At 34.3% G+C, this 144,179-nt stretch overlaps 12 protein-coding genes across 12 annotated transcripts; 7 read left to right on the top strand and 5 right to left on the bottom strand.

Annotated features, from left to right (window-relative positions):
* The first annotated feature begins 13,275 nt into the window (after positions 1–13,275).
* LOC142639957 (uncharacterized) lies at positions 13,276–18,974 on the top strand. The gene is made up of 7 exons (XM_075814079.1): positions 13,276–13,677; positions 13,766–13,935; positions 14,055–14,353; positions 15,741–15,845; positions 16,937–17,300; positions 17,484–17,584; positions 18,850–18,974. The coding sequence occupies exons 1-7, from the start codon at positions 13,276–13,278 to the stop codon at positions 18,972–18,974; spliced, it is 1,566 nt and encodes a 521-aa protein (XP_075670194.1).
* Positions 18,975–25,725: 6,751 nt separating this feature from the next.
* On the bottom strand, positions 25,726–30,224 carry LOC142638661 (uncharacterized). The gene is made up of 6 exons (XM_075812715.1): positions 29,809–30,224; positions 26,990–27,101; positions 26,792–26,885; positions 26,493–26,670; positions 26,346–26,415; positions 25,726–26,259 (listed from the first exon to the last, which is right to left on the bottom strand). Exons 1-6 carry the CDS (start codon positions 30,189–30,191, stop codon positions 25,948–25,950), a joined length of 1,149 nt encoding a protein of 382 aa, XP_075668830.1. The 5' UTR covers positions 30,192–30,224; the 3' UTR covers positions 25,726–25,947.
* A 2,616-nt stretch (positions 30,225–32,840) lies between these two features.
* Positions 32,841–35,176, top strand: LOC142641162 (uncharacterized). The gene is made up of 3 exons (XM_075815560.1): positions 32,841–33,093; positions 33,253–33,329; positions 34,358–35,176. Exons 1-3 carry the CDS (start codon positions 32,950–32,952, stop codon positions 34,932–34,934), a joined length of 798 nt encoding a protein of 265 aa, XP_075671675.1. The 5' UTR covers positions 32,841–32,949; the 3' UTR covers positions 34,935–35,176.
* A 17,586-nt stretch (positions 35,177–52,762) lies between these two features.
* LOC142639955 (uncharacterized) lies at positions 52,763–55,001 on the bottom strand. The gene is made up of 4 exons (XM_075814078.1): positions 54,610–55,001; positions 54,138–54,514; positions 53,311–53,597; positions 52,763–53,206 (listed from the first exon to the last, which is right to left on the bottom strand). Exons 1-4 carry the CDS (start codon positions 54,999–55,001, stop codon positions 52,763–52,765), a joined length of 1,500 nt encoding a protein of 499 aa, XP_075670193.1.
* A 4,728-nt stretch (positions 55,002–59,729) lies between these two features.
* On the top strand, positions 59,730–65,530 carry LOC142639205 (ATP-dependent zinc metalloprotease FTSH 2, chloroplastic). The gene is made up of 5 exons (XM_075813330.1): positions 59,730–59,876; positions 62,292–63,481; positions 63,554–63,867; positions 64,528–64,768; positions 65,030–65,530. Exons 2-5 carry the CDS (start codon positions 62,294–62,296, stop codon positions 65,369–65,371), a joined length of 2,085 nt encoding a protein of 694 aa, XP_075669445.1. The 5' UTR covers positions 59,730–59,876; positions 62,292–62,293; the 3' UTR covers positions 65,372–65,530.
* Positions 65,531–66,820: 1,290 nt separating this feature from the next.
* Positions 66,821–69,039, top strand: LOC142638848 (pentatricopeptide repeat-containing protein At2g41080). Its single transcript, XM_075812908.1, has one exon. It carries the CDS (start codon positions 66,890–66,892, stop codon positions 68,900–68,902), a length of 2,013 nt encoding a protein of 670 aa, XP_075669023.1. The 5' UTR covers positions 66,821–66,889; the 3' UTR covers positions 68,903–69,039.
* Positions 69,040–92,539: 23,500 nt separating this feature from the next.
* Positions 92,540–99,217, top strand: LOC142640850 (ras-related protein Rab11D). The gene is made up of 2 exons (XM_075815148.1): positions 92,540–92,900; positions 98,402–99,217. The coding sequence occupies exons 1-2, from the start codon at positions 92,680–92,682 to the stop codon at positions 98,835–98,837; spliced, it is 657 nt and encodes a 218-aa protein (XP_075671263.1). The 5' UTR covers positions 92,540–92,679; the 3' UTR covers positions 98,838–99,217.
* A 992-nt stretch (positions 99,218–100,209) lies between these two features.
* LOC142639217 (putative WRKY transcription factor 69) lies at positions 100,210–106,816 on the bottom strand. Its single transcript, XM_075813351.1, has 3 exons — positions 106,476–106,816; positions 106,220–106,366; positions 100,210–100,992 (listed from the first exon to the last, which is right to left on the bottom strand). Exons 1-3 carry the CDS (start codon positions 106,601–106,603, stop codon positions 100,386–100,388), a joined length of 882 nt encoding a protein of 293 aa, XP_075669466.1. The 5' UTR covers positions 106,604–106,816; the 3' UTR covers positions 100,210–100,385.
* A 10,101-nt stretch (positions 106,817–116,917) lies between these two features.
* Positions 116,918–117,628, top strand: LOC142639954 (uncharacterized). Its single transcript, XM_075814077.1, has one exon. The coding sequence runs from the start codon at positions 116,918–116,920 to the stop codon at positions 117,626–117,628; it is 711 nt and encodes a 236-aa protein (XP_075670192.1).
* A 3,357-nt stretch (positions 117,629–120,985) lies between these two features.
* Positions 120,986–130,399, bottom strand: LOC142639200 (chaperone protein dnaJ C76, chloroplastic). The gene is made up of 9 exons (XM_075813325.1): positions 129,945–130,399; positions 128,111–128,239; positions 127,883–128,012; positions 126,868–126,988; positions 126,554–126,635; positions 125,548–125,601; positions 124,458–124,496; positions 122,556–122,655; positions 120,986–121,291 (listed from the first exon to the last, which is right to left on the bottom strand). Exons 1-9 carry the CDS (start codon positions 130,179–130,181, stop codon positions 121,161–121,163), a joined length of 1,023 nt encoding a protein of 340 aa, XP_075669440.1. The 5' UTR covers positions 130,182–130,399; the 3' UTR covers positions 120,986–121,160.
* A 3,052-nt stretch (positions 130,400–133,451) lies between these two features.
* Positions 133,452–135,473, top strand: LOC142638958 (uncharacterized). Its single transcript, XM_075813033.1, has 3 exons — positions 133,452–133,798; positions 134,462–134,572; positions 135,066–135,473. The coding sequence occupies exons 1-3, from the start codon at positions 133,553–133,555 to the stop codon at positions 135,144–135,146; spliced, it is 438 nt and encodes a 145-aa protein (XP_075669148.1). The 5' UTR covers positions 133,452–133,552; the 3' UTR covers positions 135,147–135,473.
* Positions 135,474–141,141: 5,668 nt separating this feature from the next.
* On the bottom strand, positions 141,142–143,280 carry LOC142639953 (uncharacterized). Its single transcript, XM_075814076.1, has 2 exons — positions 142,849–143,280; positions 141,142–141,796 (listed from the first exon to the last, which is right to left on the bottom strand). Exons 1-2 carry the CDS (start codon positions 143,278–143,280, stop codon positions 141,215–141,217), a joined length of 1,014 nt encoding a protein of 337 aa, XP_075670191.1. The 3' UTR covers positions 141,142–141,214.
* Between the last annotated feature and the right edge of the window lie 899 nt (positions 143,281–144,179).

The following is a 144,179-nucleotide window of genomic DNA, read 5'->3' as shown; positions in this document are numbered from 1 at the left end:
AATTCAACCTCACAATTAATGCTGCTATGTGCGTTACCCTTCAGCTCATCGGTGAACGATTGACTGCCTCCATGACCGTTGGTTTCACTCCGACCAGCGGTCAGCTCCTTTTCCTTGAATATCATCGGTGGCTGATCCAAGTTCACATCTGCCTCTGCCTCCATAGGTGTGTGTGCAATGGTAGTTTCAGATTTTTTCCGTGAAGTGTAGTATCCCGGCACTGTCATTCCCATCGTTCTTGTTGGAATGAAAACTGGAGCTTGTAATCCTGGACCAAACTATCTGTCTTTTGGCTTTAGAGTTCCCTCGCTGTCAATCCATTTCTCGCAATCCTTGTCATCGTGGGTTAGGCACTTAGGCGGCCACACCAATAGCAAACATTTGGTAGGCGCTCATACTTGAAGCTTATCCAACATTGCTTCCCATTCTCCAAATTAATGAGTTTGCCTCAACATAAAGGTAAAGATAAGTCTACGCTCACCCGTAATCAAAGGAAATTCCCTCCATCAATTTCCTTGAAATCTTTGGGAATGGACACCTCCCCGATCACTCCACTAATCTTCAAAAAAAGTCGCTTCCTTTGTCATATACCATCGTAAGATGCCGTGTAATTAGACCCACAAGCTTGCCTTTTCAAATCTAACCTCACTTATCGACGTTTCTTTGTCATATTTCTGCATCGCAACCAAATGCTTATCAAAACTCCATGGTTCACTTGCTATGATTTTTTCAACCTCATTCTTGTTGTCGAAGGTGAATAACACCATGTGATCTCCAAAATTCTGGATTTTAAAACCATTGCGAGCCCTCCATATCATATTGAAAGTACGAGCAATGGCATCAATGCTTAGATTTCTCTTTGTGAAGAATTTTGCGATGATGGAAAATTCCTCTAGACTATCGGCAGACGTTAGGCTGCATCCTCGACCCTCCCTGTCAGTTAGTGAAGTGTTAACTCAGGCGTTCCAAGTAGACAATGCAGTTGTGTCAATAGCATAAAATCTAAATTTGGTTCTTAAGCCATGGCCTTCCTGATAAGGTCCCTTTGATTTGAAGATTGTGTAATAATACTTTTTGAGATTGCCTGCCTCCCTTTCTTGGGCTGTGTTATTTAGGTTATTAGTGTATGTTGTTTTGATTATTGATTGATTCTTTAAAATTTGTTGTTTTGATTATGACTACGAATTTTATGATAAATTTTTTCACTTGTGAGTTGAAGTATTGAGTTCTAAATAACAAAATCGAAACTCCCTCACTGTAAAAAAAAAAAATACCTTGAAGAATATACCTCTAAATTCGGATACAATAATCTGAAAGTGTCCTATATCAAACCCCGCATACAATGACAGCAAATTGTCAAGGATTACTTATAACTCAAATTAATTTCCATTTGGTTTTATTTTAAGTGGAGAGTAATGATTCATATTGGCTTTAATGGCTTCTCTCGAAAAAAATAAGAAATAAATCATCTCCTATGTTTGTCAATTGCTCATTCTATAGCATATATATAACAATAGTTCGATTTTAATGACTCCAAAATTTTGCATTATTTGAATTTACTAGATGATGTCCCGCGCGATGCGCGGATTACTTTATAATTTCATTTGAATTCATTTTTATATATATTAAGACTTATATATAATACTTTTTTTGTTGTATAATAATATTTATGTTTACCCACAATATTGTTGAATACTTTGAAACTTGATTTTATTAATTCATATTTTATTTTTTAAAAATTGTATAACACTATAAGACTATAACAAATTATAATATTTACCATTAAAAATAGATTTTATTTTTTAAACTAATTAAATAATTTTGAAATCTTTAGATAAGAATTTAAAGCATAAAATAAGATTTTATCAAAATTTAATTGTCTTTAGTTGGGATTCTGTATCCTTTAAAAAAAGTGGAATATTCTTTGAAATTATCAACGATTTTTAATTTTTATCACTATGGCTCATACAACACAAAATAGCAGCAAAAAACCTAGAAAGAAACCTACAAATTATGAGTTTTAAAAATAGTTAATTCACTTCATAAAAAATCAATTAGAAATTTTCCTTTTCTTTTTTTTAGTTTTAAAACAAAATACATTTATGACTTTCCCAAACCAAAAGCTAAAACATCCAAAGACTCCAAGCGAATCAAAACCTTCACAAAATCCACAATGTCCGACTTTAACATAAAAACCGTAAGCAACCGTCAATAAATAAAAACCCAAGCCCCTTTCCTTGGTCAAAGCGTACTCATACGGGTTAAGATCAAATAGTACTGCAATGTTGGAGTTATGTAGGTGTCGTTGAAAGGTTGAAGGTAAATGATACCGTTTTTTGTCTTAGTGTATTTGAGATGGGACGGCATGAAGCCAAGGGCTGTGGACATGTGTATATAAAGGAGTAGAAGTTAGAAGGGTGAATGGCAATACAAAGAGTTTTTTGTGTTTGAGAAAGAGGAAAAGTCTTGAAACAACCAAATGACATAAATAGTAGTCTTAAAATATTGAATAACAAATGTAATAAAAATTAATCTTGAAACATTAAACCAAAAAAAATAAAGAGTCCTCATTTTTAAATTTATTCTTATCTCTGATGTGGCTTAAGAGTATTTTAATTCTTTCATAGAGTGCACCACATGACAGAATCTCATGCTCTCCCGCATAAGGTCTCTACTTTTATATATATATATTGATTAGAGTTTGACACTTGAAATCAATTTTACATATATTATGACCGACATATAATAATGTTTTTGTCGTATAATAATATTTATGTTTGCCTACAATATTGTAGAATACTTTGAAACTTGATTTTCTTAATTCATATTTTATTTTAAAAAAAAATTGTATAACACTATAAGACCATAACAATTATAATATTTACCGTTAAAAATAGATTTTATTTTTTAAACTGATTAAATGATTTTGAAATCTTTAGAAAAGAATCTAAAGCATAAGATAAGATTTTATCAAAATTTAATTGTCTTCAGTTGGTATTCTGTATCATTAAAAAAAAAAAAGCGGTAAATTCTTCTAACAGAGAATAAAGAAATAACTAACTTCATAAATAATCAATTAGAATTTTTCTTTTTCTTTTGCTTTAGTTCTACAACAAAATACAATTATGACTTTCCAAAACAAAAATCTCAAACATCCAAAGACTTTAAGCGAAACACAACCTTCACAAAATCCACAATGTCCGACTATAACATCAAAAACGTATGCTACCATCACTAAATAAAATCTGAAGCCCCTTTCCTTTGTCAAAGCCTACTCATACGGGTTACGATCTAATAGTACTGCAATGTTGGAATTATGTAGGTGTAGTTGAAAGGTTGAAGGTAAACGATATCGTTTTTTGTCTTAGTGTATTTGAAATGGGATACCATGAAGCCAAGGGCTGTGGGCATGTGTATATGAAAGAGCAGAAGTTAGAAAGGTAAATAGAAATACAAAGAGTTTTTTGTGTGTGAAAAAGAGGAAAAGTCTTGAAACAACCAAATGAAACAATTGGTAGTCTTAAAACATTGAAATAAAAATTAGTCTTGAAACATTGAACCAAAAGAAATAAAGAGTACTTATTTTTAAATTTATTCCTATCTTTGACGTGGATTAAGAGTATTTCAATTCTTTGATAGAGTGCACCACATGGCAAAATTTCATGCTCTCTTGTATATGATCTATGTTGTTATATATATATTGATTAGAGTTTGAAACTTGAAATCAATTTTATATATTTTATGACTTACATATAATACTTTTTTTGTTGTATAATAATATTTATGTATGCCTACAATATTGTTGAATACTTTGATACTGATTTTCTTAATGTTTTATTCTTAAAAATTGTATAACACTATAAACAATAACAAATTATAATATTTACCGTTAAAAAAAGATTTTATTTTTTAAACTGATTAAATGATTTTGAAATCTTTAGAAAAGAATCTAAAGTATAAAATAAGATTGTATCAAAATTTAATTTTCTTTAGTTGGGATTCCTTATCATTTAAAAAAAAATTATTTGAAATTATCAACGGTTTTTATTTTTTATCACTACGGCTCATACTACACAAAATAACAATAAAAAACCTACAAAGAAACTTACAAATTATGAGTTCTAACAGAGAATAAAGAAATAATTAACTTCATAAATAATCAATTAGAATTTTTCTCTTTCTTTTTCTTTAGTTCTAAAACAAAATACAATTATGACTTCCCAAAGCAAAATCTCAAACATCCAAAGACTAAAAGCGAATCACAACCTTCACAAAATCCACAATATCCGACTATAACATCAAAATCATATGCTACCATCACTAAATAAAATCCCAAGCCCCTTTCCTTGGTCAAAGCCTACTCATACGGATTAGAATCACATAGCACAACAATGTTGGAATTATATAGGTGTCGTTGAAAGGTTGAAGGTAAACGGCATCTTTTTTGTCTTAGTGTATTTGAAATGGGATACCATGAAGCCAAGGGCTGTGAGCATGTGTATATAAAGGAGTAGAAGTTAGAAAGGTAAATAGAAATACAAAGAGTTTTTTATGTGTGAGAATGAGGAAAAGTCTTGAAACAACCAAATGAAACAATTGGTAGTCTTAAAACATTGAAATAAAAATTAGTCTTGAAACATTGAACAAAAAGAAATAAAGAGTTCTTATTTTTAAATTTATTCCTATCTATGACGTGGATTAAGAGTATTTCAATTCTTTCATAGAGTGCCCCACATGACAGAACCTCAAACTTTCTCGCATAAGGTTTATGCTTTTATATATATATTGATTGATTAGAGTTTGAAACTTGAAATCAATTATATATATATATATATATATATATATATATATATATATATATATATATTATGACGTACATATAATACTTTTTTTGTTGTATAATAATACTTATGTTTGCCTACAATATTGTTGAATACTTTGATACTTGATTTTCTTAATGTTTTATTTTTAAAAATTGTATAACACTATAAACAATAACAGATTATAATATTTACCTTTAAAAATAGATTTTATTTTTTAAACTGATTAAATGATTTTGAAATCTTTAGAAAAGAATCTAAAGCATAAAATAAGATTTTATCAAAATTTAATTGTCTTTAGTTGGGATTCCATATCATTTAAAGAAAAAATAGCAGAAAATTCTTTGAAATTATCAACGATTTTTATTTTTTATCACTATGGCTCATACTACACAAAATAGCAATAAAAAAACCTACAAATTATGAGTTCTAACAGAGAATAAAGAAATAACTAACTTCATAAATAATCAATTAGAATTTTTCTTTTTTCTTTTGCTTTAGTTCTAGAACAAAACACAATTATGACTTTCCCAAACCAAAATTTCAAACATCCAAAGACTAAAAGCGAATCACAACTATCACAAAATCCACAATGTCCGACTATAACATCAAAAACGTATGCTACCATCACTATATAAAATCCAAAGCCCCTTTCCTTGGTCAAAGCTTACTCATACGGGTTAGGATCAAATAGCACTGCAATGTTGGAATTATGTAGGTGTGGTTGAAAGGTTGAAGGTAAATGGTATCATTTGTTGTCTTAGTGTATTTGAAATGGGATACCATGAAGCCAATGGCTGTGGGCATGTGTATATAAAGAAGCAGAAGCTAGAAGGGTAAATAGAAATACAAAGAGTTTTTTGTGTGTGAGAAAGTGGAAAAGTCTTGAAACAACCATATGAAACAATTGGTAATCTTAGAACATTAAAATAAAAATTAGTCTTGAAACATGGAACAAAAAGAAATAAAGAGTTCTTTTTTTTAAATTTATTCCTGCCTCTGGCGTGGATTAAGAGTATTTCAATTCTTTCATAGAGTGCACCACATAGCAGAACTTCATGCTTTCTCGCATAAGGTCTATGCTGTTATATAGATATTGATAAGAGTTTGAAACTTGAAATCAATTTTATATATATATTATGACTTACATATAATACTTTTTTTGTTGTATAATAATATTTATATTTCCCTACAATATTGTTGAATACTTTGATACTTGATTTTCTTAATGTTTTATTTTTAAAAATTGTATAACACTATAAACAATAACAGATTATAATATTTACCGTTAATAACAGATTTTATTTTTTAAACTGATTAAATGATTTTGAAATCTTTAGAAAAGAATCTAAAGCATAAAATAAGATTTTATCAAAATTTAATTGTCTTTAGTTGGGATTCCATACCTTTTAAAAAAAGAAAGCATAAAATGCTTTGAAATTATCAACGATTTTTATTTTTTATCACTATGGCTCATACTACACAAAATAGCAGTAAAAAACCAACAAAAAAACCTACAAATTATGAGTTCTAACAGAGAATAAAGAAATAAATAAGTTCATAAATAATCAATTAGAATTTTCTTTTTCTTTTTCTTTTTCTTTTTCTTTTTTATTAGTTCTAAAACAAAATACAATTATGACTTTCCCAAACCAAAATCTCAAACATCCAAAGACTAAAAGCGAATCACAACCTTCACAAAATCCTCAATGCCCGACTATAACGTCAAAAACGTATGCTATTATCACTAAATAAAATCTCAAGCCCCTTTCCTTTGTCAAAGCCTACTCATACGGGTTAGGATCAAATAGCACTGCAATGTTGGAATTATGTTGGTGTCGTTGAAAGGTTGAAGGTAAACGGTATTGTTTTTTGTCTTAGTGTAATTAAAATGGGATACCATGAAGGCAAGGGCTATGGGCATGTATATATAAAGGAGCAGAAGTTAGAAAGGTAAATAGAAATACAAGGAGTTTTTTGTGTGGGAGAAAGAGGAAAAGTCTTGAAACAACCAAATGAAACAATTGGTAGTCTTAAAAGATTGAAATAAAAATTAGTCTTGAAACATTGAACCAAAAGAAATAAAGAGTACTTATTTTTAAATTTATTCCTATCTCTAATTGAAGAATTATATAGAGTCGAATGTGACGTTACTATCAAATATATATGGAATCTAAACAAAAATGGAAACTAAAAAAGATATTTCCAAAAAAAGTTGGATATGCCATAAGCTAATATAAAAATACATACAATGTCTTACTGTATTATATGGCGTTCTTATTTTTCCCAAATATAAAGTTGTATAGCCTTCTTTGCGAGATATATATATATATACACGCGTGACTTGAGGCATGAGAACTTCATTGTTCTTCAATTGTTAGCATTTAATTGTTCTTAAACTTACCCCCTCCATGCCAAAGAAAATGGCGAAGCTTTCATCTGTTGCTCTTGCCTTCTTTCTCATCTTTGCCATGGCCTCTTTCATCGAAGTCTATGTGAGCCCTCTCTCTCTCTCTCTCTCTCTCTCATATATCATCACATGAAATATTAAATAAATCTTACCAGTTTCAATATCTTAACTATTTAATATTACAGTTTCAATTTTTTTTTTTAATATTACACTTTTACTTTACACTTTTCTAAAAAAAGTTGGATAAGCCATAAGCTTAGATAAAAATACAGACAATGTCTTACTGTCTTATATGGTGTTCTTAGTTTTCCCAAATATAAAGTTGCGTAGCCTTGGTTCGAGATATATATATACGCGTGACTTGCGGCATGAGTACTTCATTGTTCTTCAATTGTTAGCACTTAATTAGTCTTAAACTTACCTCCTCCATTCTAAAGAAAATGGCGAAGCTATCATCTGTTGCTATTGCCTTCTTTCTCATCTTTGCCATGGCCTCTTTCATTGAAGTCTATGTGAGCCGTCTCTCTCTCTCTCTCTCTCTCTCTCTCTCTCTCTCTCTCTCATATCATCACACGAAAATGTACAGACAAGGAAAATGATTAAATAAATCTTAGTTCTGAAATTGTGATTCACTTGTGAAAGCGGTTTCTAGACTCCACAGCGGGCGTTTTAATAGAAGCAACTTCCTCACAAGCTATTTTTTGGTTTGATTAATTTTGAATAATTGTCCATGTTTTCTCTAAAAAAGAAAAATTGTTTTGTAAAGTATTTTATTAAAGTATTTAACATGTTTGGGATTCATATGTAGTTTTTCCATGAATTTTTAAAGAAGGAGACCATCATTAACGGCATTAATAATTTTTATTCTAAAAGAAAATTTCAAACAAATTAAGATGATGCTGAAAGTTCTCACTTTTTTCTTTTCAAGGACATGAAACATGTAAGTTTTTTATTTCCTTATTTTGAGGATTTTATTTCCAATAAATTTAAAATTTCCTTGTAAGTTCTTTTTATTTTTCCTTATTTGTAGCATAACGAACATAGTCATAAGGCTAAAATAAATTACTTGCGTTTAATTTTTTTATCAACCAAAAAAAAAAAAAAAAAAAAAAAAAAAAAAAAAAAAAACCCTTACTTCTATTATTTGGTTTCCCTAATGGGAAGAACATGAGTTCATATCATCCTCCTCCCACTTTTTGTAGCAATAAATAAATAAATGGACTAAGTTAATGCTGCACATGCCCATAAACTTTTTTTTTTTTTTAATTTCTTTCAATATCATATATTTTAAGGTATTGAATATAGAAGACACCCAAGATTTGCTTCTTCTTTTCGTATATGTATAATTACCATGAAACAATGTAAGTTCTTAACTCCATATATTGCATTCTTTGAATATGTACAGGCTGGTGGGGAGGGATCACTTACTCCAGAAGGTATTTATAAGATCATTTTTTTCGTAACCAATTATTAATTATTATTCTTCTTCTTCTCATCCCAACTTGGAACTTAAACAATATTAATGTTGTAAAATATGTGCATGGTTTTCAATTTTTTCCCTCATAGAGTGTGCACCGGCCTGCGACTTTCGGTGCTCCAATACTCAATATAAGAAAGCATGCTTAACGTACTGCAACCTATGCTGTGCGAAGTGTTTATGCGTCCCCTCCGGCACGTTCGGCAACAAGGAGGAATGTCCATGCTACAACAACTGGAAAACTAAGGAAGGCGGACCCAAGTGCCCATGATGTGCCAAACAAACTATGAGGAACAGAAAAGAAAAGAAAAAGTCATTGTTTGACAGTTTTTTATGCTAAATTGAATTAAGAAAAGTGTAATTGAAAAGATCGATGAGCTGTTGGCAATCGCAGTTGCCAACTTTCACCTGCTCTTTCAAATAAGATTTAATAAATTGTGGCTTTTTTATTACCTTTTTTTTATCTTTTTTCTTTGATTGTTTGGATGATGAGAGATTTAGGAATTATTTTTAGAAATATTTTATGAAAAAATGATAAAATAATTAATATTTTAACAAATTTTTATATTTCCATAAAAATAATGTCAAAACTTTCCAGATTTATCCATTAAGATGACCCTTATGAGAGAGAGAGATTTGGAATGAAAAATATCCATAATTGAAATTGGGAAATTTATTCGATTGTTCAAGAGTATACTCCTTCCGAGTCCAAATTTTCTGTCTCACTTTTCCTGCTCCACTCTATACTCCACCAATAAAAACTTGCCACATATTCACCTAAGTAATTAAATACTATTATTAATTAATAACGGTAGCATTAATAAGTCAATAATGATAGTATTTAATTACTTAGGTGAACACGTGACAAGTTTTATTGGTGGAGTATAGAGTGGAGCAGGAAAAGTGGGACAGAAGATTTGGACTCACTCCTTCCCTCTTACATATATGGAGGCGATCCCATGGTAGGTGGGACCCACTTCTATGTGAAAAGAAGAGAGTATACTCCCAGAATACCCAATAATAACCCTCGAAATTGAGACAAAATGAAAATGAAACTAATCATATCATTTTTCCATTCAGGCTGCGTTTGTTTCGAAGGTAAATAACTTTCGGAAAATGTTTTCAGCATTTGCGGGTGTTTGGCAACACCTGAAATTTCGGTCAAACGGAAAATCAAAACCATTGACCGTAAAATAAACCCTCCCCACCCGGAAAATATTTTTCATGTCTATTTTACCTTCAAATAGAGTTTTCCGTTGGAAAACAGAGAAGGAGAGGGAGAGAGCAACGACCCACATTAGAAAAGAGAGAGAGAGAGAGAGAGAGAGCTAGAGGGAGATCGCCGGTATCACGCCGTCCTCAACCCAAAGGCCCGCCGTCGAGCTCGCATCGGGCGAGATCGAGGCGCGATCTCGCGCCGTCGAGCTCGCCCCGGGCGAGATTGACGTGCGATCTCGCGCCGTTGAGCTCGCGCCGGGCGAGATCGTCGCACGTGATCGCGCCAGCGAGATCGATGACCCACCGATCTCACTCTTCCTCCTCCCTGTCTCACCTCCCTCTCTCAGTTTGATTTGATTTGGCCATGGTTTTTATTTGATTTTTGTTTGTTTAGAAGTTGATGGATTGTAATGTTCTATTATAAAATTTGTTTGGAATGTGAGAAAATGGTTGAGAAAATGTGAAAAATCAGTAAAAAATTTGCATTTTCAGAATGTTACCAAACACTTGAAAATATTTTCCAAAGTATTTTTTAAAATGCCACCAAACACCTAAAAATATTTTCCTTTCCCGAAAATATTTTCACCTAAAATTATTTTACACTCGGAAAATATTTTACACCCAACCAAAAGCAGCCTCAGAGTTTGGCTACAAACTTAGTTGTAGTCAATAATCTTACAACTCCCGATAAAAATATTAACAAGGTTACATATTTTTAAATTTTAATAATTGTTTTTTTAAAATAAATAAATAAAATTAATAATTGATTGCATTTTCTTTATAGTGTTAACATTCATGTCAAAATTTAATGACAATCAAATGCTAAGTATTATTTGATCCATAAACATATTTTTTATTCAAAAACTTAAAATTTAAACATTTGACTGACGAAATACTTATTAATTTTTTATCTTCTGAAAATTTTGCAAATATTGAAGTATATAAGAAGAAAATGTAATGCAATTGTAATAAATTTGGAAAAATTCATATCTAATAAAAAAATTATTAAGTAGAATTGTAGCAATTGGCCAAACTTTGCCCTTACCTTGTCACACCATACAAAGTAACATATATAAACGCTCATGCTCAGCAAGTAGAAGGCCATATAGGTGGAGTTTGGATAGCGCGTTTCCTGCGTCCGCGTTTTGTTTTTTTTTTTGTTTTTTTTTTAATCCAGCCGCAAGTTTGGACTTTTCAGCCATGAACAGTGCACAAATGCACTGTTCATGGGTCCCACAATTTTACTTTTCAGCAACTTTTTCATTAAAAATGGGTCCCACAGCACTATTCACACATTTAAAAATTATTTTGCTACAGTGTTTTCAGTTTTCAATTTCAGCAAAATAAGTTCTATCCAAACAAACTCATAAACTATGTAATCTACTCCCTTCGTTTCCATGGTCTCTCTTTCACGGACTCTTCTACGCTCTTCTCTCCCTCACTGGTTCTCAAGTAGGTGTTGAATCGCGGAGCATGCTCAACAAATTTTGGGGCTAAGGCAAAATTTTATATGGGGTCCAAGACTAATTTTATGTTGTCCCCGCCTTAGGCCTAGGCCTAAGTTGCCTAGTACTTAGGCCGGCCCAGTTGAATCATAGAAGCCCAATTGTACCGTTTCACTTTTTGCTATTCTTACTATACGCATCGAAACGGTGTGAATATTAGGTCAATAGAAACACTATTTATTTGGTTTCTCGCACTTTTATTTTTATAAAAATAAAAATAATATACTTATATCCTCACACTTGCACTTTTTATTATAGGTAATAGATTCTTTTATGTGGTAACCACGCAAATATTTCTAGCAAACGGGCATGTTCTCCTTAATTAGATTCTAGCCAATAAATAAATAAGCATTAATGAGGGTCTAATTATATCAAATGTCAGCATATTTTTATGGACAACCTAGGGCATGTTTGGTAATTTTTTTTCCTATGCTTTCTGTTTTTATAGATAATTTTTTTTAAACTAAAAAACTTGTTTGACAACCCAAAATGAACATACAACAAAAACTATAATTATACATTTACATCTTAACAGAAACATTACAAAAAACCAATTAAATTAATATCATCCAAACATTCTTAGAGACAAGATGGTATTTATTACTAAAATAATGTATATATTTCTGGATTGAAATTAAGTACAATACCTAATTGTAATGAATGATTGAGATTGAGAGTTGAAAAAAAAAATCTTTCAATTTCAATTAAATAAAAAAATTTATTAGAAATAAGTAAAAAGTTAAAGTTAATGTTAGGTTCTAAAGATTTAGGATTAAATCTTTAGAGCATTCTCATTAAGAATGCTAAATGCTAAATTTTAGCATCAAAAGATCAAAAAGCATACTCCATCAAAGCTTTTAAATCCTATGCATTTTGCAATCCAACTACAGTGGACTGCTATCTCTAGCAGCCCACTGGAGCAAGATTGAAAAAATAAATAAATAAATAAATTGTTTAATAAAACACGTTTCATTTTCCCTCTCACACGCTTCCCTTTTTGCGCCTATCTCCTCTTGTTTTCCCTCATTTTTTTTTGGTTCTCTCTATCTCCCACGCCTACGCCTCTGCCTCCTCTCCTTTTTTATTTTATTTTCTTTGTTCTCCCTCAACCTAAGTTGCTCTTCCCTTCCCTCAACCTACACTGCCAAACCCATCTCTGCTTCACTACTCCCTCTGACCAAACCATCATCACAAACACAGCCTCTGCTCTCCTTCCTCTAAGTGAACCCATTTCGAACCCACTCTTCTCTCCCTGACCAAACCCACTCTTTTCTCCCTGACCAAACCCATTCTTCTCTCCCTGGTCGAACCCAAAAACTCATTCTTGAAACCCATATTCTCATCTCAAAACCGAAGATTCAAGGGAGGAGATTAGGCTTCCATTTTAGTCAAACTGAAGCTCCATAGGTTAAGCTTCCATTTAGGTTTTGTTTTGGGTTAGGGATTTTGTGGGTCTTGTATTGCTGTCACAAGTTTGTCACAAGTTCATCACTGATTGGGCAAAAGTTCTAGCTGATTCAACTCCAAACGGGTTAGTTATATATGTCAATCTTTCTATGATTTTAGTCTAAATCTTTAATTTTTTCTTTTTGAAATTTTTTTGTGGAATTTATCATGATGATATATTGGAAAGCATTCTTCTTCTTGTATTTTCAGAGTTGAAAGTGTCTCTGACTTCATTGATAGTTAGGAACACAAACACACTCAATTTCTGCTCAGTTTTCATTGACTATTATCACATACTTATTTACTCTAGTTGTAATTATTTACTCTTTTTATTAGTTCTAATTGTATATTGAACTTCAGTTGACTGTACATTATCTACTTATGGACTCACAACAATACATGCCGATTTACACTAGTATCATACAAGGGCAAATTGATGTTAACTCTCCTTTGTTGGGTGTATCCCAAAATAACCCAATTTCTTCCCCTAAAGTTGAGATCACCACCTCCAATAAACCGCTGAGACGGGGCACCAACTTTAGTGTAGAGGAGGATAATATGCTTGTTTCGGCATGGCTCAATACTAGTATTGATGCTATGCATGGTAATGAGTTGAAAAAAGAAAGATTCTTGGCAAAAATTTGGCAATACTTCTACCATTACAGCCCATCTGGCACCACACGTACTGTTGGCTCCTTATCAAGTCGATGGGGAATGATTAATAGGGAGACAAGTAGATTTTATGGGTTCATAGCTGCACTTGAAGCAACCCCTCATAGTGGTACAACTGAACAGGACAAGGTATAATTATATTGCGATAGTTTCAAAATAGATATTCACCAATAGTTTGAAGATACTAATTATTTTCATTTTCTTTTAATTTTGTTAGATTGAAAATGCAAAGGCTATGTATAAAGAAAAAGCCAAAAAAGACTTTCCATTTGAACATTGTTGGCATGTGTTGAAGCACCAACCAAAATGGAGCATGCCTAAGGAATACTCGAGAGTAGTGCTACCTCCAACTCAAGGTTCAATATCTATTGCCGATGGGGATGACGTGTCACACTAGCAACTTCGAGAGACCAATAGGTAGGAAGGCCAAAAAGGTCAATCAAAAGAAAAAGACTAGTGGGAAAGATGTTGGAGAATAGTTATCAAAGAAAATGAAAGTTATTCAGGACTTACAAAAACAAGAAAAAGAGTCTCCGCATCAAAGCGGAAAGGGTTCAATTGGAAGAGTTGAGGGATAAGGAAAGAATTCGATTGGAAGAGTTGAGGGATAGGGATAGAGTTCGATTTAAGGAGAAAAGAATTCAAATGGAGGAAGAAAGACTTAGAATTGAAAGAGAAAAGCTTCGTATCAAAAGTATGATAGAGGATGAGAGAATTATGAGCTTGGACACAAGTGGCATGTCCGAAGCACTAAAACTTTTTTATGAACAACTCCAAGAAGGAATCCTTGCAAGACAAGCGTCAAGTAAATAGTTTGGTAGTTGAAAGTTGAAACATGTAAATGATGTCTTGGATGGATGTATTTTGGTAGTAGTTAGATCAACCTTGTTATGTTAGAAAAATGGTTGATGTATTTTGTAGTAGTTAGATCAACCTTGTTATGTTACAAAAATAGTCGATGTATTTTGTTGAAGCCTAGATCAACTTTGTTGCGTTAGAAAATGGTTGATGTATTTTGTTATTTTATATTATATATAAAAAAGGAATGCATTAGATCATTGTATTCTTTGATATTTACTTGCTTTGTGTAAAATAACAATGTAAGAGCTATGTTATATGAATGTGAATAAAATTGAGATTTTGAGATTTTGGTGCCATTTAAATAATAGGATCTGCTGGTTGTGTATGAGGGTGTGCACGTGTCTCTTGTTACATTATTTCAGAGTAATTATAAAAGGAAATGCTGCCAGCTAGCTATAGGATCTGCTTTGGTTGGAAAAACAAAACTGAGAAGCAAGACTTCACCATGTTAAATGATTCATAAACTGAGGTAGCATTTACTGTAGAATTTAGATAGGCAGTGATAAGATAGGTGAAGCCATTTTCTCAGAAAGTGTTGCTGTCCTGTAATTTTCTCATACAGTAACAAGATACTTTCTTAAAAATAAATTAAATCTTTTTAAGTTCTTAATAACATATAGAATGGGCTCCCGGTTGATGATTTGGTAAGAAAGAGAGTATCTTTGGAACGCACAATGCTGAAATTTTTTAATGATTGATTTTGAATCATGAGATCTGACAATGCCATTTCTAAGTGTTGTACAACTTTTGTTTGAAAAATTTATGATGAATTTAATTAAATGGCATAATATATTTGATGAAATGGTCTTTGCCATTGATTTTAGTGTGTGCGGCACTGCTGGGCATGTTTCATGGTCAAGTTACAAGGCTCAAATTCAAATCACTCATTTTATGTAATTTTCCTCCCATGTTTGCAAGTCCAGATTGCACTTTGGAGCATAATAGTTTTTTAGATTGCATTTTATTTGCAAAGTTTAGAATTTCTTTGGAGAACATTTTAAGATTTGAAGTAGAATTACTTTTTTTCATCATTTCAAGTTAAATAGTTGAGTACAGAAACTCATTATTAGTGATTGAGCTTATACAATGCCCCTTTGCACTAACTTCATCAAATTGTAATTAAGAAAGTCAATCAACTATATAAATTTTAATAGGGAAGCTATCTGTGAAATTTGTAAACTTGCTTTGAGAAGTTTTTACATTTGTTAACACCCTGCATCATGATTCCCATTTTGAACATTATGCCTATGTGATATAGTTTTTCAAGTGGTTGGTTATATGTTAGCATGTGTTGCTGTAATAAAGATCTATGCTATTTATCTTATATGCAGCTTCTCCAATACTATCACTTGGCTATTCGGTGACTGGATCAATTGATGGAAAATTTGACAGTGGATATCCGGTTACCGTAAACCTAGGTGTCGATAAACTGAAAGGTGTGGGAAATTAATGCTATTCTTGGTCATTGCTCTCTCTCTCTCTCTCTCTCTCTCTCTTCTTTGCTTCCTTAAAATTTAGGGAGTTCAATTGGATTTGAATGTGTTTAGAGTTAAATGAAACCTTCCCAAACCAAATGAATGTCGCTTGGAATTGTGTAGTTTAGCATATTTGAAGTCTAATTGTCCATACTTGTGTTAGATTGAAAATACAAAATATTACAAATTTATCTGATTGGTAATTGAAGATTGAAGTCTGATTGGTAATTTTACAAATTTATCCCAGCTTTTACATTGCAGAATTTCATGCTTGTATCTTATAGGTACACTCAATATTCAAGTACAATATATATATATATATATATATATAACAAAAAATGAATTAAGAAAACTTATTTCCATTTTCACTCTAGTATTTGCCAATAGTTTTGCTCCCGTAGCTATATTGCAATTCTATGGATTTTTTTGTTGGAATTTGGCTTTGACAACTAAGGTTGAATTGCTATTGCAATTCTTGGCGTTTATCTTTCATCTTTAAGTGCTTTAAATTTGATGTAATGTGAACAGATTGGACAATAGCATCTACTCAAGTTTCTTTGTAGAGATTAATTTAAGAAAAAAAATTATGCTTGTACTTGTTTTGAGATATGTCCACCCTATCTCTTCTCTCTATTCCCTGACTTTCATCCTATTCAAGGCATTCTCCATTGAGGAAAAGGCCTGCTAGAAACCTTATTGTGTTAGTACATCTACTGTTTATGAGAAGATTCTTTTAGTACATCATGTTTATGAAACATGACTCTCTTTCACTTCTAGTTAGGTCACCACTTCACACAGCTCTGTTACAGTGAAGACTTTGAGAATGCCAAACAATACAATTTTTCCATTGGCAGCACTACATCAAAACACATTTGTTATCTTATCAATGATTTGCTCTTCATTTGTTGTCTTGAAAGTAGTATTCATGGGTAGCTCTTTGTTTTGCAAATTGCTTCTTGATGACTCTGATGAGGATAAAATAATCAAAGAAGTTGTCATGGATTCAACGTCATGAAAACGTCGTTCCTATATTAGATGTAACCATTTGGCAGGCCATGAAAGGCTTTACCTTGACTGCTTTGCCGACTCGCCAATTTATCCAGAGAAAGTATTTCGGAGGAAATTTCAGATGAGTCGTTATCTTTTTCTCAATATTATTTCTAAAGTAGAAACTCATGATCCGTACTTTGTCCAAAAAAGAAATTGTGGCAAAAAGCTTGGGTTATCTTCCTTTCAAAAGATCACTGCTGCACTCAAGATGCTTGCGTATGGAGTAACGGGTGATTTTATGGATGAGTATGTGCGGATTGGAGAAACCACTGTCTTACAGAGTTTGGAAAAATTTGTTACTACTATGGTTGATATTTTCTCTGAGGAATATTTGAGGAAGCCAAATAATGAAGACATCGTTAGATTGTTAGCCCATGGCAAAAGGCATGGATTTCTAGGTGTGTTAGGTTCAATTGATTGCATGTATTGGAAATAGAAAAATTGTCCATGTGCATGGAAAGGTCAATATTGTGGTCATATTCATGAGCCGACTATTATTTTGGAAGCAGTGGCATCATATGACCTTTGGATATGGCATGCATTTTTTAGGTTACCTGGATCAAATAATGATATTAATGTGTTAGAACGATCACCTATATTTTCAAAGCTAGCACAAGCACGTGCTCCTCCAGTTAATTACTCAATCAATGGTAATAATTGCAACATGGGATATTACTTTGTTGATAGAATATATCCAAAGTGGGCAACATTTGTGAAGACAATTCAAGCTCCACAAGGAAAAAAAAATTATTTGTAAAAGCCCAAAAGGCATATAGGAAGGATGTTGAGCGTGCATTTGGAGTACTATAGGCACGATTCGCAATTGTTCATGGACGTGCACGATTTTTTTATCCTAAAATGCTCCAAAAAATCATGAAAGCGTACATAATTTTCCATAACATGATTGTCGAAGATGAGCAAGATGAAAATGAAGCAGTAAACTTCGATTATGAACAAATTGATGAAGTGAATAATCCTTCTATACAAGTGTCATGTGAGCATGCAAATGGATTTATGGCATTCATTCAAAGTCATGAACGCATTAGAGACCAAGAAATCCATTATCAACTCCAATTGGACCTTATCAATCATTTATGGCAATTACATGGCGAGTCATAGGAACTTCAAGTGTGCGAGTTTTTATTGTATTTTCATATGAGTTATGTATGTGAACTTTTATTGAACTACATTTCTAGTTTAGTGTTGCTGAAAACATAACAACCCAAGTTGCCAATTTCTCTTTGTAGGACTACTCTGCTTTTGTCACTCTATTTTTTCTTGGGGGAAGTGAATCAAAACTTCTTCTCTTTATAAAAGTTGTGTATCTCTCTGGAAGCTTAGTTAATTGTGTGAAGTGTTGGAGAAATGTATGCTGAGGCTAGTCTTTTGTTCCCTTACTTTCAGAATTTTTCTCAAGAAGTTCAACAACTTAAGGTGTACTATAAAACCCAGTTTTTGCAAAATTTCATTAAGAAGATAAATATGGCCAGCTTTTCTAAATGTTTCTTTTTTTTTTCTTTTTTTTTTCTTTCTTGCTTTGGATGAATTTGCAACAGTGACTTTTTGTGCCTGACAATTTTGGAAGTTCCATTCTGGAAAACTCACTTGATTTAATATCAAGAGCACGTCCATTTATTCCTAGCTTGGGTTGGTTTACAGGTGTTCAGAGAGATGGTTTTTGAGGTTGGCATTGAACCGGATGGTATAACTATGGTGGGTCTCCTTAAAGCATGTGCTAATTTAGGGGACTTGAATTTAGGAAGAATGGTTCACGGACTTGAATAAAGCATGTGCTAATTTTGGTTTTGAAGTGTATATGGTGAATTCTTTAATTGATATGTATTCTAAGTTATCAGTTTATTTGCTTGCATTGAGCATGTATGCATTGAGCAGTTGGAACCTTTAAATTCATTAGGTTATTTGCTTACATTGAGCATGTATGCATTAGGTGGATCATTTGTTGATGCTACAAGGATGAGAAGGTTGGTGAAGGAGAAAGGTGTGAGGGTTGTTGCTAGGTACAAAAAACATGGTAGTTAATGGTAGTAATTTGCAAATATAAAGAAAGAATAAAGAAAACCTAAAAAAAGAATATTTAAATGAAGTGGTAAAATAATAGAACCTTTGATGTTTGGTGGATTGTAAAGTGGTATGTTAAAATTGATAAAGTAGGATTTTGAAATGGTAAATGCTAAAATATTTAGCATTCTTGATGAGAATGCTCTTAGAGTCCTAATTTGTATATGTTGGCAAACCGAGAATAAAAACATATCTAGAATAACTGTTAGACATTGCTCAAAGTGTTTCAAGGCAAGTCTCAAGAATATTCAAGCTGCAAGAAAAAGAAGTAATTTTCAGTGAAGCTCAATCGATCGAAAATCACAGAAAAATAATTTCTGCAGAATTTAAATCAAGCCCAAGCCCGCGAAAACATTTAAGGTTTCAGTCCAACATTCCTAAGTATAAAAGGAAAACCCTAACTACATTTTGAAGACTTTTGAAAGACTTATGAGTTATTCCTTGTAACATCTAAGAGGTTTTGTACCTTTTAACTCTACAAGCGTCTACATTAACAAGATCTACAATCTAGTGCTAGTGGAATCTAGTTGCTACAAGATCAACATGTGGTGATCTAAAACCTTTGAGTGGGATCTCAAAGTCATAAGCGTGGGAGCTTGTGTGCTACAAATCTAAAAGAGAAGAGTCCATGGATTCGGAACTTGCACGTGGTCGTGTCAGTAGGTTACTACTGGTGGTAGCAATAGATTTAGGGTTAAATCTTATTATAAAAAAAGCTCAATTCTTTGTTAGTGGATTTGTTTACCTTGAGTATAGATAGGTCAAATCCTCCCCAAATTGTTTGTTCTATTGGTTTTCTTGGGTGATCATATCTTTGTGTTATTTACTTTTCCAATGTATGCATGATATGATCTTTCATTGTTCAACCTAAATCTCATAATTAACCTAAGTAATCACTTGGCTAATATATTAGGTTAAACAATCTATTTGAAGCGGTCTAAACAAACAAACAGTTAAAAAGTTAAGAATGTAAAAACTTTTGTGAAGGAAATGGGTTAATTGCACTGAATCTCAATCCTATATTTCTAACCATCTAAAAAGAAAAATAATTATCTCAAAAAAATTAATATTATTCTACTTTCTATTTTTATGAGAAACCACAAAAGCCTTATGGATATAGTGTGTTAAGTTTTAGACCCTTGAAAAACACAATTTGTTTAATCTAATATATTAGCCAAGTAATTATTTAGGTTAATTATTCAGATCTAGGTTAAACATTCATAACATGTATCATGCACAATAAAAAAGTAAATAACACAAGATGTGATGACCTAAGAAAACTAATGAAACAACTCATTTCAAGGTAAAAAACCTGAGGGGAACTTTCCCAAGAGAATCCACTAAATCAAATAGAGATTTATAATCTAGAATACCCATTTGTAGTAAATCTAACGTATTTACCAAACCAGACTCTAAACTACTCTAACTTCTTTGATCTTGATTTGTTCTCATATGAACCACCTGTTCATGCCTTGATATTCAGTACACTTGATAGCTGAAGGCTTGACTACAACTTTACTCCACCACTACTAGCAATATGGATTTGATCTCTGGTATGTGCTTGATAGAGTTAGAAGGTGCAAAACCTCATAGATCTCACAAGAGTAACTCTCAAGTCTTAAAAAATGTGTATTAGGATTTTAGTTTTATACCTAACAGTGTTGGATTCAAACCCTAAACGTTTCGCGGGCTGTTGGGCTTGATTTAAAAATCTGCAAAATCACAGTTCGATCGATCGAGCCTTCTCTTCAATCAATTGAGCTTGACAGATTTTGACTTCTCTTTTTTGCAGCTTGTTCGTTCTTAAATTTTGACTTACACTTCCAACCAATAAACCCACCACCCAAATGCCCTAATTGTATTAAGCATTAATTAGAGACACAATTGCATTTATTTAACCAATTAATTGTATTAAGCAATTCAATTAAAGTCATTAAAACAAGTTGTTAGACATTAAAAAATGCCAGCTTTATTCCTTGTTTCCACAAGAGGGAAAAAAGATTTAATAGAATTACCATATTGATGCCGAATGGGGCTCAATCATGTCCAATAGTGCATTAAGAAACTTATTGTATATATACATATAGGTACATGATCCTATCATTTCAATAGCACCATCAGCCTTGTACCTCCAGAACCTAGATCCTGAAGAAAATATGACGAGGCTATCATGGCTGCACCTTGGCTTATTTCTCATTCTTATCATTTCCTTTTCCATTGGAGTTTTAGATGTGAGTCTCTCTCTGTGTCTCATACATACATACATACACACTCTATTAATATTTCAAGTATACATATAGTTAATACTTATTATAGAGAGGGGATTTAAACCATGTACGTTTTTTTCTAAAAATACAAAAAGGTGCTTGTTGAGCTACTCTTGGCCAAAAAAACTCATTTGTTTCTTCAGTTTAGTATATTTCATATCATTATATTTTTAAGTTGCTCACCAAAATTTTACTCTCTTTGTATATCAACAGGCTGGTGGGGAAGGCTCACTTCTCCCAGAAGGTACAAGATCTTAATTTACCTCAACCATTTACTACTTTCCCTCTTATACATTTCCATATAAGTTTTGAATTTCTGAATCTCATTCCATTGTAGAGTGTCCAAACGCTTGTGACTATCGGTGTTCAGAAACACATCACCCGAAGCCTTGTTTATTCTATTGCAACCAATGCTGTGCCAAATGTCTGTGCGTTCCCTCGGGCGCATATGGACACAAGGAAGAATGTCCATGCTACAACAACTGGAAAACTAAGGAGGGTAGGCCCAAGTGCCCATGAAGTGCTAAACCTTGATAAAGCGAGAATGCAACCGAAAATATGTTTTTGTATGACAAATTAATAAGTTTTTATCCTTATTCTATAATGCTTAGTCGAGCCCCATTGATGATGTTAAAGTAAACGTGTTGTATCTTTTCTCTCATTTCTTTTCTTTTCTCTTCTTTTCTTTTTTCTTATTCTTTTTTCAAGGAGAAAAAAAAAAAGCATCCAGGGGAATAGGCAAACCTCTATACTTCTATGGCAATCGAGAATGAGATAAGCACCAACACACATGCACTGGTAGAACGGATACTTGAATCCAAGACTGGATTCTTGTTGACTCAAGTTCCTTACCACTAAGCCACTTGTCGCATTTGCAATGTGTTGTTTCTTAACTAACATAATAATTATGTGTTTGGTTGAGAAGGAAAGATGGAGATGAAAAAAAGAGAAGCCACTAACATAAAATTACCCATATTATCCCATTGTTTCAAATTACAACAAGGGCATAATAGTAATTTTATTTTTTATTTTTTCATCTTCTCTACCAAACAAATATAATAGATATATTTTTTTAAATAAATATTATTCTCTCCCTTTTCTATCCACTCAACATTTTTTATTTTTATAAATTAATTTGATCATGTTTTAGATGGCACGTAAGGCGATCAATAATGTTCAATAAAAAGTGACAATAAAGCTAGTTCTTTAAGGGTGTGTTTGGTTGGAGTGAAAATAGGAAGGATGAAAAATAGGGAGAGGAAAATATGATGGAAAATGACATTTTCCATTGTTTGGTTGAGAGGGGGAAGGGGAGAGAAAAGTAGTGAGGCTCACAAGTTTTCTCTCCTCCCCCTTCAAAATACAATCTCTCCAAATTAGAGAGAAAATTAGTGTGAAAAGTGAGATTTTTTTTTGATAAAACTGCCCCCACTTTAACGTTGGTTTTTTTTTTTCACTGTAACGTTGGTTTATTATTTTCACTATAACATTGAGAAAATTTTCCACCGTAACCTTGGTTTTTTCTTTTTTCTTTCTTTTGTTTTGTCAGGTGGTGGGTTTTTCTTCTTTTCTTTCTTTTTTTCTCTTAATTTTTATTTTTATTATTTTTTTAAGAAAACGCTTTTGGATGATTTCTTATGCTATTTTTTGAAATGTCCACTTTTATTTATACACAATTTTATAAAAGGTATAATGTATTACCTTTTGTTTTATTTAAGAGGGACATGATAGTAAATTTATACAAACCTTATTTTCAACCAAACTAAAAAGTTTTTCATCCTTCTACTTTTCCACTCTCTCAACCAAACACAACTGAGGAAAACTAAAAACTTTTCTATACTCCCACTTTTCCATCCTCCCTTTATTTTCTATCTTCTCATTTTTACATCCTCCCAACCAAATGGACCCTAAAGTTTACATACAGGTCACTAAAAGGCCTAAGTCTAGGCCCCTTCTGCCCCAAAAGACTAAAAAGGTATTAAGGGTCCCGCTATATAAATAAAATACCCAAAGATTGTATTAAAAAATCTTTAAAAATTGTAGATTAATATAATTAAATTGTTTGAAGAATATATATATATATATGCGGGTTCTGCATTGATTTTTTTCTACAAAAATGCATTCAAAATATTGAGTTAACAAATATCCAACCTAATTTAAATTACAAAAAATGTTAATACTGCACCTAATAATAACCATTAACATTCAATTTTTCAAACAACTTGAGCCTTTATTTTATGGAGATCGGTCTCCCATGCAGTAACTTATATTTTTTTAATCAAAGTTAAAATAATATCTCTAATAAATTAGATTTTATTCTTCAAAACTAAAATTTATTTTATTTTTATCATATATAATTTTATGTGGATTAGCTATTATCAAGGTAAAAGTGACTTTAATAAAATCTTAATACAAAAAAATTAATAATTAGTAATATTATAATATCTCAAGAAATAAGATAATTGGTTTTTTAAGATACAGAGGTAAAAGGCTTGGCACCCCAGACAAAAAGAAAAAGCTTTTTCAGCCGTCTATCCCTAATCGCTCTAAGATACGGCCAGTTGTTCAATAGGGGAAGAGGTATGCCTTGCTTGCCATTAGTCTTTCTAGAACCTTTCAGTTGGGATTCGCCCCAAATAATTTTTTTTTTATTTAAAAAAACCCACTTAAATTTGTCACCTTAAAGCTCAAAATGCATTAAGCCATTACGGATCACACAAATGACTAGATGAGGACTAGATGTTGTAGTAAAATAAAATATAGGCTAAAAACAACAAAACCTTAATCTTAAGACTTTGTAATAAATTTTAATTTTCAATAGAATTCTCAAGATCAGCCACGTGTTGATTCACGAGCATTTTTCTCCTTCTTTTTGAGCTTTTCATTATAATAGAGAGATGCTCCATTAAAAAAAAAATGAAGAAGCTTAAATCATAATAGAATGATTCATGAAGAGCCGAACAATGTCAATAAACATTAGCTTCAAAATATAGAAAACTTATTCCAACATCAAGGTTTAGCAAATTGGTCCCTTTTAAATTTCATTCCTATTTTCAGAGAGGTAAATTTCAGAAGTACTACTGTACCAGTTCACTTAAATAATAGTAATAATAATAAGAAGAAGAAGAAGAAAAAAAAAAAAAAGTCTACTCACGAGTAAAATGAGTCAAAATATATATTGTGAATAAAGAAATGACATTTGCTTATAACTAATATTTCTCAAATAATAATATTTATTTTCTTTTCATCAGGATATGAATTATTAGCGGTCAACTAAACATGAAAAATAACACGAACAACTAGAATAAAATGTAAATGACATGTAAGGCCCAATAAAATGACATGTTGTTCTAATGAAACAACCGCCACGTGGTACAACTTGTACCATGTGTATTGTTAATGGGTTTTGACCCTTTTGGGCAAAAAATGCCACCCCTAAATACAAATAATAGCATGCGGGAACCAAATTAACCATTTTGTAGTACTTGTAAATTAAGTCGAAACCACGGCAACATGTAGTTCTAAACTAGTAAGAGAAATATAGTATGAGCTAAAAATAGCAACTTGCTTGGAACCGGAAACATTATACACGAAAAAGTAACACAATGTATTTTTGAACCAAAAGAATCGAATATTGCAAAACCCAAGTTGTTTTTCTTTTTAACTATTTTGATGGTTGAGTTTGACTCCGAGGAAGGGGAGGGGCAGATTTGAAAACTGATCTATGCTTTATGAGGGATGATCTGCAGCCAAGTTGATTGGAGAAAATGTAAGGAGACCCATCTGATTACATCAATTCTTTGACCTCTCAAGCAGTAAAAGTTACTTCTTTTCTTTAGAAAATGGTCAATTGTGCATACTTGCCTATCCCAAAGTTGTTAAGAAGCACTGCCAGCTCTAGTCTCACATGATTACACATCCCAAATCTATGGCATTTCTTTGTAGAGCTACATGTACAGGCATGTGGCCTAATAAGGAAACCAGGAGAAAAATACATAAGTAAGATAATGCTAGGGGCTGAATTTACTATAGCTCGCAAATAGTTAGAAAGAAGAGCTAGAAACTCAGCCCCTAATTAGAAATCCTACTATGCAGCACAGTTATTGTCTGTCTGGAAATTTCATTTTCTGCAATTGACTGGGATTGAAGATGTGGGGATAAGTTGCAGACCCAAATAGAAGTAATTATAAAAAATTAATAATGAACAGTATCAAGAAACTGTGATGGGATTCCCCACCAAGGATGTCAAGGTTTATTAATCCAAAGCACAAACGTATGTCAAGTTTTCTTAAAGGAAACTGCCACCAAGACAAGTAATAGCCAAAACGAATGTCAATTCAGTGCACATCATGGTAAGATTTCTATGATTCTATCTATATATAATTTGGATAAATTTGTACAAGCACTGGTGTCAAACATCTGAGAAAGATAAAACATCTCCAAGCTGAGGATAATCATTTTGAATTCCTTTTTCCTTTTCAACCTTCCAGAAAGTTTCAAATAATGAATCAGAAATAATAATATGGAAAATTTGGTTACAATATGTAGCATATACATTATGAACATTATGATATTCTAAATCAATTGATTGACAAGAGATGACGTGCTTGTCATAAATCCAGATAAAAATTATAACAAATAGAAGTGGCTCATCAGTAACAATTTTCTCATGAAGCAGGAAGTTGAGCCAACCAGGGAAGCAGCTTTTCATGGACTAAGTCAGGTCTGTCGTCATGGGGACAATGTCCTACACCTTCTAATACAAAGAGGCTTACATTTGTTAGTTCAGAAGGTAGTGAAGAGAAGTATTTACCAACAGGTCCATCAAGAGGAGTAAATGGGTCTTGATCTCCCCATAAAAGAAGCACAGGTAGGGAAATTCTAGGCATTAATTGCACAGGGTTTGGCCCTGGTGGGCCTGTCACAATAGAAACAAAAGCATCTAGTGCCCCGGCATCATATGTTGGTTCCATAATGATCTGCATTTTTCAGATCACAACATGAAGTCTGAGCAGATACTAATTTTTAAGGAGCCATAAATGCATGAAGAGAAGAATAGTAATACCTCTACTAGTTCTTCATCCACAGATTCCTTATTTCCATAAACAGACAACAAAATGTTCCTCAAGTTATCTCTGCATGAGGGACATAACATTTTTGGATTTGTTCCTCTTGGATTTCCAAATATCGTGACTGAAACTAAATATGGTACCTCTTTCTAACACGCTCAAAGATTGCTGAAGCAATTCCCCGTTGCCTCAACAAAAAATCAACCAACAAAAGCAAAGGTAATAATAGCTTGATTCTCCAATCATCAACGACTGCCTTATTGTTCATACCACCAGCACAATTTAGAAGTACAAGCCCTCGAACAAGGCTTCTACTAGAGTCTGGTTGGAAAAGATAAAATATAAATAAGGCAAACCACAGAAATATAAAGGCCAAACAGGAGTAATCATTCTCTTTGTTGAAAACACGGGGTCTTTCTTCAGCCACAAAAGGATAGCTTACCTGAGGCAGCAATTACGCAGGCAAGACTTCCAACAGAGTTTCCTATCAGCACAGTTGGATTCTGAACAATTTCATCCAAGAAGTCCAATATCAACTGTTTTCAGTGAGTTAATGGTTAAGAGGGTAAGTTGCAATGCTGAAGGATTGATGAAAGAAATATAGGATAGAACCCAAGTTCAAGCTTGAAAGTAAGCATACCTGAGCCCATGTTTCCATGGTATATGAAAATCCTGCTGGTTTATCAGAAGCACCAAAGCCGAGAAGGTCAATGGCATATACTGTGAAATTCTGTGCTAGTGTCCCAATATTCCTGAAGGAAACTCAAAGTAGTGAAAAACACTATCTCAAGTACTTTACACTTTTACAGGATGGATCCACGCAGTGAGTACAGAACTTATTAATAAAAATGTAATAACCCTCTGTCATCTAATGAGCATCAGATGACTAGTTTGTGCTTCAAAAGGATTGCAGGACAAGTTAAGCTTATCCACTAAATGAATAAAGAAATTCTGATAATTTGACATGAGAAATTGCATATACATCTAAAAGAGTAGGGAAAAGTTTTATCTGAGAGCCACTAGAAATGAGTGTGTGTGTGTGTGTGTGAGAGATGCATTTTTGAGTGCAGGGTAGCAAAGAATATGGAAGAGCAGCATCACACACAACTTTCAGAAATGGCAGAACATAGTAAAAGGGATTTCAGAATGAATGTTGTGCATTTTAGCCTGACAACATTATCTGCAGAGTTTGACCAATAAAAACCAGAATTTCACATCTATAAATTACATTTCATGAATAGGACATCAAAATTTGCAAATGAAGCAAAGAGTTGCTCAGAAACTAGAGTTAATCAAGAGGTAAGTTAGATCATTACTTGCTTACCAGTAAAAGGGCAGGTCATTACTTAATAACAAAAACAAATTTCATGAAAGTCTGAGAAGCATAAGAATAAAATTGAAAATATCTTATTTATCTATTACTATCACAGTCCATATTTCATGTAACTCAAGGATTCCTCAGTAACTAGTTTTGACTATATAAATGACCATATAATTTGATTGTGATGGTCTCAAAAAATTCAACAAGATAACTTCATGTCACCAATGAAAAGCAAATTGGTTCCGGCATGATGAATCTTTACTTCAAGAATTAATACTTTGTAGGAGGATCACGTAAGAAGGATAAAATATCACTGCAGTGTACTATCACTTATTGCTGTTTGAGTTCTTATCACAGCCTTGGCTTATCAAAAGCAAATCAACTAAATTCAGTTGGAGAGTTTGTTATCAGATTAATTGTTGATTAGTGCATAGACCATTGTCCATTGCTTGTATAAATATGAAGTGTAAACTATACGATAGAAGAATGAGAAATGCATATTTAGTTATTCCTATTTTTAATTGCACCTAGTTTCTTTGTATAATCTTCTTTCTTCCTCCTGATTGCAAGAACTTTTACAAAGCCTGGACCACATAAGAACTTTTACAATTCGCAATCTACCTGATAGAGGATCAAACTCCAAATCTTAAGCTAGAATAAAGAGATTCAGACAGTACATGACAAAAGCAGAACCTGAACCAAGTAGAGACAAATAGGCCTAATTGTTCAAACCAAAATAGAGAAAGAGGGACCTAGCACTAATTAGATCCCAAAAACAAACAACCAGGCTTTGATACCAAGATCTAAATGGTATAATAATGAAGAATGTTGTAATAAAAATTCTGACCAAATAAAATTAATAAAACTATTCTATTTTATATCATCATTAAATCATAGTTATTAGAAAATGACCAACGAACCCCATAAACCATCTCTTTTTTGTTTTGTTATTAAACCAAATGAACATTTGAACAGGAGAAAACTGATCAAAGCACTAGATTTTCAAAAAACAAATAAAGAAAAGAAAGAAAGGAATTAAAATACCAATTGGTTGATCTGGTTTTCTGAAATTTTATGAATTGCCAAAAATGATTTGAACTTGTAGTTATAAGCTCAAGTTCAAATGATCAAATGCACTGCTATTGAGCTATGTAGCATTGTAGTTAAAATACCATATTCTTTTAATACTTGTCCTGCTGTCCATTACCTTATAAATATGATTGTACTTCACTAAGGTTTCCAATTCGTCTCTGTACTTTTAATTGCAAGAACATTATCTCGAACTTTAACGTTAATTGTCCCATGACATCATTCCATATAAAAAACCAAGTCTTCCTGTCAATGTTTGGTACGAATCTGATAAATATGCATTAAATTGTAATAGAAGTTGTCAAATTTGGACTCAACCCCAAATCAAGTCAAAACTCAAAAGGCAGAATGGTTTTTGAGTTATTGGTTTTTTTTTTTTTCCATATTATTTGGTTTCTAGGTCAGAATATGCATATATTTGATACATGGATACTTTATCCTGTTCAACCCTTTTTCATTTGTTTAAATTTAATATGTTAGACTATAATTATCACCCAAAAAAAGACTTGCATAAAAGAATGACATACAGAAAGCGGAAAGAGACAAGAGACAAGAGACATGTTGATGGGATTATAATCTGGTGGTTGATTGACAATGGTAGCACAACATTTAGCTAACATATCTAATTTTAATTATGTTGTATCTTTCTCATTCACTTGAACATAATTTATCTAATTTCCAATATAAAAAATAAAATAAAAACCTCGTTTTTCAATGTTTCAATTTTTGAATTAAACAATATCAAAGCTTTTCATCTTGGGATTCACTATGATCTAAGGAGTATAACAGCAAGAAGAGAAAATTTATTCAATACTGCTGAGCAATCTTCCTTCTTCTTTTTTTGTGGTTGTTGTATGCATGATAGCATGTGTGGCTAAAAGGTGGACACTTATAGTTATAGATAGGGAAATGGATAAGAAGTTGAATGGCAAATAACAGTAGTTTTAGTGAACACTGACCACAAAGAAAGATGACCCAAATCAATAATAATATCTATGAGTTGAATGCTAATGTGGAAGTGGAGTTGAATGAAGTTAAAAAAGACTAACCTGCGCCAGTGTGGAATGGAAGCACCAAAGCCATGAACAAGAAGAAGAGGAGGCTTATTATTATTACTATTATTAGAATTTGAGGAATGAGAAACAAAGTAAGTGATGGAATACTGGCCCTTCCATTCCCACTTTTTGCATCTCTCCTTTAACTCTTTCACCTCCAAAACTCCACCACCAGAAGTAGCTGTTGTTGTCGTTGTAGTAGTACAGTTGGAGATTACGCTAATACTATTATGATGATGATGATGATGATGATGATTATGATATTTGTGACCAAGGAAGACCCTTGTCAAGCCTCTCTTTTTTTGAGTTGTGTGCTGAAATTGCAAACGCACTAGCCCAACTGAATGAGAAAGGGGAGCCGTTACTCCAACTCCCATCCTTTCTTTCTTTCTTTCTTTCTCTAATTCGCTTTTCCCATTCCTAACAGATGAGTGTTCAATTTATATAAAGACGAGTTTCCATTTTTTTTCGTTTTTTTTTTCTTTTTTCTTTTTTGGGCTCTCTTTGGACTGCTCGAATTGTTTTAGCAGATAATGATACTGAAAGCCCAAACCAAGATCGTATGGGCTGTGGATGGGTCAACCTTGGCATGTGGGTAGAGACGGAGCCACTCTTTGACATTGCCCAAAATATTTTAAAAAAAAATATTAGTATATACATAGGTTAAAACTTTAACTACTTTGTTATATAAAATTACATTTTGTCCCATCTTAACAATATCATTAATTTTTTTTTAAAGTAATGTTTGTCTACAAATTTTTTTATAATATTTTTACAAACTGTTGAGGTAACAAAATTTTATTGATTTGCATCTTAGTCCACTACTTACACTACTTCGTTATTTAATCACTCACCACATCAGTAATTTGTAAAAAATTTGCAACTCTAGCATTTTTCTCTTTTTAAAAACCATAAAAAATTATCAATAGTAAAACTAAAAAAATTAATCAAATTTTAACTAATTTAACCCAAAACAAACAACCTAGTCTTTTAAAAAATTTTAAACAAAATAATTTTGTCTTTACCCAGTATCAAACGCACGAATCCAAAAAAAAAAACCCTTAGCGGAGCTACTGCACACATTCAACAACAGAGTCATCCCCTAACTTCAAGTTTTGACTCCATTCTTGAGCATAGCTGGATCTGTCTTTGTTTTTTGTTTTGTTTTTTGGGTGAGATAAGTACATATTGGAAGAGGGGGAGATAGAATTCGACGATAGACATATATATAGCCTGACCACTCAGTTCTGAAGTTTTTTTTTTTTTTTTTTTGTTTGTTTGGGTGAGATAAGTACATATTGGAAGAGGGGGGAGATGGAATTCGACGATAGACATATATATAGCCTGACCACTCAGTTCTGAAGTTTCAAGACATGATAATTGAGAAATTATGTTGTACAGTTAAGAGGTTAGCAAAGGATGCATGTTGTTTCTATTTAAGGGCATTGTCAAATCAAAAGTTCTTTTATATGTTTTGAAAACTAGTTTCAAACATTTTGTCTACAAATTTAAGTTGGTTTCATGAGTCTGTAGGGAACCCTTACTGTCCACACCTCGCAAGCATTTATATTAGTAGAGTGACCACCGCACCAAAGTGGTTCATTTGTAGTGAATTATATTATATCTCTAAACTTATTGACAATTTTATTATGATTTAATAATATGCTTTTGTTTTCAACATCACTAATTACATTTAAATCTATACCCTTCTCAAAAAATTTAAAAAAAAAACTATATAGTATATAATAGCAATTCTTGAATCGTCGGGGAGAAATAAACTAAAAACAAAAGCAAAATAAAGGCTCCTAATCCCTAATGGAGATAAAAAAAGTAACTTGATGCCATAATTATTCTTTAGAACATGAAAATTAACCACCTCAAACTTGAACTAATGCATTCACCTCTAAATTAAGGAATAATGTTAGATGCCTTTCTGAGAGTTTATGCCTCCAAAAATGTGAAATTTCAAAGCTACCCTGAATAGAGATTATGATCGAACAAATGCAAACAGATCAATTCAAAGTAAATATAAAGGAAGAACTGAAAATTTTAGGATAGAAGATTTAACTAAATCTCTACCCAAGGTGCAACTGCAGTTCATATAACTTCTACCCACCAGGAAAGTGTCATGTACACTAAAGTGAAAGTTCAATGATCACTGTAGCAGATCCAAGCACTGGCGGAGCCAGAGGGGGGCGAGGGGGGCACCTGCCCCCCATGACTCCTATTTTTTTTTTTTTTATTAGTAGTCACATGGAGGAAAAAAAAAAAAAAACTTCTACTTGTTGGAACTTGAAAGTGACCAATCCACCTATTTCACTATTTTTTTATTTTTATTTTATATCATTATTTACACAATTTTTACTATTTATGATACTTTTCACAGCATTTTATCTTTGAATGATGCTAGAGATATTACAAATTTTACTACTTATGTCTTACAAATTGGCATGTTATCAATCACAAAAAATAATTTCAAACATTTATTCATTATATTTTTTAAGTAACACTAATCATATTTTTACTCCATCAGTTTATAAATTTTTTAGTAGCTATGAATTGGTTGTTTTTGTTTATTTATTTTAATAATATGAAATATATTCATATTTGCTTACAATCGTTTATTTATTTTGTTATTATTATTGATTAATGTTTTTTAGATAAATTTTACTTTTAATATTGTATTTTAATTTTGCCCTCTCTAAGCTAAAATCCTAGCTCCGCCACCGGATCCAAGTGAAAAAGTCTATGTCAAGAATTAATAATAAATAAATAAAAAGTGGGAAAAAGCGTTAAACATTGCGGATCAGAAATTTAAAGTAACTCAAACTTTTAGAGTAGCATCCCATGGAATTGATGTGATGTTCATTGACAAAAATAAGTGACATATGCAAGTAGATTGAAAGAACTAGATTCCTTTCTTGATTTACGGTTCATGTTTTGCATTCCTGGGAGCACCAACCACATCATCTCTAAATGGGCAAAGAATCCTGCTTTGCATTAGCATAGAAATATAGAATAATATAGAGCAGCAAAGCAACAGCTGAAAACGAAGTATATATAAACCAGGTAGGTGAATGACCAAAACTGCTATGCTAAGGAACAAAATCAAGCGATCGGGAGGACAAAGAAAACATGAGCAGTAGCAGCAACAATTTCAGAGCCACTTCAGGGAATTGGGAGACTGGAAGGGACTATGGTGCCTATACTTCTAACAATGATGAACTGAACCGTGTCAACCCCATGTTTTCTAGGTCCCGTTCCGTACGAGTTACTCCTGTAAGTATAATATGAATTCATCCCAAATAAAATGAAACTTTTAATCGCGTAGTGTTACAAGTACAATTACCATAACATCATTGAGGATCATAAAAGTTGAAATTATAATATTTTGTTGTGCATGCTAATAACATCAGTTGCTTTGATGTATGTTACAAGGAAGTCAGAGCAGGCATGCTAGATCGAAGACCATCTTTTGTGGAAAGAAGTATAACAGGTCCCCATGGCTTAGCGAGGTAATCATAATTCTAGTTCCATCTTTTAAAAGAGCATCTTTAACCCAGATAGAAATTTTTGGATGAATAAGATTCATTAAAAGTTGCTTCCTATATGGATTGAGTGCATATTACTATATTAGTTTAAACATGAATTTTGTTTGATCTATGTTGCTGTGAAAAACAAAATTAGATGTTTCAAATGCAAAGAGATGTAGTATTGGCTATTTGGAACTGCCTTTTAAATCCAAAGGAAAATGAGAATAATAATTTCGTCTTGGTTCCTATAGCAGTTGAATATGATTCGTGGGTTTTTTTTTTTTTTTTGGTATGATGAAAGAAAAGTTGTTATCAACAATTTGAACTTCGCTTCTGGTTAATTGCTTCAGTTTGCTTAACTTGAAGCAGGAAATAAAACCATTTTTCCTTGTCAGGAAAAGGTATCATCAATTGTACCTGCAATAAGTAATCTAATCTTTACACTACTACCAGACAATGTGTCACTACAGTGATCGACAATTTACTTATTAAACTGTACTCTCCAAGAAAGGCATAAGGGAAAGTAACTTGCATTTGATTTTCATTCTACTTTTCTAAATAATGAACTTCCTGCAAAATTTTCTTCATAACCAGTCAGAAAACAATCTTACTTTACTTTTCCGAATGACAGTGAATCTGTGTTACAAGTACAGTAGCATTCACTCATAACCTTCTGAAAGAATTTTTTGTTTTTTAAATTACATTCTGGATTTCCTGTGGGAAAAGCCCATTGGTTATGTTGGACAAAAATTAGAAGTATTCTTCTCGGTTTTCCACAGAGTCTACAATTAGGCGATCTAGTTTTCCATTAATGTTATTCCAATTTTTTGGGGCTATTCATGGTCAATGTTCTATTTCTTTGTGATGGCTTAACATTTGGAAAAACTGTAAGTCAAAAAATGTTCCTATAACTAGCTCCAACTTAATTTCAAAAACTATATACGTTATGGCTTATATCACATTTTTCATCTTTTCTTCTTCTGGTATCACTAACCATGGAAATTTTGCAGTGTTCCAGGAACAAATCTCTCTGCATTGCAAATTTTAGTCCTAGACAATAACACAGCAAGGGAAGCGTACCCCAGGCCCAGACAAATCATGATAGAATCCCCTCCAGCATTCACAAGCCAGCGGAATATGCAGGTCCCTAGAGTGCAAGAGGACTCTAGAGTAACCCAAGATGAGAACAAGCTCAAGAGAGAAATCTATAATCCTGGTCCAAAGAGATTATCAAGGAGAGTGAGCTTGTATTACAGAGACAGACTGGGCAAAGATTCTTTGGATAAGCTGGGAAAAGAGGCAGATGAAGAAGGTAAAAGGTGTGCTATTTGCTTGGATGATTTTGAGGCAGGACAAGAGGTAATGGTAACCCCATGCAACCACATGTTCCATGAGGACTGCATCACACCATGGATGAAGAGCCATAGTCAGTGCCCCGTTTGTCGCTATGAATTTGGCGAACAAACGAGAGAGCATCCATCAAACTTTAACAACAATAACATTGCAAGTGATTTCATTACAAGAGAGCTTCTTTCAATAGCCAGGGCAATGGAGGAAGCTTTTCTATGGGGCAATGGTCCCCGCTAAGATGCCAACTCCAAAACCTTAGCAACAAATATATTTCTTCTTTTTTTTTTTCTTTTTTTTCTTTTTTTTTTTCTATCACTGTCTAATTAGGCTCATGACAATTTTAATTTGGAAAATGAGAATTTTTTTTTTCGAGCCAAGGAAAGTTTGGAAGAGAGCCTACAAACCAAGTTCTAAGTTTGTGTATGATGAAGAACTTATATAGCAATCCACACGGTAATAAATATTGTGTGGTTATAATAGTCCTTGATGATCCATAATTCCATTCATGTACTTATGAGCTGCAAAGAAGTTGAAAATGGTTGCAGCCGAGCAACTAGTAAAGCATTTTGTGGGAAGATTAAAGTATGATTTGAATGAGTTCACAACAAAGCAATACATAGAAAGCAAGCAAAGAACCCAGATGTGAACAGGATTATGGATACCCCATCTACAATTTTAAATTGAAAGCGAATTTCCTGAACCAAATTTAAGCAAAATACTGAAGATTAAAATTAGCCGCAAAAAGTCTACAATTCAACCAACTTTGGAGGAAAATCTCATTTATTTGATTTCTTCATTAGTGAAAGGTTTCCATGAGTGCTCATAACAAATTGTTCATGTATGCCACGGACTTGTAGTTGTAACTTGTAAGTAATAGCCTGCTGCTATCCTTCTTGTGTTTTAGCACATTGTTGTAGCTTGCAAGTTATATACAAATTGTTTGTATATGACACGGACCTTTTTTTTCTTTTCTTTAATTTTATTTTATTTTATTTATGAGGAGAGAGCACATTGTTGTTTCAATCTGTGCGGGAGTTTTCTTACAGATTCAATTCTTGCCACACAAAAATAAATAAATAAACCGAAAAAGAATAATTTTTTAAAAAAAAAGAAAAAAAAAAAATTTTGCAATAAGAGGATTCCTCACCAAATACGTGGCCGATAGACTGTTCGTAAGTTTCCCATCCCCATCTCATATGTATTTCGTGAATTTTGGACCCACTCAAACGAATATAGTGTACCGTACCAAAGGCTGAGGATAAATAGGGAACTCAAACACTGACTAGTAGTACAAAACTAGGGGTGGGGCAGGGGCATAAGAGGAATATTGTTCCCATCCTTATAGGGGTATCCACAGACCCACTCAACCCGACCCACCAGGGCTGGAGCACTATGATGAAATCCAGTTGGTCACAAGACTTCAATACAGACAAGAGAATAATGAGATTTTTTTTTTTTTTTTTTTTTGATGGGAGAATAATGAGATTTTTGTATCTATGCCACTTGAACCTCAAGGACCTAACTAGCCAATGGCGCAGCATTGAAAGCCAAAGAATGTTGTACCCAATTTTGTAATGTCATAACAACCAATAGGAATTTGACATCTATTCGAGGACTAGTAACCCCTTGGCCTAGTCTCCATTAGAGAGAGAGCAAGAAAAGGGTGATTCCACTAAGGATAGAAAAGTAGGGAAAAGCAAACATTTTGTATTTTTTGTTCTTTCAGCAAATGCGTTCTACCTAGAGCAGAGCATTCTCTTTGCTCCAACCGCGGTTTTTTGCCCCAGGCCTCAATGGTGTTTTCCATGTAAAATATTGTGCTCGTGTGTGTTTGTTAGGTTTTGAGATTTTAGGTTGGCAAACACATAAATAAAACTATCTTAGTACTTTTAGAGATCATTCCACATTCAATCTGAACTGGTGGATATTGAAGTTGTTGCATACCAATCATCTCATGTATTGGATCTAATCCTTTAAGTGGAGTTTTAAAGTCGTGGACTGGAGATTTGTGTTGGAACAAAGAAGTATGTGGATCTTGAAGTTGAGTTTGGTAACTTTAGTTAAGTTTGTGAAGAAAATGCTTATTCAATTTGTAAACTTCTAATTGATAATGGATTTGTTCCTTGGGATTGATTAGGTAAAGTCCCTCCAAAGTTTTTACAGTTCTATTTCACTAGTTTTTCCTAGATCATCATTTGTGTGTGTTGTATTTCATATTTATGTTTATTGCATTAGCAAAATGATGCATAAAATATAATTAAGAACTCGGCCTTAAAACTGATTAATAATTGTTTAACAGAGGTCTAAAAACCAATAATGTTTAATCCTTACTTTCTCAGCTTAGTCTTGTCATAAACACACTAATTTAGTCATTGACCCAATTATAATGGCGCCCAAATGTACAAATGGTAAAGCTAAGCAACAATCATCCTTAGTACCTCACCTTAAATCTATTTACCACATACACAAACCAAGAAGGAAAATCATTTTCAAAGACTTCCTTCAAGGCAGTGACATGAGACAACTTTAACCGCATTATTTGAATCTTAATACTTATCTCAACTTTAAGCATGTGCATTATTTGGCTACAGCTTGGTGCAAGTCGTGGTTTTTTTTTTGTTTTTTTTTTTTTTTTAAACTAAGTTGTGGTCAGCTATATGCAGTTGTGCCACTTCTTAAGTCATTAATCAAATTTAAGGTGATTTGAGAAATTTTATCCCTTTGAACAAATTTTTTTTTTCACATTTTTTCTAATTTTGGCTTATAGGGGAAAAAAGTGAAGAAAGAAACTCTGTGTTTGATGAAAATTCTAAATAAAATCAAATTAAAAAAAAAAAAGGGAAAAACAATGTTACAACTAACATAATTATTGAATTTTGATAGGTTGAATCAAATTGAGAGAGAATTAGATATAAAGATTTCATATCAGGCATTATACATTTATACCTTTTAATTTGGGGAAAGGTAGCAAATCCTGTGTGTGTGTGTGTTTTTTTTTTTTTTTTGACAAACGAGGATATCTAGACCTCTTCGAGTATATGACTATTCTCTCGGAGATATACAATCCCTTCGTCCCACACACACTAAGTTTTACAAGGAAGAATCCCATCGGGTGACTCCTAGATTCTAGCAAGAGGTTTCAAACCCAAAATCTAATGGATATCATGAAACTTTACGAACCACTTAGCCAACCCCTTGGGGGTTTTGTGTTTAAACTTGAGTTCCTCTGCTATTTGTTTCACAATATGAGTATGGCATGATTTTTTTATTAGCTTTTTAAAAAAAAAAAAAATACATAGTATATTACATTAGCTGGGTTACTTACAAAATCTTACGTGTAGATGGTTCATGACCTCAATTGAATATTGCTTAGAGAAAGAAAAAAAAAATTACCTAGTGCTAGAGATAACATGGTTTTTTTTATATATAATGTTGTGATGCCCATATATTAGGTAAGTGAAAAATTACATTATAATGCAAATATAAGTTGTATGAATTTTTGAAAGCAAAGTCTTCATTCATAACCAACCCAAAAAATATGGGATTAAGTCTTTATTGTTATTGTTATTGTTATGATCCTCATCCATAACCAATGTGTTAGAACTTTGAATTTTGGATCGGTTATTATTCTACAAATATAGAGACTTTAATGAAACAGAATAAAACAGTCCTTTGGTGATTTTTTGAAATCATAATCTGATTACAAACAAGTACTAAACTTGTTATCACTTTTCACATATTAATTTTTTGATTCTTTGTCTAATAAAATTGCTATATCAATTGGGAAGATTTGATTTCACAAACAAAGAGAAGTCTTTTTTGAAGAGGCGAACAATTTTGCAAATCTTCAGAAGCTTTGATAGGCTTTGGATATTTTTGTTTTTGGTTCTATGAGTACTCTTCCCCACCCTCCCTTTTTCCTTTTTTCTTTTTTTGAGAATCCATCCAGCAATTTTATTCAAACTTCAGCAAAACTGCTGTCAATAACTACAAGAGAGTTAACTTCACTTGGAACATTGTCCAACCCGACTTTGGGTACATTAAAATGCTTGGCTAATTTTGCTAACTTATCAGCCACCGTATTTCCACACCCTCCCTTTATTGTTGAACTATTTTCCAAGATTTCAATTACCATTAACTTTGGTTTCTTGTTTAAATTTGATATGTCATATTAAAGTGAATGGTTATTGTTTTTTGGAAATAAATTTCAATGAAGAATGCTTTCAAAGATCTATTGTATGATTTTTCTAGTATATTTGTCATAGGCTTGTTTCTTTGACTTTTGGTAGTAGATCAATTGGTATAAACTACAATAAATTGTTGACTAAATGTAATTCCTTTTTACATTTCAATACTTTACACCAAATTATATCTTTGCAACAAGTGCTATTTTAATGAAAAAAAATATTACTTTGGTTTTTTTCATTGCAACAGTTACTTAAAAAGTGCTATTTTATTACATCAATAATTTATTGATGCAATAAACTATTTATATAATATGTTGCAACAAAATTGGATGATGTGGAATTAATTATCAATATCACATCAAAATATATCATTGCAATGTGCATAAAAACTTATTTCTCACACAGCATTTATAAATTATAAATACTATATAATTGAAGCCTTTGACTTTTTTTTTTTAACTACATGAGAGCTTGTCACATCAGCTCTAAAGTTCCCACAATTTTTCACGTAAGCTAATATTTTATTAATTTTTTAATACTTATTTTCAATACTCGTTCTCCCCCGGCACTTTTCTCAATCGATGTCTCTCTAATGGTCGAATGGTCGAAGGAGCAAAGCCATCTTCATCTGTCACTCCTTCTCTCATCTTCTCCTTAGTGCAGTATAACGCCTTCCTCTCAAACCTGGTCCAAAGTCGTTCACTCCAATTGCTCATGCAGATACAGTCCCGTCCGTGGTCCATTAATCGCGAGAAAGTGAAACCACTTCCACGAAATTCTAATCTAAAATGGCATTAGAATGGGTGAGCCTCTCGGTGGGCATGAAGAGTTAGAGGAGGAGGTTCAAGCTGAGCTGGGCAATTTTTCTTCACTCGGTGATGCAACTGTGACTCAAATTAAGACTCAGGCAAGTTCTTCTTGTATTGAAGTCTCTGAGATAAATCAAAGGTGTTGTGGTAAATAGTTAAATTTTTTATACCCATGTAAAAAATCTTGGTTTAATTGTTGTAGTGAACTATCTTATAATGATCCAAATAGACGACATAAGGGCTCAAGTTGCAATAAGGTTATTCTAATGCCTAATTCTTTTGTTGTGAGTATGGAATATGCAAAAAGGTTTCTAATTTCTAAATTACATTATTCTTAAATTTGTTAGGCACTCGAAATTTATGCTTCTCTCTATATCAGGACCTGTAGATCAACTAAGTTCTATTTCAATATATCTTGGCAATATTTGTCATAGCTAGATAGGTGTTCAACAAAAGTCCTCCAGCACCAAGAGCAACTGGTGTATGTGTGCTGGGATAATAGAATAGATCAACTGGCATAAACTTATGATGGCCCATGGGTCGCTAAAAATGCATCATTAACTTTTGTATGTATGTTTTATAACTTTTATCTATGAAAATTGTTACTTGGAATATGAGTTTCTGCTCAGTGCAGAATGGGGTTCACTGACTATGGATTTATGTTGCCTAAAATATGATTGTTTGGCTTACCTGATGTGTGGAGTTCTGATGTGTGGTTTTGAGTTTAGTAGTCTCTTGCAAATTCGAACTATGTAGGAATTGCATTATATGTATAGAAGTGTTTCCCATACCTATCAAAAAAAAAATTGTACAAAAGTGTTTTCCAATGTTTCCCAACCAAGGAAAAAAATATTTTTCAGTCTTAACAAAGAGTAAGTGTTTCATTTTTTAATGACTTATTTTAATGCTATGAGCCTTACAAAAATTGTTTTATCCTATAAGTCTTTTGAATTAGATCATCGAAATTCATAATTTGATACTAATCATGTTATTTTTCACATGGTAATATGTCTATGCATCTCCCAAATATAAGTTTCAGATCATTTTGTTCTTTTCCTATGTGTAAGTAAGTGTAATTGTCACAAGGTATCCTTAATCATTCTTTTTGATTACCGGGTATCCTTAATCATTCAAAAGAGGATGCGTAAGGCAAATGTATATCATATGTATTGAATACTTCTATATGTAACTTTATATGCTATTATGGTGATTTTGTTCTTAAGTTTTAAGACTTTTTAGACATTTTGCAATAAGTGTTTTGGGTCAATATCCTATTATAGGTTCAAGTATGGAGAAGAAAATAGGTAGATTTTAATGTTGTTGGTTAGGGTATTGAGTGAAGGATAAGGTTTTACTGGAGTTATAGGCTAAGATTGCTGCAATTGTAATATGAAATTTGTTGTAGAAATTTTGGGTTAAAGGGAAATCACTTTTTTTTATTTTTATAAATGGGTATAGAATTAGGTATGCCTAGCTTGGAACATGAAGAACCAGATTAATTTATAAATCATCATTAGATATCAAAGTTAGTCTATTAATGGCTTCTACTGTATTAGTTTATTATGGCATTGAGACTGAACAAGGTGCTAGTACATTGATAATATTTAGTCTGTTTCAGTTGTAGGGTAGGGGTGGAGGATGAACCAACTTAATTTATAAACTTATCATTAGATATTGAAGTTGGTATATCAGGGGCATATTCAATAGAAAAATATACAATACTTTTTTAATAAAATAAAAATAAAAAATCTCACATTCAATAACTTTCCTATGCATCACACGGATTAGCGATTAGTACGTGTAATTTTAGAAAAACATGTTAATGTCAAGAAAACGTTTTGAGTAATAACTTATTGCAATGAAAAACTTTGAATCAATAATTTTTTGCAATGGAAATTGTTGTTGCAATATGCTTTTTTCAGTGAAGCCATGAAATCCTTTAGAGCAATAACTTAATACAACGAAAATTTTCATTGCGATATCCTTCAATTAATTGTGTTTCGTACTAATTACAATGAAATTATTGGAGTAATACTTTATTGCAACCATCGTTCCAAAATTTGGACCATTTAAAGAATCAGCAAAGGGAAAATTTCAAGGTTTTTAAGGTCAGATTAAGGTTGAACCGTGATGATATCATAATTAATTTAATAATTAATTAAAATGTGAATAAATAAAATAAATGTATGAAAAAGTAACAATCCTTAGTAAAAATTACAAAATATCTAAACAAATTCAATTATAAGAAGGTTGAAAAGAAAATGATATTTATTTAAAGTAGATATTTTTCTTCATTTAAAATATTTTAGGTATATTTGTACTACATTACAATACTTTTATGCAATAAAACGCTTTAACCATATAAATATTTTAGGCATGTTACAATTAAGAGGAAAAATAAAGTTCAGATGTCCCATATGGAATATGCATTCATTACGTTGTCTTACTCTTAAAAGTTTTGGCCATGGCTTATGTAAAAATTAAAGGCTAAATCATATGAATATTTTAGGCTTGTTACAATCAAGGAAAAATAAAAATTCCAAATATCCCCAATTAGCATATACATTCATGAGTAATGCTACAAACATAAACTATTTTATAACATTTTTACAAAGACAAAGCTACAATGTTGGTCCCTCAAGTTTACTATGTGTGAGTAATTGGTCCCTCAAGTTTGAAGCAAGCATAATTGGTCCCTTAAGTTTTAAAACTAAGTTGTATTAGTCCTTTTACTAATTGCTTAGTGGTGTTATTTACATGGCTAACGGAATAATGACTTGAAATTTTGTTTAATGATGTGGTATTTTTTTAATTTAAAAAATTACAAAATAAATTTACACATAAGAAATAATCTCCCCATCAAAAAAATGTAAGACCTAATCTAATTAACAACCTGGTACCATAAAAGAGAGAGAAAGGGAGAGATTGAAGAAACCCAAGCCCAAGCCGTTGCCGGTGGAGACCCAAGCCCAAGCCACTGCCGGCAACAACCACCTACCTGCCTCCCTGCTTCTCTTGCACAACCCATGTGCATGTACTGTGTATAAAATTCATTTAATATGTTTATTATCATAGTCAATTCATTTTTCCAAATATCTTTACGAGGCGACTAAGGCAACAAGAAGGAGCTTTTGTTGCATAATGACGATGATGGTCATGTCCCCTCCATCATGGACATTCTTTCGGCCATATCAAAATGGGAAAGGTAACAAGGTGAACATCTGTATGTGCAAGTTAGATTTGTGAACTTGTTTGAAAAGTGGATGAGCTATCTAACAGTAAATTTTGATGAAAAAGCTCAAAAGTGATAAAAATGAAAGCTTTAACATCATAAAGTCAAGAGAAAAATAAAGCATTGCAAGGAAAGTAAAGAAAACAAAAAATATACGTGGAAAACCCTTAAGAAGGGGTGAAAAACCAAGGGTGAGCAAGGGGGAATGTCCTTTACTCCTTCAAGCTCTCTATTATGTGAAAAATGGAAGTTTTCCTTGTACAATGATGGTGTTCTTCCTAAAAGAGATGCATTTTCTCTATCTCACTTCCTTACAAACTTTCTACTATTTTCTCTAATGTTCTCTCTTGATTCTTGCCCTAATGGTCCAACAACATGTTCTTCTTATAGTCCGAGGAATGTTGCCAGGTACAAAAGACGGGTGTCAAACCATGATCCCTCCATTTGAATCCTAATACAGCTGCTATACTATGTAGTGGCTGAAGGACAGAGAATGAGCACGCCAAAGTCAGGGTAGCGGAGTGGAGGGTGACCTTGCCACTACATGGGGAGCAATCCTTGGATAAGAAAAGGGACATCAGGGACATTAAGAGTGAGGCACGTGTCCTTAACAATGGTCCAACACAAGCACAACCAATAAAAAGGGGGGATTTCATAGCTTCTAACCATAGGGAGTCACTATCTCCTTTTTGTGAATGCTGAGTGTCCATGTTAGGTGCTAATCTCACTCTTCCCCAAGATGGTCACACCGTTGGCACGGACCAAAGATCCTTTACTTCAACCAACGTTTTTCTCTCCTTTGCTCACAGCCATTCCACGTGTAGGATCCAGATCCAACCATGTCAGCACTCTCACATGCCTTGACTGGTGTACTATACGACATCTATCATTTATTGATTGCATGCCAAGATATAGTACATTTAACACTTTGTCACTTTCCGGTTTCCTTGCCACTTTATTTTCTTACTACAATTTTTGGTCAAAGCATTCTTCATTGCACATGACTTGTCTTGTTTTTCTTCTAGAGAGTTATTACTATTTGCTTCTCTCGCACAACCAGGGAGACGGGTTAGTGGCTATCATCGGCGGCGGCTAGGACTTGGGTTTCTTCACTCTCTCCCCTTCTCTCTCTTGTTTGGTACTGGGTTATGAATTAGATTGTTTATTATGTTTTTTTTTATGGGAGATTGTTTCTTATATGTAAATTTATTTTGTAATTTTTTTAATTAAAAAATGCCACATCATTAAAAAAAAAACCAAGTCATTCTTCTGATAGCTACATAAGTAACACCACTAATGGTAGTTAGTAAAAGGCATGGTTTTAAAAACCGAACCAGGAATGAAACCGTTTTTTTCAAAATTTTTGGTTTTTGACCGGTTTTTCGATTTTTGACCGGTTATTGACCGGTTTTGAGACATATAACCGGACCGGACTGCACCGGGTTTTTCGGTTGAACCGGTCGGACCGGCCGGTCCGGTCTGGTTTTTAAAACATAGGTAAAAGGACTAATACAACTCAATTTTAAAACTTGAAGGATCAATTGCGCACACAAGGTAAACTTGAGGGACCAACATTGTAGTTTCGCATTTTTATAAACTACTAATGTAGCGAATTCTTTCTAGTTCTAATCTGAGTCTATTACTAACATCACATTTTTACTTATCAATAAATATTTGGAAAATTAAAGGCACACCAGCAGTTTTTAAAAATGTTGTATAAATAGTTTGTGTTTGTAGCATTACTCATACATTCATTTGGTGATTCTACTGTTTTAGTCTTTAAAAGTTTTACTAGTGGTTTAAGGCACAAAGCATGATAGATGACTTATTAAAAAAATCATAATAAATCAAGACCCCACCGCTCTCTTCCCAAAGCCCCCATTTTCATAGATTTCCTTTACTTCTCTCTCTCTCTCTCTCTCTCTCTCCTTTAAATCTGTCGATCTGCTCCGATTTATTCGTTCTCTCCCAACAAAATCACAAGGTCCACTGAATCATTTATTCATCATTTTACTTCGGCCAAACTCACAAGGTCCACTGATCGATGGGTTAGGCATCCAAAGAAGAAGATCAACATGGAATTACAGCAAGAAGATCGATTTTAGCTTCCTATACCCACTATTTTTAGGGGAAATTTAGTGAAAAAGAAAGATAAATTTGACCAAAAAAACCGCTTACAGTCCTCGAAACTGGCCATTTGAACCGTGGGTCTAGAGGTTCATAGGAAATTTGTCTTTTATAGGTTTTTAGGTATAGAAAACCAGATTGATGACTGGTTCCCGGTTAACCCAGTCCAACCATACGATTTGGTCTAGGTTTTAAAATCATGATTGTAACAAGATTTAACACTACAATATCCTTCCATTATTATGCTTTGTATTTATTGAGACAAAACTATTGAAGCAATATGTTATTGCAACTAAAACATCATTGCAATAGGAATTTCATAAACTTATTCTTATATATAAAAAATTACAACAACATTATTGCAACAAAAATTTTTATGGGACGAACATATAGCCATGAGTTTTTGCAACACCACAAAAGACTTTTTTTTTTCATTGCAAGAAATTTTTATTGCAATGACTTTGAGTTTATTGCCACAAAGTATTTTAGTGAGACAACCCATTTTTTTTATAGTGTTTATTGCTACAAGTTTAAGTTCGAGTTCTCTAGAACCCGTAACCAATTTCCATGGGCTTGGCTTTATGAGGTGTTAGTAATTGACTAATGGTGGGAATGGATATTAGGAGGTGTTGGATCAAATGACTCAATGTCAAGAAAAGATAGGATCCATTTGGTTGAATATATAATGGGAAACTAATTTCAATCATAATGGATGAGCTTACAAGGTGAGTTTCTGGCTAGATCCAATTAGTTTTTTTTCTTTTTTTTTGAAAGGGGAAATATTCATTCAATCAAATTGATAAAGAATCATGATACAAAGCATCTAAAGCTGGTGGAGGAGAGTCCTCCATCCAATACAAATCCTCATCTAGTGTATGTCTCGCATATTGAGCTAAAACATGTGCTACCTTATTTGCTCCTCGCCTAACACAGCACACTCTAGCCCACTGTAATCCCCAAACTAAATGCCTAATATCATCTCCAACAGTCCCAAAGAGCGAAAAAATTTCCAAAGGAGAAGAAATAGCTTGAATTACATTACAGTTATCTCCCTCAATGATCAACCTAGAGAACCCGGCTTCCACAGCAAACTCAATAGCTCTTCGACATGCCAACAATTCAGCTTCCTCACTCGTATTCACCTTCATTCCACTAGCAGCCATAGCAGCCACGACTTCACCCTTGTCATTTCGAAAAACAGCCCCATGACCAGTTCTGTCCAAACTCGAAACGATTGCTGCATCAAAATTTAATTTGTATTCATTTGATGATGGAGGTCGCCAGACATCTCCACTGTGTTGCTGCCGAGCCGGAACAGCTAAATGAACTTGGGCTTGCTTAAACTCATCAACAAACTCTTCAGCTCTCTTGTTTAGACTGTGCGGATCCTGCAGCTTTCCACCATGTAGCACACAATTCCTCTAGTTCCATATAAACCATGCTTGAACCCAAAACAGGTCCATCTCATCCAACGTTAGGTGCTCCATCAGTTCAACCATTAGCTGCTTCATGTTCGACTGCCCATGTACACACCATTTCTGCAATTTTCTGATGCTACCAGCCCAAACATCCTAAACCGCAGCACAATCCCACAGTGCATGGACTATTGCTTCCACCTCTCTCAGACATATAGGACAGGTGCTTTCCGAAATAATTTTCCTCCTATTCAGATTCTCTGCAGTAGGTAGTATAGCATGACATGCCTGCCATCCAAATATTCTTATTTTGTTTGGAAGTTTAAGCCTCCAAATTGCAGACCACAGCTCCTTTTGTGCACATCCCCTTGAAGATCCTACTCGGTTTCCATCTTTCAAAATCCCCCTAGCCACATGGTAAGCCAATTTAACCGTGAACGGCCCCTTTGAATTTTGCAGCCAGATTATATTATCGTGCACATCCCTTCGACTCAAAGGAATTTGGCAGATAGCTTCTGCCACCTCCCTATTAAAATTAGCCATAACTTCTTCAGTCCTCCAAATGTGCAAATCTGGATTGATCAGATCAGCCACCATCATTCCCTCCACATCTTCATGAACCGAATGTAGTATTCTATTAGTTGGATAATTGGGAATCCACCTATCTTTAAGAACATTAATTGAGCGCCCATTTCCTACCCTCCAACAATGTCTAGATAGTAAAACGGGTTGTGCAGCCATCAAACTTCTCCAAACATATGAGCAACTTGGTGAAACTTTAGCTTCAAGGAAGGATGAATAGGGAAAATACATTGCTTTGAAACATTGATAGAGCAGAGAGTCGTGGCATTGAACCATTCTCCATCCTTGCTTTGCCAACATGGCTAGATTAAAAGCTTGTAAATCTCGAAAACTCATTCCGCCCTCTTTCTTTGAATCTGTCAGCTTCTCCCAACTCCTCCAATGAATTTTTCGTTCACTCCCCACTTGACCCCACCAAAACTTTGCACACAGAGCATCCAATTTATCACATAATTTCAATGGGAGTTGAAATACACTCATTGTATATGTGGGTATGGATTTTGCCACAGCCTTGATTAGTATTTCTTTACCAGCTCTTGACAACATCAAGGCCTTCCACCCTTGAAGCTTCTTCCATATTCTGTCCTTCAAGTAAGAAAATGTGTGATACTTAGCCCGCCTAACCAAAGTTGGTAAACCAAGATAAGTTTCAATTCTATTCACTTCCTTAACTCCCAAAATCCCCAATATCAGTTGTTTCTAACTGTCAGAAGTATTACTACTGAAATAAGCTGAAGACTCTTCCAAATTTATGCTCTGCCCTGAAGCTCGTTCATAAGTGTGGAGAATCTGTGCTATCACCCTCAGCCTGAGTTGCCTAGCAAATAAGCAAAGAATCATCTGCAAACATAAGGTTAGTGACTTTAGGTGCACCTCTGCACACAGATACTCCTTTGATCTTTCCTTCTAATTCTGCTTGGTCTAGCAATGCAGTGAACCCCTCAGCACACAATAGGAATAAATACGGCGACAAAGGATCCCCTTGCCTTATCCCTCTAGATGGGTGGATCATGCCATAGGCTTTCCCATTCACCAGAATAGAAAAAGATGGTGTCGATACACAACTCATCACCCTTTCAATCCAGGTAACAGGAAATCCCATTTTGGCCATAATGCTCTGCAAAAACTGCCACTCAACCCTGTCATAGGCCTTGCTGATGTCTAACTTCAATGCTAAAGATCATTTCTTCCCCTTCTGTCTTGAATGCATAGTATGGAGTGTCTCAAAGGCCACCAACACATTGTCTGTGATCAACCTCCCTAGTACAAATGCACTTTGAGTGGGTGAGATAATTTGAGGAAGTACCTGTTTCAATCTGTTTGCCAATACTTTGGAAATAATTTTATAAATCACATTACACAGGCTTATAGGTCTAAAATCAGACATTTTCACAAGATTTCTAATTTTTTTTAGGGATAAGCACAATGTTTGTATGATTAATTTCAGGTAGCATATTTCCATTATTTAAAAAATCCAACACAGCTAGAACTACAGTGTCACCCACAACATGCCAAAATTTTTGGTAAAATAAAGCATTCATACCAGCAGGGCCTGGAGCTTTTGTTGGTCGCATTTAGAATAGAGCCACCTTGACTTCTTCAGCAGTATATTCACTAGACAGAACTTCCCGCATATCATCAGTTATCTTGTTCTTAACTGCATTCAAACACTCCTTCATCTGATCTCCTGCACCAGCATGAAATAGATTATCAAAATAGGCAGAAGCAACTCCCACAATCTCCTCCAAATCCTCCACCCACTGTTCATCTGCATATTGGATACCCTTAATATAATTTTTATTTCTCCTTTGTGTAGCTTTAGCATGAAAAAACTTTGTGTTTTTATCACCATGTTTCAACCAATTTATTCTAGACCTTTGGGCCCAAAATATTTCTTGCTTTTGTAATAGCTCATCCATCTTTTTGCTCAATTCCAGGTATTCAGCCTTGGCAACCTCAATAGGCTCTGTTTCATTTTAAAAATCTAGCTTATTTTGGAGATCTTTAATAGCTCTAGTGTCTGGTTCAATAGAAGAAGAACCCCAGGCCAATAGCTCAACTCCACATAATTTAATTTTTTCCTGAACAAATGCCAACCCAAAACCTTCCTCACCTGCTCTTCCCCAAGCCTCCTGCACTACCATTTCACATTCACTACTAAGCAGCCAAGATTCTTCGAACTTAAAGCACCTTTCTCATTTCTGCCTTGCCTGAACATAAGTCTGAACATGAAGCATAATGGGTAAGTGGTCTGAGGCATGTGTGGGCAAATGTATCAGTTTGCTCATCTGAAACTTCTCCATCCATTCTTTGTTTGCCACTCCTCTATCAAGTCGAATTTTAGTATTTGCTTCCCCAGGTCTCTTGTTACTCCAAGTATAAGGGTATCTCGAAAAACCAAGATCTTGAAGTTGACAACAATCCAAAGCTTCCCTAAAAGCTTCAACCTGTTGATTATGTGTCTGTCTTCTACTCTTCTTCTCCCATACATGTAGGTATGCATTAAAATCTCCTATAACCACCCACGGCCCCTCCACAAAAGTTTGTAAGTGCTTCAATAATTTCCATGAATTTTCCTTCTGCTGTGCATCGAGCCATCCATAAAAACTAGTCAAGTACCACACAAATCCATCCTCCTCTGTGATTTTGGCCAAAACATGGTTAACAGTGAAGTTTATAACCTCCAACAAAATATTATTTTTCCACAAAAAAGCTAATCCTCCACCCGAATCAGGATGTTTGACAATAATCTTATTCTGAAACAGCAAATTACCATACAATTTTTCAAACCCCTCCTTGTCCAGTCTTGTCTCCATAAGAAAACAGACCGTGGGAACTTGCTCCCTCACAATCTTGCGAAGGTTTTGACCTGTCCAAGGGTTTCCAAGCCCTTGGCAGTTCCAGCTTAACAGTCTCATGGCTCCCGGCAAGGGTGGCTCTCCACCCTCGCCAATATACAATTAGTGCTTCCATCACCACTACCCACTTTGCCTCTTTTAATAACTTGAACATCTACCTGCCCCTCCTATGCTTCACTGGAAACTCTCTTCCCCAATCTAGGTATGGCTTTAGTTAATCCACCCAATCCAAATTTCATTCTATTGATCCGGGTCCACGTTCCTTTGGGCTTTTAGTTACTCGGCCCATCTTTATCTAGAATCGAATTGCTATTAGACACCACGTGCTTATGATTTTCCATGGGAAATACACTTGTTTGCCCCTCATTAAATTCGATCCGATCTAATCCCTGATCAGCCCTCTCAATTATTTCCATGTTTGTCTGTCCAATGAGCATGTTTTCCGGACCCAACTCAGCCTTTAATTCCGCTGTTTCCTCTATTTCAGTATTTAATTCCTACACGTTAGCATAGAAATTATTATTGACATTATTCCCATGCACGATTTCAGCACCCAGCCCTTAATTCACGGAATAACCCTTATCCACACTACTAGGGTTTCCCAATCTAACCTCCCTTGCCACCGGTTGCTCCTGTACCTCACCTTGTCCCGCCTGGCCAGAGCTCTGCTTCACCTCACTACCATCATCCCCCTCTGTGTGAGGCTTAGATGTAGCAAACTTGGTTGTTGGAACCCTTGGATGACTCCTAGTAGCTTTCAAAAAGTCACCATATTGATATTCAACCTTCCTTCCCTGTTTCTCAGCTGCAAAGTGGGCGGCACAATGTTTTAAGTCATGACCTAGGATTCCACAGAAGTGACAAAACATCGGCAATCTCTTGTATTTGAATGACACCCACGTCTTCTCACTATCGGAACCAGCAATAAACCCACCTCGACGTAGTGGTTTTGTTATTGGTAGAGCCACACGAACTCTCATAAACATATTTATATCATCCTCCCTGTTCCTTCGTTCAACCTCCTTAACCATACCTAACCTACTCCCCACTTCCCTTGCTACTTGAGAAGAGATCATATCAAACGGTGCATCCCAAATTTGTACCCAAAGGGAGGCAGCGTCCATTTGAATATTGCCCACAGTCATGCCCTTCTTCCACCTCTGCAATAATAATAATTGATTGTCGAACGACCACGGACCTCCTCTCAAAATCCGGTCCATATCAAATTCTGAATGAAATTTGAATTGAAAGAGATTCGGCCCCACTTCTGAAATCTACAATGATTCATTCAAGCCCCATGCACGCCGGATTGTATTCTTCGCCGCCATTCTATTAAAGGGCTTACAAGTAAGGAACTTCCCCATCAAACTCAGATTGCAACTCTCAATGGCATCCAACCTTCCCTCATCCGAGATGGGGATAATTTCTTCCTCCTCAATCGTTAATTTCATCTTCTCCAATCTAGCAGCAACATCATCGTCCATCATGTCACACAAAAAAAGAAAAAAACTACCCTTTGCACGCTGCCAAGGGAGAGAGAACTCACACACTCACAAGAGAGAGAGCTCTACTAGGGAGAGCAAATAAATTTTCAAATGGCTTTATGTGCTAGATCCAATTAGTTGAATATATAATATAATGGTAAAAGAATTTCAGTCATACTAAATGAACTTACAAGATGACTTCCCCTGCTATACTCGCCAAATAAATGACTAAGCCTAGAGCTAACTAGTTGAATTCTTTTTCATTTTTATTTTTATTTTCAAGTTTAATTTATCAAACATGACTTGAGAATTGATTTTTTTTTCCTGACCACAAAACAAATTGAGCTATTTAATTTTTTGAATATAACGTGAGTGAGACCTCTACCAAAAATGACAGGAATCTCAATCAAGATGGATGGACATGGTGCGTGAGAAGTTGAGAACTCAGTCAAGATAGATGGACATGGTGCATGAGAAATATAATGAAAGAATTTTTTTTTTGTGGTAAAAATACGATTGCATTAAGAACTACGGAACAAAAGAGGATTCAGTACACATCCTAGTTAAGTACAAACCATTCAAATCAGAATTGAAAACAGTAACTAAGTCCACAAGTGGACACAAGAAAAGCTTAAACTAACTATCTTAAGCAGCTCCCATCCTAGTCAGCTTGTCTACATTTCGATTAGCTTCCCGAAAACAACGCTTAAAGCGAATTTGGTGAATCTGGGTAGCCAGTTGCCTGCAGTCATCAACCAAGGGAGCAACCAAACTATTAGTGCACTTTGAAGCAAATAGAACATCAATCATAGTTTTGGCATCCAATTCAACTTCAACAAAATTAAAATTCCTATGAACACAAATCAACAACCCATCCCTTAAGGCCCATAATTCTGCTATGAAACTAGAAGAAATTCCTATATTCCTTGCAAATCCCACAACCCAGGCACCTTCTTTGTCGCGAATAAGTCCCCCACCTCTTGCTAGCCCCGAATTTCCAAGGGAAGAGCCATCCATGTTCAACTTAACCCATCCACGCCCCCGTTTCTCCCATCAAATCTGCTTGGCAACCAGTTGAGACGCTATTTTTGGGAAGTATGCACAATAAAAGAACTCCGTCGCTCTATGAACTATTTCTTTAGCTAATGATGGATTAGGGGTTTTGCTATTGAACACAACTTGATTTCTATGACTCCAGAGAGTCCAAACAGCAAAGGAAAACACAATTTTCCAAGGAATGGGAGGGCAAAAATCTGCCTTATCATTTGCACAATCAGATGATAACCACGAATGAAAGTTTTGAGCAAATAAGGTCCCATTGCTGACCGATATTCCCAGTTGAATCCATATATCCTTGATAGTGGGACAATCTCAAAGAGCATGAGAGATTGTTTCAACACCGGATTGACACAAAGGGCAGGTGACATTAGTACTTATGCCTCTTGCTGCTAAGCGCTCTCTAACCCTGACACTATTATGGCAGCACTTCCATAGAAAAAAATGAATTCTAGGGAGGGTTTTTAAATCCCAAACCCACTTCCTGTGGAAAGGCTCAACAGATCCCAAATTTCCTGCAAGTCTATAAGCATTGTGAAGATCAAAATCTCCATGTTTGGCCCCCACCCAAGCCAGTCTATCTTGACTTCTAGTAGTTAGAGCGAAAGGAATTGCTTGAATCTCCTTCTTGCAATTCAGACGGAGAACAAAAGGGATTAGATCCCAATTCCACCTTATTTCGTCAAAAACATCTCTAATCTTCAACTTCTCACTTTCCAAAGGCAAAACCCTTGAACCACCTGCCTTAGAGGACCTTAACTTGTCCAAGAATCAAACCAAAGACTCAAATTGCTCTCCCTTCCAAGAAACCACCTTGTTCCATTTTGAAAAACTGTCCTAGCCTTTCTTATACTAGCCCAAACTTGTGAGCAAGGAAGCTTGTCACTGATCCTTGATCTCAATCTTTGCTGGGAACAATACTTGCTTTTAATTACTTTGGCCCATAAGGAGTCTGCCTCTGTTTGAAACCTCCAATTCAGCTTTACAAGAAGACTTATATTCCTCTCCTTAGTTGTTTGAAGACCCAATCCACCTTCCCCCTTTGGCTTAGTGACTTTTTCCCTTCCTATCCAGTGCATCTTCTTAGAAGATTCAAAAGACCCCCATAAGAAATTCTTGTTAACCCGGTCTATATTGTCCGAAACCTTAGCTGGTAAGAGTGTGCATTGCATCACATAATTAGGAATTATTGACAAGGATGACTGAACAAGCATTGCCCTTCCTACTTAAGAAAGAAAGCTAGCCTTCTACCCTGCCAACTTTTGCTTCATCCTATCCACAATAAAATTAAAATCCCAAGCCGAGGATCTCGGCACTTTAATGGGGATACAAAGATATTTTCCAATTGTTGAAGTGGACTGAAAACCAAGGATATCACTAAGGGATTCCTTTGTATCATGATCCATATTGGGGGAGAAATATACTCTAGACTTGGATTCACGAATAGTTTGTCCAGAAATAGCACAAAACTTATCCAAAACATCTCGTCTGGCTAAACAATTTGTGTGGTTAGCTCTAGCAAACAACACAAGGTCGTTGGCAAAGAATAAATAAGAAAAAACCAGTCCACCTCTAAAGGCTTTGATAGGGATCCAAATGTTCTCCTCACACTTTTCTTGGATCAGCTGCCCTAGGTAGTCCATAAAAAGGATAAATCAATAAAGGGAGAGGGGATCTCCTTGTCTAATACCCCTTGATGGGCAAAACTCTTCTAAACAACCCCCATTGAATAAAACCGAAGTAGATACTGTCAACACACAACTCATTATAACTTGAATCAAATTTTCCGGAATATTAGCTTTCCCAAGTATATCCCTTATAAAACTCCTTTCAAGTTTGTCATAACCTTTCTCAAGGTCTATTTTGATCACCATGTAACCTACCCTCCCATTTTTCTCGCTAATTGTGTGGATCAATTCTTGCACAATAATGTCATTATCTGTTCCCCTCCTTCCTGGCACAAAAGCTATTTGAAACAGTGAAATAAGCTCCCCCAAAATTGGCCTTAATCTTGCCACAATAATCTTTGTAATGATCTTGTAGACCGTGTTACACAAGCTAATGGGCCTATAGTTTCCTATAATTTCAGGCCCTTGAATTTTAGGAATAATTTCTATATGAGTCTTGTTTAAGTAGCTCAGAACCTTTTTTTCCACAAAAACCTTTTAACCTCAGCCTTCACTGAGTCCCCAACAATCAGCCAAAACCGTTGAAAGAAGCCCGCATGCAATCCATTTGGCCCCTGGGCTTTAGAACCTTTAAGAGACCATAGGGCTGCCTTGATCTCCTCATCTGAAACTTCAGCATCAAGATTATCTCTGTCACTTTCCGTGAGAGAGAGTTGCCAAGAGGTAATGGAAGAGGTATGCCAATCAGACCAGACTTGAGAAGTGGAGTAAAGTTCCTTGAAACTTTTATTAATATGATCCATAATATCACTCTCTTCAAAAAGCCAATCCCCTACACTATTCTTTATGGCTGAAATACGATTCATTTTGCTTCTCACTATGGCTGAGAGGTGGTAAAAGGAAGTATTCCTATCTCCAAAAACCATCCAATTAACTATGGATTTTAAGGCCCAGAGCTCCTTTTCCTAGGCAAGGGCTAGGTCCAGGAGGAAGGATGCATAATACCCTATTCATAATGGGTGACTAGTTCTATGAATGTGAGTCAATTCCCTGGCTCTGCCTATAGCCTAACCAAATGTGTGCCAAAGAGCTAACATGGCTAGAATTTTCGCATCTACATGCTCAATACAAGGAAGTTCCTCATCTCCATTTGCCCATATGGAATATATCATGCATCAATTAATTTTGGACCCTTTTGCTGTGACTGTGAGACAGTGAGAACTATATAAGGACAAAACTTAGGTACAGTATCTTAGGTGTTGTTCCTTAGGTTCCTCTCTTAAGATTCAGTTATGTGGCTACTAAACTAAAAAATACACTTCTATCCCATGAAAAAAAAATCGACATGGCAGAATCTTAAAAAGGGAACCTAAGGAATAGAACTTAAATACTGTACCTAAATCTTGCCCACTATATAAAATATACATTTTTGCTAAACGTCACATATTTTTTAAAACCTATTCACATTTTTAACTCATCTAATTCGACTGTCACACAACTATAAAGCTAATTTGGTTAAAAGCTCGATCATTTTTTTTGGTGCCTTCAGACTTATTGGAGAATTAAATTATAAACTAAACTTGACTTTGAGAAAGAAGCGCCTTATATTCTAATATTAGTAAAGGCGCCTTAGCCTGTTACTTGCTATTGCCAAAATGTATTTCATTATGGATAATTAATTTGTGTTTCTAAACTTAAAAGTTATCATGGTTTTTTAGTGGAGTTGTGGTGTGCTTTTGTGTTAGAACCCATTTCCCTCTCCATTGTATGTGTGTGTGTGTTTGTTTCTTAAAAAAAAAAAAGTGTTTCTAAACTATGGTTGAATCATAAAAGTTTTTTTTTTTTTTAAAGAGTTTCAACCTATGACGTCCGCTCCGGATGATAGCTCTTTATCATCAAACTAGGACACCAATTGGTTTTTGGTGTAGGTGGGGATTAAACCCAGATCTATTATTCAACTATCAAAGACTTTACCAGTTGAGCTAATTGAAACCCACCTATAAAAGCTTATTTGATGTACTAAATTAACTGCATTTTTTATTATAAATTGTAATTAATGGGGTGAGGCAAACATATCCAATGTACTTCTCTCTCCTTCCCTCTTGTGTGGCAATATACTTCTCTCTTTTTTCTTTTTCTTTTTTTTGGAGAAAGATATACTTCTCTCTTAACTTGCTTCCGAACCGTTTTTACATTCTTACTTCCAAATTATAATTGTTGATTAGTATGTAATGTGTATGCAAAGAAAAATACTATAAGATTTATTGCTTTTCGATTGGATTGGTCTCTTCTTGATATGTAATAACAATAACAGCAACGATAACAACAAGTTTCATCCTAACTAAATTTTAAAAAATTCTTGACAATTATTATCAGATAAGTGTTACGTTTACAATATTTTTATAACACTTTCACAACAAATCATAAGTGGTAAGTTGTTATTGATTATAATTTAACTCCACAACTTAATTACTTTTTTGCCCACTTAAAGCAGCTATTAACAATCTCTCACTTAAGATTTGTTGTGAAAATATTGTAAACATAGCATTTCTCTTATTATTACTACACTTTTTTGCAATAAAAAAAATTGCAAATTTATACCTTACAAGTTACAATTGAGGGATAAACATATTTTTTTTGCAAATTTATTCGCTTAATGAAATGATTAATTCCTTAGAATTAGAGACAAGAAGATGAGATTTATCATTTATGATAACACAACCCTTAAAGTATTTTTATCATTTATCAAAAGAAAGTTTTTTAGTGGACAAATAATTAAGCATTTTTCAAATTGTCAAAAATTTTGTAACTTTAACTCATTGGCACATCTGGTCTTTTTAATGAAAATCTCCATAATTCAAATCCCTCCTCCCCATCATCACTATTGAATTATTAAAAAGAATAAAATTAAAAAAAAAACATCTTCCAGATTATTATTATTGAAGTTCATCTATTACTTTCCATATTCAAATTTATTTATTATATAACCCAAAAAAAAAAAAAACATTAACAAAAAGTAGCCCCTTTAAATTATCCCATAAACAACTAAAATGACAAGTTCAATCCCCGAAGCAAAGTCCATAAATTATCACAAAAAAAAAAGGAAAAAATGCACTTTTGGTCCTACAGTTCGGGCCGATTCTCGATTTGGTCCTTAAATTGATTTCAATCAATCCCTACTTTCAGAAAATTTTTTTTTTTTTTGTCCTTGCCGTTAACCAGTAACAGAAAATGCATATGTGGCAAACGGAATGCACAGTTGGCATATTAGATGCTGACGTGGCTAATAAAATAAAATAAAAAACTACATCAGCATGCCATGTCATTGTCTAATTTAAAACAATTAATTTATCAATTTGAAAAAAAAATTATAAAAACATAAAAATACATAGTTTCAGATTTGAATGCGAATACACAAGAACTCAAGAACATGAACTTAGATCACAAGAACTCAAGAATACAAAATTCCTGGGCATTCAACATCTTTCCCAGAAAATTTCACCAAACATTGAAAAAATTTACATCTAAAAAGCCGATGCCTAAGATTTTCATCACAACATTTTCTTTCCACCCAAAACCAAAAATTTTCTTATGAAACAAACACACACAAACCCAGAAAATCATCAACATTTTCCCCAGAAAATCAAGATTTTCTTTCAAACCAAACACTAATCGCACCTCATCGCCGCATCAACACTTATCTCTCCTTCTTCTCTTTTCTCCTTTTTCTCCTCAATACCATAAAAACCCCATACACACCACCACCAACATAGATTCATCCATATCTCGCTGCCACCACCACTATGGGCGAATTAACGGACACTTTGATGCCGTCAACGACTCCTCCACTTCCAACCCTAGCTTTAACTGCACCTAACGCTGCTACTCCGCAATCCTTACGCCTGTTACTTGTCCGTGAAGATTGTTGGAGCGAGGACGCCACGTCGACGCTCATCGACGCCTGGGGCCACCGTTACATGGAGCTTAACCGCGGGAATCTCTGTTCCTCTAATGGAACCCTGACTTCGTCGTGGATTTTCTTCGATCGTCTTGACTCTTTGATCGGATCTAATGTGACGGTTAAGAAGCCGACTTCGACTGCGATTCCGATTTAGATTCAACAACCTCCGTCGTTGTCTCAGTCTCCTTCAATGGGGGTTCTATTGTATCAACATCAACTACCACCGATCTCGGCCCATCTCTCTCTAAACTCATATCAAACCCTAATCCCAAAGAGAAAGCCGAAAGAGAGAGATCTTGATCTGAGGAAACGTTGAAAGAAAGAGAGAGCTTCAGACCAAATTTTTGTAGAAAGAGAGAAGGAGAAGAAGCTTGATTTGCTCGTCGTTGGTCTGCTTGTGAGCTCCGGCGCGTGGTGGAGAAAGAAGGCTGAGTGAGCTCCAACCATGGACAGTAAAGAGTGAGAGATTCTATCCATTGAGCATGAAGAGAGAGAGAATTTGAGATTAGTCATTCAGGTCTGTTTGGTTGGAGGAGTGGAAAAGTGGGAGGATGGAAAATATTTAGTTTTCCCTCTTGTGTGTTCGGTTGGAGGGGTGGAAAAGTGAAAGGGTGGAAAACTCTTTTGTTCGGTTTGAAAGAAAAATGGAAGGATGGAAAATGTAATTTATATAAATTGACTATTATACCTTGTTACATAATATGTAAGAAATAGATTTATTTGTACTCATTATGTAATATAAAATTTATCACATCATATATATAAATTTATATTATTATAATATAAAAATTAGATTAGGTCACGTTGAAAAAAAAAAGTTCAAGTAATATTGAAAAAAAAATGAAAAAAAGAAAGAAGAACGTTCAGTAACGTTGAAAAAAAAATATATGAGAAGCATCAGGTGGGATGGGGCCTTTTTAGTAAAAACCCCCATCCCAACATTTTCTCCCAACGTTTTCCTCCCAATTGGGGAGGAAAATATTTGTGGGCCTGGGGGGAAAATTTTCCTCCTGATTTTCCATCATTCCTATTTTTTCTCTTTAAACGAACAGTGAAAAATGCTATTTTCCACCTTATTTTCCTCCTTTTGTTTTCCATCCTCCCTATTTTTACTCCAAATGGACGAGGCCTCAGTGTAGGGATTTTTTTTAAGCTGGCGAGGTTAAAGAAAAATAAAAACAAAATTAAAAAGATAATGATTTTTTATTTTTTTAAGACGTGATTTTAGTTTAAATTAGATTCAAGGTTTTTTTTTTTAAAAAATTATTTTATTTTATTTTTTAATTTTCTGAGTTGGCTTTTTTTATTAATTTAAATGCTGATATGACATTTAAAAAATGCTAAATATATTTTTTATTTTATTTTACTAGCTATGTCAACAAATAGTGTATTCAGTTTGTCACGTATATATTTTCTGCTACTGAGTTAATAGCAAAGATCAAAATAAAAACGATTTTATGAAATCAAGAGGTTACCCAAGAGTGAGATCAATTTCAGAACCAAAAATCGAGAGTAGCCCAAAATATAAGGAGGAAAAGTACATTTGGCGGACAAAAAATTAAGTTGTAGATTTTCTTAACAAAAGTACTGACTTTACAAACATGAATGTTGAAAGAACACGAGGAAAAAATCTCACCAAGCAAAACAGGGAAGCCAGCCATTTCAAAAGCGCCACGTACGCCTTCCCCAAACCACATCCACTCCTTCTATAAACACCACCCCTCGCCCTCTACTTTCATTCCAGTAACACTACTGTATCTCTCTGCGCCAAAGAGGCCCAGAGCTTATATTATCTAACGCAAAATACACAAACAGATACAATCCTTCTGATTAAATTAAGGTACACCCTTTTTCTTCTTATTCTTATTATTTTCTCTGTGTTTATACTTTGTTGAAAACTAGGATGTGTAATCAAGTTGTTTCATTTTCTGTTTCTGGAACCCGAAAAGAAAAGGAGGTTAGTTGGTATGAGTTAGTTATTAGTTCAATTTTATAAGGATTATGGTAAAATGTAATATTGGGGAGTAAATATTAGTGGGTGTTTGGGAAGTAGAGCTATAGCCATGTTTGTGATTCAGTTCAATATGTGTGTGGTTGTGGTGTAAGTTTTAAGTTTTTTTTTTTTTTTTTACCCAATTCTTCAAATTTTCGATTTGTAGGCAAATTTACTTTATAGATTGGTTCAATATTAGTGGGTATTTGAGAAGTAGAGCTATAGCCGTGTTTGTGTTGCAGTTCAATATGTGTTTGGTTGTGGTGTAAGTTTTAACTTTTAAGTGTGTGTGTTTTTTTTTTTTTTTTACCCAATTCTTCAAATTCCAATTTAGAGGCAAATTTGCTTTATAGATTGGTTCAATTTTACTGGAGTTGTTGTTAAATGTCATTGTCATGATTAAATGTTAGTGCTAAATTGAGAACTACAGTTAAGGCCATCTTTATGTTTCAGTTCAGAATGTGTCTGGTTGTGTGTGTCTGTGTGTTCTCGTCCAACACTGCATATTTCAAGTCTCAAGCTTTTGTGGTGGCAAACTTACCTGTATGGATTTGAGTATATTAGTTGTTTAAAGAATGAAAGAAATTACACAGTGTATAAGAAATATATGCATCTAATGATAATCTTATGAAAAAAAGGGGGGGGGGGGAGAGAGAGAGAGAGAGAGAGAGAGAGAAGGGGGAGGGGAATTGAATACAGATTCCTTGCTAAAGTTGATTTTTTGAAGCTATGTATGGTGGCTGAGATTCTGAAGGTAGAGGAGAACGAAGGAAATTTAAAATCTTTCAGACAATTTTACGCTCTGTTTGTTTCAACAATGTTGTTTTCTAGAAAATAAGTTATTTTCTTAAAAGTATTTTCTATGAAACTATCTCATTTTCCAATGTTTGGTAGCAACTTTAAATGAGTTGAAAAGCAACCTCCTAACTTCCCTTATTTAGTTTGTTGTGAGATAGAGTTGTTTTCCAAAAAAATTTAATGGAAAACAATCTCTAAAAATAAGCCATACTTTTTATATTGACCAAAGATAGTTTTCCTTTGACTCATCTTTTTTTATGCTACCAAACACTGGAAAACAAGGAAAACTATCTTTATACCAGGTTTTCCATTGAAACAAACGGAGCGTTAATCCTGTCCTGTTTTCCTTTGTGCTATATGTTGGTGATAAGAGAAAAGCAATACTCAATGGAAATAGATAAGACAAAGGACTGCCATCTCCAGTCACACATATTTTATTGACTCCTTTTGTTTCTGAAGTAATTTTGGGTTTCATGCATTTACTCTTTCTAGGAAAATAAGAGGGGCACTAATAAGTAGCACTTTCTAGGCAAAGGAACATGAAAAGAAATGGCAGTATGGATTTACACTGATAATATTGTTTGCTGCAGAATGAACTTTCTTTGGAATATGGGGTCATTCATTTTAAGAAATGTCAATTGTAATAAAATTGATAACAACCCCGACCACCTAAACACCCCCCCCCCCCCCAAAAATAATAATAATAAAAAAAGTGAGAAATTCAAAAAAGAAAAAACAAATGGGATTAGTGAGCTATGATGTCATTGTGTACAGCCAGTTTGGTTGATGGAAAGAGATGAGTACTAATCAACATGTAATTGTTTTATTTTAGTCTATATTAATTTGTAAAAAAAAAAAAAATCAACCATCTCATTTACACTTTCTAGATGCTTCTTTTTATTTGCCTATTTTATAAGTTACTTATTGTAGTAAGGACAACAAAACTAAACTTTTATGATGCTGAAAAGAAAGATAAGGGCTAGGTTCGAGGTATCATAGGTTTCAAAATTATGTTGATACTCTTGGGATGGCCTTGTGTAAAAACTTGCTTGTATGAAGGATCTTTTTCTTGTGGTCCTTTATTTTTCACATCATTGATTGGAATTTTCCTCAATTACTGAAATGTAGTTAAAAGACTTTATTTCCCCATATTCTATTCTGAATAAATCTTGAATTTTCTTTTTTTCACACTTGTGATGATAATTTATGTCGATTTTCTTTTTTAATGTAAAAGATATTTGTCCTTTCTTAAAGATATGTAGCACCTGTTGGTCAATTTCCATAAGCTGCTCATGTTTTTGTGAGGTACTAATATAACCTAAATCTTCATGGATTCAAATTCAACGTTTGTTCTCATGCATATTTACTAGACTACTTATTTTCATTAGGTTATCACTTAGTATTTTGTGTCTATATATAGGACTTACATATTAATCATATCAGTGCCTTTTTCCCTGGTTCCAGTAATGGCAGCATCATCTGCATGCGTTGTGGGGAATGGTTTATCCACCCAAAGTGCAAAACCAAGTTTGAGCAAGGACTTATACGGGAGGCAACTCTTACCTTCTTCACGCCTTCCATCATCTGTTAAGGCAGCAAAAGCAGTTTTTGCAAGGGCATCTTTGGACCAGAAGCACCGTGAAGGAAGAAGAGACTTTGTAAAGTTTTTGCTTGGAAATGTTGGAGCTGGTGTGCCTGCTTTACTGGGAAGTGGGAATGCTAAGGCTGATGACCAAGGGGTTTCTTCCTCCAGGATGTCTTATTCTAGGTTTTTGGAGTATTTGGACAAGGATAGGGTGAAAAAAGTAGATTTGTTTGAGAATGGAACCATAGCTATTGTGGAGGCTGTTGCTCCTGAACTGGGTAACCGGGTGCAGCGAGTTCGTGTGCAGCTTCCAGGACTCAGCCAAGAGCTCCTTCAGAAATTCAGGGAAAAGAACATTGACTTTGCAGCACATAATGCTCAAGAAGACTCAGGTTCTCTTTTGTTCAACTTGATTGGGAATTTGGCTTTCCCTTTAATCCTAATCGGAGGTCTATTCCTACTCTCAAGGCGTTCATCTGGAGGCATGGGTGGTCCAGGTGGACCTGGGTTCCCCCTTGCTTTTGGTCAATCTAAAGCCAAGTTCCAAATGGAACCAAACACTGGTGTGACGTTTGATGATGTTGCCGGAGTAGATGAAGCCAAGCAGGATTTCATGGAGGTAGTGGAGTTTCTGAAGAAGCCTGAAAGGTTCACTGCAATTGGGGCTCGCATTCCAAAAGGGGTTCTTCTTATCGGTCCTCCTGGAACTGGGAAGACTCTGCTAGCCAAGGCAATTGCTGGTGAAGCTGGTGTTCCGTTTTTCTCTATCTCAGGTTCAGAGTTTGTTGAGATGTTCGTTGGTGTTGGTGCCTCTCGAGTCCGTGATCTTTTCAAGAAGGCAAAGGAGAATGCTCCTTGCATTGTATTTGTTGATGAAATTGATGCTGTTGGACGGCAAAGAGGAACTGGAATTGGTGGAGGGAATGATGAAAGAGAACAGACCCTTAACCAGCTTTTGACAGAAATGGATGGTTTTGAAGGTAACACTGGCATCATTGTGATTGCAGCAACCAACAGGGCTGACATTCTCGACTCTGCCTTACTTAGGCCTGGGCGTTTTGACAGACAGGTATGGATTTGCAAACAAACGACTATTACTTTTATTGATTGGGTGAATACTAAAATGTGTGCTGTATTGCAGGTAACTGTTGATGTTCCAGATATACGGGGGAGAACAGAGATATTAAAGGTTCATGGTAGCAACAAAAAGTTTGATACAGATGTTTCTCTTGATGTGATAGCCATGAGAACACCTGGTTTCAGTGGAGCAGATCTTGCAAACCTCTTAAATGAGGCAGCTATATTGGCTGGTAGGCGTGGGAAGACAGCAATTTCATCTAAAGAGATCGATGATTCAATTGATAGGATTGTGGCTGGAATGGAAGGAACAGTAATGACAGATGGGAAAAGCAAAAGTCTGGTAGCATATCATGAAGTTGGGCATGCCATTTGTGGGTAAGTATGATAATAGCTTTTGGTTTTGGTTATTTTAGATATTATCCATATGATAAATATTATAAGGCCACTTTCAGCCATAAAGTACTTTATGTACACTGTGTGCTTTTATACCATCTTTACCCAACATTACAACCATTTAACATGGTAAAGATTTCTTCTATATTGAGAGGCATCATCAATTTGTGTGATGATTACTGAAAAAGCCACTACCATACAAAAAATTTCTCTAGTAACCCAAAAGACCATCTGTTTCTTTATCCTAAGTCTGGCAATGCTCAAAAATACATTTTTTGGTGGAAGTTTTGGCCAAATTCCCAAACTTTGAATGCTAATGTATGGTGCAGGTGACCATGGATTTAAGGTTACCGTTATATAAATTTCACAATCATGCTTCCTAGCCACTAATAACTACTTGTCCCTTCTCTGCCCCCTGTGCCACTCATAAGCCTCCCTAGTTTTGTGAAGATCCATCAATCTCATGTATTTTATTGTATGCTATCACCTTCTCTCACCATCATAACTGTTGCTCTCTTCTCTTCCTCTTCTGTTCATAGCCTTCCTGAACATTTTTGGATTGACCTTTCTTTTTCAAACAGTCATTGTTTGATAGAGCCCAAAATAATTTATGATATGATTCTATGTTTTTCTTCTGTGCAGTACTTTGACTCCAGGGCATGATCCTGTTCAAAAAGTGACCCTCGTTCCACGTGGTCAGGCACGGGGTCTTACCTGGTTTATTCCTACCGATGATCCTACCCTTATCTCGAAGCAGCAGCTCTTTGCAAGAATTGTTGGCGGACTTGGTGGCAGAGCAGCAGAAGAAGTGATCTTTGGTGAGCCAGAGGTGACAACAGGTGCAGCTGGTGATTTGCAGCAGATTACTGGTTTGGCAAAACAGGTAATTTAACATTTTCCTTATTTGCTCCAAGCAATGTATTATAAAATTTACCATCAGTTTTGGTTTTTTGTTTCTAGTAGTTGATGCTTAAAATTAAATAATTCTGCTTGGTTCCCAGTTTAATTTATTTGTCTTCCCCTATATCTAGGCATATCTATGGCATTCCTACTTTGCTTTTGTAACTAATAGCTCTTAAACTACCTTTCTTTTTTCTCCTCCACTGAAAAAGTTAATGGCGGGATTTCATTGATCTGTTGGCAGATGGTGGTTACATTCGGAATGTCAAATATTGGCCCATGGTCACTTATGGACTCATCAGCCCAGAGTGCTGATATCTTCATGAGAATGATGGCAAGGAACTCGATGTCAGAAAAGCTTGCTGAAGATATTGATTCTGCCATCAAGACACTATCAGATAACGCATACCAAATTGCATTGAGCCACATAAGGAACAACCGGGAGGCCATTGACAAGATTGTGGAAGTCCTCCTTGAGAAAGAAACAATGAGTGGGGATGAATTCCGGGCAATTCTCTCGGAGTTTGTTGAAATCCCAGTTGAAAATCGGGTCCCTACTTCATCACCCTCACCAGTCACTGTTTAAATAGCATAAATCATACTTCAACTGTCATTGTTATTGACACATGATCATACATCTTGAATTAGTTAAATGTATTATATCTGTAATCTATTGTAAAAGGTGAAAGAAAAGTTCATTCTCTAGTCTTTGATTGTAATCTAATTTGAATTTGTGATTCACAAATGTTCTCTCTCTCTCTCTCTCTCTCTCTCTCTCTCTCCCCCCCCCCCCCCCTAATCCCTTTTTCTCCCAACAGACCTCATTAATTTTATTGGCAGGCTTGATGAGAAAATCTTAGGGGTATAAAATTTTGTGGCTCAATTTTTTACTTTCGTGTAGCCTTGCAATACCAGTGGCAGTGGTTTGCAGTTGTTTGTTTGTTTGTATTGTTGACAACACAAGTGCAAAACACAGAAGAACGTATATCACAGTAGAGTAGAAATAACAAATACAAAAAACACGAACAGAAAACAACAAAATCAATGGTCCATATGTCACAAATACTCCTATTACACAATGAACTATGAGCACTCCTACAAAATCCCAGCCTATTTCTTATATCCTTATCAGCTATTCTTATATCCTTCTTAATAAGCTGCAGCAAAGCCTCCTCCAATAAAAGGAAAAAATTTGGTTCCAAATATGTTTGGAATTATCTTACTCCTACCCATGTTATGGTAATGAAAGAGACCATTCTTGTATAGTTTTATTCACAAAACATTTTTTAATAAGTTATATAATTTGTTTAAATAATACACATAAATAGTCTTATAAATCGCCACATAATGAATTGAAAAGGTAATTATAAACAAGGTAAGAGCCAAACTTTGTTCCCAAGCAAAACCCTTCAATTAAACAACCTTGAGTTCCTCTAATGCTAGATATGGTAAATACATGCAGCCCAAACCACCCTACAAAAATATTTGAAACTCAAGACTGCAATACACCATTAAAGCACCACATCCCAAGAGGAGAGTTTAATTTATTTCACACAAATGGATAAGATAAATCTAGATTCTATGAGCGAACACTCACTCAAAGAATACATGTGGCTAACCATAACTAATCTTGTTGAGGATTTATAACTGATTCCAAGAAATCTGGAATTAAATCTTTGTTGTTGTATGAGTGAACACGAATAAACGCTCATGGCTCTCAATATGACTCCTGATAAAAATACACATGTAAACAATTAATCATATCATGCTTAACCTAGTTCTCATTCCAAGCAGAAGAAACCCAAAAAAAAAAATCCAGACTTTAGTGGGAATCTAGGAAAACAGAATCAGCATTAGAGAAACCGACTTGTGAAAGCCCTACTTGAAAAATCACTATCTCTTCTGACCTGGCAGGAGGGCAATGCCAAGGACTCAGCATACAGGGCCTAATTTAATATGTTTTGCACCTCTTGGACCTAACTATAATTAATTTTTTTCTATGAGTTATTTATTTGAAAAACTTCCCAGACTTTTTTGAGGGGTGAGGGTTACATTCATTTACACAGCCTGCCAAAGAGTTAAGAGACAGAGACAAACCAAATGTATGGACAGGTCTTGTCTCTGTATACTCGGCTTCTCTTCCAAACTCAACACCCGTCTCACCCTAGCCAAATACTTTTTCTGCACAGTCACTTCCAAAATTGCATCTAAAGTTAGTGAAGAATTTACTAACCTCTGCTCCAAAGGCCACATAAAAGAAGCTTTTGAGAGGTTCAAATCTGAGATATTTTCAGACCCACGTCTATTCTCCAATCTCATCAAATCATGCATACCCCAAAAGTCTCTTTCTTTGGGAAAACAGCTCCATTCTCTGATAATTACATCTGGGTGTTCTTCAGACAAATTTGTTTCAAATCACCTCCTTAACATGTACTCCAAAATTGGAGAATTGCAAACAGCGTTGACACTGTTTGATCATATGCCTATAAGAAACATAATGTCTTGTAACATTCTGATTAATGGGTATGTTCAAAGTGGTGATTTGGAGAGTGCCCAGAAGGTGTTTGATGAAATGCCTGAGAGAAATGTTGCGACATGGAATGCAATGGTTGCAAGTCTGATCCAATTTGAGTTTAATGAACAGGGTTTGGGTTTGTTTTCAGAAATGCATGAGTTGAATTTTTTGCCTGATGAGTTCACTCTGGGAAGTGTGCTCAGAGGGTGTGCAGGGTTGAGATCCTTACACGCAGGGCGTCAGGTTCATGCTTATGTGATGAAATGTGGGTTAGAGTTCAATCTGGTTGTTGGGAGCTCCTTGTCTCATATGTATATGAAGTCTGGAAGTTTGGAAGAAGGAGAGAAGGTGATTAAGTCGATGCCAATTCGCAATGTGGTTGCTTGGAATACGCTTATTGCTGGAAAAGCTCAAAATGGGTATTCTGAGGGAGTGTTGGATCAGTATAATATGATGAAAATGGCTGGTTTTAGACCTGATAAGATTACATTTGTGAGTGTAATTAGTTCATGTTCGGAATTGGCAACACTTGGACAGGGTCAGCAGATTCATGCTGAAGCAATCAAAGCTGGGGCTAGTTTGGTAGTTGCTGTCATCAGTTCATTAATTAGCATGTATTCAAAATGTGGGTGTCTGGAAGATTCTATAAAAGCTTTCTTGGAATGTGAACAAGAGGATCTTGTGTTGTGGAGTGCAATGATTACTGCTTATGGGTTTCATGGGCGAGGAGACGAGGCCATCAAGCTTTTTGAACGCATGGAGCGGCAAGAATTAGAGGCAAATGATGTTACATTCTTAAGCTTGTTATATGCTTGTAGTCATTGTGGTTTGAAAGAGAAAGGAATGGAATTCTTTGACTTGATGCTTAACAAATATGGACTGAAGCCTAAACTAGAACACTATACATGTGTAGTTGACCTGCTTGGTCGGTCTGGCTGTTTGGAGGAAGCAGAGGCTATGATAAGATCAATGCCTATAAAAGTAGATGCCATCATATGGAAAACTTTGCTATCTGCCTGCAAAATCCACAAGAATGCGGACATGGCAAAAAGGGTTGCAGATGAAGTTATTAGGCTTTATCCTCAAGAATCAGCTCCTTATGTTTTACTTTCAAACATTCATGCTTCTGCTAAAAGGTGGCAGGATGTTTCTGAAGTGAGGAAAGCCATGAGAGATAGGAAGATAAAGAAGGAACCAGGTATAAGTTGGCTGGAAGTGAAGAATCAAGTTTACCAGTTCTGTATAGGTGATAAATCCCATCCAAAGTCAATGGTGATTGATTTGTATTTGAAAGAGCTAACATCAGAAATGAAGTTACGAGGTTATGTGCCTGATACTGCAGCAGTTTTGCATGACATGGATAATGAGGAGAAAGAATACAACTTGACTCACCACAGTGAAAAGTTGGCAATTGCTTTTGGTCTAATGAACACTCCTTCAGGTGTGCCAATAAGGATCATGAAGAACTTGCGTGTATGTAGTGATTGCCATGTTGCCATAAAGTACATATCTGAAATCAAGAACCGAGAAATTATTGTACGAGATGCTAGTAGATTTCACCATTTTAAAAATGGGAGATGTTCTTGCGGAGATTACTGGTAAAGAGGAGATAATGATGCCTCACAAGTTGATAGGATTAGTTTATTTTATATATGATTTTAATCTAAACTATTTATCTTATATGCACCATTCATTAATGGAAGAGATGACTCTGTTTTATATGGACCTTTACAAGAAAATTCCTATCTACCGGCTTTGACATACTGTTCTTGCTTTTATCATTCATAAATTTATAATTGTGCATCAAATGGGATGGTCTATTGCAGAAACTTTTAAAAATCCCTTGCTGAACATAATTGTGTGCAACAGTTCTGCTAGGGACACCAAAATTTTCACAAATCCTTTCACATCTTACTCACATGCATTTGAAAAAGTACTCGACTGGACCACCACAACACAAAAACAAGAGGAAGGGTATATAAAAAAATCGGTGAGTCATTCAGTGTCAGAGATACTTTTACTTGATGTAATCTATGTGGCAATTCCTTTTCAGTTTTAATGGGAGGCAGCAAGGATTGAATATCGCGGTGCATTCCCTGTTGGTTTTTGTTTGTTTTTGCAGTTCCCTTTTATTGAACTGAGTGTTGTATCAGTGAGCTTAATACAGTTTGCTCATTCATTCTATCCCTCCCCCCACCAAAAAGTAAAGGAACATGAGAAATGAGATTCAATAGGTAACAAAGTAGTGGAAATGGAAGGATTTCATCAAATAACGTTGTAACTAACAATGAAAAGCGTTGATTAACATGACAAATCGATTGACAATAATGGACACCACTATTGCTTAATTCTGCCATTAAATGTCAACTTTTCAAGTTGTCGCAAGTTGCCACTAAGAAGTAATCTACTACGATTGTGGGATTAAATCCAAGGTAAATCAAATGCCCTTACGTTTTGCAATGGGGAACAAAGTAATAATTATAGATATAAACAACTTAACTCCAGTGCACTAGAACTGACATGATATAGACATGTTTCTGATTTTTGCCATAAGTTCACCTTGTGTTAACTCCAGTGCACTGGAGCACTAGAGATAAGCTGTGTCCACAATCTATAAAATTATATGCGTTTTTTGAGTGATTAAATTTATAAGAAATGAATGCACCCATGCTATCATACCCTTTCCTTGAACCAAAGAATGAACATGTCTATGTATCTCATCAACATCAGCCCATAAGTCTACAAGGATGTTCTTATGTTCTCTACATATAAGTTATCACTATAGTCAATCTTAAAAGTTTATACAAAAGTATGATAGTATTGATGTACAAGATGTAAGTCTTACTAAACAAACTACTCAATCTCATCACAATTTTGTAGGACATAAAGTGATGCTACATAATAATCTGCATTGTTTAACTTTTGTACCACACTCTTCTTGGAAGGACTGCCTCTTGAAGAATATGGATAATTGTCGGTCATCATTTCACTTAGGTCGATTAAATATTTCACTTAGGTCGATTAAATATTTCAAACCTATTTGGACACCGTGAGCAAAATGTTAGACATTAGTCTATGAAGTACCTTTCCATAATGGACCCTTTTGGGTGTGCCTTATTCATACCAAAAATCTTTTGTTCCTCAATATTGAATTTCTTTGTTACGCAAATCATTAGCCCATAAATATATGATAATGATAAGAAATGTTACAAATAAGATCGTGAAAACAATGATAAAACTAATTAGCTACTATCATTTTGAATTAAGTTTTCATTTTGAATAAAAAAAACTCTACAATAATTAAAAAAAATTATGTTGCAATAAATATGACTATGAAATGCATTACTTTTCATTAAATTAGTCCAAATTGCAAAATAATAATAATAATAATAATAATAATAATAATAATAATAATAATAATAATAATAATAATAATAAGATGACCTTACATCCATAAAAAAAAATACTACCCTAAAAAAATTAGCATGCACAACACGCTAGGCTACAACTAGTTCTTAATAAAGATACAACGTTCTTCTTAATAATAATAATAATAATAAAAAACCTAATGATTAATACGATGTTTCCTACCACCACGCACATATATACTTAAATTAGGCTAGAATACCACACAAATATATACTTTTTTTTTATAGGATGCACATATATACTTAAATTAAGCTAGAGTAGAATTTCTATCTTGTAAAAAAAAAATGATGTTTCCTTTTGTTATTGAGGCATTAGGTTCATTGAATAAATTCCTCTTGTACATCATGTTCTCCTCTATTATATCGTACTAAAATGCTACATCAATTAATTATTATAAAGCCTTTTGACACATTATATTGAGGGTAAAACTAAAGATTCTTTAAATGCTTGTCTTGATCTAAACAAGATGGGTATACGGAAGGAGCTTCATCTTGAATATGAGAAAACTACTCTTCCTCATGCTTGCTATACGCTTTCAAAAGATGAGAAAGGGGCTCTATTTCAATGGTTGCAAAATGTAAAGGTGCTTTCAAAAAGATGAGAAAATGGCTCTATTTCAGCGGTTGCAAAATGTAAAGGTGCCAAATGGTTCCTCAGCAAATTCATCTCGGTGTGTAAATGAAAGGCATAGAAACCATTTATTAGATTTTAAAAAGTTATGGTGTATGAAAATTATAAATATTTAAGGATTTACACACACACACACATATATATATATATATAAGTTAAATCAAATGTCAAAAAATGGAATTTTAAAAATTCCAATTTTATTTCTTATGTAATTTCTATTATTATTGGAGAATGATAAGAAATATAGTTTTCCTGGTTAGAGTTTTCTTAGTTTTAAGTTTAAATTTTGTATAAATTGTTGATTATTGATTTAATTAGGTGAATATAACAGTTGATTTTATTGCACTATAAAGTTTTTAATTTTCTAATTATAGTTACAAATTATCGTTTGATTTTTTTTTCTTTCTCCGTCTCCTGTTATCCCAAATTTGATGATGATTCTAATGCATTCAATAATCAATATTCATTGTAACATTTATTTATTTTTCATTCAATTTTGCTGCCCTTAAGTTAGTATATTCATAACTATTAGTTTGTTTATGTAGTGTTTGGTTTGATATCCTCGTTAATTCATTTTTTAAAAGCTTAGAGTTTTTTATTTTTTTATTTATTGTTTCTAAATTGACATGTGTTTTGAATTTCATTTTTTCTTTGATGCATTGTAAAGTTTCATGAGGACATTTTCTAAAAACAATTTTATATATCTGAATTTTTTAAAATAAAAATATGAGAGAAAATATAAATAATTTAATGATATGAAGGATGTGGCTAAATTTAAATGTTGAATAAAATTAAATAAGAAGAAAATGAGTAAAAAAATTGCAATAAATCAAATTCTAAGTCATGCTGTATATTAAAATAATATTATATTTCTATATAAAATCATTATAATGCGATAGGATAAATTTTAACAATCAAAGAGAACAAAAAAGATAACAACTTAAAACATGAAACTATGTTGCATCAATTCAAAGTAGAGTTCTAAAGAATACAAAAATTCATCATCTAAAGTAGAGATGCAAGGAAAAAAAAAATACACCAAAGACTGGAAAAGAGAGAGAGCGAGAGAGAGAAATAACATTTTTGTGTGGAAAAACTATGCATATAATGGGAGGGAAAATGACAAATTTATAGTAAGAGGATGAGAATAAGAATAGTCAAAGTAAAGGAAGATAAATAGATAAAGGAAGAGTGTGATATTAATGTCGAGAGTAGTGAGGAGATGAAAATGTAAAAGAGGGGGAGAAAGGTTGGAGAAAGTGTAACAATAAGTTAAGCAACATGTAATAATAAAAAATAGTTAAAAATAAGAGAGATATGATATTTTGATTGTTACATGATAGAGTTTTTAATTCACCTTAACAGAGTAATGTTAAAAAAAATTATAGGAAAAATTGAAAAGAAAAAATGATAATGACACAGCTGTTGACAATTGACATTGCTTAACCGGAACGTAACAATAATAAATGATATATTTTATTGTTTTAAATAACAAATACACAACAAAAAATTCTAACAGAAACACGTGTCCAACCAAAGTTTTCAGCATAAATAATCAAATCCACCATTACATGTTTTCCAATTGCATTTTTCATGCTCAATCCAATTATCTGTATATAGATAGGATGAATGAAAAAAAAAAAAAAAAGGTCATAACTGAAAGCATCACACACTAACAAAAAGTCATCCAAATTTTAACATAGGTATGCACAAATTATAATTTTTTTGCAGTACAAATTAGTAAATCCCTCATTGTATCACTACTCCAATCGCCAATGGCACCTTTACACTTAAGTCCAAGAATATGAATCCAACAATTTTGAGTGAGAGAGTTTTCAGGTAGTGATTTCAAGTAAAAATCATATTTGCATAAAATGAAAGCAATCTAACTCACCAGCCTGATAAAAAGGAAAAAAAATCAAAACGTGGGACTAAAATCAGTGTTTTGAGCAAAGAGAACATCAAGATAACGAAAATTCTTGTTGGGCTGAAAAAGAATTGGAGACCAATTATCATCCGATGGAAAAGAAATAGAATATCAACCTGACAACCTCAAAGACCTAAAAATTAATAGGCGAATTACTTTTGAATTTTAATGCAACGATTGAAATGTGAAAATCATGAAGTTCTCAAGTACAACACGAGAAATGAAATCGTCAAGAACTGATAATATTTTATGTCAATCTAGACAATGGAGAAACTATGTAATGATGGTAAACAACATGAGAAATGAAATTCTCAAGTATTGAATATATTTGTGTAGTTTGCTTTTGGTTATATACATTTGTGTAGTTTTCGTTATGCATATGGTTTTTAGTTTGATTTAATTTGTATAGTTATTTATTTAATTGTTAGGTTAGATTAAAAATTGATTGTTAGCTGATTTTGAGTGTAATATATAATTTTGAATGTCTTTCATACTCTCAGATTTAATTTTTACAAAGCTGTAGATTTCTTAAGTAATATGGACATTTATGAACTCATACTGGAAATTGGATAAAGGTTTAGTTGAAGTAAAAGAAAATTTAAATTGTATTAATTTCTTAAAACACCAAAAATACAGTTTGAGAAGTCCACCTATTCTCTAAGTTTAATATCACATGATGTAATTTTTTTTAGTGCATCCATTATTTTTTTTGAACCCAAGCCCAAAAGTTTAATGAATGAAAATTATTTCTTTTGGATTGTGAACTTTGTAATGACTAAAAAAGTTATAAAACTCATAGAGCACCTTGTGGAATTCAGTAAAAGACAAATAGTAGGAAACTGACCATAAACATAGGAAAGAGTCTGGCAATATCATTTATTCAAGAAAAAAAAAAAAAAAAGGAGTTATCAAGTTTTTTTTTTTAAATCCTAAAAGGTAGCTAGTTAGTACTTAGTACATATACATAACAAAAATTTCAAATGCTATAAACTTTCACGTTGTAAACTCATAATTTTTTTTAATGGTAGCTATGAAATTATATTTAATTGTAGCCACTTAGTACACAACCAAAACTAAAGTTAAAAATGCTAAAAACTCACGTTGGCAATTTGTTTTTTATTTCAATTAATTTTTTGAGATGGTGTATATATATATATATATATATAGAGGTAAAGTTGAAAGAAAATTCCATTAGATTTTAAATTGTTAGAATTCAATTAGAATCTTTTTAAAAATTTTGTGTCAAGTTAATTAATTCAGTGTAAAAATTAAAATTCAATTAAAGTGAATTTTGCGTCACGTGTCTCAACGATACAAATTATATTAAATTATTTATATCTTTTCTATTATTTTTTCTCTAAATTAATGAGCATATTTTTTATATTGTTTTTCTTAAGATATTTTGTATATCAAGATCTTGAACATAACAAACTATAACTGAGCTAAATGATCTCATGCACCTATCCCCATTCAATTTAGGAGATACTATTGAACTAATTTATTCTTTTATCTTGTATTATATTTAGTAGAATTTCATGGATATTGATTGTGAATTAATGTTGCATATGTAGTATCTAACAATGAAATTATATACATAATATTAGTGTAATGAGAAATTTGGCATAACAAATATCATGAAAATTTTAAGAAAAAACTATTTTAGTACCTCCAAATGTCCTAGTCGAACTAATATCCTATATGTTTTATAACTCATACTAACATCAATAACACCACTACAATTCATCATGTTCGTGCGTAAACATATGTTACATACTAGTTATATATAATCGTAAAAGATAGGCACTTACTACAAATCCATAACTAAAGTTTAGAATGCTTTAAACCCCCCCCCCCCCAAAAAGAAAAAACTAAGAAAGGCTATCAATGTTAGCATTCCTTTAATTTTTTTTTATAAATGCAATGAAAGGTATAATAAAGGACAATATTAAATTTCATATGAAAGAGATGAAATTGAGAAAAATGAAGCTAAAGCGTAATAGTTTCAATTAATTGAATACGTAGTGTTACACAAATTGATAAATATAGACATATATAGGTAGGATATTCACAAAAAAATTGTCTTTAAAAACTACTTGATAGACTAACTATCATTTTGCTCACCCGAATTTATCCAATGAGCTTGCTATGCAATCTAACAAAATTGTTGATATGTTAACCTAAAAAAAGACAAAAGTAAAAAAAATAAAGACAAAGGTGTGGGGGTAAAAGCTCTTGAATAAACATTTGGGTTTTGGGTCTGATTGACTAGTATCAGTTTGTTTTGATCAGGGCTTCTAGGTCCACAAGTCAGTCTACAATGTAGAGGTCCGGGGAGTTGTCCGAGGAGGAATTTCTCCTCAGACAGGCCCAGCAATGACCCTGGGACTTGCTAAATGGGTTAGAGGCAGAATTCTAGAAGAACTGATGGGTAAGAGGGTGATCCAAGCACCCTTTAGAAGCAGGAACATGTGAGAAATATCTAAGGAAAAATTTGCTACCACCACATTAAAGGCCCTGCATCTACCTCCCTAGCCGCATTAATGGGGAAATGACCTCTGAACAGTAGAATTCAGCCTTCCTGCTATTATTTGAAGACTTCAAGAAGGTGGTGGATGGGACAAGTATCTAAGGGGAAGATTTGTATGACACGTGGATGAACCAGTGAAGAAGAATTATATAAAGAAACGAGAGAGGAAAGAGAGGGGGATTTGCACCTGCTACTGAGCTGAAAAAATAAGAACTAAGAATTGTAAACTTTGGCAGAGAAAGAGAATATTTATACAAATCGTTCTCGGCTTACGTCCGAGGAGGTCTCTTTGTCATACTTGTTTATCATTTGCATAGATTGTGGCACTCTAGCTTGTTAATTGAACTTCCAACATCCCAAACCTAGGTTTAAAATCCATACTCTACAAATTTCATTGTATAAGGCTCATTGGGCCTGAGCCCAATACTTGTTTTTAGGTCCGCGTACAATTGTGCACTTACAATTGGCGCCGTCTGTGGAAAATCTAGCGTTGAAGGAATTGGAATATCATGGCAGGCTTAGGTTCGCATCATGCAGAATCTCAAGGATCACATCCCGAAGATCTTTTTGAGCGTCTTGAACGCCGGAGGGATCGAGAGAGAAGTGTTCATACCGTATATCCTAGCGCGAGTCATATGCGTGGCGAAGGCAGTGCCACCTATGAGGATGATACCAAGGCCATGTAGAGGGAGATTGACCACCTCAAGAAGAAGCTGCGCCGTGTCAGACGAAGGCGGGCCTCACCTTCATCCAATCCTTCTTTAGGGGAATCCCGGGGAAGCAGTTACAGTTCAAGGTCTAGGACTCCCCCTAGCGAAACCTTCTCTTGCGAAGGGGATGACCTACCAAGTCGTAAGCATAGGAAGCTTCCCTCCAGGGGCTTGGGGAACGATGCTATGAGCCAAGCGTTACACCAACTCTTTAAATCGCCCTTCTCACGCAGGATTGAGAAGGGAAGGCTCCCTAAACGGTTCACCCAGCCCACCTGCACCATTTACAATGGTCGGACAAACCCGGTGGAACATGTGAGCCACTTTAATCAGAGGATGGCAGTGCATTCTCAGAACTAAACCTTGATGTGCAAAGTCTTTCCTTCTAGCCTGGGACCTGTTGCTATGAGATAGTTCAATGGACTAAAGTCGGGGTTTGTCGGTTCGTTCAGGGAACTTACTAGGGCATTCGCGTCTCGGTTCATTACATGCAGCAGAGTTCCTCGACCGTTGGTCTCGCTATTATCTATGGCCATGAAGGAGGGTGAGTCATTGGGAGCATACTCCGGCAGGTATTGGGAGATGTTCAATGAGATAGATGGAGATTTTGACGAGGTGGCGATTAATACTTTTAAAGTGGGCCTTCCCACTGATCATGATTTAAGGAAATCCCTGACCAAAAAGCCCATACGGAGTGTACGTCGCCTCATGGACCATATTGACGAGTACAAAAGGGTTGAGGAAGATCAACAGCAGGGTAAGGGTAAGGCGAAGGTTATCCCGCAAGAGAGAAGGGATTTCAGGTCGGACAGGTACCATAACAACAAGCCGAGGAGAGATTACTCTAGGCAATCTAGTCCAGCCACTCCTCAAGTAGTTAATACTGTATTCCGAGAACCAGTGCACCAACTGCTGGAGAAAGTCCGTAAGGAACCCTACTTCAAATGGCCCAGTAAAATGGCAAGGGACCCTACGAAACAGAATCAGAACCTTTTTTTCCAGTACCATCAGGATGTGGGTCATACTGCCGAGAACTGTCGGACCCTCTAGAACCATCTGGAACAGCTTGTTAGCGAGGGGAAGTTAAAGCAGCACCTGTACCAACCTAACGGGCAAGGCAGTCAGTCAGGTTTAAATAATTCGAAGAACAACTCATCTCGGCCGCCCTTGAGAACGATTAATGTCATCTTCGCTGCACCTGGCAGGACCGATTCCTGTCCTACTAGGGTGATGGCAGTGTCACACTCCCAGGCCGAGGAGTCAGGCTCGAAGCCGAAGAGGATTAGAGGGAGTGTGCCTATCTTGGGATTCTTTGATGAGGATAAAGTTGGGACCATTCAACCCCATGATGACGCCTTGGTGGTCACATTGAGGATAGGGAATTACAACGTCAAAAGGGTGATGATCGATCAAGGCAGTGGTGCAGATATTATGTACCTTAACTTATTCAAAGGGCTTAAGTTAAAATTTGAGGATCTCACTCCTTATGACTCACCATTGATAAGTTTTGAAGGGAAGGCTGTCATACCAAAGGGACAGATTCGATTTCCTGTACAGTCTGGCTCGGAAACGGTCGGGGTGGATTTATTGTAGTTGAAGCATATTCCCCATACACGGCCATCCTTGTCAGGCCTTGGCTGCACGCTTTGGATGCTACGGTCGGGCATCCTCGGATGAGCTTTTTAGATACTTTCCAGGGTTATCACCAAATACTATTGGCGTTGGGTGACCAGGAGAAGACTGCTTTCATAACTCCAACGGAGAATTACCACTATAAAGTGATGCCGTTCGGATTGAAAAATGTCGGGGCTACTTACCAAAGGATGATGACCAGAATGTTTGAATCGCAACTTGGAAAGACCATTGAGGTATATGTGGATGATATGGTAGTAAAGAGTAAAAGATCTGGATGACACCTTTCAAATACTTAGGAAGTACAAACTACGCCTCAACGCCTCAAAGTGTTCTTTTGGGGTGGGTTCTGGAAAGTTCCTAGGCTACATGGTGACTCATAGAGGAATAGAGGTGAATCCAGCACAGGTCAGAGCCATTCAGGGCTTACAACCACCTCGAAATCTAAAGGAAGCTCAGAAGTTGACCGGGATGACCGCTGCCCTCAGCAGATTTATTTCTCGGTCAGTTGACAGGTGCAGACCTTTTTTCCAACTGTTAAACAAATGGAAAGGATTCCGATGGTCCGAGGAGTGTGCTTTAGCTTTCCAGCAACTTAAGGAATATCTTTCCCGGCCACCCATTATGTCTTGGCCGGAGGTCGATGAAATCCTGTTTGCATACCTAGCCGTGGCCATCCATGCGGTCAGCCTGGTTCTTACAAGGGACGACGACGGGGTACAAAGACCGGTCTATTATGTCAGTAAATCCTTGAATGAAGCTGAGGTGCATTATTTGCCTTTGGAGAAAGAACTTCTAGCTATAGTCCATGCCACACGGAAGCTTCCTCACTATTTCCAGTCCCACACCATTGTGGTTTTGACCCAACTGCCTCTCAAGCCAGTGTTACGAAGTGCTGACTACTCGGGAAGGGTAGCTAAGTGGGGAACTATTTTGGGAGCTTTTGATATCAAATACATGCCACGCACCTCGGTGAAGGGCCAGGTTCTCGCGGATTTGGTGGCAGAGTTCGCCGAACCATCGTTAAAAGAAACTGCGAAGGAATCACACATGGATGAAAAATCAGTTGGTGTGATCACGGGTAAAGGACCACTGATTTGGAAAGTGTATGTTGATGGGGCAGCCAACCAGAGGGGGTTTGGTGTTGGACTTGTTTTGGTATCCCCTGAGGGAATTGTCTTTGAAAAATCATTGAGATCAGCGTTCTCGGCCACTAATAAGGAGGCCGAGTATGAAGCGGTCTTGGTTGGTACGAATATGGTACATAGAATGGGAGGAAAGGAAGTTCATATGTTCTCGTACTTTCAGTTAGTTGCGGGCCAAGTGACAGGGACCATGGAGGCCAGGGATCCAAGAATGCAAGAGTACCTGACCCAGGTCAACTATTTACAATCCGAGTTTGATTCCTTCGTCCTTTCGCACGTTTCTAGAAGTGGAAACATGCATGCGGACTCATTGGCTACTTTGGCGACATCCTCGGCTCAATGTTTGCCTAGAATTATCCTCATCGAAGACTTGCTAAAACCAACTCTGACCACTGCAAGTGCCGTCCGTATCCATCTGATAAGGCCTGGACCTAGTTGGATTGACCCTGTGATATCTTTTCTAAAAAGCGATATTCTTCCCGAGGACAAGTCTGAAGCAGATAAGATTTATCGAAAGGCGCCTCGTTTCTGGTTATCCGAGGATCAGAAATTATACAAACGCTCCTTCTCCAGACCAGACTTGCTATGTGTACATCCTAAGGCAACGGAGGCACTTTTGGAAGAATTGTATGAGGGAATTTGCTAAAGCCATACTGGGGGAAGGTCCTTAGCCCATAGGGCTCTGACTCAGGGATATTGGTGGCCCAATATGCAGAGGGAAGCTCAAGACTACGCAAGAAAGTGTGACCAATGCCAAAGGTTTGCTCCCAACATTCATCAGCTTGGGGGAGTCCTCAATCCTTTATCCAGTCCTTGGCCATTCGCTCAATGGGGACTGGATATAGTTGGGCCTTTTCCGAGGGTTGTGGGAAACAAAAGATGGCTATTCGTGGGAACCGACTACTTCACCAAATGGGTCCAAGCTGAGCCCTTATCAAATATTAGGGATATCGACTTCAAGAAGTTTATCTGGAAGAATATTATCACTAGATTTGGGGTACCTCACACACTTATTTCAAATAATGGCGTTCAATTTGATAGTAGAGCTTTCAGAAAATATCGTAGTGACATGGGCATCACAAATAGATACTCCACCCCAGCTTACCCTTAGGGAAATTGGCAGGCCGAGGCTGTTAATAAAGTCATAGTTAATGGACTTAAGAAGAGGCTGGATGACACGAAGGGTAGATGAGTAGAGGAGTTACCACACGTTTTATGGACGTATCGGACTACGCCACGTAGATTCACCGGAGAAACACCCTTCTCCATGACCTATGGGGCCAAGGCGGTGATACCTTTAGAATCTGGTTTTTCCACGTTAAAGACGAGTTCTTTTAGCCTGGAAAATAACGATGGTCTCCTGAAGAAAAGCCTGGATTTGGTTAAGGAGCGGCGAGAGGCCGCTATGGTCCAAATGGCTTATTATCAGCAGAAGCTTAAATGAGGGTATGATGCCCATGTGAAGCTAAGGCCACTAGCGCCTGGGGATCTGGTGTTGAGGAAAGTTGTGGGTACTGCCAAAAACCCAGCATGGGGAAAGCTAGCACCAAATTGGGAAGGACCCTATCGGATCATCTCTGTAGCTGGCATAGGATCATATCAATTAGCCGATCTAGATGAAAAAATTGTACAATGCCCCTGGAATGTAAACAACCTACGAAGGTATTATTATTAATAATAAGCACTTTTCTCGTTCGTTGTTCAAATTATTAATATGTACTTGGGTTTATCTCTCACAATTTCTAAGTGTCAAACAGAAACTTGGTCATGCATGGTCCTCAGACCACATGCCTTATGGAAATTGATGTCTTATCATGTGTTAAACAGAACCTTAGTTATGTCGGGTCCACAGACCTTCTACTTTAAGGAAATTAGCATTTCAAGTTACAATTTCTAGGTATCAAACAAAAACTTGGACATGCATGGTCCTCGGACCACATGCCTTGTGGAAATTTATGTCTTATCATGTGTTAAACAGAACCTTAGTTATGTCAGGTCCACAGACCTTCTACTTTGGGGAAATTAACATTTCAAGTTACAATTTCTAAGTATCAAACAGAAACTTGGACATGCATGGTCCTCGGACCACATGCCTTGTGGAAATTGATGTCTTATCATGTGTTAAACAGAACCTTAGTTATGTCGGGTCCACAAACCTTCTACTTTGGGGAAATTAACATTTCAAGTTACAATTTCTAAGTATTAAACAGAAACTTAGACATGCATGGTCCTCGGACCACATGCCTTGTGAAAATTGATGTCTTATCATGTGTTAAAGAGAACCTTAGTTATGTCGGGTCCACAGACCTTCTACTTTGGAAAAATTAACATTTCAGGTTACAATTTCTAAGTATCAAACAGAAACTTGGACATGCATGGTCCTCAGACCACATGCCTTGTGGAAATTGATGTCTTATCATGTGTTAAACAGAACTTTAGTTATGTCGGGTCCACAGACCTTCTACTTTGGAGAAATTAACATTTCAAGTTACAATTTCTAAGTATCAAACAGAAACTTAGACATGCATGGTCCTCGGACCACATGCCTTGTGGAAATTAATGTCTTATCATATGTGAAACAGAACCTTAGTTATGTCGGGTCCACAGACCTTCTACTTTGGGGAAATTAACATTTCAAGTTACAATTTCTAAGTATCAAACAGAAATTTAGACATGCATGGTCCTCGGACCACATGCCTTGTGAAAATTGATGTCTTATCATGTGTTAAACAGAACCTTAGTTATGTCGGGTCCACAGACCTTCTACTTTGGGGAAATTAACATTTCAAGTTACAATTTCTAAGTATTAGATAAAAACTTTGGACATGCATGGTCCTCGGACCACATGCCTTGTAAAAATTGACATCCTACTTGTTGTAGAAAGGAAGTTTGGTTATGTCGGATCCTTGAACCCTCAACTTTGAGAACATTAGCAAAAACCATATCACATTAGTGTTGAGGAGTTGATGAAACACTTGGATTGCTTTGTGCCCAAAATTAAATTCTAAGTTAAGTTTTTTATTGTATATTGCTGTGTCACATACGTTATGCTCTTGAGGCATGATTTGCAAAGTATAAGCTAAGTATGTGTACTTTTATTTAAAGTCATGACAAATGGAAATATTGCAAGTGAAGTTAATTGTTCCATTCATTCATTTTTGTGCTAATGAGTATTTTTATACTAAAAAAAAAAAAAATTGGAAGTCAAATGAAAATCAAACCAGACAATTTTTTCATTAATTTTTGTTAATGTACATTCAAAGTAAAAATTTAAAAATTTATTACATAACAAAAACAGAAGTCCTAACTAGCCTAGATCCTAAGCCTTAGAAGGGGGGCTCTGCTCGGAAGTGCTGGCAGCCTCTGTGCATTTTAGCTCTATTTCGAATGAGGACTGGGCTTGTTTTCCCTTATCTATTGCCACCAGTGGAGGGACATTGGGCTCGGCACTTTGGCTCGTAGTCTTCTCGACGCCATCACCCTGTTCCTTCTCTTTGTTGGAACTCTTAGGTTCTGTAGGAGTTGGAATGGGTTCTAGAATCATAGGAGGGAGCATGAAAGATGCTGTCTCAGGGGCAGGGGAGACAGGAGGAAGTTTTTCTATCACCTGGATGTCTAGGGGAAGCTAGATGTTTTCGGGCTTCCTCAGCTCAAAAGTTGAGGGAGTCCCTACCACATTTAAGGCTTCCTCCCACACCTGTTGGCAATATTCTCGGCACAGCCCGGCGAACTCCTCAGTTAATTGGTTTTCTATCGCCACCACCCCTTCCTTGTAAGCAATCTTCTTCGCGGCCTCCATGGAGTCCTTGAAGGTACGAGCCTCGTCCTTCATCCTAGCAAGCTCCTTCTTCAAGTCGGAGTTTTCCTGTTGGGTTTTGGATAAGTCTTCATCCTTTTGACGAAGAAGCTTGCGTTGCCCCTCCACCTGGGTCTTCATTGTCTTCAGGATGGCCTCGGCACCGTCCTTTTCCCTCTTCAGCTCCACCAGCTGTGTGGTTAACTTCTCATTCTGTGCAAGAGCTTAGCCTAAGGACTTCTCGGTCTCCTACCTAAGCTCCAGTTCAAGTCTAGCTTTCTTCCGAGAATCTTCCACCCACTTCTCGGCAACAAAGACTTCCTAGATGGCCTATGGTGAAATATCAAAATGGATGCACTATTAGTAACGCAAGTCTCAAGTACATAAGAATGTTTCTTATGATAAGGTGTAATGAAAGAATAAGGTGAGGATAAGACTTAGATACTCACCAGGGCCAAGTCCCTTTTTAGCGAAAGGAACAGATGCAGCTGGTTCATCTTGTCCAGGGCGTCCATGTCCTTGGGCAGAAGAAGGGGACGTTCCAAGGCGTCGGCCAGGTGGAGAGCGTGACCTTGTTGGAATGCCCTAATACTAAACTGGCAGGAGATTGGTGCCCCGTCCAGTTTCAGCTCGGGAGACTAGTTCGCCGGTGTACGGCATACCTCGGCGAGGTCCCTGTTCTCCCCGTTTTCCACTGAAGAGGCACGTCCCTTGCCTTTGCTAGGTTTTTGTTGTAGTTGTTGTTGTTTCAACTTCTTCTGCCTCTCCGCATCTGTCTCCTCGGCCTCAATCTTCCTCTTCTTCTTAGGCTCCGCAACAGGAGGCTTAGGATCGGAGGGAGGAGGGGGTGGGGGTAAGGACGGAGGGACTTGCGACCCACCTGTTCCCTTTTGAGAGACTCTCGCGCCCCTCTTATTTATCAGCTGTCGTAAAGCATCCACATCTTCTTCTTCGAAGCTAGAATCAGGCTATGCAATCACCAGACCTTGTTTGCCCAAAGTTTCGACAGGCGTGCGTTCCTCGTCCGAAAGGATAACGAGTTGCTCCTCTCAGGGTCTTTCAGCTTCCACGAGTTGAAATTGGTCTATCTCCTCGCCCAACGACTGTTGCGAGGACGCTTGATCTTCTCAAATGGTGGTTTTCTAGGAGTGTGCCAAGAGAGGAATCGCTGCAATAAAGCGAGTATACAGGATGATGGAAAGGTCGTCTGAGAGTTCGTGGTTGGAAAGGAAGCTAGGTCGTGCCACGTCTATTCTTCTACGTCGTTTATCTCCCGCAATGATCGTGTTGTCAATTTCTTAGAAGTCTACTGATATAGGGTCGTATCCTAGTATCAGGTGGGCAGCTCTCACTTGTAGGTCTTCACTCACGAAGACTTCGGAGCGAAGGACACAGTTCAGGTCGGCAACGTTGCAGAGGCTGAGACATGGGCATACGTGTTGTTTATCTGTGAGAAGAAACATCTGAGAAGAAACATCTGAGAAGAAGAACATGGTCAGACTAGTGATAAACATCAAGACAAAAAGCAATAATGTGCAATAAAGATTAAAAACGGTAAAGGCAACGGGACTGAATCATGGGTTAGGAGATCTAACTCCTAAGGAGTCACACCTGGCTCTCCACATTCAACTGGGCAGTGAGGACCGTCAAACCAGTTCCCTGAGGCGATGAGATAGTCGTCTTTCATGCCTTTGTTGGATTTGGGAAGACAGGAAATCAGCCTAACAATGCTAAACTTGGATTTAATGTAATATCCTACATTTTTAAATTTATGGCACTCGTACATATAGACAACATCGTGCCATGTGAGGTTCAGACCCATTTGCTCGTTCAGAGCATCGACACAACCTAAGACTCTAAACATGTTTGGTGTGCATTGGTCTAGGCATAACCTATGGTTGCGAAGGTATTCACTAGTCACGTTTTTCATGGGGAGAGTCATCCCACCTTCTATAAAGGTGATCATGGGAATGAGGACTTCTCCCTCTCTTCTAGCATTACATACGGCTTCTACTGGGCAATATCTTAGACCTACGTCATCAGGAATCTGGTATTTGGCCCTAAAACCCTTTATATCGGCGTCAGTAACAACTAGACACTTAAATCTACCTATTTGGTGGGAACTAAAATGAAAGTTTAAGGAAGGAAAGGGGTTTAAATGGTGGCCGAGGACAGAAGCCGAGAAAGAATGAATAAAGGAAAGTGAAAACTTACAAGAGTTGGCTATGCGATTCTTCACAAACTTCTGGAGAGAAAAGGTAATGATTGACACTTAGATGCGATTGATTTCTGAAAGAATGAATGAAGGTACGGGTTCCCAGGCGTTTTGACGTGCGGGAGGCGGCCTCGAAATTAAAATTCTCCCGCTTAAATTTTCAGAGCCAATCTGGGTCGTTGGATGCGCATCCCACCGTTGAACGTGGGGAACAGAATGTAACTTGCGGTCATAAATGCGCGCATTCCGGGTTTCGAAGTGTCAGAGGCGTTTTCAGGGAACGAAAGGACCCATACACATGTGGCGATTTACGAAGTGTGTGGAAGGTATGCTGCTTGGTTCAAAACTGTATTTCTCTCCTCGAATGAGAGGGTAAAAATGAAGTTTTGAGGGGCTATTATGGGGGGTAAAAGCTTTTGAATAAACGTTTGGGTTTTGGGCCTGATTTACTGGTACCAGTTTGTTTTGATCAGGGCCTCTAGGCCCATAAGTTAGTCTACACTGTAGAGGTCCAAGGAGTTGTCCGAGGAGGAATTTCTCCTCGGACAGGCCTAGCAATGACCCTAAGACTTGCTAAATGGGTTAGAGGTAGAATTCTGGAAGAACTGATGGGTAAGAGGGTGATCCAAGCACCCTTTAGAAGCAAGAACATGTGAGAAATATCTAAGGAAAAAGCTGCTACTACCACATTAAAGGCCCTGCATCTACCTCCCTGGCTACATTAATGGGGAAATGACCTCTGAACAATAGAATTCAGCATTCCTGCTATTATTTGAAGACTTCAAGAAGGTGGTGGATAGGACAAGCATCTAAGGGAAAGATTTGTATGACACGTGGATGAACCAGTGAAGAAGAAGAAGTATTTAAAGAAACGAGAGATGAAAGAGAGAGGGATCTGCACCTGCTGCTGAGCTGAAAAAATAAGAACTAAGAATTGTAAATTTTGGCAGGGAAAGAGAATATTTATACAAATCGTTCCCAGCTTACATCCGAGGAGGTCTCTTTGTCATACTTGTTTATCATTTGCATAGATTGTGGCACTCTAGCCTGTTAATTGAACTTCCAACATCCCAAACCTAGGTTTCAAATCCATACTCTACAAATTTCATTGTATAAGGCTCATTAGGCTTGAGCCCAATACTTGTTTTTGGGTCCGGGTACAATTGTGCACTTACAAAAGGCTTTTATGTAAGAAAACAACAGACATGAAGAAGAAAATGAATAGGAGGAAGAGAGAGTACCACTTAGAACATATACACTAAAATAATTATTCAAGCCTGATAACAAAAAATAAAAAACAAAAACAAAAATATGTCATTCCCACTCTTTGAAAAAGATTTGTTAATTAGAGAAAATATTAAGCACTCATCAAATTGACCAAATAAAAAAAAAAGATAAGATAAGATAATGATATGTAAAGGAAGATGATAACAAAACAGGAAACCAAATATAAACCAAATACATGAAAGCAAATATTAAATGGCAACTTATAAAAGCAAATGTAATTTGTTGTAATACAGAGAACCCAACACGCATGAGGCATCCAAATAGAGGTCATCAAAGATACTTACATTTTTGCCGTTGACTACACTTCAAGTCCAAAGTCCAAACAGTCTCTTGGAGTTGGAGAACACAAAGCACATGAAAATCTAGAAGATCCACACCCCAGTGACAATGTGCACGTTTTTTGAAGTTTTGATTTTAAATGTATATCTGAAAGAGAGGAATATGTGAACGAATTAAATGTGAGAAATTAAAGATGAGGTTAGAATAGAAGGGTTGTTTTACTTTTACAATATTACGCAAATATTTGATTTGTTTTTGGAATATAAGAATTTTTTTTTTTTTTTTTGAATGTTGAGGTGAACTTCTGAATATATGCTTATTCATTGGAATGCATTCTAGATAATGCTATTTATGATTACCGATAAGAGTAGGTAATAGAGAATTTTGAATCGTAATAACTGTTTCATATATTCTATGTTTAGAAAAAAACCAAAGTAGAAAATGCCAATGTACATTAACATACAGTACTTATCGTTGAGCAGGAGCAAATTTGAGCAGAGTAAACAGAAAAAAAAAAAAAAAATGATGATAATGGTAGAATGAAGATTAACATAGAATTGAGGGTACTAGGAGAAATGAGGAAGAAATAATCTGAGTTTAAAAACCAACGTGAGTGTATTGGAAGTGTGGTGATTGTGGTCCTATTTTGTAGAGAATGTTTTACATAGGAGTTATAAAGAAGCATTTTTATTAAGTTTTGCCCAAACTTAAACGTAAATTGTAGAAGTATTTTGGAACCAAGAAAATGTCAATTTCAAACAGAGGAAACCCTTTAAATAATAATAATAATAATAATAAAACACTGAAAAGCAAAGAGAGACACAAACAAGCAACCCAAATTTAAGATTTTAGCATTTGCTCATTTTCCCAAATATCCATGCAAATATTCTAAAAGGATTAAACTTACTAGAAACGAAAGATACTGACCAGATAGGATTGTTCTCTTAACTCTTCAAATTAGCAGTAACAGGTTGTCAACGTCATCGCCTCTTGAAATCATGATAGGTAAATAAGCATCCATAATGAGAAGATTTTTTGCAAAAACAGAACTTATCTGCAAAAAGAATCGCAAGCTCGAATGATATCAATCGCAACTAATCAACTAATTCAGCAAATTTAGCTATCCTACAAATTGCACTCCAAAGCCTCACATTTGAGAACCAAAAAAAAAAAGGCATAAATAAAATCAATGCCCATTACACATTAAAAATTACACACACAATCTCTTGATTAATCTAAGATAGATTACCACTATTTTATATAATTTTGAGAAACATTTAGCCCAAAATATCACATAAAAATCTGAACTACAACCAAGAAAAAAGAGAATTAAAATTATGGTAACAAAAATCTTTTACAATACAACAGTACCAAGAGCAAGTATAAAAATAACACTACTTCATTACCAAAATGCCAAAAGTTTAGGGCATTGCACCACCCCCATCAAAGATACCAAGTTGTAATCAGCTCATCAACCCTTTTTTCAGCTAAGAATAGTAATCAAATAGTGCTAATAAAAAAATTGCAACCAAACAAACTATAATAGAAAAATATTGGAGATGGTCCGATGCATTAAAAAAAAAAAAGTAATTCTGAAGCATTTTTCTAAGTTTAAGGGTTTATTTGGATACCGCTTATTTTGCAGAAACTGAAAATTTATTGCTGAAAGTAGTGTAGATAAAGGTAAAAGTTAGTTGAAATAGAATATTGAGGTCCATTAATAGTACCAAAAAGTGTAGTGGGCTCATGAATAGTAGCAAAAATAAGCTGAATAGCAAAATAATTTATAATTTTCATTGCTTCCCAATCTCACACTAAGACTAATACTTGGCAATATCCTCCAAGGCAACCTTTGGGGACGGTGTCACGATTTTAAGATCTCAACGTTTGTCTCTACTACTCTACCATATCAACAGCAAGACAAAGATCCAAAATTAAATATTCATGTCAGATTAGAATTAAAATTTAGGAAAGACTAAATAGATAAATATTATACTTTCACCTTCCCTGGTGAAAGAGGCTTCATCATAGTTATGAAGTTTTACTCTATTCCAGTTATATAAGAAATTCAAGATAACAACCAAGAAAGCTCATGCAAGAAGTAGCCAAAGTAGACATTTTGAATAGGCTTTCTTTTTTCTTTTCTTTTTTTATTTGTGTTTTCAGTAAACAAAGGATGTATTTGCGGAGTACCTACCATGCTTATATGGTGTGCTGAGAATCTTGAAGCCAATAATTGGGTGATGCTAGACTGTGTTTAGAGCTTCTTTCACTAGGTTTGAAGAGAGATGGAGGCAAATAAGCGAATTAAAGGATTTCCTGCAAGAATCGCTACACCAGTTTATTTCATACTTGGACATAAGAAGAAACGATTAATTTACAAGGCATGCAAATAGTAGGAACCTAAAACAAAGTATCAATAGGAATGTGAATTGGAAAATAAGGTGTTTTGAAGAAGAATTCTTTCTAATTACATAAATAACTAGTCGTTATATGCATGGGAACCTACATTTTTGTGAGATAAACTAAAATAATTTTATAAAATCTTAAATTGATTAAGAAATTACACCATTACATGATTTGCTCTTGTATGACTTCAATTTATGTTATAATTTGATGAACAAGTCATTGCTTGAACGTACAATGGTTTACAAAAAATTTGTCAAACTATTTCAAATATTGCAAAAACATAACTCAAAAATTCAGATATTAAAACTTTTAAAAAACCAAAAAATATTAAAGAATAAAATGATTCATTGCTTAGAAATTATTGAAACAAAACAAAATATATACGACTAAATAATAGAGATATATAAAAGAAAGATGGATTCCATTCAAAAAAATAATTTCAATTATTGCAAGGTTTTTTATCTTATAAAAAATGGCTAAAAAGAGTTTGGTAGTTTATGTACGAAAATTATTTTTTTAAGAAGTTACAGTAGAATTCTTCTATTATCCAAAGAAGTTAAACTTTATCAATAGTTGATATTTTTATATTTATCCAAATAAAGCCACGCTTAGGATAATCTTAATATAGGATTTATTCAAGTTTTTTATTTTTTTTATAATCGTTTGAGTTTGAGTTTGAGTTTAAGTTAGACTTGTTAGAGAGATAGAGTTTTACTCCTTGTTAAGTTTAGACTAAACAAATTTTTTTTTTTAAATAATAATGATGAGTTTGAGTTTAAGTTGGACTTGTTAGAGAGATAAAGTTTCAATCCTTGTTAAATTTGGAATAAAAAAAAATAATTTTATTTTAAAAAATGATGTGTTTGAGTTTAAGTTGGACTTGTTAGAGAGATAGAGTTTCACTCTTTGTTATGTTTAGACTAAACAAAAATAATTTTTTTTAAATAAAATATAATTTTATTTAAATATTGTGCTGACATGAAAAATTGTGGGAACTTCAAAGGTTTCGGTTATATATATATATATATATATATATATATATATATATATATATATATAATTTTATTTAAATATTGTGCTGACATGGAAAATTGTGGGAGTTTCAGAGGTTTCGGTTATATTTATATATATAGATTACCCTCTTCTTAGTGGAAAATTGTATGAGCTCCAAAGTTTGTGTCAAACATATTCTAAAGTCAACAAAATGTAAGAGACTTCGGTTTAAGTTTCGAAATTTTCTTTTTCTCTTTCTTGAGTTAGGCAGACAACATTGTTCAAAGGTTTTGGTTTTTTTTATTTATTAAAGATTTTATAATTTAAAAATAAATAATTAAATAACAAATTTATTAATTAGAGAAGTTGGGATGACCAAAACAACTCATTTTATGGGAGGTTAACGAACCACTTTAATGGAGGACTAACAAATGCCTTAATTGAACAATTTTGAAACTTAGATGATTGAATTGAAATGAACTAAAGTTAGAATGGCATAAATAAATTTCGGTAAAAATTTGAGAGTGAGTTTTGCATTTTAACCAATATTTTATTACTAACATAGTTTTAAAATGTCACACATATTTAAATTAGATCATGAAAATTAAAGCTCGAGTATAAAAACGTTGCTCAAATCTCCTTTCTCCCATTATAATCATCAATTTAAAAAAAGAATCATGGAAATTGGAAGCATGGTTTGAATTTAATAGTCATATCATTAATAGGAAATAAAGCAAACTACCTCTCAAAAAAAATGGAGAAAAGAAGAAAAGTACAATGTAGGCTTCGTTTGTTTAGGCAGAAATTAATGGCCATATTGTTTGTTTTTTTTTTTTTTTAAATCAAAACCTCTTCTCTTTTTTATTAGTATATATATGTATGAAAAATGAGAAAATGTGAGAAAGTAGTAAGCGATATGTTTTCCTTAAAATTTATCAAAAATGCAACCAAACACTAAAAATATGAAATTTGAATATGTTTTCTTAAGCATTGTCAAGAATATTACAAATACTTAAAAATATATTCTTTTCCTAACCTAAAAATAGTTTCTATAAAAAAAAAAAAAGAATGGATTTACGCAATATAGTTAGTGTGGAGGATGAGCTCCCTTAGAAGGTACTATTCGCTTTGGGTTAACACATGATGGTACACCTTCGATCACTTAGGCTCAGCTCTTATAAGTCGAAGGTGAGAGGCGTAGTTCTCCGATGTGAGACAAAACCATGAGGGTCACACCTGAACCCAAAGTGGACAATACCTTCCACTGTTAGAATTAAAATATTTAATATTTAAATTCTATAAATCAAATATATAATTACTTTAAACTTAAAAAAATATAATTTTTCACAACAAATCATAGGTGGTTAAATGTTATTGGTTATAATTTGAACCTATTACTGAAATTTCTTTTCTCCTCCATCAATAACAGCCTATAACAATTTATCACATAAAATTTGTTGTGAAAATGTTGTATATGTATTTCGTAATTTATATTTTAGACTTTTAAGGTATGTTTGGTTGAGGTGAAAACATGGAGGATGAAAAATAGGGAGAGGAAAATAGGGTGAAAAATAGCATTTTCTACCGTTTTGTTCAGGAGAGAAAACAAGAGAGACAGAAAATAGGAAGGAAAATAATCTCTCTAGGCCAACATTTTTTGTCCTCCCAAATTGGAATGAAAACAGGGAGGAAAAAATGTTGAATGATATAATTTACACAAATACTTTCACTTTATTGCACTCACCTACCTTTCTCACTTTTTCACTATTTCTTATATATTATATAATAAGAACATAATAGTCAATTTATATAGACTACATTTTCCATCATCTCATTTTTCTCTCCGACTAAACAAAAAAATTTTTCACCCTCTCACTTTTCCACTTCTCAAACCAAACACACATGAGAAAAACTAAATCTTTTTTATCTTCTTACTTTTTCACTTCTCCAACTAAACCAACCCTTAGTTTTATTTATTTATTTTTTTTTTTTGTCTTTAAACTATGAATATATAAACGTCTCAGAATTTTCCCGCGACTTTGAGCGCTCCAAGGTATATTAATTTATTACTATTTAATTGCGGGAGATGTTATAATATGATCTTGGCATTTATACACGCTTCCTAGATTCTTGCGAACCTGGTAACAGTCTTTGTCAGTGCCCATTTCCAACAGTCCCAAACCCAAAACCAATCGAAACACGAGCACTCAACTGTAACCTACTTTTTGAGAATAAAAATCCTAAATAGTTAAACCATATCTCTTGCTTTACAGCTTAATCTCTCTCTCCCTCTGTCCTAACACTTCCAATTCCATAGTACTATAACAAACAAAAACTGTTTCCTCTCTCTCCCTCTCTCTCTCTCCCTCTAATAACTAAAGAAAAAGTGAAGGTTGATACATGGCTGTCTACAAACCTGAAGATGAGTATGACTACCTGTTCAAACTGGTTTTGATTGGTGATTCTGGTGTGGGAAAATCCAATTTGCTCTCGAGGTTCACGAGGAACGAGTTTAATTTGGAGTCCAAGTCTACTATTGGGGTAGAGTTTGCTACCAAGAGTTTGAATATTGATGGCAAGGTCATCAAGGCTCAGATTTGGGACACTGCTGGCCAAGAAAGGTGTGCCCTTTTTCCATTTTCTTTTTTTCTAATCTAAAATTATGGGATTCTGTCATGTGGGTTTTGATTATATTATCAGGGAATTCATGGGTTTGTGAGTATTCCTAGGAAATTTTGATACTTGTGTCTTGGGGTTTGATACTTGTGTCTTGGGGTTTGATATTTCTGTCTGAAACTTTATTTTGTTTGGTGGGGCCAAGAAAGCTGATTGTTTCTGTTAGGTTAGTTTTTTCGGGGTTTGTTTAATTGGGTTTTATGTGTCAAATATCATGGGCTTCGAGGTTAAGAAGGCTTTTGATTCTTTCCTGTCAGAATTTTCTGATTATATGACATAGGTTTTGCCTTCTATGTGCAATACAATACCATAGGTTTTGAGGCCCAGAAATTACTTTCTTACCATATAAATGCTTTGCCCCACAAGGGATGCCTTAGCCATAACTGGAATAAATGTATGTAAACCCGGAAGTCTCTGGTTTGACTCTTAGTTGAGGCATTTCGCTATTTACCTAATGCCTAATCAATGGGGGTGTGTAGGCACTAGGCATCCGGGGTTTGCCCCTCAGGATGGTCCCACTTGCGCATAACTTGAGGCGTTCCTTGTATAATAAAATAAAGCTTGTATGTTATGGGTTTGATGTGGTTATGTGGAATCTGAAGGGCTTTTGAAGAAAGGGTTGTTTCTCAAAAACGAAAAAAGGGAAAAAGAAAAAGTCTTACTAATATGATGTGGGTTATGGTATTTGGTTTAGAATTTCATTGGTTTGATATGGATCTTGTATTTCGGTATATAATATCACGCATATGTGAGGCATTTCATGCTATGCTGGATGCTATTCTGTTCTATGTCATTCTTTAGTCGTCTTCGTGATTTTGACCATTATGGACATTTTTTCAAAGATTTATTTGGTGTGAACCTTTATGTACTGTTTGGGGAAGCTTAAGTTCTTATGTGGAATAGTAGAACTTGATGTTTGATTGGCTTATATGTAGGCATGGCTTTCTTCTGGTTAGCATTCATCTCATGCAGATGCAAAGCAGTATAATAAATAGTGTTCTGTTCTTCTGTTTGTCTGATATAAATTAGTTCTCCTCGACTTACAGTGGGAGCTACTTTTTTCTCCTCTTTGGATTGAACTTATAGTCTCTGAACTATTAAGAAATGAATGAGATTGCATCCAATTTTTTATTTTATTTTTGATAAGTAGAGATAGCATCTAACTTTCTCCTATCATTTTTAATATTATCTCATTCCCTTTCATGTTATTAAGTTTCAATTTACCTCTTCCATAAAGAAAGATTTAAGCTCTTCCTGGACTTTATTTTTACAAGTTCTGTTATATGGTTAAGGTTCTTGTGTGAATGGTTGCTATGCCAATGAGCTCTAGCTTAAATGGCACCTTCTTCCCTTATGGTAGCAAGGTTGATGGTGAGATAGGGGGTTCAGGACCTCTGGTTTGTATGTAATCACCAATAATAATAAAATAAAAAAAGTATGGTTCCTAGCGTGCTGGGCCTACTGGCTCTAAAATTTTGGAATGAGAGGCCAAACATATAGATTGCATATTATAAAGAAATAGACAGAGTGATTTTAAATACACTCGGCAGGACCGTCCTAAAGTAGTTGTCACTATTGCAATTGAATGACTGGATTATTAGGTGCAACTGAGTCTGTTTAGCATGTATGAGTCCAGTTATCTAATCTTTTAATGTTTACTTGTGAAATTCAAGCTTGAGGAACTTAGTGTGATACCGATGATTATCTGGATTGGTATTGGTTGGAATGTGTGGGTTGCATGACCATATGTTGAATCCCACATCAAGTGTGTACTAGGCTATATAAGTGTTTACGAGGAGCTCTGATTATAACTTGAGTAGTACTTTTGGGGTATGGTGTAGATGGGGCCAACACTTGCCTTAGGTCATGACACTTACTTTTAGGTTATTCTTAATTTTTGTTGCTTCTTTTTTGGAGGAATTTGGACAGGACGCCCTTCTGTCTTTTCTGCCTGTATGGAATTGATAGTAAGCTGTTCAAAAAAATGAAAGTATAAGAGGTATTATTTTGTTAACTCTGAATTAGGCATCAGAAATAGAGGTGGGGAACTTTTGTCGACTAATGATTTCTCTCTTTCTGGAACACCCTCCCATAAAGTTCAAATGTAGTGTGTTGTTAGGTTTTTAACTTTGCTTGATCCTTGTAGGAGCAGTTGTACAACTTGAGGTTTGGAGGCCAGTGCATGTTTATTATTAATTGAGCTGAAGCTACAAAATATTATGAACTGGATTTTTATCAAGTGTTTAAACAGAAATTTAGTCAGATTTGAGGTAAATAGCATCCTAGAGCCCTTTTTAAAATTTTTTTTTATAAATGACTAACCTCCTAGAACGTGAGAGAGAGAAGAGAGGAATTTGGGTTCATTCTTCTTGCCTTCATTGATTCATTCCTTTCCTTAAATAATCATACATGCAGGTAATACATCAGGTAATTTCAAATACAACTGATAACAAAATACAAACAAATTACAACGAATTAGATAAATCTAACCCAATCCTATCATTTCTAAAGATTAGGAATCTTTATTGATAACTTCTACTAGACTAAGGAACTCTGTCACTTTCCTCTTCCAGCATTTAATTTTCATCTTTATCTCTTACTGCTACTTGCTACACCTGCCGACCTGATTTCACCCATCAAAAATTGAGGATCCACTTAGGTTCCAAAATTACAATTGACAAATAAAAATTACAATGGACTCCAAATTAAATAAAACCAAATTGAAATAGAGATGCCTTTTGTGCCTGCATCATCTTCCCCTGTTTGGAGAAAACATGAACCTGAGTTTTGAAGTGTAGAAGGATAAGAATTCTGGTGTTGGATTCATGCTTCAATTCTGGAATCACTCTTGGGTACATTAAGAACAGAAAAGTCTTGAGTTCAACATCATTAAACTTATCGGAAGTTACAAAATCAATGTGTGGAATGAATGATGGAATTGAACCGGTCTTTTCTTAAGCCATAGGAAGCACCATTATATCAATCTTTATTTTCTACTTCAGTAGGCTTTTTATCAGTAGCACATTCATCAAACTCAAAATTTCACATCATATGCACTCTCTCATGTATTACTCTCATGTAGAATCTTCTTTGATTGCTTAGGCTCAACAGTAGGTTCTTTTTATTAAATTAATTTCAAAGTAAACACTTGGTTGAAATTGGCAATTCTATTTTAGCATGAAATTTTGGTGGCTCAACAATGTTGGCTCTCATGTGTGGGAGAAATTATAAAGTCCTCATGGTGGACAAGTGACGTGGTCCACCTTTCCAGTAAGAGACTCCCACCTGTTTAAAACTGTGGAGTTTTAAATAAAAACTAAATACTGACTCAGCAATTTTAAACAAGTGGAAGTCTTTTACTGGAATGGTAGACAAATGACGTGGTCCACTATGAGTACTGTATAATTTCTCCATGTGTGGAGTGTTGCCTTCAAGGTTGTTGGTATTTCTTTATATGAACTTCATCAGTGACTCAAGTCGGGTTTTCACTTGTTTGAGCTCTACAGACAAGTCTTGAATGGCGCACACTAGATTCTTTAAGGCTTGCTTCTTAGCAGAGTGCACCAGAATGGGCTTTCTGGTGGTGGAAAACATGATGAAGACAATAGATTTGGATTTTGCATTGGTAGTCGTGAGGTTCTGCACGGTGGCTAGCCGACTCCACCAATCCCCACGTGCCGCCACTGTTCAATCCTTGCTACTTTCATTCTCATCATCCACTGGACACCTCCATCCTGCAGGCTGCTGCTGCTTGGTTAGAGGGCTATTGTGAAAACCTGTTGGACTACACAGACCCATCAGAGTCGAGACACTTTGCTTTGGTGATCGCTTATAAAAATAAAAATAAAAATAAACCAATTTTTAGGAAGTGAAGTCCTGAGTTTATTAACTTTGTGTAATTGCACTATTCATTTGAGCTAATAGGCAAAACACATTCCTATTTTGATTTTTTAAACTTTTTTCTATTCTTGTTATGAATCTTGTTATTACAGGTTATTATACACTGTTTGAAAAATGTGCACTTTACTTTAATCAAGCGTGTGCTTGCACTTTGTACATAGGCTCCAGGACGCATGTGTGCTTGACGCTTTTAACAATAATGGTATTGATTGATCCATAATCAATTTTCATTAGTTAGAGACCTACTGAGGGATGCTGCCACCCAGTTACTTCTTAAAATAAATGTATCACCTAGTTATGTCGTAAAGTCTGTTTGCAAAAGCCTTAAGCTTTTATTTGAAAATGGCCTTCAACTTGATCAGTTTGGGAGAACATTTTTTACAAATTTGAGATTTCTAGGATTTGGAATGGTAGAAGGATTTAGGCTTGTGGATTTGATTCAATTGTGAGACTAGTTGTAAAGTTTGATATTGCATAAAACTAATAAAAATGAAGGAAACAAGGAAACACCAAAATGGCATTTTAATGTTTAATAAAGTATGAGCAATCCCATAATCGCAATATGCTGTATTATTTACTCCTTCTAGGGTAGCTTTCTTTGTTTGGAAAGCTGTGAATTACAAGTGCTTGGCAGTTGATGATTTACTTACTAGGAAGTAGGTACTACATTGCACGGTGAATTCCATGTTAGCTGGTAATCTTACTCTTCAATGTTTGGCATTTCTTTAGTTTTCCATTGGTTGGGGAAATTGATACCTGGTAATCACATGTCAAATGCAGCTCCACATGAGAGCTATGGATAAGCCAAGCTCAATATGCTACTGGAAGTATGACTGTAGTTATCACTGTATATGATGCTTCAATTCTTTTATTGTTGTTTTGAATACAAAATGGCTCTTTTAGGTGTAACTTCATATCAACATAGATTTCTTTGTGGTAGTTAGATGCATTGACTAACAATGATATGTTATACTAAAGTCCCATGAGCGAAAGAGTTTTAGCCACTTTCATTTTCAGTATAGCTTACCATGGTGGGGGTATGCCACAAATGTTCAATGGACAAACCAATATCGCAATGGTTGGTTTTTATGGCCCAGTAGTCATTATTATATTTCACAAATCCTCATTATATGAGAGCATATGATGATACAAGTTTTCTCATACCGTCAGTCATGTTCTTTACCACTTCCACTAATCTTCTTTCACTCCTTTTCCCTTATTATCATGTAGAGAGTCTGTTGGCGATTTCTATATTTGTCAATTTAAGCATTCCATTCGTGAGTACATTAACTGCTTGATGATTTGTTGGTATCTTCTTTTTACTTGATCAATGATTAAAGTGCTGCGCAAATATATTGTTACAATTGCAAATCGATATTCAAACTTCTCAAAAGGCCGAGGTTTATTTACAGCCATATTTCATATATTGTTAGTTTGATTCCCCTTTCTATTCTTGTAAGTTTTTTTTTTTTTTTTTTGAGAAACTCTTTTAAGTATTATGCCATTAGAGATTTTAGCTCGATTGATTCCCCTTTTTATTTTGCAGGTACCGTGCTATTACTAGTGCATACTACCGAGGAGCTGTTGGTGCATTGCTGGTGTATGATGTCACTCGGCACACAACATATGAGAATGTTGCAAGGTGGTTGAAGGAGTTGAGGGAGCACACAGACCCCAACATTGTAGTCATGCTGATTGGCAACAAGTCAGATCTTCGACACCTTGTGGCCGTTCCAACAGAGTACGGAAAATCATTTGCAGAGAGAGAGTCCCTCTATTTCATGGAAACTTCTGCATTGGAAGCAACCAATGTGGAAAATGCTTTTACTGAAGTTCTCACCCAGATATACCGGATCGTGAGCAAGAGGGCAGTCGATGCAGGTGATAGTGGAAGTTCTTCCTCTCTTCCATCAAAAGGACAAACAATAAATGTCAAAGATGAGTCCTCAGTTCTGAAGAGAATTGGGTGCTGCTCAAGCTAGGGTTTATGGTTTTACAGCATATTTTTATTTCTCTGTAAAGTGATTAACATAATCTCGCTGTAAAATAAAAGCTAGTCTGTCATACATTGTTTGGAAAATTGCCAAAAGGGCAAGATGCATGAACTGATATCCATACAGCCACAGGACAGGTTAACTGAATATGTTATATGACATAGATCTTTGTTTGCTGAAGGTTGTAATAACTGGGTTTCTTTGTTTGTAACAATATTGTGGCAAGCAAGCTACGTACAGGACAGGTCAACTGAATATTTTGTGTAATTGATCTTTCTTTGCCGAAGGTTGTAATTACCAAGCTTTCTAATTAGCTTGTAACGATTGTTTGTTAAACTTTTTACTTTATGAACATTCAAAATTCAAAATCTTGAACTGCCCTAGTAGGTAGGATGGTACCTCCTAACATATTGGGTCTAGACGTGGGGTTAGTAGCAAAATTATTTCTAACCATCTCAATAAAAAATAGAAATCGAAATCTTGAATGATTTTTTTTTAATCTAGCAAGTTGAGTCAAATGGTATCTTCTCATTAGACATGGCAAAACGGGTTAGAATTTTCTGACTTAACCCGATTGACCCGCAACCAGATTAATTCGTTTAAAAATGACCTGTTTTGACCCACAACCCGATTGACTTGCAAACTCAATTGACCCGACCCAAACTCGACCTGACCCGCCCATTTTACCACGTCTACCAACGTTGAGTAGATTGAGATTAAGGCGTAATTCTTATAAAATATTTACTTATTCTTTTTTACTTAATATGTTATGTACTCTATTATAATTTGTCATTCTTTACTTGCCATCTTCATTTTCGCTTCCTACTTTATACAGATCGAAGATTATACCAAGATTAGCTTCTAGAAAACTGGAACAAGAGTTGCGCTAAATTTGGATATCAATTGTTCAGTGGTAATTAGTAAGTGGTAACAGTATCACCGGTGAGAATCTAATCACAGTTAAGGAACTCAAACAATTGATAGATTGCATCTATTTAAAAAAAAAATTTGTTTGAAAAATACGAGTCAACCCGACTCAACCCGCGACCCAGTTGACACATTTAAAAATACCCATTTTGACCCACAACCTGATTGACCCACAAACCCGATTAACCCGACACGTAACCGACCCGACCCGCTCGTTTTGCCATGTCTACTTCTCATGCCTTCAATGTAACGATGGAAGTGGGGGTCTCAGTTTGAGACCCCAAGAGAAGTGGTGAGATATTTATATAGTATTTCTAATCATTTCAAAAAATAATGTAATTGATTTTTTTTTGTGATGTCCGCAAAAATGTCCAAAATCCTTTTATCTTTCTAATTACTGTACATTGAAAAAAGAAAACAAATGCATGAAAACAAACGGTAAGATACGTTTTATATTTTAATCAATTATTTTTTGGAGGGTGAGTTTCTTAAGGCGCCAGATACGATACGGGATTGATTATGATAATATACAATTTTGGATATCAATTTAAGAGAATAATATGCAATGAGCCAATGATCCACAACTAGTAGTGAGTCTTAATTAATTAATTATCCTGTGGTGCCGCAGCATGGTAGCACGCTTAAACCACAACTCGTCCGTTTCGACTCAACGTTGTTGTTGTTGTTGTTGCTGTTGCTGTTGTTGTCCGGTTCGAGTTCCACAACGCTTCTCCTGCTCCGGAAAACCAGGGAGCACTCGGGCAACTCGCCCAGGTCAGCGAACAAAGACTCCTCCTCTTCTCCCATAGTAAACACCATCGCCACGTCAGCCTCCGTACACATGCTTCCCGCGCTAACCGGGCTCTCTAATATTTTGGTTGTCGCCACGTCGGAGTACCACTCGAAGTGGTCGTCTAGTAGCAGCGGCGGCGGCGGGGGAGGAGAAGACGAAGACGGGTCTTCGCTAAACACAGCGGGTTCCTCCGGAGGGAATTTGGCGGGACGTTTGGAAATAGTGTCTGACGTGGCGGCGGCGGCGGCGGCTTTGGTGGAGGAGGAGGAGGAGGAGGAAGAGGAAGAGTGGTATTTGGAGGTGGGCAAAGGGTGGTTGTGGTCACAGGCGTAGGTGATTAAGAGCGCAGTGGGGTTCACATGGCTTCTCTCCACTTGCTTTCTCGCCGGGCACCCCTTTGAGCTACTGCATCTGTAATATCCCCTGCCACACAAAAACAACGCATATATAATTGATGAATTCTGGATGTTTTTGTTGAAAACTTCGTGAACTACAAAACTCTTAAAGAATTAATAGATCCGATTGTCATGTAAAGAGAAAAATATTGCATTGCATTGCATGGTGATGACTGGAATTTTATGCAAAATGAGTGGGAACATTTTTTTTTATTTTTATATATACTTATATAATAGTTAATACAACCCTTAAACGTTAACCCAACATTCCATTCGAGGGGAACTCTCATATTACCACACCGTAATAAGCATGGAAATCTCATTCCTACCAATCAGAATTTGATGCTTGTGAGTTGTGAGAATGTTGGGTAATTGAATTTTGGTTTAAAACTTGAGAACAAAGTATAAACATATTTCTGGAAAACAATTCTGTCAGGAATCCATGTACTCCACCCTACACACTACCTAAGCCTCGTAGTTTTAGATAAGTTTTATTATTATATATATTTTGTAAGAAAATGATAGAAAATTTTATTAAAATGATCAAATTTGGAGTATATCATATACCAAAACAACAATAAAATCAGAAGGCGATTCCTTCCACTTCACATGGACATGGTAGAACCTCTCCAAAGGAAGTACTGTCACCAGAACTAATTAAATCTAAAAAAAAAATTCTTCAAATTTGAAATAAATTTCATTTCGCATATAATGCAAACAAGGTTTATATCATAATTGTGATAGAAGATTTAAATATAAAGTTTAAATAGTAATTTACTCTAAATTTTATTATGAAAAAGATAAATTCGATGGATTTAATGCCTTGTCACACCAATGCTACACAATCATATATAACCACATTATTTAAGTTTGTAATTAAAAATCATCCATCTAAAATATATTATTGAAATGACTACTTTTGCATTGACTTTTTTATTATTTCAAAAAAAAAAAAATCTATTACCCAATTGAGAGTTATTTAACAAAAAAACAAATCGATGGCACAAAGTTAAATTGAAAATTAAAATTACCCACTAATTTCTACTCCTACTAATATCTACACAACCCCACACAAAAGTCATATTCTCAATGTAGAAAAGATTGAATAAAAAAGGTTTAAAAGTAAAAGTAAAAATTTCAAATTTTATTTAAAACAGTAAGATACATAATGCAGCAGTCAAGGATTATAACATAATTCTAATAGAAGATTTAAATATAAAAATAATAATTTACACTAAATTTTATTATGAAACAGATAAATGGGATGGATTTATTGCCTTGTCACACCACATGATCCTATGCTACACAATCATATAGAATCACATCAGCTTGTAAGTTTGTACTTTGTAATACATATATATTTTTCCAAACGATAATTAAAAATCATCCATCTAAAATATATTATAGAAATGACTACTTTTGCATTGACTTTTTTTATAATTTCAAAAGAAAATCTATTACCTAATTGAGAGGTATTTAACAATAAAAAAATAAAAAAAAATCAATGGCACAAAGTTAAATTGAAAATTCAAATTACCTATTAATTTCTCCTCCAACTAATAACTATACAACCCCACACAAAAGTCATTTTCTCAATACAAAAAAGATTGAATAAAAAAAGGTTTAAAAAGTAAAATTTTCAAATTTAATAAAATTAGGACACGTTTTATATTCGTGATTACAATTTAAATATATAGCATTTTTATTTTAAAATGTGAAGATGTTTACTTTATTTTATAAGAGTAACACTTTTATATCCTTCTCCCTATAATTAGATATAACCAATTTGAAATATCCTCTATACATACAATTATATCATCACATTTCTCCCTATTAGATGAATTGCTGTTGTTACAAATGAATTGCTATGGTGATACAATAACACTGAAATACAAAACTGATGACAATACAAATGTTATTTAGAGAATCGAATTTTTAAAAATTAAGCGCATAAAATATGAAATTTTGAATTACAAAAATACATATTGATTCTAGGGAAGAATTTAAAAAGTAAGTGCCAAACTAAGATCACTTTTTTGGGGGGGACTAAGCAAAGAAATAGGGCAACTAATTCAAGGTAATTGTGCCCATTTGGTTTTGGATAGTGGATTACTCAATATTGAAAAATTCTATGGTATTTTGAAATGAATTATAAACACATATTTTCAATTGTTTTAATCTTTGAACAAAGTATATATAAAACATGCTTCTGGAAAACAATTCTGTCAGGAAGCCATGAACTCCACTCTACACACTACCTAAATCTCGTAGTTTTAGATAAGTTTTATTATTATATTTTTTTTAAAAGAAAATGATAGAAATTTTATTAGGATAATCAAATTTGGAGTATCATATACCAAAACAACAATAAAATCAGAAGGCGATTCCTTCCACTTCACATGGTAGAACCTCTCCAAAGGAAGTACGGTCACCAGAACTATAATTAAACTGTATTGTTTTTGATAGTTTTATTTAAATCTTAAAATCGTAGGCATGTTTAAATATTAAAAAATTCTTTAAATTTGAAATAAATTTCATTTAAAACGGTATGGAACATAATGCAAACAAGGTTTATATCATAATTGCGATAGAAGATTCAAATATAAAGTTTAAATAGTAATTTATTCTAAATTTTATTATGATAAAGATAAATGGGAGGGATTTATTGCCTTGTCACACCAATGATACACAATCATATAGAACCACATATGTTTGTAAGTTTGTAATACATATATATTTTTCCAAACCATAATTAAAAATCATCCATCTAAAATATATTATTGAATGACTACTTTTGCATTTACTTTTTTGTATATTTAAAAAAAAAAACTAATTGAGAGTTATTAAGCAATAAAAAAAAATCGATGGCACAAAGTTTAATTGAAAATTAAAATTACCTATATATTAATTTCTACTCCTACTAATAACTACACAACCCCACACAAAAGTCAAAATCTCAATATAAGAAAGACTGAATAAAAAAAGGTTTAAAAAGTAAAAGTAAAAATTTCAAATTTCATTTAAAACAGTTAGACACAATGCAAAAAAGGATTATAACCACAATTGTGATAGAAGATTTAAATATAAAGTTTACATAGTAATTTACTCTAAGTTTTATTATGAAAAAGATAAATTGGATGGATTTATTGCCTTGTCACACCAATGATACGAAATCATATTTTACCACATATGTTTGTAAGTTTGTAATACATATATATTTTTCCAAACCATAATTAAAAATCATCCATCTAAAATATACTATTGAAATGACTACTTTTGCATTGACTTTTTTATAATTTCAAAAAAAAAAAATCTATTACCTAATTGAGAGTTATTTAACAATAAAAAAAAATAGATGGCACAAAGTTAAATTGAAAATTAAAATAACCTATAAATTTCTACTCCTAATAACTACGCAACCCCGCACAAAAGTCATACTCTCAATATAAAAAAGATTGAATAAAAAAAAAAGGTTTAAAAAGTAAAAGTAAAAATTTTCAAATTTCATTAAATTAGGGCACGTTTATATTCATGATTACAATTTAAATATATAGCACTTTTATTTAAAGATTTGAAAATTTTTATTATATTTTATAAGAGTAACACTTTTATATCCTTCCCCCTATAATTAGATATAACCAATTTGAAATATCCTCAACACATACAACTATATCATCACATTTCACCCTATTAGATGAATTGTTGTTGTTACAAATGAATTTCTATGGTAATACAATGTCACCGAAATACAAAACTGATGACAATACAAATATTAATTAGAGAATCGAGTTTTTTAAAATTAAGTGCATAAAATATGAAGTTTTGAATTACGAAAATACATACTGATTCTAGGGCAGAATTTAATTAGTGCCAAACTAAGATCACTTTTTTTGGGAGGGGGGGGGGGGAATAAGCAAAGAGATAGGGCAACTAATTCAAGGTAATTGTCTTTCTCAACAAAAAAAAAAAAAAAATTCAAGGTAATTGTGCCCATTTAGTTTTGGTAGCGATTACTCAATATTGAAAAATTCTATGGTCTTTTGAAATGAATTATAAACACATATTTTCAATTGTTTTAATCTTCGCCATTTTGTTTATGTGAAAAATTCTTCACCATATATTCATGACTAAAAATAAATAAATAAATAATAATAAATATAGATAAAAAGTTAAGAGTAAAACACTTACAAATGATTTTGATTATAGTACTTCAGAGTTCAGAGTCACCCTAGAAAAACCTTTGAAATATTAAATTGATAAATCAAGGTATCTGCCATAATTTTGAATTGGGTTAGTCAAATCTATGGTAAAAAAAAGAAAGAAAGAAAGTTGGTTTATCAAGTAAAATAGTCATGAACTCATGATATAATTGGTTAGGAGGTTAGGTGTTGAACAAAATTCTATAAATACAATTTTTGTGTCAATTTTTTCTATAACTCCAATTTATTCAATTACAAGTTTTTTTTTTTTTTAAACATAACATATAAAAATTGAGACAAAAAATTTTCATTGTCCTACAAAAAATTATATTTATTATACAGAAATTGTTTTACATATTTTTACACACCTCAAGAATAAAAACCAATTCCACCATTTGAAGTCACGATTTTTAGTTATTTTTTAAGGTGGGTAAAATGTGTAAAAAAAATACGTGCACAACAAGTTTAACAAAATTAATAAAATAAAATTATTGGCGCAAATAGAATTGGCACTGGAATCTTATCGGACTGGATCCCGCCTGAAAAGGCACACACACAAAACAAAAAGCAGCAAATCATTAGAGCGTGATTACCACGCTAGTCCCTCATTGGATCGTGCATGGGATACATTACAAATTTACAATTCTCAGTTTCTCACCAACTACTATGCCCATGCGCATTTTAGTATAGCCGCCTCCAGGCTAAAATACGCCGGAATGCAACAACAGCTAACAATGAATGACCCAGTCCCAGATCACACAACACATATGATATATGCTCCCCCGAGAAAAAATACATTCTCGCCGGCAATCACAACCCAACAAATTTCGCACTCATATCAATTTGTGCAATTTCCTCAATTGCAACGACTTCGTTTTATTTGCACTCACCAAAAGAATACAGCTTTTAATTTCAGTTTTGTTTTCCAAATAAATAAATTGGATTTTGTTAATTGCAAAAAATTGAAACCTAAGCAAGCAATTAGCACAAAATTATATAAGCACTCATTGATCAATTACTCAAATGGCATGCAAGAGTTAGGAAGTTGTATTATACCTAGGATAAGGAGACCCTTTGATGGGCTTTTGGCCATACTTCCTCCAGGCCCACGAATCAGACGGTGGGTATGCCTCCCCTTTGCTCTTAGATCCCTCCACGTCACCGATCGGCACTGACACCACCCTCTTCTTCAAATCCCTCTTACTGTACAGTACAATACATTAACAAAACCCTCACCTAAACGGTCACTTTCCCCAAACCCCCCCCCCCCCCCCAAAAAAAAAAAAAAACCCTAAAAGAGAAAAGAGCTAACCTTTTCTTGGGTGATGGTGCACTAGAAATCTTGGTGTCATCACCAGAGGAGGGTGAGTCCGGCCCATTTTCTAGTTCTGGCTCATCTGGGTCAGTGACAAAAGGGTTGGTGTGAAATCTACGGTTCATGATGATGATGATGATGAGAAGGTGGGGGGTGAATCTGGGACGTTGATTAAGTGATCATAGGGTTGTGGGGTTGCCAAGGAACAAGAGTTAAGGTTGGCCGGAGATGTGGGAGTGAATGAGTGAGAAAGATAGGTGAGGGGTAAAGGGGTTTAATATGGACCGTCATGGTGACAGATTGGCAGGAGTGTAGTTTATTGGGGACGTGCAGGCAAATAAGCACTAAACTAATGTGAAACAATGGATTATTTATAATATATGGAGGAGAAGGTGATTATAATGTATAGCTGAATTTATTGTATAGAGTTGTGAACTCATTTGGAATAATCTAATGGTCCTAGAATAAACTAACAAAGCCAAGAAACAGTCCAACCTAGAGCCAACGTAGTGAGGATATATATAAATATATATATATATATATATATATATATATATATATATATATATATATTTATTTTGAAGATGTGTATTTAATTGTCTTTCTTTGATTGAAGTTGGTAGCAAATGAAAAGTTTGATCGGTAAATCAATAATTTATCTTTGTAGACCAATGATAATTATGTTCCATATAAGTGCAACCTAAGGTGTTAATTATTATATATAATATTTGCGTTTAAGGTGACATAGGGAAAGTTCTCAAAAAATAAAAAAATGGTGACATAGGGAAAGATTTGACCACATATATTAACAGTGGGTAAGGTTTATCAGAAAACAAATGCGGAATATTTATTTGATTGGAAAACTTTTTATCAAAAGATGATATTAGGTAGCATAACGGTAACATAACGGAGGTCTCTCTTTTCCAGTTCGAAACCACTCCACTTTTTATATTATATATAGAAAAGATAGACTTTTATACAGGGACTTGTTTTACATCAATGGTGACGCTTGGTGTACCAAAAGAAATCTAGTAAATCTTTTCCAATTAAGCATAAACGTACATTTCCTACATATTGAACATGTGTTCCCACTGTTAATTAGCTAGATATACATGAGATGAGAATGAGACCTCCCATGTCCCATCTTCTAAGTTCCAAATTCTTCGAGTTTGAGAATTATATGCTCCACTTCGGACTTTCTGCGTTTATTTGTAGGTCGTCGGTGATAGAAGCTACTTTGGCCTAATTCACTGCTTTTGTTGCGTTGCGTGTTTTTTAAACTGTGCTGCGTAGAAACTCATATGATGTCGGTTGAGAGATATGCTTGGTTAAATCAACAGATATAATCTAAGTAAAAACAAAAGTCTTGCAATGTCACTTTGTTAAGAATATATTTTATGTAATTAGCTAATCTTTTGACAAAATGCACTTTACTTGTATTTGGATAGATCTAGGATTGTTTAAGACTTCAAAAAACATGTTGTTTAAGTCAAGTGTTAAAGTCATGAAGATTAAACCAAGAAACAAATAAAAAAAAGCTGGTCATTGAACCTGGACAGAAGCTCAATAGAAACTTGATAGAAGCTCAACAAAAACATATCTATCGAGATTTAATGATTGAAACTCGACAGATTAAGAATCTATCGAGACTTACGAAATCAAAATTTCCAGATTTGATTTTCGGCCCATGATGAAATATTTGTGTAGGGTTTCTTTTCTCATAACCCTAGACATATATAAGGCTTATTTTAAATGTCGTCATAGTGGGTATGCACATAGAGAACGCATGCAAAAGTGACCGAGTACATTATTCTCTCTGTAAGAAGTTATTGCGTCTTTTGTGCCTTAGGGTTTTATAACTAAGTACTTCTTGATCTTCATTGTTGATAAAGTGAAAAACTTTGCAGCCAACATATTCTCCAAGTTGGTGGAGTTAGTCACATACTGGGATCCATGCATTATTGGTTAATCATGTACTAGGATCCATGCATCATTGGTTAATCACGTACTAGGATTCTCGCAAAAGGGTCGCATTCATATATTGAAGAGTTCAGAGATTCTGAAGCGGTAGAAGGTTTCTACTATTAGTTCATCTACGAGGATTGTAGAGTTTAAGGATAAATGTTTTGTACTAGATTTGAAAATTCTCTTTACTATAGTGAATTGCTTTTTGGGAAGGTTTCTCCCCAGGTTTTTTACTGTGAAACTAGTTTGTTTCATTGGTTTTCCTGAGTCATCATATCTTGTCTTATTTATTTTTCCGCTGTGCATGATATTGACATGATATTGATGTTAATTTGTTTTAACAAAATTTATTCATAATAAATCTAATTAACAACTTGGATTTAAAACTTGTTAATTATATCAACCGAGGTCTAAATTTCTCAACACACTTAATTAGGGATTAAAAAATGTTGTACAACACTACTAATTAATCATGGATGTCATTAGCATGACTAAGCCCCACTTTACTGATAGAGGTATAGGGTTGTAAATAAATAAAGTGGTTCATAAATATAATAGTTAGCCTTTGCTAGATTAAAAGAGTTCACTCATACCACCACACACCCTTGATGCAATGGTCACTCCACAAGTATAAATGCTTATGGAGTGTGAGGGGTGACAAGGGTCGGGGTTCAAGTTTTCAAAAAAGTGCTTCACACACATATACACTTAGATTAGGCTAGAGTAGAATTGACCCAAAATTAGCCCATTAGGTTTATTAATAAATGAGCTGAGCTCAAAAAAATAAAATGTTCTTTAAAAGGCTTGTGAATAAAAAAAAAAAAAAAAAGTTCAATAAAAAAACAAGTCAAGCCTAGGCTTATTTATGAGTTTGGTGATAAGTTTGATATAAGCTTGAAAAATAAAACCAATATCTTGCTAAACTCAAACAAAAAAAATTAAGATTTGTGACCACTCGTCCAAACCAAATGGACATGATAATATACCTATACTAGCTATACTTACATTGCTGATAGGCCTAATTCAAGCTCTAATCAAGTTATTTAAATATTTTACTTTTATTATCAAGCCAAACTCAAACATTTAACACTCAACAAAACTCTACTCGTTTACAAGCCAAGAAAGAGAGAATAATTCAACTCAAAAGCAAGATACACTTGCAAATTATTTTCTAAATCAAAACACTCTTTAGTCTCCTTCTCATTTTTTTTTTTAATTGATATATATAACAGCAAATATAATGCATGGGAAACTTTCCACCCAAAATACAAGTTACAATATAGTCTTTATATCTCCCAATATACAAATAACTCGGTTGTATTTAAATTGCTAACAAGACTCTAAAAATAATTTTGAACAAATAATAATTAATGGCAAGTTAAAGACACATAAACAGATAAACTAAATAACGTATACTGTGTATAACTGTATATGGCTGTCTCATAAATTGACATTAAGCTCCTGCATCATTTTCCCCCATTTTAAAAGGAATTTTGATATTATCCTCCTAGAGCATTTGATCCATTTATTTAGGTGTTCACTTGAAATCCATGCATACTCAAAATTTGATATTTCTTACCATTACACTTTTTTTATTTTGAAAGAAAGTTTCAACCTATGGTGTCCGCTCCTGATGATTCAATTTTTGGTGTAGGCGGGGATTGAACCCTAGATCTCTTATTCAATCATCAAAGACTTTATCAATTGAGTTACCTAAAACCCACACCATTACACCAAATATTGAGTATACATTTCACATCGAGTTGTGATAGAATTTTGATGCAACGCATCAATTAATTCTCGTAGTGAAGTGAAATGATCATATTGTATGTCTATTTCCTCCAAATTAATCTTTTTTCATCTCCATTATAATGATAGAGATTACACATATTAAAAGTTGTACTATTTGAAAATCCTTCTAGGAGTTTTATGCGATATGCATTTTGTTCCAACTTCTTCAGTATTCAATATGGATTAAACTTCTCCAAAAGTTTTGTAGTACTCAACTAACTTCTCTCAAAGTTTTCAATAGAGATGTTTGTAGTTCAAATCATCTATCCTATTGTAACTATCAAACTATTTATAAAAATAAAAAATAAAAAACCACACACATACGAGGATCAAACTTCCTTTGCCTGAACTTGTTATAAGTACAAATGAGAAATCGTTTTTTCCACAAATAACCCAAAACCATATATTTACCTTTATTAAACTTCGAACTTTTAATTTAGCGGCGTTTTTAAACCGCCGCTAAATAGATTATATTAATTTGGTGACTTTTATTGAAAGCGCCGCAATAGTTTATTGTGACGGTCTAGTAGCAATGTTTTTTACCAGCATCGCCATAAAAACATCACAATAGACCATTTTTGGTCTATAACGACTCTTATATGGTTTTTTATGGTGTTTTTAATATGCCGCAAAAAACCTGCTTTCTGTAGTGTTTGAGCATCAACTTAAGACTTATAAATCAAGGCACAAACATCTACTACCATTGGAATCAAGGTGAAGAGTGAATTGGTTTTTGAAAAGGCAGTGACAAAAGAGAATTAAGGTAATGGAGGATCAAAAAGAACAAAGGATGACTCCATTAACAGAGTTTTAGGTACGTGGTAGGTGTATGCATAATAGTTTCACTATTAACTTATGATTAATTTAAAATTTTGCTATCTTGTGAATTGATTATTTGTAACACATGTTTTAGTATGAATTAATTAATTTTTAAAATTAAAGGAATTACATAAATGAATGGCTTGACTTAAGAATAGGGATTTGTAATCACATATACAATAATCGGTCTACATTCAATTAGGTTTTTGTAATCGTTTCTTAGAATTTGATTTTATTTTTAATTAATCTCTTTTTGTTATTTTCTTTTTATAAGTTGATAGTATTATTTATTTTAATTTTTTATTTGATATATTCGTGCATTTTATAGAAAAGTTCGAGATCCATTAAAAATTCAAAAAACTTTCACATAAATTAACTTTTTTTTTTCATAATTAAGACTCTAGTTTCCAGCTTTAGCTTTCTAGACATTGCATCACCAAAAATTATGGAATAATGGAAAGAAAAATTGGTTCTCATGTATAAACATGTTTCCTACACTATATGTACGTAGAATAATACCATGCATACACCGCATATAAAATAATGAAAATAAGGTCACATGAAATCATGGATTTTATCATGAAAAGTGACAAAATCAACACAGAAGCAAAATGGGTATAGTATGAAATAATATACTTAAAATGTTTACACATGAGAATTCCCCATTAAAGTGACTTACATTCAATATTTCCATTTAACAGGTATAATTAACATTTAGTTTTGCATTTCTAGTACTTTCACAGACCAAAACGGGTTTTTGTCCTTTCTTTTTTAAAAATCCTGCAAATTGCCCCACATTTGAAACTAATTAGGGAAATGCTCCTGTTTTGAAACTCGATTTTTTAAAAATCAAGATCCAAGTGTAAAACTTGATTTTTGGAATATTGAGTTATAGAGAACATGAACTTAGGGGAAAAAAAAAATTTTGGTACTCGAGTTCCACTTAAATTTTTTCAAGGAACTCAAGTTCTATGAACTCAAGTATTTTACATAGTACTCGAGTTCATGGAACTCGAGTACTTTAATGCTCTGTTTGTTTCAACAATGATATTTTCTAGAAAATGAGTCATTTTTCAAGAAATATTTTCTATAAAACTATCTCATTTTTCAATGTTTGATAGAAACTTTAAATAAGTTGAAAAATAGCCTCCTAACTTCCCTTAATTAGCTTATTAGAGCATCCACAGCAGTGGATCTAAAATTTTAGCAATTTAGCTATACAAAAAGTTACTTTATCTATTTTACCTATACACTTTACAAAACATGCTGCAGCAGTGCATCTATTTTAGCTTTCAACGCAATAAAATAATATAAACATTACAATAAAATAATATTTCTATTACAATAAAATAATACAAACACAAAACAAAAAAACTCCCCAAACCGATCCACCACCACTGCCAACCAACCAAGATCACAGAAAAAAACCATCAGCACAAATCACACAAATCACAAATCACACCAACAAACCCACACAAATCACAAATCCAGCCATAGCCACGCCACGAAATCCGCGGCGTTCTTGAATCCGATGAAGGCGGTGCCGATGGAGATCGACGGTGAGATGGAGGACTGGGCGAGATGGGTCGGCGGCGGCGAGCTTGAGAGAGTTGAGAGCTTCGACGGCGTGGGCTGAGGTTGATCGGCGACGAGCTTCAGAGAGCGACTGTGAAGAGAAGACGGCGTCGGCGTGGGTCTGAGGCCGAGAGGGTTGATCGGCGTGGGTCGGCGTGGGTCTGAGCTGAGAGGGCCGGCGGCGGTGAGCTTGAGAGAGTTTTGAGAGAGTTGAGAGCTTGGATCGGCGTGGGCTGAGGCTTGATCGGCGGTGAGCTTGAGGTGCTTGATCGGCGGAGAGCTTCGAGATGCTTGATCGGCGGTGAGCTTCGAGATGCTTGATCGGCGGTGAGCTTCGAAATGGATGATCGGCGGTGAGCTTCGAAATGGATGATCGGCGGTGAGCTTCGAGAGGGTTGAGAGAGAAAGAGAGTGAACTGTGAGAGAGAGAGAGTTGCTTTGAGAGGGTTGAGAGAGAAAGAGAGTGAACTGTGAGAGAGAGAGAGTTGCTTGTTCGGTGACTGTGGGAGAGAAAGAGAGAGGGGAGCGTGTATTGTTTTTTAATCCAGACGTGAGTAAAATATTATTTTTTTTTATAACTTTCAGCTACAGTACTCATGTATTGATACATGAGCACTGTAGCGCAAAGCTAAAAAAATTTAGCTTTGCCTCCACTGCTGTGTAGGGGATTTTATGGTTTGAGTGGAGCTAAAATAGCAATATAGCTATTTAGCTCCACTGCTGTGAATGCTCTTATGAGATATAGTTGTTTTTCCAAAAAATTTAATAGAAAACAATCTCTAAAAATAAGTCATACTTTTTATGTTGACCAAAGATAGTTTTTCACTGACTCATCTTTTTTTATACTACCAAACACTGGAAAACTTAGAAAACTATCTTTACACAAGGTTTTCCATCGAAACAAATGGAGCGTACGTGGTACTTGAGTTCATGGAACTCGAGTACCAATTTCTTTTTCTTTTTTAATTTTTCAGTTTGCTATAACTCGATTATCCAAAAATCAAGTTTTAAATTGAAACTCGATTTTTAGAAAATCGAGTTTCAAAACAGGGGCATTTCCCTAATTAGTTTCAGATATAAGGCATTTTGCTGAAAAATTTTGGCGAAAGGGGCAAATGCCCATTTTCTCCTACTTTCACATGATCAAACATTTCAAGTATCATAGCTATCACATTTTAGGGTTAGATAGTTTGTTTGATTTAATTATTAATTAGTTCTTATTTAATTTGTAGTTATGATTTTTGTTATGTTTTGCTTTTTAGGATTAGAACTCCATTTATCATGGTTGATTTTAATTTTCCTTCTACGCTGAATGGTGGATGTGAATTTTGTCAATTTCTTTTTACTTTTATTTTATAGATGTCTGTAAATTACATGAATGTTTAATGGATAAAATTTTTCATATTAAGCATTGTATATTAAGAGACCGGTTTTAGAACCAAGTAGGACGGATGTCTAACAAATTTTTATCCCATAACTTAGCCTTTGAAACCAAATTAGAAAACACATTTTATCTAACATATCCATGCAAATTTTCTTTTTTCCTAGATTATATATATATATATATATATATATATAGTGGTATAATTTTATTTTCTTAATTATTATAACTAGGACTCAATGCCATTGTACATCATAGTTTTTGGATAAGTGAAATTTATTTTTCAATTTAATAAAGTTGATTATCTTAATTTTTTCTGTTATAAATTAAGTGGTGATTTCATTATTAATCCCGGATGTGCATACAATGAAATCTCTATCATAAGACTCGCTACTAGGAGATTGCAGTTCTCACACTTGGATGTGTCCTATATGGATAACTTGGAGCCAATAGAAGGAGGTGGATTCATCAAATTCCACAATACACTTTCTAAGTGAATTACACTTATCTATATGTTTAGGCCTCTTTGCACGAGTTCTTCTAGTTACGCAACAAAATCTCATAACACTTTTATAATAAGTTGAGAAATTTTATGGTGTCTTTAGACTCTCTCCGTTCAGCACTTGTGGTGGAATTGGATACTCTCATATTTATGAACCTCTTGATGTGTCCATTTGTCATCAATTTTTTCATCTATCTTTTAGTTAATTTTTGTTTATCTTTTTAAAGCCTTATCTTTTCTCTCTTTTTTTTTTCTTTTTTTTTTCTTTTTTTAAGTATAAATAAACTTTAGTCCATAACAAAAAGCGAATCGCAAAATCTAAATAAGGATGGACACATAGTCAAACAAGATTCATTCTATTTTGAGAAAAGCTATTATTATCAAGTAAAAAATAGTGTCAATAATAAGTCCAAATTAAAACGAATAAAAATTATCATTTTTTATTTGCTGTGAAATTATAATAATAATAACAAAGTTTAGCTAAAAAATTGGCTACAACCTTACTCAATGTATTTTTAATGGAGGTAAATTTTGACAAATTCACCATTAGATTACATCTTCTATGCTTGCAAAATTTCTTGAAAATAAAATATCAATAGTTATGTCATCAATATATTGTTTTAATTGTAATTTTTATAGTTTAAAATTATGTATAAAATATAAGTTTATAAATTATATAGTAAATAATATCTGATTGACACAAAAATTGATATATGTATTAAAAACGTAAAAAAATATGCAATTCAACCATTGTAGCATTAGGTTATAATCAATTTTTTTGCTAAACGTTGTCCTAATAACAATGTTGCATTCATTTCTTGAAAACTCTCATGGATGATTGTAAGGGGTTGTTAATTTAGATTTCAAAAAATGTTCACTCATCACTCAAATATCATCACTCATCACTCTATAACTCATTACTTATCACTTAAAATACCACAACTTCCTAAGGTGACATGTTTAGCACTTGTTTCCAGCTTCTGGTAACTCAAAAAAATTTACTTTTTGTGAGACCCATGAATTGACTTGGTGTAGCTTTTACTTTTTTTTCTTTTTCTTTTTCTTTTTTTGCTCACACACATTCAGCCCTTATTTTATTTTCTTTTTCCGCTGTAATTCTGCCAAAACCCTCGACAAACCCAGCCATTGTTAACAAATCAAGGACCTGCGGTGCTGATCTCCACCGTCACCCAACGCCGCTGTACCTCATCGCATCGTCACCTAGCGCGCACCGATCAGTCATCCTCGAAACGTGCTCTGACCCGAAGAAAACGACAGAAGCGAAATGCTCATTTCAGAGCTTAATCTGTCACTCATTTCCTTTTTCTTTCAATCCATAGTGATTTGTATGGATTTTTGGATTTTTTATATTTTATTTTGGATTTTGGATTTCCTTAAGGAGATTATGGATTTTGATGTTAAATTGAAGGTTCATGTTGATTGAATTGAAGTGGGTCTGACTCGATATGAATTGGATGGTGTTAATGTTAAATTGAATGTCAAAATTTGTTTCGATGCATGAAGATCATGTTGCATTTTTCAACTCATGGTGTTCAATATTAGACTTAATCTGTGCAGTGACGTCGTGACGAGTGTCTGAGCTTGGGGCAGCGCGGGTTGGCTGAGGTGGGCTTGAAGCTCGCGTGTGTGAGGAGGTGAGGGCAGGGCAGAGGCTTCAAAGTGTTTGGAGTTTGGTGGTATGAAGTTTCCTTGATTGTTTTGAGCTTCTAAAGAGAGCTGTTGAAGAGAGCCATCAAAAGACACGCCTAGTGTGACTTTCCTCTAATTGTGGATCTCAGTCGTGTCTGTTTATTTGCCAAAATGCCATGGAAACTCAGTTTTGATAACTTAAAAACACCTAAAATGTGTTTTCAGTTTCTATAGCTCATCACTCAAAAATCAGAGAATTGGGTGATGAAAACAAAAACTGAAAACAAATCCAAACACACCATTCAGCCGTAGGACCCATCAGTTTTGAGTTATGGGTGATGAAACAGAGTGATGGTTGATAGAAAACAACAAATCCAAACAGCCCTAAGTGACTCCGTAGTATATTCCTCGAACAAAAATTAAGGGGGAGGCTCAGGAAGGCAATGATTGGACCACCAAAAGTTAGCATTAATCATCACTATTTAAAAATTTTGAATTTAAAGAAACGTGAAGTTGAGTACTACTAGTAATTTTTTTTTTTTTTACAACTAACACCACTTCCATAATATGAGCAACATATTAGGGCCAATTAGGAAATTGCAATGCAACCCACCAATAAATTCTTTTTTTCTTTTTCTTTTTTTCTTAATATTTTCATTGTGTTGCAACTTGCAACCCCTTCTTTATCTACAAAGATATCTAACTTATATTCCTCACCACATTGTCAAAAGTACATACTGTTTTTTCCTAAAGAAAATGGATGCTGAAGAAGTTTTAAAGCTCTTCGATTCCCACTGGCTTCAGAGCACAATTTTCTCCAAGACACCACTATCACTACCCCATGAAACAACAAACTCGACTCATCACCAGATCCAAGAACCAAACTTTTCACGCTTGCCAACTCTCCATGTAAGATCACTAAGCGATCAATTATTGATGAGCTCCAAAGCAAGCAGCTTTTCCCCTGAATTCCTCTCCCCAAACTCAGTCATGACCACACGGTCCACACCAAAGCTACACACAATTCTTTCTGGAAAAGAAGTCTCTGAATTCTCCAGTGAGGAACATCAACAGTATGAGATGCCTATTAAGAAGAAAGTCCATGGAAAAAAAAGGAGGACAAAGCTGAGTAGTGCTAAGAGCTTGTCAGACCTTGAGTTTGAGGAGCTAAAAGGGTTTATGGATCTGGGCTTTAAGTTCTCTGAGGAAGACAAGGATTCAAGATTGGTTTCTATCATTCCTGGATTGCAAAGGTTGGGAAGAAAAGGTGGTGAAGAAGATGTTGAAGAAGAGAGAAAGACTGATGAAACTGTGGTTTCAAGGCCTTATTTGTCTGAGGCTTGGGATGTTTTGGAACAACAAAAGCACCCTTTGATGAATTGGAAAATTTCAGATTTAGGTAACGAAATGGATATGAAAGATCAGCTCAAGTTCTGGGCTCATACCGTTGCTTCCACTGTGAAATAGATAACACTTTTTTTTCCCTCTTTAACTTTTTTTTTTTTTTTTTGGTGATGGATAGATATTTAAAGGTGCAATTTTACGGACTTTTGATGGAAAATTTTGGAACTGTAAATAAAGAGATGAAGATGCTATTTCTTTTTTCTTATTTTTTTATTATAAAAAATATCAATTTTCTTTCCCTTCTTATTCTATACATATGTTGATACTAAAAAGGTCTTTGTTCTTTTTTTTTCTTTTTTTTAATTTTATATGGTCTCTTTGTTATGTTTGATTCGTTTGAATGTCTAAACTCTGCAGTTAAGTTATTTCTTTGCAGATTTATGTATTTCTTCAGTCCAAGGAACATACAGTCCTAGTTGATCATATATTATACATTATTACAATTTAAGGAAATACTATTAAATAATATTAATCCATATATTGATTGTAATATTTTTAATATTCTAATTTTACTAAGAAAAAAAAAATAAAAGAATCAATATTTAAAATTAAATTCGATTTTGGAACTAAATTTAAATAAAAGATGATATGTAATTTGATTTTTGAACACATACACAATATATATATATATATATATATATATATATATATATATATATATATATATATATGTGTGTGGTCGTTTGCTCAAGTTTTGTTTAATTCACATTTTTTTACTATAAATTTGCAACTTGGAAGGGTATGACAATATTATCTTCTTCTTTTTCTTTATTTCTTGGGCCGATTGTTTTTTAATTTTTGTGACGACCAACTTGACCTCATTTTATTATAATATACTACATAAATAAAAACGAATATAATACCACAAAAAAAAAAGGACCCACTAGCAATTATATCCACTCGAAGAATGCTCCATCTTAAAGCAAAGAGTTAGCAATGGAGGCAAGAAAAGTCAAGTACAACCGACGTGATTCGCACTAGATCTACAGTATAGATGAAAGAGAATGAAGGGAAGATGAGATCATACCACTTTCCCATCTACTTTCTTCTAACTTCTCAGTCTCACAAACAGAAAGGAACTCCGAACTGGTAGTGGCATACGCCGTCCTTGTTACTTTACACTTGCAATTTCCACTACTATTTATGGAATGTTAAGCACACGTCATATTCCACCTTTTTTTTTCTCACAATTTATTAAAATAATAAATTATAATTGGTGGGAATGTAGACCCATCAACAAATTATGAAAAAATATATATATATAATAAGTTGTATATATAGAATTTTTTTATATTATAGTTGCATTTCTAAACCCATAACGTTCATGCATCAGAGAAAAGTCATGCATCAAATAATAGAGAAATTATTCGTATACAATATTTTTATTATATTTTCACAGCAAATTTTTAATGATAAGTGATTATTGGTTGTTATTAATAGGCAAAAAAATAATTCAAGTGATGAGTTCAAATTAAAACAAATAACAACTTACACCTATAATTTATTATATATATATATATATATATATTGTAAATGTAGTACTTCTTTAAATTCATGAAAAAATGGTCATTTTTCAATCAAATTTTCATCAGTAAAGATTATTTGAAAGGGTTCAAGTGATAGTTCAATAATAATTGTTAGATATATATTAACCCTAACTATAGATAATATACTCGTTATCAACCCAGGAAGTTGGCCGAGTTAGTTGGGCTCTTGGTCTCAAGGTGCTTGTACTGGGCTTGACTGGGTGTACTCCCTAGTTTGAGTCCTGCTATCTGCACTTTGAAAAGAATTTTTTGGATCAGCGCTTTATCCCTTCGTGGGCTCACCCGACGCGAACGGTGATTAGTTTTTAGTTGAAAACTTTGAGAATACTTGTGGAAACCAAAAAAAATAAAATAAAAAATAATAATAATAATAATAATAATACTAATAATATACTCGTTATCCAAGTGTAAAACTTGAATTGCACACTAAATAGGATTGGACTTTTTCATTTTTCATTTTTTTCAGAAGCAAATAGGATTGGACTTAGATCTATACTAATACTATTGTGTTAATTTATCTCTAATAATTATTATTTCCTTTGTAGTATTTGATATAAAAATAATAATAATAATAATAAAATTGGTTACTTGCCCTATATATTTATAGAGCAATGAATAACTTTTTTTCTCAATTTTTTTTTACTAAACAAATCAACACTTTTAATCTCAAATCAATCATAAGCTAATTATGTTGACCACTTCCAAAACAAAAATTGAGAACAATGAATTAGAAAACCTTCAAACCCATTTGGTAAGAAATTTCTAATAACATTATTTAAGTTCTATGAAAATACGTGTAGATGAAAAAATTTGTAAAAATATATGTTATAGTGTTTAAACATCGTTGTTTAAACACCGTTAAGGACCTTCATCTCTTCAAATTAAAGGTTTGGATTGAGCCTCAAGCATCTACCATTCCGTTTTTCTTTCTCGCCTACCATTCTTGTCTACCGTAAATATATTCTTGAAACTTGGCCAAGAGAAGATTGACATAACCCACGCATCCAAAACTAAAACAGTATCTCTTATGTATCAAACAATAGTGGGCCCTACTCAACTCACTATTATTTGTCACAAACAATTATTTATTGTTATAATAGTTTGTATTCGTACTATATTGTTATAATAATTGAAGTAACGTAGGTGAAACATTTATCCAAATTATAATTTGGACCCCATTTGATCCACAAGATTTTATGATTTTTTATATTGTAGAGCAACAAATTTCTTTGAATGTACTAACAGTACCTATTGGTGTATGAGATGGGACCTATTTGTTTTTTTATATATAATTTGTTGCATATAACATCTCTAGGTACCACACTTAGGATCTACCCTATGTGAGAAAGATGTATGCAATCTTTCACAAGATATCACCTACTAGAGATGACCTTGTGTCCGATTGTTACTGCTTACCTAACTTAATTAACTAAGAAAACCGATCATTCTCAAGTTTAACGTAAACATAAAATTTAACAGGTTACCCATTGTAGTAAATAGCAAAGATAATTATCATGAGTAAGATGTTTTGTGTGTCACTTTTTCACTTCATAACAGGATTGGGCCTAATGCACCTCTACTTAAAATAAAATTCGAAGAAAAAAAGAATTCTGATATGGAACTCATGCATGAGTTTCACGAATTACAAAACAACTTGCCTTAACAAGTCAATATATAAACAAGAATATTTGGTCAGAGAAAAAATGGATTTTTTTTTTTTTTGGTTATAGGCATACAGTTGTTGTCACAGATACGAAAATAACTGAAAACTCAGGCTACCCTTTAAGTTTTAACATCTTGCCACAAACCAAAAGTCTCACCTTTTAAACAAACCTCGAATATAAAGCTCAATGCAATGGAACAAATCATAAGCTACCATAAAGTTCTATAAGATCTTTCTTTTCTTTTTTTCGTTTATTGATTTCATTGTATTTACAGCCACCTTCATTACACTATTACAAGATCAATATGAATTTGGCATGATTAAATGCGGAATGGTAAATTAGTTACATTTGACTAAATATATATGGAGTATTGGAATTTACTGGTTAATTTTCCTCGTCCGAGATTGCCTCTGGGAGTTTATACGTTGGAGGTTTATCGACACCCTTCCTTGAGTACTCCCTCCATCTCCGAGCTGCTGCAGCAGCTCTTTTTGCTCTCTCTTTCGCTCCTTCCTCTGCAATGATCATATGTCAACTTTGACTTACATTTAGGAGCAGAGATTGATAAACACTCAAATAAATAGTGGATGCTACACAACCGACAATGTGTAGTCACGCATTTCATTCATATATGCATTATATACAGCCATAAACAACCAAGCAGTTAACTTTAATATGACTGTTGTAACTATTATAATGGCAGATATAAGAACCAAACCCCCTCATTCCCATGTCTCTATTATGGAAGTTTTACTACACAGCACAAAGCATCCTGACTTTTTCCTTGTTAAATCCTACATGTTGCACATTGTTAACTTCATTGGGACTGTGATCATGTATCATTATAATGTAGAATTTGATATTAAAATTTTGCAGGTACTTTTTCCAAGGACTTCAAAAAACAAAGGCAGACAACTATAAACACTTCTTCTAGGCTAAACAAAGAACAAATTGCAATAACGATGAAGATCTGTAGTCAACAAACTAATTAAGATTCCAAATTCAGTTTAAATCCTTTTTTATTGCCTCTTTATATATCAGTTTACAAAAAAATTTACCATTATTTTAAGATCATTGTCTTGCTTCTTTTTTTGGTGCACATCCTTAGATCATGACTGCCACAACTCTCAAACAAGTGTCATCCAGATTCCAGAGACTGATAGGGCATTACTTATGTCCCAAAGAATGGTTGGGACACCTTTGCGATATGCCAAAATAGAATTTGGTAGATTTCTCTCACATGCGATTTGACCTCTATGCTCTATGTCTATGTAATTTTCAGCTAGTCTTAAACAGCATCAGATTGCATTGCAGGGGAAATATGCTTGGTTTCAACATATTACACTGCTGGAACCAGGGAGTGACGAGCATGAAAATTGAAAACCTTTGAGATATACATTTTAAAAGATAAAGTTGAAGAAAACAAGATTTTGTCTAGTAGCAAATAGTCATCCCGTGAAAAAGAAGGGGCTGCTAGTCTTACTAAACCCAAGGAAATCATCAAGGAAACAGATTGCTTACTACCTATGTAATCTCTATGGAGATACTTTATCATAATATAGGAATTCATATTGAACTACATTCTCTATGGACATACTTTATCATAAAATGTATAGAAATAGCCTATTTAATCTCTAGAAGTTACTCAGAAAGTGGCAAAGAAATAAATCAATGAACAAAGATATAAAAATGCTATTAAAAAATAAAAACTTAGCGAGAATGGTTTCTAATATGTCAATCAACAAACATAGACATTTCTTTTCACAAAATCTCTCATACCAGAATTTTGGGAGTCTCTGGGCTTGCTCCATAGGTTACTCCAGTATGATTCACTTTTATCAGAATTTTTCTGCTTCCTCATTCTCTTTTTAGCTTTTGCCTGCAATAAATTTTGGATTAATATTTGTTATACTTATTAACTAACAAAAATTTTAAAGTGCCCATTTATCTACCTACAAAGTCTATATGAAAATATAGAAGAGAGAGTATTAATTAGATGTTCAAACCACCCAAATTTCAAAAATTTACTTCCAAGAAAAAAGAGCAGTGAAGATGCCAATCCATAGAGAGAAATTTTTCAAACAGAGAATATCAGTGGAAACCATTGCTTCTTCTTCTTTTTTTCTTTTTTCTTTTTTTTTCTTTTTTAAAGTTATGGATCTTTATCTCAAAACACTGTAGGCCAAGTCTTAGTGCCTAATGCTTAGGGGACAGTCCCCATAATCTTGGCCTACATTTATCCTTCCCCTTTTAGTGTTCATAGTAAGTCCAACATATTTAAAAGTAACTTTTAATTGTTAAGTATCAAAAGCCTTTGGCTATATCTTTTTTCTAATAAGTAAAAATAATTTTATTCAAAATAGGAAATGGTTCGCATAAACAGAATGTACATCAAACCACCCCTAAAGAATAACAATGTCATATTCAAAAACTCTAGAAATCAAGAAAAGATAATGGGGGAATGCTGCCAAAGCAGACATTCAATAAGGACCTCAACAAAGATTGTTTGATAACATGATTATTACTCTCAAATTCATCAAACGTTCTCCTACTCCTCTCTTAGCAAATTGTCCAAGACACACAATGGATGGCTTTCCAAATTTTCAAATTTCTATGGCAGTGAAATTTTCCTTGCAGACACTCCCAACATATCAAGCATATTCTTAGGCATCACCCAAGATATCTCAAACAATACAAACACAAAGGGCCATACATCTGTAGCCACTGGACAATGGAATCACAGGTGCTCAACAGATTATCCACTACTCTTACACACGCAACACCAATCAATAATCATGATATTTGTTTTTGAAAATTATCCAACATTGATATTTTCCACAATGCAGTTGTCCTCAAAAGAAATAGGGAAGAAAAAAATTTGGATATAATTTGGGGGTGGTATAACTAAACTATTGGAGATATCTGTTCTTTTTTTAACCTTGAATTCATGTAGCAAATCCCAAGGCCATAGTAGTTTTCTAATAAAGTACTTTAGGTGCTTAGAGTGATTTGTAGGCCATTCAAAATAGTACATTGGGTTGGAAGTTTTCTAACTCATTGTTTCAAGGAAGAATTAAAAAATAAATAAATAATAAATAAATAAATAATAAATTAATTAATTAAATAAATAAATAAAAAAAGAGAGAAGAAGAAGAAGAAAGGAGGCTTTATTCAGTTATGTTTAGCAAAACAACAGTAGAAACTATTAGGTTGCTTTACATCAATTTAACGAATTATATCTTCTCCACATTAGCTTTTCTTCTAATAGATACATGATAAAGTAATCATAGTTGATCCAGTGGAAGCAGTCTCTTTTAGAAACAGCTATGATGAAACCATTCAAAAACTGTAAATGCATCTGCATAGGACCTTGAATGATTTAACTGAACTTTTGCATTGTGAGTGCCATATGCAACACAATCATTTTAAAAAGCAAGTTTCTGGCATTTTAACAAATGAAGAAAATGCATTCAAATGGACATAGGGAAATCTATCCCATGTAGCCCAACAACACATGATTCATGAAAGTTAAATTAGATAACAACTGCACAGAACATACTATAAGAAAAACTAAGCACGTACACATACAAAGATAATGCTTCATAAAACATTAGCTTAAAATAGATGAAGATTTCCTTTCAAGAAGAAAGAAAGAGGAAAAAAAAATTTAAGAGTTCGTACCAAAACTTTTGCTTGCCTCTTTTCCCACCGAGTATTTGCCTGCCACATTAGCAAGTGTAAATAAAATAAAATGAACAAAGACAGTAAAACAGGGCAGCAGCTGAAACTTTGTCAACTCAATGATCTTTTAAGAAGCAGAAGATCAAAAGAAGAGTTAACTGGGGAAAAAAGTACAAAAATATAAGATAAAAACTAATTCTTATCTCACCATAGATTCATCACCTCTTGAATATAACATTACTGTCTCAAAATACCCTTTCTCTTGCATAACTCTTGTATACTCCCCATGTACTAAGGCTATATCCTTTCCTTCTTTTAATGTTCTTACTTGAAAAACATATGCACACAAAATATAAAACAAATTGTTCCAAGATAAACAAGTGATGAATTAGTTCCTCGAATTCAACTGGCTAGATCAAACCAATCATGGTATAACCCACTACAGTTTTTAAATATCCTAGGCCATATTATGGGGAATGATCCAGTTTAAATTCTCTCCTAATGAGAAGGTTATGTTGGTCCTTTTATGGTTATTGAAGGTAGAGAATCCCTAGTGTGAGAATAAACAGAGTTCCAGGAGTAATCAAGGCTAGGGTTTTGAGAGTGGAAGGCAGCTCTTGTAACTTGCTATGTATTGGTTTGTTAGTGAAATTTGAGCACTGTCTGCAGCAACAAATGCTATTCACAATATCAGTTTAAACGAAGCAAATTTAATCATTAGTAAAGCCGAAGTCAATGAGGGTACTGCTATGAAAAAATTAAAACCTCGAGCTCGAGGGTGTATTTTTTGATCTGCGACCTAGCCCTGCAGCTGAACTGGCGAACTACATAAATCAGAGGGTGTTTCAAGTTTCCCTGTGGTATCCAAATATATATCTCTTCAATGAAATCAAAGTCTGGGTGACAAAAAGGATGAAGAAAGCTAAGCTAAGCTTTAATTCCAAATAAATTGGGAAAGAATTAGAAGAAAATATTTCTTGTTTTGAAAACCTCTTAAAATTTTATAACATCAGTGGCATTCTCACTCAGCTGTAGCACATTGATCATAATCTTAAAGGTTAGCTTATCAAAAAATAAGTAGCATTCTCACCATTCTAAAAACATCCACGGATGCTGTTCCCATTCCTGAAAGCATAAATGCGACCTGATAATCAATCAGAGAACCACAAGCTCTTTAACTATTCAAATGACAACATAAGAAAACAGTTACAAATACAGCTCATTGGCATTCTTAATTCATTGGAGAAATGAACAAAATATTCCTACATAAAACAAAAGCAAAGTTCTTCACACAAAAAATCCTGTCAGTTGGATATCCAGGTCAATATTTTGAATTTTAATGTAAAAAATGGACGGGAGAAGAATTATCAAATATCAAAAGATACACTCATGAAATATATGATTTCAAATCAAGCAACCAAAAGGTTTGACTAATATAGTTAATGTTATCTTATCGTGAAGCAAGGGAAGAAATGGGAAGTGGATTTCCACTGGCACACCAAGTGACTGGAGAATTACTATCTTTGCAGCACCTCTTAGCAAGTAAAGTTTTATTCATTCATATCCATTTTCTATAATAAGATGAATAACAATAAGAACCAACAGAAAACATTGCTACTTCATAGCAGGCGACAAAAAATTCCTCAACTATCAATGAACAAAAAAGTTCACTTTAATGCCCAAAATTAAATCTCTACATCGCATTGCTAACTGCTGCATTAAGTATGTACCACAAATCTGAGTGTCTTTATCCTGTTTGGTAAGAAACCATAAACTCAGGAAAAGAAGAATTCAAAAGTCTAAAGTTGGATAAAGTGGGACCACATTTCAAATCATAGTTATACAAAGTAAGGCTCAAGTGATAGTAAACATAAAGAAATTTCCCTAAGAGGTATGTAAAATATTCTAGGATCAAGAAACTATAAATCACAAGATAAACTTGTTAATAAACACAAAGATAAATAAACATCAAACTGAAACATGTAACAAAGGTTATACTCAAGTTAAGCAGTTCAACATAGTCACATTAAACTACGAAGCTAAAGAGAGCTATAAAACATGGAAAATAGAAACTAGATAATTATTTTTGGTCTTACATTTACTCTTTCAACTCTGCGCATTTCATCTTCAAGCAAGGATAGTTGTGCAGCAGATGTCCAATGGATGCAATCAACTGGGCTGAAATACAGAATGTTTATTATTTGTCTTAACATGTTTAGCATAGCAATTCCTCAACATGCAATAGACACCAAGTTAATGATTGCTAACAGGATAAGTTTTGTAGCAGCCTGAAGAGGCAACTGGTAAGAATAAAATTTTTATTTAATAAATATGCTCGTAAATGAACTAAACCAGAGCACAAAAAGAATCAATACATTGTACACAGATATCCATGAACAGTAGAACATACCAAGTATCAATTGCTTGTTGAACTAATTCAGGGTTCCCACACTGGCTGTAGACTCTGGCTCTCCCAAAGTCTTCCTCAATTCCAAAGACATCTGGGGCCACATTGGCACAATTTTTGCACCCTGTGGATAAATTAAGAATATGGAGATTCCAATGTCATCAAAACTTAATGGTTTCTACAAAATGCTTCTATAATTGCTACTGGGCGATGGTGAGTCACATTTTAGTTCTCCTATGAAACTTAAAAAGGAAAAAAAGAAACTGAAATAAAATTTGTTATCCTTTAATGTAATTGCTGAAAAAAAATATAACATTTTCATGATATTCTTGCTAAAGAAATTACGAAAACACGCTAGTTCTCTATGTAGAGCTTAAAAATTAAAATAACATTTTGCTATAATAAAATGTGTTACAGCAGAACTGGAGCTCACGTATTAAAATCTTAAAATGCACATAAATGGTAGAATGCTGCAATAGAATTTATGTACAGTGAATTTCCTTAATATCTATGAAGGATCACCTTATTATTCGCTTTAGATATCAGCATCAAAACCTGGACATGGTTTTTCCATTTGTAGTAGATATGAAGACCATTCTTGCTATGCTATATAAATAATTAACAAATTCTCAAAATATTTAAATGAGAGGTCGGGCCTTGGTACAATGACAAGTGCCTTCCACCAAAAGTGATAGGTTGTGGGTTCGAATCCAGGAATTAGCCTCTCCTACAAAATTTGGGGTAAGACTACCTATCAATCACCTCTACAATACCTAGTAAAAGTGGGAGCTTTGTGCATTGGGTAATGGGTACAACCTTTTTTCTCTCAAAATTTTGAAATGAACGCAATGAGGTAGATAATGCCAACATCAATAATAAAGGGGAGGTATGGTTACTTAGCACCCCAAGGGGAGGTATCTGATAAGCTATAAAATGTCAATTTTACTAGGCATTCCCAAGAACTAATATTTATTTCACATTTAAAACTAGAATTGCACTGTCCAGAGTCCAGGCATACCTATACAACTAAACTCATCAACAAATGCATGATCCTTTGGGCTGGAATCATCGACGAAAGGATTGACTGCAGTCAAAGCATACCCATGAATTTCATCATAAACCATTCGCTGCACAGGGTCGCTGAGCACCTGCACTGCAATAGTCCATTTATAGTACAGCCACAGCAAAAGGTTTAAATCACATTCTCTTTCAATCTTAAAGCATTTTACGTCAAATGGGAACCCACCGCATAGACCTCATTTATGAACATGCAGAAGTTTGTGGTCTCTGGATTGTCACCACTTAGGTCTGGATGGCAAGCTTTCATGCAATTGTAGTATGCTTTCTTGATTTGCCCCGGTGTGGCATCGGGAAGCTAGTCACATTGTGCAAACAATGATAACAAATTTTGAAGGGCAAAAAAAATCCAGCAGTAGTAAATAATTACTAAGGGAAGAGCTAGACAAAAGTATCATTAGGAATTGAATGTGACCTTGGATAAACAATTTAATTTGCAATCTAGACATGCACAAATGAGGATTGACAAAGACTATCTCAATAAATTACTTCCCCTTGACAAAATCATTTCCTTATGATAGAACAAGTCTATTATTTGCACTGCTCTAGTATTAGAAATGTGTTAACTAAGCCTCTTGCATAGTTCAATGAAACACAAAACATCAATATATATCAGAATACTAAATACCACTTTACAAATCATTTACCAGATTCTCATTTAATTTTGAATAAGGGCATCTTGAAATCCTTCTGACTTTGTACTTCCCATAATGTCAAGAATAAGAAGTCAAAAATTATCATCATTATATATATTCAATGGTAATCCAGCCTCTTGCATTTGAATTCTGGTAAAGATTGTACTACAACCTAGTCTTTGATATGGGAATCATTCCGCCCCAAGAATTAGCATAGCTCAGACCCACAATCAACATTAATTTTAACTACAAACTAGAAAACTAAGATGATTTGTTAAATAAGACTATGCTTATATAATGGTCTACTATACATGAACACAAACTCTAGAATGAACATATGAGCTTGATAGATTGGAAGTGCAAAGACCCCAACAGTGATGGCATACTTCCTGAGTGCTGTATGAGTAGTCTTGTACTTTTTAAAACAGTGACGAGCATCTGTTTGTAGATTTATAGGCCCTCTTTCTTTTAGATCCTAATTTCTTTTTTTCTTGTTTCTTTTGTAATTTTTTAGGAAAGCTGGCATTTACATGAACTCTCCAGAATAAGATCAGGAATAGTTGCTAATCACTTCAGGAGAAACTGTTCAAAATCCTAATCAAAGTCGTTTGGAGCAGGCTAACAATTTTCTCTTCTGTTGATTAGATTAGGACAACATATTAGCTAACAATTCTCTTTTGTCATTTTAATCAGGATGATTCCTATTCAAGAACAATTAGGAGTTCTGAACTGTGAGGGAATAGCATTTTGAGAAATGATTAGACTAGCATTTACGTGAAAAGATAGATTTAAGTTGAATTACAGAGTTCTCAACCCCTCAAATGTGTGACTATTCCACTCCCTCAACTATTGTGCACCATATTGTCATTGATTTTGCTTTAAAAAAAAAAAGTGAAAGACTGCTAACTCAAATTTGTTTTACTGCTATTAATGAATTAAAATGAATATGCTTATAAGGGCATTGCTCATTTCCTTCATAGTTTCTAGTTTCTATTTCCCAGAAGCTTCTCAAATAATAAATCAAAAGTTGTTACTTTCATTACAGGTACATGTGCTGTGTATGTGTAAGAATTCAGGAATAGGAAGTAAAACAACCTCTTGATCTACCTTTTTTTTTTTTTTTCGAGATGGTGATTTAATTATTTTACCATTATTCTAACAAAAATAAATTAAAGACTACTACTGACCCAAAAAAAAAAATTTCTCTCTTCTAAAAAAATGCATTTTTTTTAACTGATCTAACTTCAACGATATATAATTTTCACTCAAGAAACAAAATCTTAAAACATAAAATATCGATTTCCTTTTTGTTTTCCAAATTTTCTCATCAACTGAACATGATCAAAATTCAGGTTTTGGAAGAATTACCAAACCCAAAACCTCATAGTAGTCATCAGCAACTGAGTTAGTTGAAGCAGAGTTATCAGTTGCAACCCTGACTCTACCACAGCCTCTTCTTCTCTTGGCAGCACCACCCACCACAGTCCAAGGAGTCCTGATCTTTTCCAAGATACTCCATGAGCTTCTTGAGCAAGTAGTATTCAATAATAATGGGTTTTGGAATTTGAGAGCTTTTGTGCACACAGGAGAGAGTAACTGAGCCATTGGACCATACAATACAAGTGTGCAAGACTGGAAGCAGGAGATGAAAAATGGGAACTGCAAAGAGAGAGAGATATTTGCTTACTAATAAATAGTAGTAAGTGGGTGATAATTGAATATTTGAAAAATTTTGAGGAGGAAGAAATTCAGGCGTGAAAGGGTGTTATTGCTGACGTGGCAGTTTCAGAGCCAAAGGTTGTCCTTAGAATCTGGACGAACCTAAGATGAATCTAAAAACCTGTTGGGAAAGTATGTCTTGCAGGTTAGAGGCACGTGTCACCTCGTGGATAATTGTTTCCTCACGTTCCAAGCAACCTTTTTTGTTTTCACCCTTTTTTTATTCCGTCAAGAAAAAAGCAACCATGACTCTTGAGGGACCCCGCTAATCATGGAGAAATTTTGATGATTTCTTATTACAATTTTAGAGACAATTTTTTCAATAAATAATTTTGATAATTATAATCTTTGGTTTTTTTTTTTTTTTTTTTTTACTTGATCTTATTAGATTCACTTTTGTCATGTAATTTAAAATATTTTAGTTTAAATAAATATTGATTAAGCTGAACATATTGCTGGTGTTTGAATGAACGATTAAAAAAAAAATTCCAGTATCACTTTCAATCTTATTCAACTTTTTATTGGCGAATTTCCTCTTTCATAAAACATCCAAGATTACATTTTTACTTAAATAAATAAATACTATTATAATCAATCAATGAAATAAAATTTTAGTCATAATTTCCTGGATTTATAGCTTATATTCTCTAATTATTTAAATAGTGTGAAAGGGGAGGTGGGGTTTAAATTTTGTACTATAAACACAAAACACCAAAAATAAAATGCCTTCAACATTAGATCATTACTTAGAGCATCGACAGCGGAAAGGGGGAATGCCAAATATAAGGGTATTTTAGCATTCCATCCCAAAATGTTCACTCCATTAGAACTTGTAAAATGTAAGTATTGCAAAAAAAAAAAAAATACAATTGTGCTACAGTGCAATTCTAAATATAGAATTGCACTGTAGCACAATTGTATAATTTTTAATATAATGTATTCCCTCCATATAAATTTATTATTATCTCTCTATTTCTCCCTCCGTCTTCTATCTCTTCTCTCTCCCTTGTTCTTGTTCTACCCTCTCTACTCCTCAAACCAGAAACACCATTTTTCTCAAACCCAAAACCCTGTGTGGTGGTGGTAGCGGCAGAGGTAAGCGTGGTATAAAAGTTCCATTTATGTGGTGGTGGTGGCAGTGTGGGTTGTGTGGCAGCGTGGGTCTAGGTTGGTGGTGTTAGGGGATGGTGGATTTCAGTCATGGGTGGGTTTCTGTCGTGAGTGGGTTTCTCTTTGTAGTTGCCGTCGTGAGTGAGTTTCAGTCATGGGTCGGTTTTGGTTGTGGGTTGGTGGATTTCAGTATTGGGTTTGCTACCATGGGTAATGGGTTTGCACGGTGGAATGGTGAGGTGGAGATCAATGTGGTGGGTTTCAATATTGGTGAGATCGGCGATGGTGGATTTTTAGATCGACAAGATCGACAGTGGTGGGTTTCTGGGTTTCAATATTGTGTGTGTGTGTGTGTGTTTTTTTTTTTTTTTTTGTTGGTGATTATGTGGTGGTTGTTTCTTGTGGATGTGGTTATTGTTGGTGGTTTTTGGAGGCTTCTTCGTGTGTGTGTGTGTTTTTTTTTTCTCTGTGGTGGCTCTTTCTTGTTGTTGTGGTTGGTGGTGGGTTTGGTGGTCAGAGTTGTGGGTTTGCTTAGATTGGTGACGGGTTTGGTGGAGACCGACGTGGGTGGTGATGGTGTGGTGGTGGCGACTGTGGTGGGTGGTTGAGAGAGAGAAATGAGAAATATTTTTATATTATTTTAATGTGTAGTATGGTAAAATAAAAGTTGGGATGCTAGGTGAATTGTAAAATGGTATTATAATTGATAAAGTAACTTTTTGGGATAGAAAAATATGGTAAGATGACATAAACCATGTGGATGCTCTTAGAAACCATCACCAATGCATTTTTTTTAAATGATCACCATTTTATTTATAATTAAATTTACTTGCTTGGTTACAACTTTCAATGTCATATAATTAAATTTAACCAAAAAAAAAAAAAACGTAGTCATCTCATATTTTCATCCACAAAAGCTAACGTTGGTTATGTTTTTGTAACTAAACCAAGGTTAAGAGTCGTTTGATAATATAGCTCTAATAACGTTGTTTAAGTGTTGTGAAAATACGTGTGAGTGAAAAAGTGTTGCGTTGTTTAAATAACATAATCAAACACGCCCTAAATTTTCTTAAAAAAAAAAACTAAGGCTAAATTTTGGTTTTTAAATTTTTAGAACATCCACATCAGTGGATGAATAAATGTGTATAAATGTGCAAAATGAAAAAAACTCACTAATTTTACACATTTTGAGTAAAAAAGCACCCACATCAGTATGTGTAAACTCATCTATAAAATACAAGTTGCTACAGTACCGTGTAAATTTACATGGGCACTGTAGCGTGTCTATCTAATATCTTAATAGTTTTTTCTCTCTCCTCTCCACTGACTCTCACCTCCCTCTCTCTCTCTCAGGCGCACAACATAGCTCTCTCTTCTCTCATCTCATCAATTTTTCTTCTTCTAGCTTCCGCCAATTGCCATCGCCGCCGATGAAAACAAGGTCGAGCAAGCCGAGTCGTCGGACGAGTTCATCGCCTACAACACGAACGGAGTTCTCCGACGGGTCCATCGCCTAGAATCTCGTGGGTTTTGATCCATTTTTGGTTAAGCTTGAGGCCGGCGGCCATTGCGAGGAGGTGGTGGTGCTGCGAGGCGTTGATCTTGCTCAGGCAGGAGGCCTTGATCTCACTCTGATCCGTTGGTTGTTGGGTTTTTTTTTTTTGATTGTGGGTGTGGGTCGGTGGGTTTTGATCTTGATCGGCTTGGCTTTTCTGGGTGGTGATGATGGTGGTGGCTGGGTGGTGATGATGGTGGCTGGAGTGATCGTTGGTTGTGACGGTGGGTCTGTGAGAGAGAGGGGTAGTGAAGGAGGGGATAATAAAAAATTGTAAAGGAATGAATATTTTATTGAATAAATGTGTAAAATAGATAAACTGATGTGCGTGTTTTATAAAAATAAGTGTGTAAAATAAAAAAAATAAAAAAAAGTAGGTTTTTTCATGTAAAATAGGCGAGAATTTGTGGATGCTCTCACGAAAAACCTGAATTTAATTAAAGAGTTATAAAACGCGCGTACACACCGCGCGTAAACTTGTACTAAAATTCAAACACTATACTGTTATAAAAAGTAAACCCAAATTTCAAACGTTAACAACAAGCTCTGTCTGAAACCCTTAAAAGCTAAAACCCTCGGCGCGAAACGATCGATGTCAAACCCACGCGCCGCCGCTGGCGACGGCGAAGGAGAATCCAAGGACAACACGATCACCAAGGCTGCAGGGATCTTTGTATTCTCAGGCATCGCACTGAGTATTCTCAAAGCAATAATCCCTCTCAAAAAACCCAGAAATACTGAAACTCAGTCAGCTTACGAGTCACCACTCACTGAGTCAACTCAGCTGATTCAAGTTCAACCACCACGGCCTCTCCCTCCCCATGAACCCTTTGTCAAGGTATGAACTTCTTTGCTTTTTCTTCTAAATTTTGGAGAGATTTATTACTTTACTAGCTTGTTGATTATTTTAGCATTTTAGAGAGGCTCATTGTTTGAACTTCTGATTTTGTTTGATATTTTGGGGGGGACCCAATACTCGTGTGTGTGTGTTTTGAGAGATTTAATGTTTATACTTTTGTTTTGTTTGGTATTTATTTTATTGAGACACATTGAGATTACTTGTATTGTTGATTTGTTTTGTGAATTTGGAGAGACTTCTAGTTTGAATTATTTTATTGCTGTTGTGTGTTTGAGAGAGACCCATTACTTATTATTTTGAATTTTTATGGGGTACTTTTGAATTTCATCGGTTGCATTAGTTATTCTTTGTTATTTCAGGGGACCTATTGATTGTATTTTCATATTTTTGATAATTTGTAGAAAACCTTAACTTGTTTTTTAGAATTTGTTTCTAACATTGTAGATCATCATTGCTTTTAAGTTTTATCTGCATTTTTTGTTTTTTTTTTTTCACTTAGTTTGAGATTTGGAAGAGACCCTATAACTTTGTAATTCATTTTTTTTTATTACTATTATTTCTTGGTATTTTGAAAAGACTAATTACATTCATTTTGTTGAAGAAATCATTGTAATTTTGATTTGTTTTATGGTGCTGTTGTAGAAACCCATTACCTACATGGACCACAACTTGCCAGAAGTCCCTGAATTGTCACACAAAACAATAGAGATTGCTAAAGGAGATACTCTTTGGGGTCTCTCTAGAAAATTTGGGGTATATTTTCTCCCCTCGTGATTTACTTTCATAGTACACGCTTGTTTGTTTATGGTTTTCAGATAAAATTTTCTGGGAAAAATTAGGAACACTATTGACTGTACATTTACAAAAGCTATGCTTTGAGAAAAATTTATGAAAAACAACTGATATCTGAATCTTCTAATGTTTATGAAAAGTTTTCTCTAACTGACCCAAGTTCCCATTTTTCTGAATTACTAAAACAACATAAACATGGGGTTTTAAATTAGATTTTGATTACTTTTCTCAGAATTAAAAAGAGAATAGTGTTTTGGTTATGATGGACAATCAATTAGCAATCCTAAGAATCTTGTTTTACACCCATGGTTTGTCATTTTTCTCTGGAAACACTGATCAAAAGGGAAACAAAGTTTCCCCAAATAATGTTTATAACTAAATGAGCAGATATATAATTAATTATTATCATTTGTTACTGTCTGACTTTGAATTGATTTTTCTTCAACACTGATAGGTTTCTGTCAATGCAATAAAAGAGGCGAATGGGCTTAAAGGGGATACCATTTATGCAGGCAAGAAACTTATCATTCCATGATGTGATCTCGTGTTCTCTATATCAAGGATGTTTGGTGTCTGCTAAGCAAGATTTGGTGCTGCAATTGTTTGTCTTACCGATTCCCTATTTCAAATGATGTGGCTGTCTGGTTTGAGATTAGTGGTAGATTAACGGCTTCCTAGTGTAAAATATAAGTGAAAACTAAAAAGGAATGACCTCCCCATTTGACATGGGATTTTGTTTTGTACTTTATATCTCAGATGATCTTTTTTTTTCCAAATTATAAATAAACATCTACCTTGTAATTTTGATGCCAGATGCTTAAAAAGAGAAATGAAGATGGTTCTTGCCAAGCCTTCAACTCTACAGAGCTGCCTATAGTGACCCTGTAATTTGATTTATCATTTAAATGTTTTCTTTGTTTATGTATCCTTCTATGAGTCATTGAGACTCATACAGGTTTGTAGGATAGGCCCAGTTTCTGAGTATTATTTAGCAGTCTTTTTTGGAACTCTGATGCATTTCAGTATTGAATCTTCTGCTTCCATCTATTTACCTTTGCCTTGTTATGAGAGCCTTACGGTCATCCTCTGCCTTTTGTGAGTATCTTGGCCTAGGATGCGTAAGTGATCTCAATTATTTAATGCCAAAGAATGAGCAATTTGTGTGGTCTTATTTACATCTTAAGAGCAATTTGTGTGGTCTTATTTACATCTTAAGAACAATTGTTGCCGAAATTATTTTACTTATCTTCTGGATAGTTAATCATATATCTGAGCATAGTGACATGGCTTTTCTTATAATCAAATGCATAAATAAACATTCACTGGCATGCTGAATTGCAAATTAGTATTTTCATTGTGGGAGTTTTGAGTGTATCATGGCATAATTGTATGCGGTTGTTTCTGTTTGATGACATACAAATTTGTTGCACATTCTCCCATGCTGACTGCATAATACTAGGTGTCAAATCTTCCATGCTGTAGCACAAATTAGCTGCATATTCTCCCAAATATGCATCATCTATTTATTTTACCATTTCAAGTTGTTTATAATACACTTGAGCATGCTCAAACACAAGTATGTACCGATGTACAAACAAACAGGCATAACATACATTCAGTCATGCACAACTACTGGCGGAATAAGTAAACCAAAAGGGAAACATAGCGAATTAGCAAAACTACTGGCATGATAATCTTTACAATACAGTGGCAATGAAGACTTCGCTTTATAATCTATGGAAGCTGGTGAAGAAAATGCAATTGAAAGACCTTAGAGAAAACCAATTCCTGCCTAACTTCAATGATCCTCTTGATAATGAATTGATACTACTAAAGCAACTAAACAGTTCATGGACTTTTGAGAAGCACAATGAAAGGATGCAGGATTATGATAAGGAGGCATGATCATCATCAATTCATATGAGTAAGCATCATTCTGGATACAAGTCCATGATGTACCTTTGAAAGGGATGACAGCAAATATCACAAAATAGATTGGATCATCCATAAGTACACTTGAAGAAGTGAATATTCCCAAAGATGGAACAGGTTGGGTCATTTCCTTAGATGAGGGTGAAGATTGAGGTCACGAAACCATTGCAACAAGACAAGAAAATTTTGATTGGGCAGGCTAATCTGGCATGAGTGTAATTCATGAAAGGCTACCTACTTTTCCTACTTCTCTAGGGGGATTGGGCTGGAAGCTCTCCAGCAACCCAACTTTAGTCACTGTTCAACAAAAACATAAATTATTAGCAGGAGCAAGGCAATAAAGACACTACAAAACTAGAACCAAAGAGATGAAACAAGGAAGACTTCATGCAAAGTGAGGAGCTTTTCTCACTTTGCATGATTGACAATTTGTAAGAACCGGATGGGGAATCGTAGTTTAGGTGGTTGCAACTCAAGTTGCATTAGCAAGGGTACAGAATTATGCTCTATCAGGGTAGTTTTGGTCACTTTAATGAGAAAAGGATGCACCAACATGTGATTACTAATAAGCAATGACGTAGTTTGTGCCTCTACTTAACCATCACTTTGTGAATTGGCAAGAATTTGCAGTTTATGGGGATATATAGCAGAATTGGTTGGAAGGGAAATGCAGATTTCCACCAGTAGAATTTCTCCACTAGTACTAAAGGTTGTTATATCCCTAGAAAATGAAGCCTCAATGTCCTATGTGCATCTCTCCCGGCCTCAAGCATGCTTGTGCTTTTACTATAGATCTGTCTCCTTGGTTTGTTTTTTGTTTCATGGGTTCTATATGTAAGTGTACTTCTCACTTGCTTTTGTAATGGTTTAAAAAATAATAATAATAAAGACCTTTTATTAAAACGTTTGTTTGTTGCACACATTCATATACAGAGTCTTGGAAACATAATTTTAATTATAATTTTTAAATCGTGTTTCAGCACACACATTCCATGTACACCTGTGAGTAATAATCATCGCTCTTACTAAAAGACAAAAATAAACAAAGTAGGCAAATCTACATACATAAAAAGCAGAAATCATTTACCCTTATTCATTACTCCAATAAATGTTTGATAATAGCTTGTGGATAAACTTAGCTGCAGTATGAGCAACAAAGTTTATCCACAAATTGTTTTGCTTTTTCAATTTGGCCAACCTTCCTCTTTGCCTTGCCAAAGTTTGTAAGGAAGAGGCCCCTCCTTGTTCTTAGCATTTTATTTAATGAATTGAAGTTTATCAAAAAAAAAAAGAAGCTTGTGGATAAGACTAGAAGCACCATATAAACGCTTAAATGATTTTGTAAAAATAAATTAGCTTATTTAGCTAATCTCCATAAACTCCATTACAGATAAACCAAAGGCTCTCAATTAGACACAAAAAGTGAGTGTCTTATTAGGGTCACCACAATGGTCGTAAATTTTAATGCACACTCACTCAAGCGTCTAAGCAAGTGCTAGCCTCACCACTGACTCCTTAGACTTTTTTTTATTTTGAGAAAGCTGACTCCTTAGACTTGTTTCCTTATATAGTACTAAATGTGAACTGTTTATAAATTTCGTAGTATCCTTTTGTAATCTACAAAAGATTCATAGGCAAATCTTGGATCCCAAATGTTGGCACAAGAGAAAGTTGTGGTTCATGATTATCCACAACAACCCAAACCCAACGATTCCAAAGCTATCACTTTAGTAGAGGCTAAAAATTGAGATCACTTTCAATTTCTTCCTTGGCTTATTTTTATTTTTATTTTTATTGGTTGATTCCACGTTTTAGTATTCTACGGTACTTCGATTCATTAGTGATGCGTTTTTTATTGCTTTTGGAAACAAAACCAATTTTAGAGTAACAAAGCAAACATGTGGTTTTATTCTTAAAAATAAAAGGATAAAAAAGTAATTTTAAGAATCTCAAACGGTCTTATTTTAACAGAGACTAATAAAAGGCCTGAATTAAAAAAGTTTGAAAATTAAAGAAATCATGTGGTGGTTCTACCTCCAAAAACCTTTGGGCATTTAGAGATTTGGGCCCCCAATATGTTCTAAATTGGGTATAACCTACAATGGGAGGCCCCTGCATTGGTATTTTTAATGGTACATCGTGTTTAAGCTTGTACTATAGTTGAAACGTGACTGATTTGGCTTGGCCGAGAAAGATCCCAAGTTGCCAACCCTTTTCCAGTTTTTTCAAGACTTGAGAAGGACCCCCCGCAAACCCCAAACATTGCTCTCACTTCTACTCTTGTGTCTCTCTCCCTTGAATTATGGTCCAAAAAACCCCCCATTTACCTCCCCTTAGTTTCATTTTATAAGCTTGCCCTAGTGGGCGTGTCATGATGAGAGAATATTCTGCATATTCATGGGTCTCTCAATTCTTAGGATCTGAGAGGTTTCATGAGTCTGGGTTATTGTTTGCATGTATCTAATTGAGCATCAAGTAAGGGGCCCACTTCCTATTGTTGAGGTGACATCCTGGTAACTTACGCTTGACGCCGAATCATATGTTCAACACGCGGATTCTCCAAAGGCACAAGCTTGAGCTGTTGGCTCATACAAGTTCTTGAAGAAATCTCATAGAGGTGAAGGTCCTCTCCCCAAGATGTTTCCCTATACTCACGGTTGAGGTGGGCCTGCCTCGAGCCAAAGCCGTTGTGAAAAAGAGGCTCCCAAATTGTCTCGGAGATGAGCCTGTTCCTCTTAGCCTTCCAGTTCTCGGCCCACCCACAACTCAAATGGACAATTTTTTTTTTTTTTTTGTAAGAAATAAATTGACAAAAGTAAAGTTAGAAACTTGAATTGAATTTTGGTCAAAGTTAAAATATGTAATTTGCATTTTAGCCATTATTTATCTACCTGTACAGTTACAAAAATATTCAATAATACAAATTATAATTAGGAAAAAGATCAAAAACTTTTAAATTAAGAACAGAGCCCCTATGCCCTATGTTTGGCTTAAGTATTAGAAAAAGTTATAATAGGTGAAGTTTCTCTTTCGCTGTCATAAATCAATCACTAAATGCTTTGTTAATTAATTTGACAATGATATTGATTTAGCTAATCCCAACAATCTTTGATCTCAAACCCAAAAAGGATGATGAGACTGTATGCCAAATTCTCTTGCATCAAGAATCAAATCATTGAAAATTTTACATGATTATTTTTTTAAAAGTAAATAATCAGCTTCTACGTAATTATTCACCATTTAGGGCCAGTTTGGTTATAGATTTCTAGTATCGTTGTTCAAGTGTTGTGGAAATATGTGTGGGTTAAAAAGTGTTGTGGAAATACGTGTTTTAGTATTTAAACACTGAAAACTATTATTTAAACAACTATACTAAACACCCCCTTAGTTATTTATATCGGTATGTATGTGTATAATAGTAAAATGTGTAAAATTTAGACAATTTTATTTAAAAGTGACTTATCTCTGTCTGTGTGTGTTGTGGAAATATGTGTGCGTTAAAAAGTGTCTGTGTATAATACTATTCATTTTGTATTTAATTTCTAATTCTTTATTTACGTATCTCGAGATGAACAAAAAAAAAAATTGGATAATGGTTATTGTGTGTGAAGAAAGAAACAATTAAAAAAAATCAAGAAAATTGATATTTTAATAAAATGTAGTGTAAAATAGATAATCTAATGTAGGATGTTTTGAAAGTGAGTATGTAAAATAAAAAAAAAAGTAAATTCTTATGCTAAAATAGATTTAAATTTTTACACGAACTGATGCGATTGCTTTTAGCTATTTCAATTGATAGATTATCATAGGCTAGCTAGCTAAGTTTCAACGTGTAAGATAAAAAGAGCAACTAAAAAATTGCATAGGATAAATCTTACAAAAAATAAAAGGTACGATAAATGGACAAAAAAAATAATTCAAGATAAAAATTAGTGACACTAAAATTCAATTACATGAAATATGTATTTAAAGCAAAAGAAGTATATCCATACGAACATAAGTATGAATAGATGATAGTGACAAAAGAAGCAAGAAATTGATACTGAATTCATATGAACATGAGGATAAATAGATTGATGATAGTGACAAACGAAGCAAGAAATTAATGATACCAAATTCAATGGACCCATATTACACCATTTAGTTGAGAAATAAATAAAAGGGTTATGTTAATGAGTGTCTTTAGAATAATTGTTAATAAATTACATTAGAAAAGTTTTAAAATCACTTTTATGAAAAATATAAAAAAGTGTCAAAAAATTAATTGTTTTATCATTTTTCAATAAAATGTTTCTCAAAAAATTACTAAACCAATGCTCTAAGTCATTTGTTAACATTTCTCCAAATAGAAATATAGGTCGACATGCCATAAAACCTTCTGCACAAACTATCATCAATGAATCCAATTTACATACTGATTCTGTCAATTACAGGTTCAGGTTTAAACAAGTAAGACAGCAACACAGAACAATTTAGCATTCATAAAAAATAAACTAGAAATCTTTTGCAACAATAGAGCATATGCAGAGGAACATGTCTTATTTTCTTATATACTTGGAAAACCAACCAATGTACATCATATACTTTGAAAAGCTGTCAACCAAACGTACGTAATTATCTAGTGTTGTAAAGAGGAACATCAGCCTTAACAGTGGTAGTGGAGATGTCATTCTAGATGCAGATAGTAGTCGTATCAGTAAAGTATGTTTGGTAAGGCATTGGCCGCATGAAGGTTGGGGATGATGTGTCCAATGCCCAATCCGAACCCACTGGGAATGATGAATCTTCTGATGGTTCTGATAGGAGAGCCTCCAATTCTTCCACAGTAAGGACGGCATTAGTGTCAACCTGATCAGTCTCAATCTCAGTCATGCCATCTTGTAGTTGCGCAGTTGTTTCGAAAGATTGCTCTATGTTTTGAATGCGGCCGTCTTCTTTTTGCTCAAGCCTATCCCAGCCTAGGAGAGCCTCCAATTCTTCGACAGTGAGGACATCATTAGGGTCAAGCTCAGTCTCAATCTCAGTCATGCCATCTTGTAGTTGCTCATTTATGAAGCTGTCTTCTTGTTGCTCAAGTCTATCCTGTTGATGTCGTCCAAGCTGAGTCTCAGTCTCAATCTTAGAATTAGTCACTCCATCTTTCTGTTGCTCGAATGACTTGACAAACTGCTCGATGTTTTGAGTGTCCTCATTCAAGTTGTTGTCTTCTTGTTGCTTGAGTCTCTCGATCCTACAAATGACATAATCCTCGTACTGCAAGGAAAAATATGTTAGATTATCGATCAAATCAATGAGGCTACGAAGGAAAATAAAAAACAATAAACTAAACACATTTATATAGCAATAACTAAGAAACAATTTTTTTAAACAGACACGTGATAAAAATACTGATCATACATGCCATTCAATCAAATGACAGTAAAAGCAAATTAACAAACGCAACAAAGCACAATCCTTATAATGTAAACACCAAGGCAGTTAGATTTTCATATCCGAGATAATTATGAAAAGAAAAACCCAATAATATATTCAACCAATAGACCGCAAACTATTATATGTGGTATGATAAAAAGATGGAATCGGGGGAAAAATGACAATTTATTGAAACTAGAATAATGCAAACAAATGACAGAGGTTTGATAATATTGTTAATTAAAGAAGAATGAATCAAACCAAAATAATTAAAGATTATACAATAATGCAAATTTCAATAATTTTCATATTTTAAGGACTAAAGTTTTTGTTTTGTCTTTGACACTGTTTAGTCAAATTAGGGTTCTGGATGTTTTCTTAGCTGTCCTAGAATCATGGTTTTTTTTTTTTTTTGGCATTTCTTGTCACCCTAGGATTCAAGGACTCTCACGAACTCTAATTTTTCATAAGCAAACGTATTTTGTATTTTATTTTCTATTTTTTAGAAGTAGACATAATTTATTTCTTATTGCTTCTACATGTTTACTTCTAAAAAATAAAACTAGAAAATAAAAAGAATAAGGTTTCCTCAAATCATGAAAAATTTCTAGAATCCACCATAATTAAAAAAAAAAAAAAAAAACTAGGGTGAAAATTTCAGAAAACGTTAATTCTAGGGCTGCTAGGAAAATCTCTATCTTTAATTAATTAAAGAAATAATAACACTAATCCTAAAAATCTAAAAATTACATGAAATTACCAAAACTAAGAAATTACATAAATTAACCAATAGATCATAAAATATGCTTCAAAGATAGAATCTTGAAATTAAAGATAGCACAAGACTGCAACAAAGAAACTTTCTTTTTTTCAATTTGTTTTAAGATTGTTACCTTTTTATTGTATAAGCGTCCTTTGAGTTTAAACTCATGCATAACCCACCGACCAACGGATTTGGAGCCTTTCTTGGTCACCAAGGTAAGACTTCTCAGAGAACCAATTTGATCCTTCTTAGCTTGATCTCGATATATGGGCTTCTCGTTATTAGACTTCCATGTGCCATAGGTTGTGTTCCTTTGTATTCTTGAACCATTGCCGCCAACCTTCTTCAGTTTTGTGAAGAAGTAAAGACTAGTCTCATCCGTGTTCTCAAAGTGTTTCTTCCAAAATTCTTCGTAGATATCACACTCAATCAAAACGTCTGCACTCAGGGGCTTGCCGTACACCTTGTTGTAGAGATAATGCTCAACTATCTCAACATAGGTTGGTCGAAACCTAATCCAAGGAAGATCACCATAGTCATCATCAAAATCCATCAGAGCCATTATGTTACTCTCAGTGTGAGAGTAAGAGATCGCCGTAGTCTTGAAAACGAGCGTTTCGAAAAGCAAAGCGGTAGTAGTAACATAGTAAATTTAAGATAACATGTTTACTTTTATATGAGTTAATATTAAGTCGGTTAATATGTTTTCCCAGTAAAACTCGGTTAATATGTTTTCCTAGGAACCCTCGGATTATTTCACCGTTCACAGTGTTCCTTTTTAAAACAAATTTATAGCCTAAAACGGCTTAAGTGCCGGGATATACGGAAACAAATATCTGCCAGCAAAGAATTGGAAAAAAATAAATAAAAGAGGGGATAAATCCCGAGAAAAAAAAAACAAAAAAAAGAGTCACATTACCCCCTCTCATTTTCTTCTTTGGACTAAATGTTTTTTTAGTCCCTATATTTTGACCTTATATCTATTTTGATCCTTACGTTTTCATTTCATCATTGATTGTCCCTAAACTAAGAGGGAGTTTGGATAGCGTTTATCACCAGTATTTGTGCGTTTTGCTGAAATAATGTGGGTCTCATAACACTATTCACGGACCTACAAAAGTCATCCAAATATAAATTTCAATATAAATTTGAGTCCCACAGCACTATTCAGACATTTAAAAATTATTTTACTACAGTGTTTTCAGTTTTCAGTAAATAAGCGGTATCCAAACACACTTTAAGTATGCGTTTTGGAAACAACGAAAATTATAAATTATTTCACTATTCAGCTTATTTTTGCTACTATTCATAAGCCCTATTGTACTATTTCAGTTAACTTTTACCTTTATCTACAATACTTTTAGCAATAAATTTTCAGTTTCAGCAAAATAAACGGTATCTAAGCAAATGCGTGTTATTTTCATCATTTCCATCCGTCAACAAACGAAAATATTTGAGGTG

Source organism: Castanea sativa, chromosome 6 (genome assembly GCF_040712315.1).
Source record: "Castanea sativa cultivar Marrone di Chiusa Pesio chromosome 6, ASM4071231v1".
NCBI lineage: Eukaryota > Viridiplantae > Streptophyta > Magnoliopsida > Fagales > Fagaceae > Castanea > Castanea sativa.
The sequence above is the reverse complement of the archived record's forward strand: the minus strand, read 5'-3'. Positions and strand labels throughout refer to the sequence as shown.

What these genes read in the sequence shown, in the direction of transcription:
- LOC142639957 (XM_075814079.1), top strand. Translation starts at nt 13,276, where the DNA reads ATGCCGATTTACACTAGTATCATACAAGGGCAAATTGATGTTAACTCT. An exon ending in ATTGCCGATGGGGATGACGT is followed by an intron (nt 13,936 to 14,054) that starts GTCACACTAGCA and finishes AAAGTTATTCAG; the next exon opens with GACTTACAAAAACAAGAAAA. An exon ending in CCTTGCAAGACAAGCGTCAA is followed by an intron (nt 14,354 to 15,740) that starts GTAAATAGTTTG and finishes TCTTATATGCAG; the next exon opens with CTTCTCCAATACTATCACTT.
- LOC142638661 (XM_075812715.1), bottom strand. Translation starts at nt 30,191, where the DNA reads ATGGGAGTTGGAGTAACGGCTCCCCTTTCTCATTCAGTTGGGCTAGTG. An exon ending in TCCATTCCACACTGGCGCAG is followed by an intron (nt 27,102 to 29,808) that starts GTTAGTCTTTTT and finishes AGTTTCCTTCAG; the next exon opens with GAATATTGGGACACTAGCAC. An exon ending in CCATGGAAACATGGGCTCAG is followed by an intron (nt 26,886 to 26,989) that starts GTATGCTTACTT and finishes CACTGAAAACAG; the next exon opens with TTGATATTGGACTTCTTGGA.
- LOC142641162 (XM_075815560.1), top strand. Translation starts at nt 32,950, where the DNA reads ATGAGCAGTAGCAGCAACAATTTCAGAGCCACTTCAGGGAATTGGGAG. An exon ending in GTTCCGTACGAGTTACTCCT is followed by an intron (nt 33,094 to 33,252) that starts GTAAGTATAATA and finishes GTATGTTACAAG; the next exon opens with GAAGTCAGAGCAGGCATGCT. An exon ending in GGTCCCCATGGCTTAGCGAG is followed by an intron (nt 33,330 to 34,357) that starts GTAATCATAATT and finishes GAAATTTTGCAG; the next exon opens with TGTTCCAGGAACAAATCTCT.
- LOC142639955 (XM_075814078.1), bottom strand. Translation starts at nt 55,001, where the DNA reads ATGGTTTTTGGAGATAGGAATACTTCCTTTTACCACCTCTCAGCCATA. An exon ending in GTGAAGGCTGAGGTTAAAAG is followed by an intron (nt 54,515 to 54,609) that starts GTTTTTGTGGAA and finishes AGGAAACTATAG; the next exon opens with GCCCATTAGCTTGTGTAACA. An exon ending in AGAGTTTTGCCCATCAAGGG is followed by an intron (nt 53,598 to 54,137) that starts GTATTAGACAAG and finishes CACTCTTACCAG; the next exon opens with CTAAGGTTTCGGACAATATA.
- LOC142639205 (XM_075813330.1), top strand. Translation starts at nt 62,294, where the DNA reads ATGGCAGCATCATCTGCATGCGTTGTGGGGAATGGTTTATCCACCCAA. An exon ending in CTGGGCGTTTTGACAGACAG is followed by an intron (nt 63,482 to 63,553) that starts GTATGGATTTGC and finishes GCTGTATTGCAG; the next exon opens with GTAACTGTTGATGTTCCAGA. An exon ending in GTTGGGCATGCCATTTGTGG is followed by an intron (nt 63,868 to 64,527) that starts GTAAGTATGATA and finishes TCTTCTGTGCAG; the next exon opens with TACTTTGACTCCAGGGCATG.
- LOC142638848 (XM_075812908.1), top strand. Translation starts at nt 66,890, where the DNA reads ATGGACAGGTCTTGTCTCTGTATACTCGGCTTCTCTTCCAAACTCAAC.
- LOC142640850 (XM_075815148.1), top strand. Translation starts at nt 92,680, where the DNA reads ATGGCTGTCTACAAACCTGAAGATGAGTATGACTACCTGTTCAAACTG. An exon ending in GACACTGCTGGCCAAGAAAG is followed by an intron (nt 92,901 to 98,401) that starts GTGTGCCCTTTT and finishes TTTATTTTGCAG; the next exon opens with GTACCGTGCTATTACTAGTG.
- LOC142639217 (XM_075813351.1), bottom strand. Translation starts at nt 106,603, where the DNA reads ATGAACCGTAGATTTCACACCAACCCTTTTGTCACTGACCCAGATGAG. An exon ending in GCACCATCACCCAAGAAAAG is followed by an intron (nt 106,367 to 106,475) that starts GTTAGCTCTTTT and finishes TGTACTGTACAG; the next exon opens with TAAGAGGGATTTGAAGAAGA. An exon ending in AAAGGGTCTCCTTATCCTAG is followed by an intron (nt 100,993 to 106,219) that starts GTATAATACAAC and finishes TTTGTGTGGCAG; the next exon opens with GGGATATTACAGATGCAGTA.
- LOC142639954 (XM_075814077.1), top strand. Translation starts at nt 116,918, where the DNA reads ATGGATGCTGAAGAAGTTTTAAAGCTCTTCGATTCCCACTGGCTTCAG.
- LOC142639200 (XM_075813325.1), bottom strand. Translation starts at nt 130,181, where the DNA reads ATGGCTCAGTTACTCTCTCCTGTGTGCACAAAAGCTCTCAAATTCCAA. An exon ending in ACTATGAGGTTTTGGGTTTG is followed by an intron (nt 128,240 to 129,944) that starts GTAATTCTTCCA and finishes CAATGTGACTAG; the next exon opens with CTTCCCGATGCCACACCGGG. An exon ending in TGATGAGTTTAGTTGTATAG is followed by an intron (nt 126,989 to 127,882) that starts GTATGCCTGGAC and finishes ATTTATCCACAG; the next exon opens with GGTGCAAAAATTGTGCCAAT.
- LOC142638958 (XM_075813033.1), top strand. Translation starts at nt 133,553, where the DNA reads ATGTCAAACCCACGCGCCGCCGCTGGCGACGGCGAAGGAGAATCCAAG. An exon ending in CCCATGAACCCTTTGTCAAG is followed by an intron (nt 133,799 to 134,461) that starts GTATGAACTTCT and finishes GTGCTGTTGTAG; the next exon opens with AAACCCATTACCTACATGGA. An exon ending in GTCTCTCTAGAAAATTTGGG is followed by an intron (nt 134,573 to 135,065) that starts GTATATTTTCTC and finishes CAACACTGATAG; the next exon opens with GTTTCTGTCAATGCAATAAA.
- LOC142639953 (XM_075814076.1), bottom strand. Translation starts at nt 143,280, where the DNA reads ATGGCTCTGATGGATTTTGATGATGACTATGGTGATCTTCCTTGGATT. An exon ending in GACGCTTATACAATAAAAAG is followed by an intron (nt 141,797 to 142,848) that starts GTAACAATCTTA and finishes TTTTCCTTGCAG; the next exon opens with TACGAGGATTATGTCATTTG.